General features: G+C 42.6%; 2 protein-coding genes and 1 long non-coding RNA gene across 6 annotated transcripts in view; 2 read left to right on the top strand and 1 right to left on the bottom strand.

The window, feature by feature from the left end:
• HYCC1 (hyccin PI4KA lipid kinase complex subunit 1) overlaps window positions 1-7,005 on the top strand; it is a 369,003-nt gene extending 361,998 nt beyond the window's left edge. The window contains exons 12-13 of the mRNA XM_056519772.1: window positions 5,977-6,263; window positions 6,867-7,005. Coding sequence (XP_056375747.1) covers window positions 5,977-6,239 — 263 coding nt within the window. The 3' untranslated portion in view covers window positions 6,240-6,263; window positions 6,867-7,005. The remainder of the gene's footprint in view (window positions 1-5,976; window positions 6,264-6,866) is intronic.
• Window positions 7,006-22,552: 15,547 nt separating this feature from the next.
• LOC130272551 (solute carrier family 40 member 1-like) lies at window positions 22,553-81,878 on the top strand. 3 transcript variants are annotated; one of them, XM_056518400.1, is made up of 10 exons: window positions 22,553-23,013; window positions 23,508-23,616; window positions 29,463-29,530; window positions 49,857-50,016; window positions 54,536-54,724; window positions 64,281-64,396; window positions 66,271-66,397; window positions 72,240-72,494; window positions 76,546-77,259; window positions 81,385-81,878. In XM_056518400.1, exons 2-10 carry the CDS (start codon window positions 23,517-23,519, stop codon window positions 81,654-81,656), a joined length of 2,001 nt encoding a protein of 666 aa, XP_056374375.1. In that variant the 5' UTR covers window positions 22,553-23,013; window positions 23,508-23,516; the 3' UTR covers window positions 81,657-81,878. The 3 variants fall into 3 exon arrangements, with proteins under 3 accessions (XP_056374375.1, XP_056374377.1, XP_056374376.1); XM_056518402.1 differs by lacking the exon at window positions 54,536-54,724; XM_056518401.1 differs by lacking the exons at window positions 22,553-23,013; window positions 23,508-23,616 and adding an exon at window positions 26,901-26,998.
• Window positions 81,879-100,276: 18,398 nt separating this feature from the next.
• On the bottom strand, window positions 100,277-115,662 carry LOC130273268 (uncharacterized). Of its 2 annotated transcripts, none has more exons than XR_008843940.1 (5): window positions 115,548-115,662; window positions 105,196-105,287; window positions 101,860-101,895; window positions 101,493-101,577; window positions 100,277-100,773 (listed from the first exon to the last, which is right to left on the bottom strand). It is a non-coding gene; the product is annotated as an uncharacterized LOC130273268 (long non-coding RNA). The 2 variants fall into 2 exon arrangements; XR_008843939.1 differs by lacking the exon at window positions 115,548-115,662 and adding an exon at window positions 109,513-109,706.
• Window positions 115,663-125,000: the final 9,338 nt, after the last annotated feature.

Here is a 125,000-nt window from a genome sequence, read left to right as displayed (position 1 = left end):
CGCCGCAGAGCCATCGGCGTATCACCGGCCGTAGCGATGTCCCGCCCCAGTCGGTGATAGGCTTAGCCCACTGTCATGTAAGGAGCTCTGGCCGGCTTCTTACATGACAGTGGGCTCAGCTTATCACCGGCCGGGGCGGGACATCGCTACCGCCAGTGATACGTCGACGCCTCTGCGGCATCCCTGTCCCCAGGAAGTTGAATGACGTCAGCACTGCCGGACCGTGAGGCCTGTGCCCGACCAACGGGGGCTCATAGAAAGGTATGTATGAGTTTATTTTGTTTATTCTTGAGGCACGGGCACATAGAAAAGTGTTCCACTACAGTTGTCCTTTAAACAAGATCATATTCTCAATCAGATCTTAAAGGGGTATTCCAGGCAAAAACTTTTTTTAATATATATCAACTGGCTCCGGAAAGTTAAACAGATTTGTAAATTACTTCTATTAAAAAATCTTAATCCTTCCAATAGTTATTAGCTTCTGAAGTTTTCTGTCTAACTGATCAATGATGATGTCACGTCACGGAGCTGTGCATGATGGGAGAATATCCCTTGCATGATGGGAGAATATCCCCTGCATGATGGGAGAATATCTCCATAGGAGCTGGACAGCTCCCGGGACGTGAGTCATCAGAAAGCAGTTAGACAGAAAACAGCAACTCAACTTCAGAAGCTAATAACTATTGGAAGGATTAAGATTTATTAATAGAAGTCATTTACAAATCTGTTTAACTTTCCGGAGCCAGTTGATATATAAAAAAAAGTTTTTGCCTGGAATACCCCTTTAACCACAGGCTGTAAATATGTTGCTAAGAAAAATGCAACTCTCGGCAACCTTGTATCTCCGAGCTTTTTCATGAGATCTCCTATCATTTCAAAATCAAACACCTGGCTTTCCTATGCAGGGAGAACACAATGCAGAAAAAGTAAGTGCCCTTTATGTAAGTACATGATCAAGATTCAACATTTTTTCTTATACTACTTGCTGCACATACCCCATCAATACTTACATTTCTTGTGAATCTGATCACGTTGTGAATTGCATCAATTGTACAACTTGCCGCGTGCAATATGTCTGTTCCACCTCCCCCAAATTGAAAACTCAGATCTCAGAACACTTAGCAGGGTCTCGTGCACAGAGACTAGTTCACACACGTGCGCTTTCGGGTCCCAACATTTCCAAGAACGACATGAAGGGAATCTTTCCACCTTACGGGTGGTTCCCATTGAGAAAGTGATCCGTCCACCCAGAGGTGGAGCCTGGAGATGCAAACTATTAGCACGCGAGGCATATTGGATCATAAAACTTGGTACACGCGCACCCAAGGGCTTGAATAACCGCTCCTACATCATGTTACACGACTAATATGGGCAACATTCATTTTTCATTATATACCTTTCCGTGGTATACACCAGTATGATACAGTTGTATTTACTTAACTTATGTTCATACATATTCCAATGTATTTATCTGCTGCTTATTAGTATTCACTAATCATATATTCAGAGCGGCTATAGCATGAGATAGATTTGTTAATATATACATATATATTATTATCGCTCTGCTTTGTATATATACTGTTGTATTATTTTTTTCCATTCACCCCTATTTTCTTTTTAGCAATTTACTATGCTTTGCAATTTTCTATAATGTTTTTTGCATTTTTATTCTTCCGTGTATTTTCTCTATAGAACCCTTTAGCTTTATTTCATTTCTGTTTTGCTTAACATGCAATATAAGGTTAAAATCCAGAACACAGGAAGTCAGGTGACCATTGGAAATGTGGGAGTGTGCTTTTTCCAATAGTGTCTATTTATTCGGGCTTCATATCTCTCTATACCTTGAAGAAGGGTTTTACCCGAAACGCGTCTGTGTTTTTGCACATTTTTAACCTTTCTTCCTTTTTGTGTAAGAATTTTTATCATGAATTAAATAAAGCTTGAAGTTTTATACCATTCACAAAGTATGGACTAGAGTGCTGGTTTCCTCCCTTGGCTAAAGAGATTCCTTTTCATTGCTCTCATTGTGCTTCCAGCAGCTACGCCCTTGCACCTGGCCAACTTGGATAATTGGAGCAACAATGTGGTTACTATCCTAAAAATAAAAAAAAATAAAAATTACAAATAAAAAACACCTTTTGACATCTTTCCCAGACATGTCAAAAGTTTTAATCACACCATAAACTTACCCGGCCTATAACTAGTGATCGCAGCATGTCTCAGGGATGACACCTGTTGCGATCAACATTTCAGAGGATGACCCAAACCATGATGGATGTCTCAGTGACCAGCATCACAAATCAGCAATAAGATATGCCACTGCCTTACCTTCTTATGTCCCCAATCAAGATAATCTGTCTAATGTGGCCATTTCTAAGCGAGTCTTTTATGTATAAAAACACTGTAGCTGAATAATTCCCTTGATGAATTCACAGTGCAGAGTACATGCTTAGTGCTGAGATGAGCTTAGGGAAAGATAAGCGTTTTAAAGCAGATACTTTGTTTGTGTTGAGAAGATTATCGAGTGATTGCAAGAGAGATAAACATTACAATTCAGAGCTGTAATGTGCTAAATATTGAACCCGAGTGACTCTTGTCATAAGACCATCAGGATTGAAGTTGGTACAGGATTTGAAAAAACATGGCTGTTTTCTTAAAAAAAAAAAAAAGTCGGACCCTCTGAAATCACTTATGCCCTATCCTGTGGTTCCAGAGTTCCCCTTTAAGCCCTATTTATTTCAGTAGATGTGAGCTGCCGGTTTCTTTAGTAAAGCAGCCATGTTTTGTTCTAAATCCGGTGCTGACCACATTTTAGACTGTTTTTAAAATAAACAATTTGGAATATTCTATCTAAAATTAAAATCCAATTTTACAGAACCCAATTTTTTCTTCTTCCTGGGATGTGTGTACGGCAGGGCTTGACCAATTTAAGCCAGGAAAAAAAGTTATGAGTCAGGACGCCACGTAACGTGACGTCACACAATGGGATGTTATATGACATAATATGACCAGTCATTAGTGTCCCCTCATCTCCCCCTGTGTGTCACAGTAATTACTTTCCCCTACCTCTGCCTCCATTCCAGTGCTGATCCCCCGTTCGGTGTTCGGCTTGGGATTTCTTCAGTCAGCGCTTTGATGTCATGTGATGGCTGCAGCCAATCAACGGCCTTGCTGTGAAGCTTTATACGCCTGAGTACAGAGCATCATCGCCGTGGCCGCTGATTGGCTGCAGTAGTCACCTGACATCTGCTGCTCATGTAACACAGGAGCGCCAACCACAGGCAGAACAGGAGATCAGCGCAGAAATGTAGACAAAGGTAAGAAAACTGTTTATTTATTTTTTTTCCCGTTTTTTTTAAAGGGTGGATAACCCCTCAAGTGCTTAGTTGCCATGGTGACCTGGCAGCGGGGATTTGTCAAATCCTAATGTACAGTATTTCATTGTCAAATTAAACATTGCAATGTTTGTAACTCTATTGTGTTGAATGAGAACTACACAATATTCCCTGTTATGCTGTAGAACAGCAGTCTTAGTTACTATACCATACTGTGTTTGTTAAATAGATTTACAGCCCTGTTCTCTGTCCCTGCCTATGTGCTGGATTGCAATACTGTGAAGTGATGACTGGATTAGGGACGGGTTTTGTTGACTCTTGGTCTCCTTTGAGGATCGCTGTCACTATTATCATTGGTTACTCTAATGACTCAGTAATGTCTTAGCATCGTGTACTGTAGATGGTCTAATCATGGTTATAAGGTAGGAAGATAACTTCATTTAGATAGAATCAAACAAACATCTCTTTTTTAACAGATTATTAGAGGGGTTATCCAGCCTGATAAAATAGATGGATTTTCCTCAGGATGGACCACCAATATTAGATTGATGGGGGGGGCTGACTCCAAGCACCCCTGCTGCGGCACTCATGCACTTGTCTCTGCATCAATGTACTTTTAGTAGCTGTGGCACAAGGAACTATATCTTTGTCAGCTTCATTTGACTGGACAATGCTGTCGTTCATTCTTGCATGTGCCAGAATGAACTCTGGTAACCATTGAAGAGGCGGTGACCCATCACACGGGTGTTGCAGCCCCTTCAGACAGCTGATTGGCAGGGGTGCCAAGAATCAGACAGCCGCCCTTTTTAATGTTGAAGACCTGTTCTGGTTATATACAGAATTTGTCTTTAAAAGGTAATGAAAACAGAATTTAAAGCAATAAATTGCGTACCTTTTAAACAGTCATGGTTTTTGTGGAGTTGCTGGAACTTATAAGGAGGTATGAAATCACTTTTCCAATAGATAACATAATGTACAATTTGGTGCATAGCTATCAAGCCAAATGTTACCAGTCTAAATAATATTTACTATAATCAAATTGAATGTTTGGTTGACCTAGATTTAAAAATTTATGTTTGGGTCTGTTCACACTGACGCTTCTACCGAATTCATGATATAGGTGTTGGATTTGTTCAGATTTTTCATTATATCCCCTTTTAATGATTAAGGAATTTATTGGCTTTAGGTTTTATTACTAGAAAAGTTACTACTAGAAGTAGAATAGTTTAGTATTGTACACTACTTAGGCGGTCTGTGAGCTTAAAGGGGCTATTCAGCTTCAAAAACTGTATCCAAAGGATACGGGCTTAGGTGTACGATCGCGTGGGGGGGGGGGGGGGGGGTCCGACTGCTAGCAACTGTTCTTCCAAATTAACCAAATGCAGTAAAATAGATTAGTATTTGGTATCTACCATGCTTTTTATCACCTTTGTTAGATAACATACATCACCTAGGAGGAAAATGTGGATCAACTTTAGTAGTATGTGTTTGGTGACCTTTTTAGCAATGTCAGGCTTCAGTGATCCAAAGTGATCTCTGCTTTGTATAAAGACAGACAACTGTGATTAAACATTGGGTTTTGGGGGGCATGAATAAAAAGGCTTATTGACTTGTGTAATAACTTTGCAATAACAGATTTTTAACCAATTAATTAACAGAACTTACTTTTGACCATTTTATGCAGCTGCTATTTGTTCACTCTCTCACCTTTTTATTTGTGTAGTTTTAGGTTTTAAGTAACAATTCTTACAGGGGTCAAACATTACAAGGGTTCAGTTGTTTGTCATATTTAAATTAAATGACTTATTTATTTTAAAAAAACTAGGTGTTCATGTATCGTAAAATCTATAACCACAACTAATGCTAATGTATGTTTAGGCTGCGTTCACACTGGAGCTTGTGTCCTGCTCCAAATGCTTTTCTCGTGCATTCGTTTTTATAGATCCATTTTAAAGCTATGCACATTCTCATTGTCATCTGTTTTTATCCATTGTCATCCATTTTATGATCGCTTCAAATTACATTGAATCTGGAAGCAGAAGAGCAGAAAAAAAATGTGCAGGCAGATCGCTGCACAAAATATGCCAACGCAGCCCTACAGGCCCTGTTAACTCTAATGGGGTGACCGTCCTTTTACTAGATGGCTGCAGACCGTAAGAGTGCTTGCTAGGTTTTTGTTTTTTTTTCCTTACACAGATGTGAACATTGCCTTAAAATGTCATGTGTTGTATTAGTTTTTCATTTGTTGTCCTTTTGACTTTATTCTAAATAGATTTGTTGTCTGCAAGGTACAGGATAGTGAATGCTGTGCTTTAGTGCTCGTTCACACTATGGAATTTCCGCTTAATGCAGGCTCCCATTGATTTTAATGTAATTTTGCTGCTCAGTCCACATATCGGAAGATACTTTGAAACCTCCTATGAGGAATTTGATACCAGCAGACGATTATACATGTTCAGTCTTCTGGTGGAACCTATGGATCAATAAAACTGACTTGTGAACGCAGCCTAGACCAATATTTAAAAAAAAAATTCATGTAACCTTTGTGTTAAACATTACATTTCCATATATTTGTTTCCCCAGCTAAGCCATCATCATCATCATCGTCATTTCAGCCACCATTTTTTTTTCTCTCATTTAGAACAAAATGAAACAAGTAATGACTCCTCAGATCTGGGAAACCTTGTCGTTCCTGAGATCAGTGTGACAAATGTGTCCGGAGACAGAATCGGGAATGGGGAGAGAGTGAAATCACTAACAGAGACTGATACTCAGCATATTCAGGCAATGCAGGATATCTGTTCAGAAGCTAGAGCTGGGGGCAAGCCAGAGATCAGAAGGCAAAAATCTGTAAGGAAATTGATGGAGCACGGAATGGCATCACCTGGCAGAGTGCAGTGTTAAATCACTTGGTAGATGGGCGTCAAGGTATTGGCAAGTGAAAGGGTCACAATGCATGGGTGTACACACTAAAGTGTTTAGATATGAGCGGAGTTAAGCATGCTTGTCTTGTATATTACTTTACACTGTACACAACTTGCTTTGATTCCATCCAGCCACCACCTTCAGGTGGGTACATGGAAGACTATCAGAGTGCATGAGAGCATATATCTCTTCAGCATACCATTTATGTAAAGGAATATATGCGAATAGAGGGTTTCTGCTGTACTTTTGGAGTAGTATTACATGAATTCTATTGGTGAGTTACATCATGCATTCTACGACCTTTCCATTTGTTACCTGGAAGATTTAGAGTTTGCTGTGACTTCAATGTTCTCGCGATCTTCTTCTCTTACTTGCATGATTAACACCAAAACTTTTCTTCCCAATCTGCTCACGCATGTTTCTTTGAATCCTAATGCTTATATCTGCACAAATTTAAATTTACTCCCTTTTATTTGATTGGTCACTGGGTAAGTATTCAATGACATGGCTCCCGATGATTTGGCTTTGGATGGCACATTAGCTGTAGAGTGTCCTTGTATCTTCTACAAAAAACTGTGATGTTGACTTTGCCTTTCCTTCCTCTAGACTCTGCAGATTTAGCGCTACCAGATGAGCTGACAGAAATAGCGGAGGTGGATGAAGGTTTTTGTTCAAGGGCCGCCTCGAACTCCAGCCAGTCTGCCCTGTCTCACAGCAGTAGTGGCAGCTTCAGCAGACCACCATTAGGAAAGGCCCAGAGAAGATCTCTTGGAGCCCGGGCTGGGATTAAAGAACGGGATTCTGGGGGAGATTCTTGCCGTGAGCATCTCAGCAGGAAGCAGAACCAGCGGGCTATGAGTGAAAACTTGGAGCTGGTGTCTTTGAAGAGACTGACTTTGACAACTAGCCAGTCCCTCCCTAAGCCTGGTAGTCACAGTCTTGCACGAACTGCAACATCTGTATTCAGTAAATCCTTTGAGCAGATGAGCGGGGTGGCAGCTTTACATAATGCTGTAGGCGCCAACAACGTTGGTACAGGCTCTTGTGTGGAAACAAATCGGTTTAGCGCCTGTAGCCTGCAAGAGGAAAACCTGGTGTACATTTCTGAGAGGACTGAGCTTGCAGTGCCTGGTAAACCTCAACCAAATCTCCATCACAGGTCCCCAAGTATCTGCATCACCCTGTCTACCGACTAAACCTTGCAGCGATGTATTTTGTGGAATTGAATGGGGATCTCTGATTCTGTTGACCCCTGTTTTCGAAAGTGAATGACAAAACGTGTATACAGTAACTTGCCAAAGCTTTTACATGCTACCTTACAGAGCATTAAACAGTTTTGATACATTGGTTGGGTATCTAGCCATAGGTTTTTGAGCCATAGATATCGTATCGACTTTAAAGTGCATCTTTTTAACATCTTGCTGCTTAGGTAGCCATTTTTGTAAACAGATATTCTAGAAAATTAGGCTTATTCACGTGATAGTGGCTGTAGGCACAGCACTTGAGGAATGGGTGACTATAGAAGTGAAGACATGGCGTCCGCTACAGTTTGATATAGCACTTTAATGTAGATTTTATTGTTCCTAAGAGGCCTACACTAAAGAACATACCACAGACTCTACGTGAGTGTGCCAGCAGATGGCAGTGTAATGTACCATATGCTAGTGTTTTCAGGTCTCTTGCTGGTTTGATAGACATTAGCAAAGTCATAAAGTTTTGTAATGTTTCACATTTTTGTGACTATATTTTGTTTTCCAAAAAGTCATTTTTTATGGTTCCTTGTGGACTTTTTTTTTTTTAACAATATTTTAATATTTAGCAAATTCCTGAATATTTTCTTATGAAACGTTTTTTCTTTTTTTTCTTTTTTTATGCCAGTTACAAAAAAATACTCATATAAGCCATACTTGTTGATATAACTTACGCATGCAGCTCGGTGCTCATGAAATTAGGAAATAAGGGAAGATTACTTTGTAGTAGACTTCATAGTCTATATTCCTCAGCAATTCAAGGAACATGAGGATTTTTTTTTAAATGAACATTCTTTTCGACAGATCACAAAGCACATCCTCAAGATTAAATGGCAGAAAGCATTCAGCCACCTGCTGCCAAATTGTAACAAAGGGGTTTTAATGGAATCTTGTATAGGAAGGTAGGAGAACACAGAATGATGAAGATAGTTTTCAAATAAGTGTACAGTTGATGTGAATCCTGCAGTATTATAGGTGGGTATAAAGCAAGTGACCAGTGCATACAGTGGATGTGTAAGAACATCACTTACTGCATTGGCTTCTCAATCATTGCAAGTGTTCCAAATGTTGGTGTGGGTTTGTTTTTTTCCAGACAAGTGCTGTAACATAATAGGATTAGGAATACCTATGCAAGTGGACATCTATTGGGTATATTCTGTCATTGTGAAATCTTGGCAAAACACAGATTTTCTTGAATATATCCTTTGTACCTTCTGCTGAAAATAGATTTGGGGAAACTGTATTTTCTCATATACACCTCCACCACTGTAGTCAATAGATGAAGTAAATGAGATGTTAATATCATACCCACATGCAAATGCAAGCAAAAACCATAAAAAAGTTGACCTAAAACTTTTATGTAGTCATTGGATATTGGATAAAACAAAGAAAGAAAGATACAGCGCTCCATGGTGTATTAAAAGATAAACCTGTGGGGTATATAGAATACAAATTCACCGCTCACCTATGGAGGTTGTGTTTCCACATACACAACAATGATGAGCGCATGTAGTGATGGTGTCCGCAGCCAAACAGTCAAACGTACAAATAGAATAAATAGCTTCAAAGAGGAACACCGGTCTATGCGTGGCGCTGGACACAAGTGATGCAAACGAATGGATAAAAGCAAGGTAGTTTATTCTCCCGTCATGCAACGCATTTCACTGCCACAGCAGCTTCATCAGGCATAGTTAGAGACACATGAACAGTGAATTTATCTGGGAAATGGGAGGGTGCATCAGGGGAATGATCCCCGGCGAACCAATCCAAAACACCAAGCAATTTATATAACATTTGGATGAATAATTTGGATGTGTTATATAAATTGCCTGGTGTTTTGGATTGGTTCGCCGGGGATCATTCCCCTGACGCACCCTCCCATTTCCCAGATAAATTCACTGTTCATGTGTCTCTAACTATGCCTGATGAAGCTGCTGTTGCAGTGAAACGCGTTGCATGATGGGAGAATAAACTACCTTGCTTTTATCCATTCGTTTGCATCATTTGTGTCCAGCGCCACGCATAGACCAGTGTTCCTCTTTGAAGCTATTTATTCGATTGGATATTGGAGTCTCGCTTAGCTGTTTGACTACTGTTCATTCTATATACGAGATGTAGAGACACAATTGTGCCAGGAATGGTACTGGGCATCCCCATTCCTGGGTGCACAGGAGGTAAAGTCACAAACGGTTTGAACCTTGGACCTCCAACTTTTATGTAGGTAATGATGTATGTTTTTAGTGAGGACATTAAAAATTGCAAAATAATAGTCCACTCTAGAACATCAACTGTGTGTGAACTAAATCTGTCCATATGTGATGATATCACTCGTGTCCCTGTATAGTCCTTTTAACTAGTAGTTTTCATAAGGTTATTAAATATCTGCATAATATTTAGTCACAAAGGCACAGACTTCTTCAGATTTTTATTTAGTTAAAAAGAGAGCTTAAAATATTGGTTCATTTCAGTAGTTTCATTTAAAGGGGCTGTCCCACTAATAACCTTGTCTCATCCCCAGGTCTAGAGTTTCAACAATCATGCAAGTGTGTCCTATCTTGTGAATAGAGGATACGTTTTTAGGACAACCCCTTTAAAGGAAACCTGTCATCCCTTTCATGCTGCCTGAACCTCAAGTCATAATGATGGTCCTCAGCAACTTCTTCTCCCTCCCCCCCAAATTTAATTGATAAATCACTCTCTATACCTAAACAAAGAGAAATCTATCAATCAAGGTTCGTGGTCAAGGTGGAAAGAAGCTGCTGGGGACCACCCCAATGATTTGTGGTTCAGCTAGCATGAAAGTAAAACATAATTCTTATTCAGTGTCCATTCCAACACATATATGAAGGAATATAAACAGATTAGCTTTGAATGGATTGTTAAACATGTTTTCTTTCTTCCAGTACTAGTGCCATACTGGTCCATGGATTGTGTCTGGTATTGCATCTTGGCTACTTTGAACTTAAATACAGCTGAGCTGCAATGCCAAAATCATCCCTTGGTGTGGCACTATTTTTGGCAAAAACAAAAAAATGATGTTTCTGGAAAACCCATTTAAAGGAGTTATCCAGTTTTAGTAAAATTCATCCCCTATGCAAAGTATAGGGCATAAGTGTCAGATCGCAGGGGGTCCAACCTCTGAGACCCCCGTGATCTCTTGTACAGGACTCCGTATCACATCGTGCATGAAGCGGGCGCCCTCCATGCATCTCTATGGAAGAGCCGAAGCAATGTACTCGTGTATCTCCGGCTCTTCCATAGAGATGCATGTAGGGGGGGTGTTAATCACTGCCTCATGCTGTAGTCGACAGCTCCGTGCATGGGGAGAGCAGGGGTGTCGGGCAATTTTCTTATTGCTGTGAAATAAATTTGCTGTTCTTACTTAAAAATATAATTTTACAAGTTCCACCCTATCTTTCAAAGGATAATTTTAACAATTGCACTCATAGGAAAGCAGATAAAACCAGACCTAATGATTTTTTTTATTCAGTGTATATGTAATGTTTTTGTTTTAATGTTTTATTATTTGTGTAGTTTTGTAATGAAATATGATGTGCCATAGAGTGTATTTGCTGATGCAGTTTGTAATGCTCATCTCTTTTTGGTTTAAACTTATTTCCCTGTCTTTAATGTAAAAACGAAGCTTTGTCTTCTGTATGTCAAGACTGTTTTGAATTTATTGTAATATGATAGGATTCTCATTGTTTACTCTTCCTTTTTACACTTCGGTAATGTATTTAGTATTGCACATTTGCTCTCTTGTTTAAATAAATTCTTGTAAAATTTGTGTCTTGTGTTGTATTTCCACTTTTGCTTAAAGGGGTTCTCCGGTGCTTAGACATCTTATCCCCTATCCAAAGAATAGGGGATAAGAGGCCTGATCGCAGGAGTCCCGCCGCTGTGTCTGTATACCTATGCCACTGCTGCAACCCATCAATGCTGTAATGATATAAGGAAACCAACAGGAAAGGACCGGAGTGATGGCACTTGAGAAGACAAAGATTAACCAGGTGACAAACTGGTCACAGCAGTGATGGCCTGCTCCACCAATCACTAGCTGAGGCAGGACACTGCTGTGGCTGGCGAGTACCTGGGCAGGCCATCAGTGTTGAGACCAGTTTGTAAGATGTAAACCCGGAAACAAGCAGCATTGCGCCCCACTTCCCGGCTGGTAGATCAGACCTTTTTCTCTGCATAGAAGCCTTTGCAGAGAAAAGGTTGGATCTGCCAGCCGGGGAGTGAAGTGCGCCTGCTTCTCTTGCTTATATCTTACAATCACAGTTGGTCTCAGAATTAAGACCAGATGCGATCAACAATTTTTGACATGTGAGCAACGTGTAAAAAGCAGTTTTAAATTACAGGAATGCTGAAAGACTACAGTACTTCCAAATGCCTAAGTTGTTAACATTATCAAGTAAAAGACAGTCTATAAATTTAAAGGGGTTCTCTGGTGCTTAGACATCTTATCCCCTATCCAAAGGATAGGGGATAAGATGCCTGATCGTGGGAGTCCCGCCGCTGGGGACCCCCGTGATCGTGCACGCGGCACCCTGTTTGTAATCAGTCCCTGGAGCGTGTTCGCTCCGGATCTGATTACCGGCGACCACGGGCCGGTGGCATGTGACGTCACGCCTCCGCCCCGTGTGACGTCACGCTCCGCCCCTCAATGCAAGACTGTGGGAGGGGGCGTGACAGCTATAACGCCCCCTCCCATAGACTTGCATTGACGGGACTCAGCTAGTGATTGGTGGAGCAGGCCATCACTGCTGTGACCAGTTTGTCTCACCTGGTTAATCTTTGTCTTCTCAAGTGCCATCACTCCAGTCATTTCCTGTTGGTTTCCTTATATCATTACAGCATTGATGGGTTGCAGCAGTGGCATAGGTATACAGACACATCACTGGCCTCCCTTGTTCCTGAACTATAGAGATTAAAATTTACTTCTGCTATCTACACTTTCCCTAAATAGTACGATAGTTTGGGACTTTATTTCATGTGAAATAGTGGGCAGGAGTTACCGCAACAGCCCCTTTCACCCGAGCCACAGAAAAGGGAAAAAACCATAGCACTCTAACAAATCACATGTGCCAAGGAAGTCAGCGCTCCATAGAATAATATTGTTGGACCCAGAGAGCTGAATTAATATACCGTATATACTTGAGTATAAGCCGACCCGAGTATAAGCCGAGACCCCTAATTTCAACCCAAAATCCCAGGAAAAGTTATTGACTCGAGTATAAGCCTAGGGTGGGAAATACATCATTCCCCCCCCCTGTCATCATCCAGACCCGTCATTAACATCCTCATCATCATCACCCCCTGTCATCATCCAGACCCTCATCATCATCATCACCTGTCATCATCCCCTTGTCATCATCCCACACATCCCCCCCTTCATCATCCCCTTGTCATCATCCCCACCCCCATTCATCATCCCCTTGTCATCATCCCCACCCCCCTTCATCATCCCCTTGTAATCATCCCACACCCCCCCTTCATCATCCCCTTGTCATCATCCCACACCCCCCCTTCATCATCCCACACCCCCCCTTCATCATCCTCTTGTTATCATCCCACACCCCCCCTTCATCATCCTCTTGTCATCATCCGCCCTCAGTGGTCTTCAACCTGCGGACCTCCGGAGGTTTCAAAACTACAACTCCCAGCAAGCCTGGGCAGCCATCGGCTGTCCTGGCTTGCTGGGAGTTGTAGTTTTGAAACCTCCGGAGGTCCGCAGGTTGAAGACCACTGCGGCCTTCGACATCATCCAGCCCCCTCTCAACCCCCTTTAGTTCTGTGCAGTACTCACCTCCGCTCGGCGCTGGTCCGGTGCTGCAGGACTGTCCGGAGAGGAGGTGGTCCGGTGGGATAGTGGTTCCGGGCTGCTATCTTCACCGGGGGCGCCTCTTCTCCGCACTTCGGGCCCTGAATAGAGGCGTTGCCTTGACAATGACGCAGAAGTACGTTGGCAATGAGCGTACCTCTGCGTCGTTGTCAAGGCAACGTGACTATTCTGGGACCGGGCCCGAAGCGCTTAGAAGAGGCCTCCCCGGTGAAGATAGCAGCCCGGAACCACTATCCCACCGGACCACCTCCTCTCCGGACAGTCCTGCAGCACCGGACCAGCGCCGAGCGGAGGCGAGTACTGTACAGAACTAAAGGGGGGTGAGAGGGGGCTGGATGATGTCGAAGGCCGCAGTGGTCCTCAACCTGCGGACCTCCGGAGGTTTCAAAACTACAACTCCCAGCAAGCCCGGACAGCCGATGGCTGCCCGGGCTTGCTGGGAGTTGTAGTTTTGAAACCTCTAGAGGTCCGCAGGTTGAAGACCACTGCGGGTGGAGAGTTCACTCGAGTATAAGCCGAGGGGGGTGTTTTCAGCACGAAAAATCGTGCTGAAAAACTCGGCTTATACTCGAGTATATACGGTATAAATGAACTGCTCACCCTGGGTGGTTGTGTAGACACATACATACACAACAATAGAATGGGTATGTATGAATGATCGCCTGCTGCCCTCCGAAACCTGTAAGGTAGTAGATACTTGTCTTCAAAGGGACCCGGCGCATGCGCAGCAAAACGGGTTGCATTCTGGTCAATAAATCTTCTTTTAAGTTCTTCTACTTGTCTGGTCGATCAGCGCCGTGAGCCGGGTCCCTTTGAAGCCAAGTATCTACTAAATGACATGTGCGACATTTGCACTCCATGCTTGTTTGGATTTTTGTTTGCCTATATCTTGCCAAATCGCTCTTACTAGTCCTACAGTGCCATTTTGTTAGAGCTGCATCCATGTGTTTTTATTACTTTAATTTGGTCATGTGATCACCAGTCAGGCTCTCCATTTCCGGTGCCTACTGGTTACAACAGAATATCACACTCTGATATCTTGTGGACTACAGGATGACATAATTACCTACCAGATCCCAGACCTCTCCCCTCCCAAATCAAAATATATAGTAGTTGTACTCCTCCACTGAGTCTGTGTTCACATGTTGCGTTTCTTGCTGCTTTTTTCTGTTTTTGCTGTTATCCCCAAATGATGGAAAAAATGTAGGTTGTACCACAATTGTGTAAGATACGGTAAAAACATGCCATTTGTTGCCTCGGTTTTGGAAAAAAGCTGCAAAAACTGCTAAAATGATGTACAAATGTGTGAATAAATGCAGTAAAAATTCAATGTGTGAACATAGCCCAAAGACATCAAATCTTCATAAAACACCTCAATTGTGATTGTTGTTCCAATCAATATTTTTCTCATAAACTCACTTTGAGTAAGAAAATGCACAGTTTGAATTGACCTCAACCCACTAGGAGTCTGAGTTCACATGGGTGATCTCCAGCACTAGCAGCCTGATAAGATGACCATCTGCAATAATCGAATGTCTCAGCCAAAGCCAGAGGATCTATGGGAAATGTAGGCTGCATTACAGAACCCACATCATTGTGCATTTGCAAACTAAAATGGAGCCTATCCCATGCATGCCACATCAACAAAAAGAGGTAAGCAAAAGTAATATACAAAAACCTCCACATTATTCTCTAATAGCCTATGCTGCATTATATTAGCAAGGAAAATTTTTAATTCCTGAGTGCTATACCCCCCCACATAACCTAGTATTCACACCCCTTTTCGATATAAAGTCCCCACCTGTTCAACTTGGGAAAAAGTGCAGATAGTCAGCCAAATGGTAAAATCCCTACAACAGATGGGAGGAAGGGGGCACAGCCGCAAAATAAGAACCGCATTGAAATAAGGCCACCAGAGGCTACAAAAGGTTATCAAAAAGAAAACTTTATGCACCACAGATCCTCTTTAATGGGCAAACCACCTATTAAACTCGCATTTTGTGTACTTTATATGTACCTGTCCTTGAAAAAGGTTTTAACTTGTCACAGGTTGAAAGTTGTGATCGATTGGGTTCTGAGACTCCCCACCCATCAGGAGAATGGGCAGGGAGAAGCTAGACTAATATTAGTGCAAGCCGGGGAAATTACATGTCAAATGTTTTTGCACCTGCTCTGAGTTGTGGGGTTTTCAAGAGTTCAAAATCGCCACATTTTCTGTGGAAACCTTAGTAAATATGTTGTGATTTTTTTTTAAATGTAGGGGACCTACCCTCTTTTTTCCGGAGGCCACGCCCTTTTTCATTTTTTGGTTTGTTTGTTTAAGTAAAATGGAGAGTTGGTTGGGTTTCTTGAATTTATGTTACAAACTGTGGCGCAGACACAATTTGTGGTGCAATGCAACTCATTTTGGAGCACAACCTGACAAAACAGGTCAGGTTTACAATAGTAAATCAGGACCATTGTGTCTGTCTATAATTCGGACTATGATATCATACACAGTTTATTTGTAATTGATGCAGAAATCCAGGTAATAGCATTCACAGGCTGCGGCTAATAAGCAGTACCACAGCCTATTACACCATGCGTTTTTGGCATGCATAATTTGCATAGTTTTAAAACACACCACTTTTACCTTGATTGAGGTAATTTGCAGCAAAAAACATATTTGGTAATTAGCTGTGATACCACTATTTAGCTGCAGCATATGGACACATCATAAGTCCAAATGGTTCCCATTTGAGCCGGGCATATTTTATCACAAGTTTCTTTGATGCAATGACATTACAGTCATGGCATTCAATGTTGGCCCCCCTGAAATTTTTCTAGAAAATGAAGTATTTCTCACAGAAAAGGATTGCAGTAACACATGTTTTGCTATACACATATGTATATTCCCTTTGTGTGTATTGGAACTAAACCAAAAAAAGGGAGGAAAAAAATAAAATTGGACATAATGTCACACCAAACTCCAAAAAATGGGCTGGTCAAAATTGTCACCCTTTCAAAATTGTGGAAAAATAAGATTGTTTCAAGCATGTGATGCTCCTTTAAACTCACCTGGGGCAAGTAACAGGTGTGGGCAATATAAAAATCACACCTGAAAGCAGATAAAAAGGAGAGAAGTTCAAAGACTAAATGAACTTCTCTCCTTTTATCTGCTTTCAGGTGTGATGCTTATATTGCCCACACCTGTTACTTGCCTCAGGTGAGTTTAATGGAGCATCACATGCTTGAAACAATCTTATTTTTCCACAATTTTGAAAGGGTGACAATAATTTTGTCCAGCCCATTTTTAGAGTTTGGTGTGACATTATGTCCAATTTTCTTTTTTTCCTCCTTTTTTTGGTTTAGTTCCAATACACACAAAGGGAATAAACATGTGTATAGCAAAACATGTGTTACTGCAATCCTTTTCTGTGAGAAATACTTCATTTTCTAGAAAAATTACTGGGTTGCCAACATTTACGGCCATGACTGTAATGTCTTTGCACTGTGTGTCTGTGTGTGCCACAATAAGCATGGACAACAGAAAGAGGAGAAGAGAACTGTCTGAGGACTTGTAACCTTGAGATTGTTGATATTTTTCCACAATTTTGGTTCAAGTCCATCTCCAGAGATCTATATTTGCCTTTCTCCACAGTGCACAACATTATCAAGAAGTTTGCAACCCATGGCACTGTAGCTAGTCTCCCTGGGCATAGACGGAAGAGAAAAATTGATGAAAGGTGTCAACGCAGGATAGTCCAGATGGTGGATAAGCAGCCCCAAACAAGTTCCAAAGATATTCAAGCTGTCCTGCAGGCTTAGGGAGCATCAGTGTCAGCACGAGCTATGCGTCGACATTTAAATGAAACGCTATGGCAGGAGACCCAGCAGGACCCCACTGCTGACACAGAGACATAAAAAAGTAAGACTACATTTTGCCAAAATGAACTTGAGTAAGCCAAAATCCTTCTGTAGTTTTTAATCGTACTGTTTACCGAAAACAGAATGAGGCCTACAAAGAAAAGAACACAGTACCTACAGTGAAATATGGTGGAGGTTCAATGATGTTTTGGGGTTGTTTTGCTGCCTCTGGCACTGGGTGCCTTGAATGTGTGCAAGGCATCATGAAATCTGAGAATTACCAATGGATTTTGGATCGCACTGTACAGCCCAGTGTCCGAAAGCTGGGTTTGCGTCCGAGATCTTGGGACTTCCAGCATGACAATGACCCCAAACATAAGTCAAAAAACACCCAAAAATGGATGGCAACAAAGTGCTGGAGAGTTCAAAGTGGCCAGCAATGAGTCAAGATCTAAATCCTATTGAACATCTGTGGAGAGATCTTAAAATTGCTGTTGGGAAAAGGAGCCCTTCCAATAAGAGGGACCTAGAGCAGTTTGCAAAGGAAGAGTGGTCCAACCGGCTGAGAGGTGTAAGTAGCTTATTGATGGTTAGGTCTGGACCATTGCTGGCCATTTCAGAACTCTCCAGCACTTTGTTGCCATCCATTTCTGGGTGTTTTTTTGACGTATGTTTGGGGTCATTGTCCTGCTGGAAGACCCAAGATCTGGGACGCAAACCCAGCTTTCTGACACTGGGCTGTACTGTGCGACCCAAAATCCGTTGGTAATCCTCAGATTTCATGATGCCTTGTTTTCTGTAATTTTTTCCAAAGGGTGTGCTACCAAATATTAAGTTAAGGGTGTCAATAATTTTGTCCAGCCCATTTTTGGAGTTTGGTTTGACATTATGTCCAATTTCCTTTTTTTTCCCTCCCTTTTTTTTGTTTAGTTCCAATACACACAAAGGCAATAAACGTGTCTAGTAAAATATATGAGTTACTGCAATCCTTTTCTGTGAGAAATACTTCATTTTCTAGAAAAATTTCAGGGGTGCCAACATTTACAGCCATGACTGTACTTGTGTCTTGTGCCAATAGGTGGGGGAGATTGCTTGACTTAAAGGGGTACTCTGCCCTAGTACATCTTATAGGGTATAGGGGATAAGATGTCTGATGGCGGGGGGGAGAATCTAGCCACTGGGATAAGGTGATAAGATGTCTAGAGAGGGAGTACCCGTTTCAAATGTTGCATTTTTTTTTATTTGACTATGTTACAGGGGCTGTAAAGTTAGTGTAGTTCATAATATAGTGTCTGTACCTGGATGTGACGGTTTTCTCACAATTCAAATGTGATTTTCACCCCAATATTTATTTTTAACAGCATACAAAATTACTGTTGACTCAGATTTTTCCCAGGTTGCAATGTGGCCGAGACCTGACCTTACTAGTCAGCTGATGACAGGGAACCTGTCTGCTTCAATGGGTGGAGCGATCGCTTGGTGGGAGAGAGAGAGCAATTTACAACTAATGCAACAGCTGTAGGCACCCTGATTTAAAACCACAGGTCTTTTGAATGGATGCAGCTCATTTATGTTTCAATGGGTGGGGTGGCTGATGTGTGGGAGGGAGGAAAATTGCATTTTGGGATTTGTAGGCAAAGAAGAAAACTCAAAAAGGAAATACCAGTTCACAAAAAGCTAACCACAGTTTTATGGTAATCTCACAACATAGCCATTTAGCCCCAAGACTAGTGCAGATCCTTCCTAAGCATGTCCATTACTGTCTACTAGGTACATACTAAAATCACCTTATGGGGGATAACCTCTTTAAGTAAATATCATAGATCTTTTTTCATAGTTCTGTTTTATGCAGTTCCTCTCTTATTTTACCTAAATATTTATGAATAAATTAGTAGGCATTACCATTCCTTTGTAAAATGGGGTACAACCCTACACTGTCGAAACTGACTGCACAACAGACCCCCCCCCCCCCCCCAACTAGTAAAACACTTATCAACTTATTTCTAACAAAATTACCAGGAGAACATAGACTGATAGAAGATACTAATATGGGAATACAGTAATACTATGACTAAAACACCTAGCCAAAGTTATGGAATTGCCAAAAATTAGGGGATGGTCACCAAATTTTGACACAGCAAATGTGTTTGTAGAGGAAAGAGATATGGAAACACTTATCATAACTGTTTCTGTCTAAACAATGACCCACCAGCACACAGGCTTGCTGAATTGCTGTAGAGGACCAAATCCACCAAGCCTGTGAGTACTTGCTGAAATCTTGCACTGAGCTAGCGGAGATCTTAATAGCAGTTTATGCTTATTTGCAGGTATAAACTGCGATACCATTCAGGACATAATCCTAGCCGGCTGCTGCAATATCTTTGTCCCAGTTGAAGCACAGGATGGGACTAACACACCTCTGTGCTCACTCCTGTCATGTCTATCAGACTCCTGTTTAAAAACAGAGAGAAGGGGGGTTCAGAGCAGCCTGCAGTAATTGGATGAACAGACCCAGCACAGCAGACTCAGGGAGGAAGTGAATGAATGCATGGTGAGTGAGGGCAGGCTCAGTGTTTGCCTTGGACACACACCTTCTGAGTAGTGGATGTCAGAATGAGTGAGCAATTGAACAGAGGGATTTTTGAGTCAAATAAAGAAGCCTGACACATTAAAGCTGCATGACATATTGAGGAACATATACAGTATAATGCCTCAGAATTTTAGTTTTTTAGAAAATAAAAACTTCAGGGGAGGCCACAGGTCCAAAAGAAAGCACATAAAGACCTTTCTGAGCTGTTGGGGTAATAAGAATAAAACATGGCCCCAGTTCTCAGTAGAAACAATGAAAAGATTACAGGACTCCTTCCTGATGGAAATCCAACACAGAATATAGCAAAAGATATTGGTTGTTTCCAGTCGGATGTGTGTAACATTTGGTATCTGCAACATTAGAGGGTTATGAAGGATAGAAAAATGTATGGACAGACAAAGGAAGAAAACCTAAAGGAATGTGCCTTGAAAATTAAAAAAAGTGCAATAAAGCAAATGAAAAACAAGTTGACCGATTCAGAAAACAGTGGTTTCAATCGGTAACAGAACTGTAAGAAATTGGCTGAATTCCTCAGCCGGACTCCCGGGTGATATGGGTATTGGAAGGGCAGGATAACACGAATGATCACTGGATTTTTCGTGCAGCATTGTGTCATTTTTTTTTTTAGGTATGTTTCATGATGCCAGAATTTATAAGCTACTAAAAAATGACGTTGGTGCAGATTTACTATTACAAATGTGCCAGAATTCATATGCAATGTATGCCAAAAAAAACTGTCTTCCCTGACTTGCTCCACATTTTTTCTGTGTTTTGCACACTTTAGTGCGTTCCCCGAAAGGCTTTGCTGGAAAGCTCGGCCTAAATGCGCCAACATAAATAAGTGAAAACATTTACACACAATTCTGGTGTAATGTAAAACAAATAAGTGGTTGGCTTACATGACTGGCTGCTGGTTTCCCTTATTACCAGGGCCCCAGAGTAATTGTAACTTCTGCACCCACTAAATAGGTAAATGTGGTACTCCTCAGGGGTTGTAGGGTAGTTGGGGTGTTGCTGCTGAATAATAAAGAGTGCCGTTAACCCTTGTCACTCGTGATGCCAGGGTGAGGGTTAAATACTGTAATGGTGCTGGGCTTATCGCCACCCTTCCCAAGAGCGATAGGTGAGTGCCTAATAAATGGAATGTCCACAACCACTGTTTAACTGAAAACTTGCAAGAACTTTTACTGAAGATTTTCTGTAGCAGGCAATATCAATAACAGTCCAGATAACAGAGTCTATGTACAGTTGAGCAGCGATTGACAGTTGGTTGGGATCAGATAAGCTCAATTTAGCTTTTAGAAGATTCCATAGCATAGATCCGCTGGATTTAGGGGTGCATTTAGGTCCAGTGATCTTGCGGAGAGTAGCGGGTATTGTAGATGTACAAAAGCTTTGGTATAGGCCGAGGCCGCAAGGCTTTGGCCTAGTAAACGTACTTGAAAGTTGTGGACGTCCTACCTCGTTCAGTGACAGCAACCCAAGAGAGCGAATCATGGCCGCAGCTCCCTTATATGGGCAGGGGCTGAACCGTTTTGGATTGGTCCATAACTGTCACTACACGGCATTGTGGGTGAACACATGACACAAGAACCACCTAAGGTCCTTCAACATACCATAGAGTTCTGAGTAACGGATCACATGACCTAAGGTCCTGCGATGCCAAACAAGTGAGTAATGCAATATACATATTTACAATGATAATTTTTATAAATATTAACTTACTAAGGGGTGACTAGGGGCTAACTAGGGAAGCAGGCCCCCACAGTCCTAGGGACTCTGACTTTGGGAACCCCCCCCCCCCCCCCCACCAAGGCACAGTATGAAATACGGTGCCGGGACACCACATAAATATTTTTTTCTTTTGATCACTAAAAAATGTTTACATCATCTCTTGTAAATGAAGACTTACATTCTACAGAGTATATGTCTAATTTGTATTAATATAAATCTTATGAGAAGGATGAGCCAGCGTGGAAATAGCAGAAGGTCCCTTTATTGTATAACATCCGAAACAAAGGCACAGGAATACATAATGACGCATTTCAGGCGTGAACCGCCCTTAGGGCGGTTCACGCCTGAAACGCGTCATTATGTATTCCTGTGCCTGTGTTTCGGATGTTATACAATAAAGGGACCTTCTGCTATTTCCACGCTGGCTCCTCCTTCTCCTTTGTCTACTGTTTGGTGTTGCCGCACACCTGCCGTGCTGTGGATTGGACGTGCAATTCCCAGTGCTGTAAATGTGATGAGGATGAAAACAAATAATAACCTGAAGTGATCGATGTACCAAAATGAACAATCCTGTGCGCTAGGATTCTAATGGGCAGAATTTTTATATATATATATATATATATATATATATATATATATATATATAGTAGAATAAAGCGTCCCGCAGCACTCCAATAGTGATCAAAATAAGGTTTATTTCCTCATGGTAAGATATCTTAAGTATCTTACCATGAGGAAATAAACCTTATTTTGATCACTATTGGAGTGCTGCGGGACGCTTTATTCTACTATACATCACTGCTGCTGCCAGTGACCCGGGCTGCGATTGGGCCCGCTTGCACCCGCTACACCTTTGCATTCCTGGTGTGCTGCTCCTCCTTGCTATCTGGACATATATATATATATATATATATATATATATTAATTATTTTTATTTTTTTTCTTGTAACTTGCCCTACAGTATTTGGGATGCTAGAAGCGGAGAGTGTTTCTAAACCCAACAGCTATAAAGACAAATGGTTATATACAGCTCAGGGAGAGCAGGCTTGTGTCCATATAACTCTCTGATTGCGTGCATCGGGACAGCTTTTTTTCCCCCCCATTGTGTTGTAAAAATGAAATCCCAGGCTGCCTAATGCATAGGCTGTCTCCAGCCGCTGCATTCCCATAGCTCAGAATGACCCCAGATACAGCACATTGTACTAGGCTGTCACGTGTGACAGAAAGTGCTGGCTGTCCTTTTCACAACAAACATGAAACATTTGCACCTCCAGCATTTTTACACAATGGGGTACATGTTAGCAAGTGTACATGTAAGTTTCATAAAGTGATCTCATCCCTTTTCTTTTCCTTCACCTTTTTTTTTCCTTTTGAAAATTTCATCTTTCCATGCCTGGGAGGACCCCTCTCCGTTTATCACTCTGTTTCCAGCAACCGGTTGAAAAAACACATTAGGACACATGAGAGTTTTGATGCTGCGTGTGTATGGTAAGTACCACTGAGGTTATTTTACATTTTCCAATATTCCCTTTAGTATAAAGGAGAGGTAAGTACGGGATGTTTAGAGTTTCTAAATTCTAAAGATCTTACAAAATGAACTTGAAATGCTGGAAAGTGATTACAAGGTATAAAACTATCTATAATAGACAATTATTAACACAATACGGGCAAATGTGAGCGTATCTGTGCATTGGGAATATTGTACAAACCGCCTGTTTATACCGATGATATTTTATAATTCTTAGTATTACCATTTATAATTATTTTGTGTTTGGCAAGACTTACAATGTAAGTTTTGTTTCCATATAAATATGGTATTTAGTATATCGCCGTAATGATCATGACATCCCGCACACCGTTCGCTTATTTTAGTCATCTAGAGGTGAAATGTTGTGTTTGTAGTTTTTATGTTTCACGATTTTAAGTTTGCATGGTTGCCAGTGCATGTAAATTGAAATGGCTGCTTCTTTTTTTGTGTATAGTAATCTGCAATGCTGGAAGAATTAGAAGAATTTGAGGGTCCTGGAAATGAAAGGGCAGAAGCACAGCCCCCTAGTACACAAGATAAGGGCACGAAGAAGAAATTACTTGGTAAATATGGCACTCGCATCTGATTTTTATCATTCAATAAATATTATTTACATTTTTACATATACAAAGCACTTTCAAAGTATCCACAGAGTAGTATATTTAGTAAAGTTTGCAACATTTTTAAGGTATGTTATAGTATTAGGTATGAAATGTAATTCAGGTAATTTATGGCAACCACTATTTATCTGTACATTTGTGAACACAACACACATAGGAGTGTATATAACATTCTGTGGTCCAAAACAAATGAAAAAGGTTATATGAGGACTATGTATAGAATGTATAGAAAGATGGACGTTTCTTGGTTAAATGTGTGTGTGTGTGTATATATATATATATATATATATATATATATATATATATATATTTCTCTTTTCAATAAAATAATGGCCCAAATTCTTCATAGAACTAATCCAAAAAGGAACCAAGGTATCAACAATTATGAATTAAATAAAAAGGTTACATTAAAAACTTCAAACACATAGTCCATATATAGGAATGCCAAAAAGTTCACAGGTTTATATAAAATACAACACTGCCAGTGTAGACCAATAAAAATATCTTGTTTTGTGAAGCGTTTTTATGTCCCTCATAATAATATACCGTATTAATCGTCAGACAGCGCAGTCCTTCACAGAAACACCGATATACTAATGTAACAAATAAAGTTAAGATTTAATAAGGTTTTACATGGGACTGGGGATGAACCCTCTATATTATCTTAATCCAGAGACTTCTCATTATGATTCAGCATCAGCGTTAATGGTGAATGCCCATCATGTTTTGCCATATGGTTAAGATGAGATCCCTTCATTTTTTTTGTCCTACACAGTGCTCATGTGTGAAGGGGACCTTAATATGTAAAATGGGAATACTCTTTAATTTTTATATAGTTAGAATGTGTCATCATTCCATAACTGTTGAGGTCTGACCTTTAATCCCCTTACGGATAACTTGAACAAAGGGGCAGAATAACTCTACCACCAATTTTGCAGGAGAAATCCATAAAGAAGCCATAGTTAAAATAAAAAAGGACCTATACTCGTACATCTCTGATCCCTGCAACTGCCGTGAAGATGCGCCCAGTCTTTTCGGCTGCTTCCGGATGACACATTGTCCCGCAGAAACTGCCCTGCTCAGCCATTCACTGACTGAATCAAGACACCACTACAGCCAGTGATTGGCTAAGTGCGCAAGTTCCTGAAGGGACAATAGAAGGAAGCAGCTGAGAAGATCAGGGATCATCAGTGCGGCAGTTGCATGGGGATTGGAGTAGGTGAGTATAGTTTTTTTTTGTTTTTTTATAACCCCCAGCCACATTATACATTTTGGCAACCACTTTTAGGCCTTGTTCATATCTATCATTGGCTGTATTTCACTTATATACATGGAAATGTTGAGAAAAGGTACTCATGTATATAGTAGTAGGCCTTTAAAGCTGAATAGACCATACATTGTCCATTTGTGACTCTGCCAGAGTATATTTTATTTGTGGGATAGAATAGCATAGTCTACCACACTAGTCTATGCGCTATGCCACAAAAAACATGTATACTGCCAAGGGGTAAACAGTAAAATATAGACTTGTTCTGGCTTTTTGTTGTTACAAGCTACGTGCTGAGAGTAGATGTGAACAGGGCATTACTGTGGATCATTAGGCCATGTCCACACGGGCAGAAATGTGACATTCCACTCATTTGCTTGGTTCAGCGGCACTAGGACCACTTGGAAATGCACTATGTCTCCATAGATGGCAATGCATTTCCGAGTGGGATCCACAGAAATGCCAAACATTTCAATGTTTCTGCAGACACTGGGATTGGATTTCCTCGGCAGAAACATCTGCTGCGGAAATTCTGCTGTGTGCACAGTGCAGCAGAATCCCATTGAAAACAATGGGACTCTGCTGCAGCGGGATTTCCGCCATGTAAACTTAGCCTTAAAGGGGTACTCCGCCCCTAGACATCTTATCTCCTATCCAAAGGATAGGGGATAAGATGTCATATCGCCGGGGTCCCGCTGCTGGGGACCCCCGGGATCTCCGCTGCGGCACTCAGCTATCATTGCTGCACAGAGCGAGATCGCTCTGTGCGTAATGACGGGCGATACAGGGGACGGAGCAGTGTGACATCATGGCTCCGCGCCTCGTGACATCTCGGCCCGCCCCCTTAATGCAAGTCTATGGCAGGGGATGTGACAACCGCCACGCCCCCTCCCATAGACTTGTATTGAGGGGGCGGGCTGTGACGTCACAAGGGGTGGAGCCATGACATAGCGATGCTCCGGCCACTGTATTGCCCGTCATTACACACAGAGCGAACTCGGTGCCGCAGCAGAGATCCCGGGGGTCCCCAGCAGCGGGACCCCGGCGATCTGACATCTTGTCCCCTTTCCTTTGGAAAGGGGATAAGATGTCTAGGGGCGGAGTACCCCTTTAAGGATTTTGGAAATCACACATTAATCAGAAAGTGATGGCACAACCTAGCAATATGTCATTTTTTTCTTGTGGTTTAAAACCGCTTTAAATTACGTGTTCAGCTCTGGTTCATCTGCACAAGGGGGGAAAAAAAGTAAACTAAACATCAAAATGTAAATTCTACATTAAATACTGAGTATTTATCCATTTTGTTTTATTGTAGGTGGTTTCGTTATAATAGCCATTCTCATAAATAAAAGAGGATATGATGCAGCCATTAGTAGCATTTCTCCTATAAATCTTTAATACAATAAAGCCAGTCGAGTCCTGTATGTTTCACAGGTCATCATCTTTCTTTTATTACCACCGCAAAACTGGGTCACTTTATTGTTTACCTTGTTGTATGGATCTCCTGAACACTTTTCACAGTTACTTTTACACATCTCAGGCTTTAGGGTTCACATTACGGGCAATATAGATATCAGTGCATGAAATGGACTGCTGCCAGGCCCAGCCCAGAGATATATATATATATATATATATATATATATATATATATATATATATATATATATAGTTTTATGTCATAGAACTAACGTTGTTCTTTACATAGTGTTCAGTATAATGTGTTTTATGTTGTGTACTATAGGGCAGTATTATATAGGCATTGTATGATTGTATTAATCACTTGTAGAGGGGGGAAGTATTACAGTCATGCAATATGACCCATAGCAACCAATCACAATGCAGCTTTAATATCATACTGTGCTCCTCTTATGGGAAACGGAGACAAATTTTCTCATAGACAGCTTTATAAGTCTGCCCCGTAGTAATTATGAAGGTAGCATATTCTCCCCTAAAATAAGCTGTGATAGTACCATAGGGGGAGATTTGAGTGGTGCAGTTGTCCATAGCAACCAGATTGCTTCTTTCATTTTTAACATGTAGCAGACATTAGGCGTACAGGTATGCCCAGGGACGTAGCTATAGAGGTAGCAATCGCATCGGGGCCCTGGTGGCTGAGGGGGCCCCAAAGCACATCTTCTCCATAAAAGACCAGTATTATAATTGGCATATAGGGGCCCTGATGCAGATTTTGCATCTGGGCTCAGAAGCTACAAGCTACGCCCCTGGGTACGCCCTTGATACAGGAACTTTAACACACATGGTCTGATGAGCTAAAATGGTGGCTGATGGTCTACTTACCTGAATCGTGGGGAGCCCTTTGGATAGGGGATAAGATGTTTCCAGTACCCCTTTAAAGTAATACTATAATAGAAAAACTATATAATTTGGATATCCTTTTATTCACAGAATAAAGAAAACATGTCATGTTTACCATAAAGTTCACCACTCTTCCTCTACACAGATCTTGATGGATGCAAAAGAACAATGCATTCTGTGCAGTGCAGTTACCCAATTAAAAATAATATTTAAATATTTATTCCTGTTCAATGGATAATTAACCCCTTAAAGGGGTACTCCGCCCCTAGACATCTTATCCCCTATCCAAGATGTCAAATTGCCGGGGTCCCGCTGCTGGGGACCCCCTGGATCGCCGCTGCGGCACCCCGCTATCATTACTGCACAGAGCGAGTTTGCTCTGCACGTAATGACGGACAATACAGGGGCCGGAGCATCGTTACGTCACGGTCACGCCCCCTCGTGTCGTCACGGCCCGCCCCTTCAATACAAGTGGTGATCATCACGCCCCCTGCCATAGACTTTCATTAAGGGGGCGGGCCGTTGTGTCACGAGGGGCGGAGCCATGACGTCACGCTGCTCCGTCCCCTGTATCGCCCGTCATTACGCAGAGGGCGAACTCGCGTGGTGCCGCATCAGCGATCCCGGGGGTCCCCAGCAGCGGGACCCCGGCGATCTGACATTTTATCCCCTATCCTTTGGATAGGGGATAAGATGTCTAGGGGCGGAGTATCCTTTTAAGGATCAAGCCCATTTTAACCTTATGGATATGGCCAATTTTATTTTTGCATTTTTTTGTTTTTTCCTCCTCGCCTTCTAAAATGCATAACTCTTTTAGATTTCCATGTACAGACCCATATAAGGGCTTGTTTTTTGCGTGACCAATTGTACTTTTGTAATGAAACCTCTCATTTTACCATAAAATGTACGGCAAACCCATAAAAATATTTCTTTAGGGAGGAAATTTAAATGAAAACCACAATTTTGCACATTTTGGAGGGTCTCGTTTTCACATTTTACACTTTACGGTAAAAATGACTTGTTCTTTATTCTGTGGGTCAATACGATTAAAATGATACCCATGGCTAGATAATTTGATATTATTGTACCGCTTAAAAAAAATCTAAAACTTTTTGTACTAAATCAGTAATCTAAAATCGCTCTATTTTGACCACCTATAACTTATTCATTTTTCTGTATATAGGGCGGTATGAGGGCTCATTTTTTGTGCCATCATCTGTTCTTTTTATCGACACCACATTTGCATATATAAAACTTTTAGATCATTTAAAAAAAAAATTGGGGGAATAAAATGGGACTAAAAAGCAGCATTTTTGGATAGTTTGGACATTTACGCACGCGGCGATACCAAATATGTTTATTTTAAAAAAATTACACTTTTTGGGGGTAAAGTGGGAAAAACTGACAATTTTCATTTTTATTGGGGGAGGGGATTTTTCACTTTTTTTTTACTTGTTTATTTTTACATTTTTCAACTTTTTTTTTTACACTTTTTATGTCCCCATAGAGAACTATCTATAGCAATCTTGATTTTGATTGCTAATACTGTTCAGTGCTATGCATAGGACATAGCACTGATCAGTATTATCGGCTATCTACTGCTCTGGTCTGCTCGATCTCATACCAGTGCAGGAGACGCCGGGAGATGGACGGAGGCAGGTGAGGGGACCTCTGTCCACCATTACAGATGATCGGATCCCCACGGCAGCGCTGCGGGCGATCCGATCATCTATTTTAACATGCGCATTTCCGCAGATGCCGTGATTTGTACTGATCACGGCATCTGAGGGGTTAATGGAGGACATCCGCGTGATCGCGGATGTAGGCCATTACCGGCGGGTCCCCAGCTGCTGCTAGCAGCCAGAACCTGCCGTGCGTGACACGAACACCGCTCCGATGCTCGTGGTCATACACAGGACGTAAATGTACGTCCTGGTACTCTAAGTACCACCGCACCAGGACGTACATTTACGTCCATTGTCGTTAAGGGGCTAACAACTTTGTTTTTCAATGATTATTCTTTTTTTTTTTTTTTTGTTTCCACGAATAAATTTGATAAGAAAGAGTTTGTATTAAGTGTTTAGAATTGTATTATGGTTTGGAAACCTTTGTATTTCCCCCTCCTATTCCTAGTTCTATTTAGAAACAGAACATACACAGTGTCCATGTGTCATTATATACCAACTAACTCTATTGGTTTTATCAGGCCCAGCTGTCAGCTACCTCATGGGACCAAGATTTCTTGTCTATGTAAGCTGTGCACTTTCAATATGGGTAAGTACACTATGAATGTGAAACACACAGTAATACAGTGGTGTACTATAAAATAGTAAAACTGTAAGTGATTGACATTAGAAGGTGGTTATTTTCATACTTGACAGAAAAAGTCCAGAGATATAAATGTCTAGATCAGTGTTTCCCAGGCAGCATGCAAAAGTCAGAGGTGCCCTAGTTGGGAAACACTGGTCTTGATCATGTTCTCTATGACCCCCGCTGGTTCCCCAAATGGTGCATCAGGTGTCATTAAAGGACAAAAGAAAAAATATTGTGAATTCAGCTCACCACTATTAAGCATTCCATGGCTGCAGAAGAAGTCTGTGTTCGGAGAGCAGGGCAGGCAAACAGCGGGACGTATCCCTGACTTGTACTGAAAAGAGGACAAAAAAGCAGGGGCCTCCAGCTGCTCCAAATCAAAATATAGTAGTTAAAACTTCACTTTTATTCAGTTATGTTAAAAACAATAGGATGTCCAGTACAGTGATAAAACCAGAACACCGAGGCGTTTCGAGCCAAATGTGGCTCTTAGTCATGGCAATACATTACCGGGCATCGGCCCCTTATATAGTGACAACCTCAAATGTGCCTGCCAGGAGTCAGCGAAGGCCAGAACCAGAATCAGCATGACGTGTGCAAGCTCGATTGCGGACATACAAAGCCACAAATTGTGGAGCGGATCAGTAAGGTAAGTTCATGGGGAGACACACGCTCACACTTCCTGCCCTGTAATGTATTCCCACAACTAAGAGCCACATTTGTCACGAAACGCGTCGAAGTTTCTTGTTTTATCACTGTACTGGATATCCCATTGTTTTTAACATAACTGAATAAAAGTGAAGTTTTAACTACTATATTTTGCTTTGGAGCAGCTGGAGGCCCCTGCTTTTTTGCCATCTTTTCAGTCATTAAAGGACATCTGTGACATCCTGCTGTGGTTCGTTCCTGCACATATAAAAAAAAATAAAAAATTGTCCTACATGGTGCTTTATTGAAAGCTGAATCAATCTGAACCAGTAAAAATTTTTTAAATTAACTCTTTAAAATTCCACCATTTGAACAAGGCCTAACTCTGTCCTTAATAATTCACCAACAGACAGATTAGGTAAGAAAGGGGTACTCCACTGGAAAACATTTTTTTAAATCAACTGGTGCCAGAAAGTTAAACATGCTTTATATATTACTTCTATTTAAAAATCTTAATCTTTTCAAGACTTATCAGCTGCTGTATGCTCCAGAGGAAGTACTTTTCTTTTTTTAATTTCCTTTTAGTCTGACAACAATGCTCTCTGCCAACACATCTGTCCATGTCAGGAACTGTCCAGAGTAGGGACAAATCCCCATAGCAAACCTATCCTGCTCTGGACAGTTCCTATAATGGACAGAGGTGTCAGCAGAGAGCACTGTGGTCAGACAGAAAGTCAATTCAAAAAGAGTACTGGAAGATTAAGATTTTTAAATAGAAGTTATTTACAAATCTGCTTAAGTTTCTGGCACCAGTTGATTTAAAAAAAAAATTTTTTTCCAGGGGGTACCCTCTTAAAACATAACTGTGAATGCACTACTGGTAAAACCAAGTATACATAACCAAATAAATGAAGAAATGAAATCAGACACACCCAAAAACACTGGTTTGCAGGTCCTGAAGTGCAAGGAAGAACCTATATACTCAATCATCCTCTATGATAGTGAAACGCAAGCACAGGAAGCGTTAACTTTTAATGTAAATTTGTTTTCCCTTAGTCCTATCAGCAGCACAAGTGGAGTGTTTTGCTCCTGTGAAGCTGGCAGGACGGTGGAATTTTTAATTAACTTTTAATTGCCCCCCCCCACATAAGAGGCCTCCTCCAAAAGGCCACATTGCTTAATAACAAGAAAATAATAAAAACTAAGGGCGGGATATTTGTCTGCTAGGACTATGGGGAAAAGAAATTTACATAAAAAATTAACTCTTTCCTTTCGTCCTAACCAGCAGCACAAATGGGCACTTAGCAAGTAACAACACAAATAGGGAGGGACTACGGAAGAGTGGTACTTAGGATGGATTGACCGAAGGCCAACTCTTCATAACATTTGGCATTAACCCTATAATGACTAATAAACGTATTATGCGTGCCCCAGGAGGCAGCAGCACAGATTTGTTCCAGGGGAACAGCTTTTCTTTCAGCAAAAGAAGTAGAAACTGCCCGGGTGGAATGGGCAGTGACAAAGGCAGGAGGCGTTAACTCCTGGGCTACAAAAGCCTCCCGAATTTCCTCTTTAATCCATCTACTCAGAGAGGGTTTAGAGGCTCTAAGACCTTTGTTCTTCCCTGAAAAAGAAACAAGAAGGTGTTCAGATCGTCTAAATTCTCCAGTTCTTGAGATGTAAATTCTGAGGATTCTTGAAATGTCCAGGGTATGATTTGCAACTTCCTCAGGAGAGGATGGATTAGGAACTGGTAGGGATATAGCCTGATTGATGTTGGAGAAAGTAGCGACTTTAGGAACAAAAGGTAGGCAAATATCTCAACAGGACTCAGTCCGGGAGAAAAATTGTATAAGGCTCAAAAGCTGAAAGGGCCTCGAGCTTGCCAATCCTTTTGGCTGAGGTTATGGCCAATAAGAAGGTGACTTTAAGGCATAAATACCTAAAGTCGACTTCTTCCAGAGGTTCAAAGGGGGGAGAGCATAACCCCTTAAGAACAGTAGACAAATCCAATTTGGGAATAGGTCTGAGACTCTGCTCTAGAGTGTGCAATGGTTGTCAAGACCTCCAAATAAAGCCCACTACCTAGTAGGGTCCTGCCAATCTACCGGCTGTCAGATTGAGTCTCCTCAGATCTAGGCAGGAGCCTGTATTGTGAGACACAATGTTCTGCTCGGGGGGAAGCCTCCAATAGCACATTTGACTCATCCTCATGAGCTGGGGGAACCAGGACCTCTTGGGCCAGAATGCTATGATGGCAATCACTGAGGTCTGGTCTTGCCTGACTTTCATCAATACCTTCGGTATCATGGAAAATGGAGGGAATATGTAGGCTAGCCTGAACCTCCATGGAATGGACAGAGCGTCTATTGACACAGGATTGTACTTTTGTAAAGAGAGCAAAACCTGCTCATCATGGCGTTAAGACGAGTTGCCATGAGATCTATCTCTGGCACACCTCACCGTAGAGTTATCTTCTTGAAGATATCTTCGTTCAGTGACCATTCGCCTTGGACTGGAAGGCCGCGACTTAGGTGATCTGTGACTATGTTGAGATCTCCTTTTGATATGGACTGCTGAAAGGTGGGTTAGGTTGGTCTCTGCCCAAGAGAGAATTAGTCTGGTCTTCTTGAGGAGACCTTGAGACTTCGTGCCACCCTGTCTGTTGATGTATGACACTACAGTCGTGTTGTCTGATCGAACTCTTTTTGCTTTCCATAGAATAAGGGGTGCGAAGTGGTGCAGAGCTAGACGAACTGCTCTCAGCTCTCTCATGTTGGAGGAGAGAAGTCTCTCCTGAGGGGTCCAAGTACCTTGTACAGGATTCTCGTCCAGATGGGCTCCCCAGCCTAGAAGGGAGGCATCCGTGGTCAAAGTGATCTAATGAGGTTGAATCAAGGACTTCCCAACTGTCAGATTAGTCCACCATCTGAGAGATGCACAAACTTCGGATGACAGGGTGCACTTTTTGTCCAACCCCCTGGGATTGCGATTGCAGACCACAAAGACTTGATGTTGAAGCGGTCGGAGATGCCATAGGGCCCAGGGGACTGCCGCTGCAGATGCTGACATATGACCCAACATCTTCATCAGAGTTCTGATGGAGACTTTGCGAGGAACCATCAAAAACTCGGCGGCTCTTATGATCCAATCTCTTCTCTCCAGAGTGATAGACAAAGTCATCTGAGGGAGTTGAGTACAAAGCCCAGGAACTTCCTGTAGGTGGAAGAGATGATTTAGGACTTTTCCCAATTTATAATCCAGCCCAAGCGCTGGAGAAAATCTAGAGCCAAATGAAGTTGAGACTGTAGAACGTTTAGAGTAGCGGCTTTTAGAAGCCAGTCATCTATGTAAGGAATGATCTCTAGACCTTTTAGTCTGAGAGCAGAGACCACCGGAACCACCACCTTTGTAAAGGTGTGGGGAGCGGAAGTAATGCCACAGGGCACAACAGCAAACTGGAGGTGTTTTATCATACCTTTTATGGTGACAGCAACCCTCAAGAACTTCCTGTGAGCAGGAAATATAGGGACATGAAGGTAAGCATCCTTCAAGTCGATGGTAACCATAAGATCTTGAGGGTCCAGGATGCTGATGACTGAGCGAATGGTTTCCATTCTGAACCACCTTTTCTTTATGAAACGGTTTAGAAAGCAAAGATCTGTGATCATGCGCCAGTTGCCCGATGGCACTAGAAAGATTGGGGAATACACCCCTGATCCTCTTTTATCGAGGGGAACTTCCTCCAGCGTGTGCTTTTCTATTTACTGGAGGACAAAGTCCTCTGGAATAGCCTGCATTGGCTGAGGAAGTAGTTTTGTTAAAAAAATTTCCTTGGAGGAGGGGAAATTAAATCTATTTTGTACCCCGACTGAATAATGTCTAGAACCCAAGGATCCTGGATTTCTTCCATCCAGGTTGACAGAAATAAACTTAAACGACCTCCAACCGGAGGGGAATTGGTAGATAACTTCTCTACCTGACTTTCTAGAGGGAAAAGGAGAGGGGAAACATTGGTGGATCTTAGAGGAGAGTCATAGCTCGGCCTTATGGTCTTTGCCATGGTCATGTCCTCCACCATGCTTCTGATTAGACTGGCGTCTTTGGGATCTGGAAGGGCCCTGGTACTTCCCTCTAGCTCTACCTTTGCCACAGAAGGTTTGTACAGGTAGACATTTACCCTTCTTGTCGGCAAAACCCTTCATAATGCGATCTAACTCAGATCCAAAGAGCCAATTAGGCTCAAAGGGCATTCTACACAAGTTAAACTTTGACGTGTTATCCGTCCCACTAGGGACGCCTGCTTGCATAAGAGAGACCCATGGACTTGGCAGCAAGTTTAAGGTGCTGTTGGGCTGACTCACACATGAAGTCCACTCCGAGAAGAAGAGTCTTGAAGCTGTCTAGGTTATCCTCCCTAGTGACATTGTTGTTTTCAATTTCGGATTGGATCCAGAGAACACGCTCCTTAACCAAGCTTACAACCTCACTTGAAGCAACAGCTACCGAGGCATATGCTGAGGCCGCAGAATAATTGCGCCTTAACAGGGAGTCCACTTTCCTATTGAGGGGGTCCTGGAGGTTGCTGCATTCGTCAGCAGGGACTAAGACTCTATTAGACAACTTGCTGACAGCCATATCCATTTTTGGCGGTGGAACCCAGGAATCAGACTCAGCTTCAGACATCGGGTACATCAACTTGAACCTCCGGGTGAGACCAGCAGGCTTGTCCAGATGCTTTCACCCGGCCTTCATTCGTTTTTTAAGTGTGTCATCCACTTTGAAAACCCAGAGTCCCCTAGAGGTGGATGTTGAGGCTTCCCCCTAATCAACATCCTGATCCCTGATCGCATAGATGTAAGTAATCTCTGCATCTTTTCAACAGGAAAAAGAGGCTGAGAGACTACTTCTTCCACTGATTGCTCCGACTGATCTCCCACGGACATGGCGGAATCTTCCACAATAGCAGGAGGACTAGACAAGGTTCAGGGCCTCTTGGTGGAAAGGGAATTCTTGATCCCGTTAATAGAGTTCCCCATAAACTCCTACATCTAGACGAACATGTCATGGACCGTAGGCTCAGCCGGATTAGCAGGTGGACGACATCCAGGACACCTATAGAATTCATAGGCGTCAGGTAGCAGAGTACCATAATCAGCGCAAGTCAGATGGCGTCTTTTAGAGGTGGACTTGCGTCCTCCAGAATATGGATCACTCGATAGAGGAGTACAGATTGTTCTCGAATTAAAAACAATAGGTTAGAAAGAACCCTAAACCCGCTTTGTTGCAACCCATCAGAAGAAAGGCTACCTATGAAATAGATAAAGCTCTTTGCAAAAAAAATTTAAAAAAACACAATACAGCAGGTATCACACAGTGTAGACTGGCTAGATAGGCAGCAAGAGGCCTAATAGAGGCCGAAGCTGCCTATAAAAAGGGCACCAATTTTTAAATAGGCCCCACCCCCCGGAAATGACCTAGCTGCTGCAGTTTAGAAAATGTTAAAAACTTAACAAAATATATATTACTTTGTACATGCCCCTTCCTATGTGCTGGAAGGGGCAGATCCTGCTAAATATAACCAAATATTAGCACAATCAGCGCTAGAAAAGAGAAAAAATGCCACACCGGAGGTCGTCAGATGGCGTACTTAAAGTCCGCGGCTCCGCAACACAGAGTTGAGGCCGGAAACGCCACAGACAGATGCACGGCCCCTCTGACAGGTAAGGGAGGAATCGTCCGACAGCAGAATAAACAAACCGGCACCGGAATGAATAAAGCAGCCAGCCAGACTCAGAGCCCCCGATCCCGCGGCAGTGTCACACAAACCGCCGGAAGACACGGAGAACCCGAGGTGCCGCAGAGCAGCAAGCACTGCAGAAAAAGTAAGAAAAAACTATTATAAGTAAAAACCACTTACAAAAGGGAAAAATTTATCCATGCAGGCTCTGAAAAAAAAAGCAGAGCCTGCACCGTCCTGCTGTCCGCACAAGACAGAAAAAAAGCAATGTGGCCAGTGGTAGGAGGCCCTTTATAGAGGGGGGCAATTAAAAGTTAATTACTTTGGCGAAATAAAAAATTCCACCGTCCTGCCAGCTTCACAGGCAGGGCCGGATTAAGAGCATCATGGGCCTTTTTATCAAAGTATATAAAATGAAAACGCAACACAAAGCAATTTTGTCACGTTTTATGCATATTAAATTACCAGGATAGGTAGCATGTTCCCCACATTAAGTAGGTAGCATGTTCCCCACATTAGGCAGGTAGCATGTTCCCCACATTAGGTAGGTTGCATGTTCCCCACATTAGGTAGGTAGCATGTTCCCCACATTAGGTAGAAGCAGGTTTTCCACATTAGGCAGTAGCAGGCTCCCCACATTAGGCAGTAGCAGGCTCCCCACATTAGGTAGTAGCAGGTTCCCTACATTAGGCAGCAGCAGGCTCCCACATTAGGTAGCAGTAGGTTCCCCACATTAGGTAGTGGCAGGCTCCCCACATTAGGCAGTAGCAGGTTCCCCACATTAGGCAGTAGCAGGCTCCCCACATTAGGCAGTAGCAGGCTCCCCACATTAGGCAGTAGCAGGCTCCCCACATTAGGCAGTAGCAGGCTCCCTACATTAGGTAGCAGTAGGTTCCCCACATTAGGCAGTAGCAGGCTCCCCACATTAGGCAGCAGCAGGCTCCCCACATTAGGCAGCAGCAGGCTCCCCACATTAGGCAGTAGCAGGCTCCCCACATTAGGCAGTAGTAGGCTCCCCACATCAGGCAGTAGCAGGCTCCCCACATTAGGCAGTAGCAGGCTCCCCACATTAGGCAGTAGCAGGCTCCCCACATTAGGTAGTAGCAGGCTCCCCACATTAGGTAGCAGTAGGTTTCCCACATTAGGCAGCAGCAGGCTCCCCACATTAGGCAGCAGCAGGCTCCCCACATTAGGCAGTAGAAGGCTCCCCACATTAGGCAGTAGCAGGCTCCCCACATTAGGCAGTAGCAGGCTCCCCACATTAGGCAGTAGCAGGCTCCCCACATTAGGTAGTAGCAGGTTCCCCACATTAGGTAGTAGCAGGCTCCCCACATTAGGTAAGTAGCAGGCTCCCCACATTAGGTAGCATTGTCGTCGTCCCCACATATATATACACACACACACACACACAGATAGCCACACACAGGCCCCCACGAACACAAGATATGCACACGATAATAAAATGAATTATATACAAAACACAATTGGTATAGTATCCTTAGCACTGTGATGTCACTGTGCACATTACCCCTGTACTATGATATCACTGTGCACATTACCCCTGTACTATGATATCACTGTGCACATTACCCCTGTACTATGATATCACTGTGCACATTACCCCTGTACTATATTACTGTGCACATTACCCTTGTACTATGACATTACTGTGTATTTTTCCTGTACTGTGACATCCCTGTGTGTATTATCCCCGTACTGTGACATCCCTGTGTGTATTATCCATGTACTGTGACATCATTGTGTGTATTATCCCTGTACTGTGACATCACTGTGTATTATCCATGTACTGTGACATCATTGTGTGTATTATCCCTGTACTGTGACATCACTGTGTATTATCCCTGTACTGCGACATCATTGTGTGTATTATCCCTGTACTGTGACATCACTGTGTATTATCCATGTGCTGTGACATCATTGTGTGTATTATCCCTGTACTGTGACATCACTGTGTATCATCCCTGTACTGTGACATCATTGTGTGTATTATCCCTGTACTGTGACATCACAGTGTATTATCCCTGTACTGTGACATCACTGTGTATATTATCCCTGTACTGTGACATCACTGTGTATATTATCCCTGTACTGTGACATCACTGTGTGTATTATCTCTGTACTGTGACATCACTGTGTGTATTATCTCTGTACTGTGACATCACTGTGTATTATACCTGTACTGTGACATCACTGCGTGTATTATCCCTGTACTGTGACATCACTGTGTGTATTATCTCTGTACTGTGACATCACTGTGTGTATTATCTCTGTACTGTGACATCACTGTGTGTATTATCTCTGTACTGTGACATCACTGTGTGTATTATCTTTGTACTGTGACATCACTGTGTATTATCCCTGTACTGTGATATCACTGTGTGTATTATCCATGTACTGTGACATCACTGTGTATATTATCCCTGTACTGTGACATCACTGTGTATATTATCCCTGTACTGTGACATCTCTGTGTGTATTATCCCTGTACTGTGACGTCACTGTGTATATTATCCCTGTACTGTGACATCACTGTGTATATTATCCCTGTACTGTGACATCACAGTGTATTATCCCTGTACTGTGACATCACTGTGTATATTATTGCTGTACTGTGACATCACTGTGTATTATACCCGTACTGTGACATCACTGTGTGTATTATCCCTGTACTGTGACATCACTGTGTGTATTATCCCTGTACTGTGACATGACTGTATATTATCGCTGTACTGTGACATGACTGTATATTATCGCTGTAGTGTGACATCACTGTGTATTATGCCTGTTCTGTGACATCACTGTGTATTATCCCTGTACTGTGACATCATTGTGCATATCAACCCTGTACTCACTCACAGAACAGGGTTATTATTCAAAGTGACATCACAGTACAGGGTTAATAGGCATATGAACAGTGATGTCACACTAGAGGGTTAATGTGCACACAGTGCCGTCAGGGTAAAGTGATAATACACACAGTGATGTCACAGTACAGGGATAATACACAGTGATGTCACAGTACAGGGATAATACACACAGTGATGTCACAGAACAGGGATAATATACACAGTGATGTCACAGAACAGGGATAATATACACAGTGATGTCACAGAACAGGGATAATATACACAGTGATGTCACAGTACAGGGATAATACATAGTGACGTCACAGTACAGGGCTAATACACAGTCATGTCACATCACAGATAACGACCACAGTTATGTCACAGTACAGGGATAATACACAGTGATGTCACAGTACAGGGATAATACACAGTGATGTCACAGTACAGGGATAATACACACAGTGATGTCACAGTACAGGGATAATACACACAGTGATGTCACAGTATGGGGATAATACACACAGTGATGTCACAGTACAGGGATAATACACACAGTGATGTCACAGTACAGGGATAATACACACACAGTGATGTCACAGTACAGGGATAATACACACACAGTGATGTCACAGTACAGGGATAATACACACAGTGATGTCACAGTACAGGGATAATACACACAGTGATGTCACAGTACAGGGATAATACACACAGTGATGTCACAGTACAGGGATAATACACAGTGATGTCACAGTACAGGGATAATACACACAGTAATGTCACAGTACAGGGATAATACACACAGTGATGTCACAGTACAGGGATAATACACACAGTGATGTCACAGTACAGGGATAATACACACACAGTGATGTCACAGTACAGGGATAATATACACACTGATGTCACAGTACAGGGATAATACACACAGTGATGTCACAGTACAGGGATAATACACACAATGATGTCACAGTACAGGGATAATACACACAGTGATGTCACAGTACAGGGATAATACACACAGTGATGTCACAGTACAGGGATAATACACACAGTGATGTCACAGTACAGGGATAATACACAGTGATGTCACAGTACAGGGATAATACACACAAAGTGATGTCACAGTACAGGGATAATACACACACACTGATGTCACAGTACAGGGATAATACACACACACTGATGTCACGGTACAGGGATAATACACACACAGTGATGTCACAGTACAGGGATAATACACACACAATGATGTCACAGTACAGGGATAATACACACACACACACTGATGTCACAGTACAGGGATAATACACACAGTGATGTCACAGTACAGGGATAATACACACAGTGATGTCACAGTACAGGGATAATACACACAGTGATGTCACAGTACAGGGATAATACACACAGTGATGTCACAGTACAGGGATAATACACAGTGATGTCACAGTACAGGGATAATACACACAAAGTGATGTCACAGTACAGGGATAATACACACACTGATGTCACAGTACAGGGATAATACACACACACTGATGTCACGGTACAGGGATAATACACACACAGTGATGTCACGGTACAGGGATAATACACACACAGTGATGTCACAGTACAGGGATAATACACACACAGTGATGTCACAGTACAGGGATAATACACACACACACTGATGTCACAGTACAGGGATAATACACACAGTGATGTCACAGTACAGGGATAATACACACAGTGATGTCACAGTACAGGGATAATACACACAGTGATGTCACAGTACAGGGATAATACACACAGCTATGTCACAGTACAGGGATAATACACACAGTGATGTCACAGTACAGGGATAATACACACAGTGATGTCACAGTACAGGGATAATACACACAGTGATGTCACAGTACAGGGATAATACACACAGTGATGTCACAGTACAGGGTGTACTAGTACTGTGATGCCGCTGTGCATATGGGGGATAATAGGGCATAGCATTCACAAGCTTTTGTATTTTAGTTAAATCCAAATCCGAGGTGGCTTAAACATGAGGCCCTTGCTGATGAACTGTTATGACGTTGCATGGGTGGTCAGCACCCAGTCCACCCCCACCCTCAAGGAATATAAGACAACAGTGATACGCACAGTGGGGGAGATTTATCAAAACCTGTGTAGCGGAAAAGTTGCCCAGTTGCCCATAGCAACATATCAGATTGCTTCTTTCAATTTGCAGAGGCCTTGTTAAAAATGAAAGTAGTGAGCTGATTGGTTGCTATGGGCAACTGGGCAAATTTTCCTCTGGACTGGTTTTGATAAATCTCCCTCAGTGTATGTATCGCCACTCACAAGGGAGGACGCAGAGGGATTTTCTCAAGGATTGGGGTTTACTAGCAAATTAACACCTCCATATTAGGATGACATATTACTACATCAATAAAAAATAACAATAACCACTGTACACAGATTAGGATCACCAATATCACCACTATTACAAATATTTGAGCCACACTATGACCACTCCAATTACCACTATATAGTGACAGGATAATACTACAGACCAATATCCCACATGTAGATCCCATATTAGTGTTTCCCAAGCAGAGTGCCTACAGCTGTTGCAAAACTATAACTCCCAGCATGCCCGGACAGCAATTTGTAGTTTTGCACCAGCTTGAGGCACCCTGGTTGGAAAACACTGGTCCATATAATGGTGCCCCCCAGGTCTACACAGGCTCTGCAGGTTTCTGGCAAGGTGCCTGGAATATTACTAAACAAAATAGCCCTGTATGCAGTGATGGAGGCCTCAATGCAAGAGTAAACCCAGCCTGGTAATTACAGTACCATGGATGCCTAAAAAGACAAATACATACACACATCCATCCATATGTATATAGATACACACACCTATACACAAGTGCACATACCCTAACTATAAATGCACATACCCTAACTATAAGTGCACATACCCTAACTATAAGTGCACATACCCTAACTATAAATGTACATACCCTAACTATAAATGCACATACCCTAACTATAAATGTACATACACTAACTATAAATGCACATACCCTAACTATAAATGCACATACCATAACTATAAATGTACATACCCTAACTATAAATGTACATACACTAACTATAAATGTACATACCCTAACTATAAATGTACATACACTAACTATAAATGTACATACCCTAACTATAAATGCACATACCCTAACTATAAATGCACATACCCTAACTATAAGTGCACATACCCTAACTATAAATGCACGCACCCTAACTATAAATGTACATACCCTAACTATAAATGCATATACCCTAACTAGAAGTGTACATACGCTAACTATAAATGCACGCACCCTAACTATAAATGTACATACACTAACTATAAATGTACATACACTAACTATAAATGTACATACCCTAACTATAAATGTACATACACTAACTATAAATGCACATACCATAACTATAAATGTACATACCCTAACTATAAGTGTACATACCCTAACTATAAATGCACGCACCCTAACTATAAATGCACATACACTAACTATAAATGCACGCACCCTAAATATAAATGCATATACCCTAACTATAAGTGCACATACCCTAACTATAAATGCACATACCCTAACTATAAATGCACGCACCCTAACTATAAATGCACATACCCTAACTATAAATGCACATACCCTAACTATAAATGCACATACCCTAACTATAAATGCACATACCCTAACTATAAATGCACATACCCTAACTATAAGTGCACATACCATAACTATAAATGCACATACCATAACTATAAATGCACATACCCTAACTATAAATGTACATACCCTAACTATAAGTGCACATACCCTAACTATAAATGCACATACCCTAACTATAAATGCATATACCCTAACTATCAATGCACATACCCTAACTATAAGTGCACATACCATAACTATAAATGCACATACCCTAACTATAAATGCACATACACTAACTATAAATGCACATACCCTAACTATAAATGTACATACCCTAACTATAAATGCACATACCCTAACTATAAATGCACATACCCTAACTATAAGTGCACATACCCTAACTATAAATGCACATACCCTAACTATAAATGCACATACCCTAACTATAAGTGCACATACCCTAACTATAAATGTACATACCCTAACTATAAGTGCACATACCCTAACTATAAATGTACATACCCTAACTATAAATGCACATACCCTAACTATAAATGTACATACCCTAACTATAAATGCACATACCCTAACTATAAATGCACATACCCTAACTATAAGTGCACATACCCTAACTATAAATGCACATACCCTAACTATAAGTGCACATACCCTAACTATAAATGCACATACCCTAACTATAAGTGCACATACCATAACTATAAATGCACATACCCTAACTATAAATGCACATACCCTAACTATAAATGTACATACCCTAACTATAAGTGCACATACCATAACTATAAATGCACATACCGTATCTATAAGTGCACATACCCTAACTATAAATGTACATACCCTAACTATAAATGCACGCACCCTAACTATAAATGCATATACCCTAACTATAAATGCACATACCCTAACTATAAGTGCACATACCCTAACTATAAATGTACATACCCTAACTATAAATGCACATACCATAACTATAAATGCACATACCATAACTATAAATGCACATACCCTAACTATAAGTGCACATACCCTAACTATAAATGCACGCACCCTAACTATAAATGCACATACCCTAACTATAAATGTACATACCCTAACTATAAATGCACATACCATAACTATAAATGCACATACCATAACTATAAATGCACATACCCTAACTATAAGTGCACATACCCTAACTATAAGTGCACATACCCTAACTATAAATGCACATACCCTAACTATAAGTGCACATACCCTAACTATAAATGCACATACCCTAACTATAAGTGCACATACCATAACTATAAATGCACATACCATAACTATAAGTGCACATACCCTAACTATAAATGCACATACCCTAACTATAAGTGCACATACCATAACTCTAAATGCACATACCATAACTATAAATGCACATACCCTAACTATAAATGTACATACCCTAACTATAAGTGCACATACCATAACTATAAATGCACATACCCTAACTATAAGTGCACATACCATAACTATAAATGCACATACCCTAACTATAAGTGCACATACCATAACTATAAATGCACATACCCTAACTATAAGTGCACATACCATAACTATAAATGCACATACCCTAACTATAAGTGCACATACCATAACTATAAGTGCACATCCCCTAACTATAAGTGCACATACCATAACTATAAATGCACATACCCTAACTATAAGTGCACATACCATAACTATAAGTGCACATACCATAACTATAAGTGCACATACCATAACTATAAGTGCACATACCCTAACTATAAATGCACATACCCTAACTATAAGTGCACATACCCTAGCTTTCTGAGATGCTGACAGGATCCTCATATATGGCTTCCAGTGCTGGGGGTCAGGAGTCAAGACCCCTGACCTCAGGATTACGTCATGTGGAGGAGGGGCACAGACAGTTCTCCTCCTACTTTGCTCATATGTTTCATGCTAGCAGGCTGCTGTGCTCTGAGGTTCCTTCCCCTCCTTTAGGACCCGACAGCAGGACGGCACTTGTAGAGCATGTGCAGCATAACAAGATAAGTACTGCTGTGATTCCTACAATCTATGTGCCAGGCTGGGCAGCCAAAAAGCACTGACAATGTAGGCAGTGCCACTACATGCCCCCCATTCACTCTCCTAGTTACCTCACACAGAGGCCATCTACTCCCCCAGTTCTTCTTCCTCCTTACTGCTGGACGATCACCATCAGTGAAAGGGTGGGGGCCTGAGCGAGGCCCCCACCAGTGCGAGGCCTTAGGCGGTGGCGGTGGCCGCCTCTGACAGACGCACACACAGACACATTACCTGTCCTGTGCTGCGCTTCTCCTCTACGGCGGCGGCCTGACGAGTGACGACGTCCTGCGCGGGTCTGCGGAGGGATGTCACATGCGCAACGTCCCTCATCAGACTCAGGCCGGCCAATCGGAGACGCGGAGGAGGGCGGGGTAAGTGAAGTCTTCCAGCATTTAGCGCTACTCGCCTGAAGCGCTAAATGCCTGCATGTCTGGGTGTCGGGCAATACAAGTTATACGCCGGTCCGTCTGTGCGGGCCGTTTGTGCGGGCCACCGGGCCTATTTTAACGCAGCCGCCATTCCATCCGCCCCTACGTTAATCCGGCCCTGTTCACAGGGGCAGAACACCCCACTTGTGCTGCTGGTTAGGACGAAAGGGAAAGGAGAGGAGGGGGGTTCAATGCGAAGTAAGAGCAAGGATACAGTGCCCTCTGTCTCTATAGCCTCCCACCCTTCTTACTATGCCTTTTGAGAAACCCACCTCCCTAACAGGGTGATCGCAACCATGGTGGCGGTCCCTAACTTAAAAATAAGTGAGGGATAAAACAATAAATCAAGATAATAGAAGGAAAATGAGAACATAGAGGGTGATTTATCCAAAACTGTGCAGAGGAAGAGTGGTGCAGTTGCCCATAGCAACCAATCAACTTTCTTTCATTTTTAAAAGAGGCCTGTGAAAAATGAAAGAAGCACCACTTTTACTCTACACTGGTTTTTAATAAATCTCCTCCCATAGATCTTGCTTGTGTTTTAGTCCTTCAACTCCAGGAACCCGATAAAAAACACCATTCACCAACAAACCAAAATATAAATGCTAAAACCCACTCAAGCTCGATGGCTGGCTTGAAGCGTCAAAGATGCATATGTGGTGAGCCACAGGTGTTATAGCGGGACCACGGGGTGTAGCGGTGTAGGTATGATATTAACCCCTGGGGCAAGATGTTGTTAGCCCCTAGTGTTCGTGACACCAGGGTGTGGTTGTATGGTGTAGGGTACCGCCGACAACCAAGCCAAAATGGCATATAGTAAATGAAAGTCCAAAGCAGGTTTTGATGCAACTGGAACTTTACTGAAGAAGGCAGAAAACAGTCTTTACAAATAGCCAACTTCCCCAGAGGTGACCGGGACACAGGGAACCTCTCATGCTTGCTTGGACTTGTAGTTGCTATAATAATGATGCAGGACACTGTACAACTGTTATCACTTTGGTAGGGACAGTAGAGATTTGACTTGTACTCACAGATTTGACATGGCTGCAGATTTATAGGCTTTGGCCTAGATATCCTGGACTTGTACAGGACTTGTGCTTGCTTTTGGGTCCAGGAGATAAGAGAGAGAGAAAATAGAGACTTCAGCCCTTTATATATCAGGGGGCTGGACTAAAGCCCATTGGTAACTGGTTGCCTGGGGTTACCTGTGCCTCTGGAACTCTGGGTATATCATGGGATCACCTATCACATGACGGATCACGTGACCTTAGGAAGGTCCTATACAGGGTAAATGTCCTAACAACCTTCATATATTACTTACATTCACTGTATAATACATATAATAGATGTACATACTTAATATACAATACAATACCATATCATGACTTGGGGGGGGGACCCTGCAGGAGAGCCCTGTGGACTTGAGGGACTCTACCTGAGGGGACTTTAGGACTGTACAGAACCAGGATCTGTACCGGGACACCACACATATGTACTAAGATGGTTGCAGGTTCCAACCAGGTAGTGATTTTGTAGTTTGGAACCCAATTTGGCTTCCTAGAAATTTTTTTAGTCTAGCTTTGCACAAAACTAAAAGAAAAGGGCAAGGCCTTAAAGGGGTACTCCGGTGCTTAGACATCTTATCCCCTATCCAAAGATGTCTAAGCACCGGAGTACCCCTTTAATATATTCTGCCTTCTTAATACCTTTATTTTAGGTGTCCCTTCAGATTCTCTCATTCTCGCTCATGCCATGGCCCATATTTATCAAACACTGAGAGAAAAAAACTGGAGTGATTTTCCCACAGCAACCAATCACAGCTCAGCTAACGAGATGTGGTAAAGTGAAAGCTGAGCTGTGATTGGTTGCTGTGGGAAAATCACTTCCCTTTTTCTCTCACACAGTTTGATAAATCTGGGCCTTGGCAAGGTGTTTGAACTTTTCTAACCAAGTTTAAATTGGTCTTTTTTTTACAAGTGTAGGCACATAGAATTGCATGTGGTAAAGCAGCCAAATACACTAAGGAACATTGGGGGAAATGTATCAAAACCTGTGCAGAGGAAAAGTTGTCCAGTTGCTCATAGAAACCAATCAGATCTCTTCTTTCATTTTTCTGAGGCTTTTTCAAAAATAAAAGAAGGATGCTAATTGGTTGCTATGGGCAACTGCGCAATGTTTCTATGTTTCTTCTGAACAGGTTTTGAGAAATCACCCCCATTGGGCCAGATTTACTATGATTGTCTGGTTTTCAAAGTCATGTCACATTTGGGTTTTAGTTGCTTATCCTGATGTATCATGTGACTGATTGCCACTTAGTGTATTTGGATGGTTGTTTGTGTGACTTGTGTCAGTGTGCTAGTCATGCCACTAATGTTGGTCAGAAAAGTGCAAACATCATGCGTGATAATCTGAAATCAAACCTATAATAAATGTATTTGAAAGGCAGAAAATACCAAAGCCACACTCTTTTTGGGTTTCTAAGCAGAACTAGGCAGGTGCAAAATCAAGCAAAAAATAGATGGAAAACCATGATAAGTGTATGTTCACACACAGGTAAAAATACTGCTGTATTTTTACCATTTACAGGAAAAAAACATGCAAAAAAAAAAAAGTACCAGTGAAAAAAATACTGTGTTGATTGGAACACAGATTTCACTTCAAAATCCATAAACAATATGAATGGAAAGCATTTCCCAATCTTTTTTCTGTGTATCCACTTGGTACCGTATATACTTGAGTATAAGCCGACCCGAATATAAGCTGAGGCCCCTAATTTCACCCCAAAAACCCAGGAAAAGTTATTGACTCGACTATAAGCCTATGGTGGGAAATACATCATCCCCCCCTGTCATCATCCAGACCCACGTCATCATCACCCTCATCATCATCACCGCCTGTCATCACCCCCCCCCCCCTTCATCATTACCCTGTCATCATCCTCCCCTTCATCATCACCGCCTGTCATCATCCCCCTGTCATCATCCCCCCTTCATCATCACCGCCTGTCATCATCCCCCCCTTCATCATCACCGCCTGTCATCATCCCCCTGTCATCATCCCCCTGTCATCATCCCACACTCCCCTTCATCATCACCGCCTATCATCATACCCCTGTCATCATCCCACACCCCCCTTCATCATCACCGCCTATCATCATCCCCCTGTCATCATCCCACACCCCCCTTCATCATCACCGCCTGTCAGCATCCCACACCCCCCTTCATCATCACCGCCTGTCATCATCCCCCCCTCTTCATCATCCCCCCTTCATCATCACTGCCTGTCATCATCCCACACCCCCCCCCCCCTTCATCATCACCGCCTGTCAATGTCTGAACAGTGGTCTTCAACCTGCGGACCTCCAGATGTTTCAAAAACTACAACTCCCAGCATGCCCGGACAGCCGATGGCTGTCCGGGCATGCTGGGAGTTGTAGTTTTGAAACATCTGGAGGTCCGCAGTTTGAAGACCACTGCGGCCTTTGTCATCACCCAGACCCCCCCCCCCCACCCCCTTTAGTTTTATACTCACCTCCCCTCGGTGGGAAGGAAGGGTGAGCTGGTCCAGGCCATCTGTGCTGCGGGGACCGTCTGGTGGGGAGGGATAGTAGTTCTGGGCTGTCCATCTTCACCGGGGGGGCCTCTTCTCTGCGCTTCGGGCCCGGAATAGTGACGTTGCCTTGACGATGACGCACAGGGACGTTGCGCATGAACGTCCCTGTGCGTCGTCGTCAAGGCAACATCACTCACCCTTCCTTCCCACCGAGGGGAGGTGAGTACAAAACTAAAGGGGTTGGGGGGCGGTCTGGATGATGACGAAGGCCGCAGTGGTCTTCAACCTGCGGACCTCCAGATGTTTCAAAACTACAACTCCCAGCATGACGGGAGTTGTAGTTTTGAAACATCTGGAGGTCCGCAGGTTGAAGACCACTGTTCAGACATTGACAGGCGGTGATGATGAAGGGGGAGGGGATGATGACAGGCGGTGATGATGAAGGGGGGTGTGGGATGATGACAGGGGGATGATGACAGGCGGTGATGATGAAGGGGGGTGTGGGATGATGACAGGGGGATGATGACAGGCGGTGATGATGAAGGGGGGTGTGGGATGATGACAGGCGGTGATGATGAAGGGGGATGATGACAGGCGGTGATGATGAAGGGGAGGATGATGACAGGCGGTGATGATGAAGGGGAGGATGATGACAGGCGGTGATGATGAAGGGGAGGATGATGACAGGGTAATGATGAAGGGGGGGGGTGATGACAGGCGGTGATGATGAAGGGGTGATGATGATGGAAGTGCTGGGAGTTGTAGTTTTGAAACATCTGAATGTCCGCAGGTTGAAGACCACTGAGGGCGCGGAGAGTTCACTCGAGTATAAGCCGAGGGGGGTGTTTTCAGTACGAAAAATCGTCCCGAAAAACTCGGCTTATACTCGAGTATATTTATTCGGTGCAGGTTTTTCCAATGCAGATTTTCTTAATCTGTGTGAAAGGAAGAAGTGTCTTGTAACTTGACGCAAACACCACATCTGATAAATTACCTCATGAATGAGGCTAAATCCATGTCTGAAATCTGAAGTATACAAGTTTTCTCATCCAAGGATGTCTCTCAGATTTCTGCCACACTCTTGAACGCAGCCTAATTCTTTTGATGCTGACATACATGTTATAGTTGGAATTTAGTAGAGTAGAAGTGGAGTTATACTTCAGTGATAGAGAATAATCTGTGAAATATTCATTTGGTAAGAATGAAAAAGAACAAAGAACAGTTTATGTACTATTCTTGAATGTGTTCTTATGCTTGTTTCAGGGGGACCGCATGTGGCATTTTGCCATTTCTGTATTCCTCATTGAACTCTATGGACATAACCTGCTGCTAACAGCTGTTTTTGGCTTAGTGGTAGCCGGCTCTGTACTAGTGTTTGGGGCATTAATCGGTGACTGGATAGACAGAAAACCCAGAAACAAAGGTAAGTTTTATGGTAATAGTTGGTTCATCTTCTCCTTGTCCTTGTAGATGAATTATATATACCAGAATGCACATACAGCTCATATGTAGTTCCTTTTTCTGGTAGTGACATACTACCCATGTGTGTGTAGAATGTAGATTAAAAAACAATATTTATATGGAAATCATCCAATTACGAGTCACCTGTGTGGGTCCACATTAAAGGGGTACTCCCCTAGAAAACTTTTTTTTTTTTTTTTATCAACTGGTGCCAGAAAGTTATACAGATTGGTAAATTACTTCTATTTAGAAATCTTAATTCTTATCAGTACTTATCAGCTGCTGTATGCTCCACAGGAAGTTTTCAAATGTCCTTTCTGTCTGACCACAGTGCTCTCTGCTGACACTTCTGTCCATTTTAGGAACTGTCCAGAATAGAAGCAAATCCCCATAGCAAACCTCTCCTGCTCTGGACAGTTCCGAAAATGGACAGAGGTGTCAACAGAGAGCATTGTGGTCAGACAGAAAGGAAATTCAAAAAGAAAATAACTTCCTGTGGAGCATATAGTAGCTGATAAGGACTGGAAGGATTAAGATTTTTAAATGGAATTTAAATAGAAATAATTTACAAATCGGTTTAACTTTCTGGCACCAATTGATAAAAAAATAATATATATATATATATTGTTTTCCAGGGGAGTACCCCTTTAACCTCTTAAGGACCCAGGACGTATGGGTACGTCCTGGGTCCCGGTCCTGCGATATAACGCGGGGTCACACGGTAACCTCGCATCATATCGCGGCGAGCCCGGCGTCATAGTGAAGCCGGGACCCGCCTCTGTGTTGTCTGTGTTGTCCCTGTGCGCGCGGCCCCGCTCCTTAGGGCGCGCGCGCGCCGGGTCTCTGCAATTTAAAGGGCCAGTGCACCAATGATGGTGCCTGGCCCAATCTCCCTGATTAGTTTCCACCTGTGCACTCCCTATTTATACCTCACTTCCCCTGCACTCCCTGGCCGGATATTGTTGCCCTTGTGCCAGAGAAAGCCTTTCCTTGAGTGTTCCTAGCCTGTGTTCCAGACCTCCTGCCGTTGCCCCTGACTACGATCCTTGCTGCCTGCCCTGACCTTCTGCTACGTCCGACCTTGCTCTTGCCTTATCCCTTGTACCATGCCTATCTCAGCAGTCAGAGAGGTTGAGCCGTTGCCGGTGGATATGACCTGGTTGCTACCGCCGCTGCAAGACCATCCCGCTTTGCGGCGGGCTCTGGTGAAAACCAGTAGCTACTTAGAACCGGTCCACCGACACGGTCCACGCCAATCCCTCTCTGACACAGAGGATCCACCTCCAGCCTGCCGAATCGTGACAGTAGATCCGGCCATGGATTCCGCTGAGGTGTCGCTGTCAAGTCTTGCCGACATTTCCACGGTGATCGCCCAGCAATCCCTAATGATCACCCAACGAAATCACCAGCTGTCATACTTGACCACCGTGACACAGCAACTTCAGTCACAGATACAGCAGCTGCTGCCGCAGATACAGCAACTTCAGTCACAGACACAGCAGCTGCAACAGCAACAACCATCTCCTCCGCCGGCTCCTGCAACTCCTCCGCAGCCACCGGCTGCTCCTAACCCCCGCTTGTCCCTGCCGGACAAATTTGATGGGGACTCTAGACTCTGCCGTGGTCTCCTGCCTGGGAAGGCCCTGCCATGGGCCACACCGCTCGGAGCACCTCTCTCACAGTATCCTTTGCAATCTACCCCTGTGCCTCCCGCCGAGGAGGCTATGCAAGTGGATCGGTCTCGCCTGACCCCTGAAGAGAGGACTCGCCGCAGAAAGAAAGATTTACTTCTATAATGCACTGTGCGTTACCGCACAGAACCCCTGCTCTTGAGCATGGAACTGCATCTCGAAAAAATTGAACTTTTTGTTTTGCCCAAATGCTCCTCTGAAGTCCTCCTCGGTCTGCCATGGCTCCAACGCCACTCCTCTACCCTTGTCTGGACCACTGGGGAGATCAAGAGCTGGGGTGCATCTTGCCACAGAAAATGCCTCACGTCTGCTCCCAGTCCTGTCAGTCAAACCTCTGTGTCTCCTCCTTTACCTGGTCTCCCCAAGGCCTATCTGGACTATGCTGTGTCTCCTCCTCACAGCCCCCGTCCTGTTCACACTCTGCCCCATGCCAAGCTTTACCCTCTTCCCTCCCTCCCCACTCCCACGCCTTCTTGTGTGCCCGCTGTTGATGAGGTTTCCCGGGGCTTCGCCACCGTCTGGAAAAAGACTCTAAAATCCCTCATACTAGCCTCATCCCGGGTGAAGAAGCTTGCCGAAAAAAAAAGAAGAACTCCTCCTGTTTTTGTGTGGCTCTCCACCAAGTATATCCGCTTCCGTGTCCCCAGTTTTAATCTGGGACCACGTTATCTTGGACCCTTTGTAGTTAAGTGCCCAGAGGAGAGATCTTGGGAACCTGAGGACAACATCCTGGACAAAAGTCTTATCCTCAGGTTCTCAGGCTCCAAGAAGAGGGGGAGACCCAAGGGGGGGGGGGTACTGTTACGCTGAGCGCTCCGGGTCCCCGCTCCTCCCCGAAGCGCTCGCAACGTTCTCTTATTCGCAGCGCTCCGGTCAGACCTGCTGACCAGGTGCGCTGCGATATTGCTCCCAGCCGGGATGCGATTCGCGATGCGGGACGCGCCCGCTCGCGATGCGCATCTCGGCTCCCGTACCTGACCCGTTCCCAGTCTGTGTTGTCCCTGTGCGCGCGGCCCCGCTCCTTAGGGCGCGCGCGCGCCGGGTCTCTGCAATTTAAATCTCCCTGATTAGTTTCCACCTGTGCACTCCCTATTTATACCTCACTTCCCCTGCACTCCCTGGCCGGATATTGTTGCCCTTGTGCCAAAGAAAGCCTTTCCTTGAGTGTTCCTAGCCTGTGTTCCAGACCTCCTGCCGTTGCCCCTGACTACGATCCTTGCTGCCTGCCCTGACCTTCTGCTACGTCCGACCTTGCTCTTGCCTTATCCCTTGTACCATGCCTATCTCAGCAGTCAGAGAGGTTGAGCCGTTGCCGGTGGATACGACCTGGTTGCTACCGCCGCTGCAAGACCATCCCGCTTTGCGGCGGGCTCTGGTGAAAACCAGTAGCTACTTAGAACCGGTCCACCGACACGGTCCACGCCAATCCATCTCTGACACAGAGGATCCACCTCCAGCCTGCCGAATCGTGACAAAAAGTTTGAATCACCCGGCATTTCCAAGAATAAAAAAACCACAGTGTAAATAAAAATAAACATATGTGGTATCGCCGCGTGCGGAAATGTCCAAATTATAAAAAATATACCGCTTTTTAAACCCCACGTTCAATGACGTACGCGCAAAAAAATTCCAGTCCAAAATAGCGCAATTTTGATCACTTTTTATATCACAAAAAAGTGAATAAAAAGTGATCAAAAAGTCTGATCAGAACAACAATGATACCACTATAAACTGCAGATCACAGCGCAAAAAATTAGCCCTCATAGCACCCTGAACACAGAAAAATAAAAAACCTATAGGGGTCAGAAGATGACCATTTTAAACGTATACATTTTCCTGCATGTGTTCATGATTTTTTTCTGAAGTGATACAAAATCAAACCTATACAAGTAGGGTATCATTTTAACCATATGGACCTACAGAATAAAGATAAGGTATCATTTTTGCCGAAAAATGTGCTGCGTAAAAACGGAAGCCCCCAAAACTTACAAAATAGTGTTTTTTCATCAATTTTGTCGCACATTGATTTTTTTCCCGTTTCACCGTAGATTTTTGGGTAAAATGACTAATGTCATTACAAAGTAGAATTAGTGACGCAAAAATAAGCCATCATATAGAATTTTAGGTGAAAGTTTTAAAGAGTTATGATTTTTTAAATTTTAGAAGGAAAAATTGAAAATGAAAAAACGGAAAAAGCCGGGTCCTTAAGGTTAAAGTATGAGGTGTGACTGACCAGTCATTAGCATTAGAGAATACACAGGAAAGCTGGGTAATCCAGAATGCTCTGAGCAAAGTGCTGTTTATTAGAAGTGATCATCCTTATAGGTATACGTCATAGATTATGTTGCTTCTGCATGCATAACACTTAACTAGAGACACTTGTTAATTAAAGGGGTACTCCAGGGAAGTTAAGAAAAATAAAAATGCCCCAAAGCCACCACAATACCTGTTCTGTGTCCCCTGTAGTTATCCTTGTGATTTTGCCAGTTCCTGTGGCCCCTGTTGTCTCCTGAATATTCTTTTTTCTTACTTGACGCTCAGACTACAACTCTCAGCAGTCAGTGCGGCTCTGTGTAATGGCTGCCAGCCAATTGCTGTTACTATCTGTGTGCATGCTGTGTTATTGTAAACACAGTCAGCAGCACACACTGTACAAGTCTTTTCTTTCAAACTATCCTTCCTCCCCAGCAAGAAATCATACTATGCTCTGAATGGCAGCAGTCAGTGATTAGATCTACAGAAGACAAAGAGCAGTGTTATGTGCTGAGTTGTGACTGAGAATCTTCACAGGAGACACTGGGCTGTTTCTCTCCCGGCAAGATCCTCACACAGGAACGGGTGGGGAGATGTGGCTGTCAAGACCCCTAGACAAAACAGAAATCACGTGGTGTTTGTCTTCCAGGAGAGTGGGGGCTAGTGAGGGTTTTGCACAAAGACAAGGTGGATCTGATAATGACTTCTTCCTCTCACTCCCTGCATGTATATGACAGCTGAAAGAGGGAAACTGCTGTATATAGCTAATGATTTCTACTGCAAATTGCATATGTATATTATTAAATAGACAAACCTTCCTCCGCCACCATCACCAAAGCCTATTGCTTTGATTTAAATGCAGATAACATGTTATGTTTTTCCAGCAGTACACGACTCTCTGCAAACACATCACTTATGTGTCAAGAGAAAAGAAATGAGAGAATTGTATAACAATGTAACTATCATGCAGAAATTGTATCACATTTAGTGTGCTATCATAACCATTAAAACAGATTGCAAATATGTTCAGATAAAAAAAAAAAGATACAGTACATCGGGGATACATTATTAATGTTTATACAGTGGGGCAAAAAAGTATTTAGTCAGCCACCAATTGTGCTTAAAAAAATGAGAGAGGCCTATAATTTTCATCATGGGTATACCTCAACTATGAGAGACATAATGAGAGGGGGACCTAGTGAATGACCTGCAGAGAGCTGGGACCAAAGTAACAAAGGCTACCATCAGTAACACACTATGCCACCAGGGACTCAAATCATGCCGTGCCAGACGTGTCCCTCTGCTTAAGCCAGTACATGTCCAGGTCCGTCTGAAGTTTGCTAGAGAGCATTTGGATGATCCAGTTTTTGTAAAAACTCAACTCGACGTGTTTGGAGGTGAAAGAATGCTGAGTTGCATCCAAAGAACACCATACCACTGTGAAGCATGGGGGTGGAAACATCATGCTTTGGGGCTGTTTTTTGCTACGGGACCAGAATGACTGATCCGTGTAAAGGAAAGAATGAATGGGGCCATGTATCATGAGATTTTGAGTGAAAACCTCCTTCCATCAGCAAAGGCATTGAAGATAAAATATGGCTTAGTCTTTCAGCATGACAATGATCCCAAACACATCGCCTGGGCAATGAAGGAGTGGCTTCGTAAGAAGAATTTCAAGGTCCTGGGGTGGCCTAGCCAGTCTCCAGATCTCAACCCCATAGAAAACCTTTGGAGGGAGTTGAAAGTCCATGTTGCCCAGCGACAGCCCCAAAACATCACTGCTCTAGAGGAGATCTGCATGGAGGAATGGGCCAAAATACCAGCAACACTGTGTGAAAACCTTGTGAAGACTTACAGAAACTGTTTGACCTTTGTCATTGCCAACAAAGGGTATATAACAAAGTATTTAGATGAACTTTTGTTATTGACCAAATACTTATTTTCCACCATAATTTGCAAATAAATTCTTAAAAAGTCAGACAATATGATTTTTGGGATTTTTCTCCCCTCATTATGTCTCTCATAGTTGAGGTATACCTATAATGAAAATTACAGGCCTCTCTCATCTTAATAAGTTGGAGAACTTGCACAATTGGTTGCTGACTAAATACTTTTTTGCCCCACTTTACAACTAATATGTGACTACTTTAAGTTATATATATACTCAACAGGGATTTTTAGCATTCAAACAGGACAGAAGGCTATATGCATCATTATACTCTCTTGCCCGGACTGCATAAAAACAAAACTGTCAGGTTTGCTGATTACAACCAATCACAGCTCAGCTATCATGTTACTAGAACTCCTTACGATATGAAAGTTGAGCTATGATTGGTTGTTATTGGCAAAGTCACAGAAGAATGTAGAATTGGCTCAATTAATACTAAAAGAGTACCTGTCATCATCTAAACTTTCCCTGATCCCCCTTCCCATCTGTCCCCTTCTCTAACTATGCCTATCCCTGTGTTTATTGAGGTTTAAAACGCTGTGGAAATACATTTTTTCATCCCTCTTCATTAGCTCAGGAGCACTGTCTTTCTGAGGGGTGGAAGGAGGCGGGTCCTGGCAGGCATGATGTCACATGAAGCCTGGCTGGGGCTCTGCTTCTGCCAGTCTTCCTGTATGCTGCTCTCCCTCTGCAGCAGTGTTTCCCAACCAGGGCACCTCCAGCTGTTGCAAAACTACAACTCCCAGACAGCCAACAGCTGTCGTGACATGCTGGGAGTTGTAGTTTTGCAACAGCTGGAGGCACCCTGGTTGGGAAACACTGCTCTGCAGTGTGCATACAGACTAAGTACAGTGGATGGATTGCAGCCTGTATCTCTCTCTCTCCTGTGTCTCTCTGCACTAAAAAGTCAATGCTGAGAACCAGGGGCTGAGGGAGCAATTACAGAGGCAGTAATTAAGATGAATGTCAGGGGGGGGGGGCACAGAGCAGGGAGTGCAGTGAGATAATACAATGTATAAGATAACGTGTGGTGAGGGGCAGGGAGAACACAGAGCAGGGGGAGGTGACTGACTGTTATATGAGAGGCATGTGCAGGCTTGTAGCTCACAGTACTGAACTTCCTGTGGAAGGACCAGAGCCCTTCAGCATTAGTCCTAAAAGCTGTATACTTACTATGAAAAGTATAGGATGCTGCTTGCAGACCAGTCATAGAAGAGTGACCCCTAGTGGCCAAAAATATAAAATGAAAAAACTGGTATAAATATTAATATTTTTTAATGAAGATATATTACAATATCTCTTCATTAATGATTATGAACAACATATTAAAAGTTTTTGTTGATGACAGGTACTCTTTAACCTTTTAATAGATTACATATAAAATAGTGTCCTCAAATTAACACAATAGTGAATGCAAAAATGACAAGAGGTCATATATGCAACAACATGCCAAGTTCCAATTCTCACCTCCTCACCGATCGCTGCTACCGATTGGTGAGAAGGTGAAACTGCTATCCGGACCCCTCTCCTAATATCATGCTATGACTATTGGTTTATGAGTGTATGGTCCCCATTGGACCAACCAACTTCTTTTGTCATTGGCAGTTATTTTGTATGTCCAGCCATTTATTGTGCATTGTTTCTCCTGCTTATTTTCCCCTGAGGAACCCCTGATTGTTTGGGTGTGTATCAGTATAAAAAAAAAAGTGGGGAAACGTCATGTGACTGTTGTCTCAATACATAAGGATTATGATTGCAGTTTGCAGGAATTTACGTACTTGCCAGGTTGGGTGTGCTAGGGTGACGCATAGGCCTGGTACGCACGGCCCTGGTACCCTATGTTGAACTTGGCATTTCGTTTCATATACGACCTCTTGTAATTTTTGTATTCACTGTTGTGTTCATTTGAGGACACTATTTTATATGTAATTTTATTAAATGTTAAAGGGATGCTCCCCTAGAAAACATTTTTAAGTGAACTGTTGCCAGAAAGTGAAACAGATTTGTAAATTACTGCTATTTAAAAATCTTAATCCTTCCTGTACTTGTCAGCTGATGTATACTACAGAGAAAGTTATTTTCTTTGTAAATTTCCTTTCTGTCTGACCACATGGCTCTCTGCTGATACCTTTGGCCATTTCAGGAACTTTCCAGCATAGGAGCAAATCCCCATAGCAAACCTATCCTGCTCCAGACAATTCCTAAAATTGACCGAGGTGTCAGCAGAGAGCACTGTGGTCAGACAGAAAGGAAATTCAAAAAGAAAACAACTTCCTGTGGCGCATATAGCAGCTGATAAGTACTGGAAGGATTAAGATTTTTAAATAGAAGTCATTTACAAAGCTGGTTAACTTTCTGGTACCAGTTGATGTAAAAGAAAATGTTTTCCAGGGGAGTACCCCTTTAAGTTTTAATTGAGCCAATACCACATTCTTCTGTGACTTTTCTCCAGTATTGCCCTACGTTGTATCATTGTATCCTGGTTTTCTGTGACATTGTTATGGGCAAACCCAGACAGTTTTGGTTTTAGGCAAAATGATGAATCTAGGCCTCTGAGTGTAGGTAAGTCATTGGGTTTTGCAGTTTTTGTACACCTCACAGTGCCAAACCACAAAGATGAGTTATGCAAAATGACAGTCTCTGATACACTGACAAATAGATCTGCTGCTGTAGTTTTCAAGACTTTAAAGTTTTGAATTAATTGATGCATCTTTTGTGCACTTATAGTTTATGATTATTAAATGTTGGATAAACAAGATATGTTATTGAGGATCCATCACCTCTCCTATCATCTATTTTAGTAATTACTTGTGTTTATGGAAAAAATTATTTCTAGAAACTTAATAAATAAATTGACATTTGGGTATTCCAAGTTAGACTTTGTATGGACCCCCCCCAACACTGCTGAATCAGTGCTGATAGAGCCAGACACACCGCTTTGGCAAGGAGAAATGGTAACACCCAGTTGTCAATTTATTTATAAATATTATGGAGGAATTACAAAAGAACAGCACACCACAGAGTTATTAGAAAATATATTGTACTCCAGAATTGTTTCTTCATGGTAAATGCTTGTATTTCCTACAAGAGACAGGTCTTCAGTGGTGCTCTTTAAAGGGACTGCATATTTTAAAGACTACGGTATATACACCTTCTAGCAATGGTTTTTTAAACTAACAAATTACAATTAATCTTGATAAACTGGATACTACCATTGTGCATATGCAGCTCTGCTTCATAAACCATATCTTGCAAAATACAAATCAATGTTAGAGGTGACACTGAAGCATATAGCCTAGTTTATTGAGAGAGGGGAGGAAGGGCTAAACAGAGCATACTTCAAGGGAAACACCCACTAAGGTGTGCAGCACTATAAGCAGGTCATACTAGACAAAGGAGGTAAATTATAAGTGCTACGGAAACGGCAATAGCACAGTGCAACCTCTTAATGTACATGGATACATACAGCATCTAAACCTATTTAAAGGGGTACTTCGGTGAAAAACTTTTTTTTTTTCTTTCTTTAAATCAACTTGTGCCAGAAAGTTAAACAGATTTGTAAATTACTTCTATTAAAAAATCTTAATCCTTCCTGTACTTATTAGCTGTTGAATACTACAGTGGAAATTATTTTCCGTTTGAAACACAGAGCTCTCTGCTGAATCTCGAGCACAGTGCTCTCTGCTGACATCTCTGTCCATTTTAGGAAGTGTCCAGAGTAAAAGGAAATCCCCATAGCAAACATATGCTGTTCTGGACAGTTCCTAAAATGGACAGAGATGTCAGCAGAGAGCTCTGTGCTCGTGATGTCAGCAGACAGCTCTGTGTTTCAAAAAGAAAAGAATTTCCGCTGTAGTATTCAGCAGGTAATAAGTACAGGAAGGATAAAGATTTTTTTTAATAGAAGTAATTTACAAATCTGTTTAACTTTCTGGCACCAGTTGATTTAAAAGAAAAATATAAGTTTTTCACCGGAGTACCCCTTTAAGGTTTAATATACAGAGTATGTATGGTGTTCTTCTATTTGGCCCAAAATGGTCAAAGGGGTGAGCATGTTGCATTTCAACTGCCTGGACCTTTGTTTTTTTGTTTGTTAACCCCTTAAGGACGCAGGACGTAAATGTACGTCCTGGTGAGGTGGTCCTTAACGCACCAGGACGTACATTTACGTCCTAAGCATAACCGCGGGCATCGGAACGATGCCCGTGTCATGCGCGGCTGATCCCGGCTGCTGATCGCAGCCAGGGACCCGCCGGCAATGGCCGACGCCCGCGATCTCGCGGGCGTCCGCAATTAACCCCTCAGGTGCCGGGATCAATACAGATCCCGGCATCTGCGGGAGTTCGCGATTTAAATGAACGATCGGATCGCCCGCAGCGCTGCTGCGGGGATCCGATCATTCATAACGCCGCACGGAGGTCCCCTCTCCTTCCTCCGTCCGGCTCCCGGCGTCTCCTGCTCTGGTCTGTGATCGAGCAGACCAGAGCAGAAGATGACCGATAATACTGATCTGTTCTATGTCCCATACATAGAACAGATCAGTATTAGCAATCATGGTATTGCTATGAATAGTCCCCTATGGGGACTATTCAAGTGTAAAAAAAAAGTAAAAAAATGTAAAAGTAAAAGTAAAAAAAAAGTGAAAAATCCCCTCCCCCAATAAAAAAGTAAAACGTCCGTTTTTTCTTATTTTACCCCCAAAAAGCGTAAAAAACATTTTTTATAGACATATTTGGTATCGCCGCGTGCGTAAATGTCCGAACTATTAAAATAAAATGTTAATGATCCCGTACGGTGAACGGCGTGAACGAAAAAAAATAAAAAAAGTCCAAAATTCCTACTTTTTTAATACATTTTATTAAAAAAAAAATTATAAAAAATATATTAAAAGTTTTTTATATGCAAATGTGGTATAAAAAAAAAGTACAGATCATGGCGCAAAGAATGAGCCCCCATACCGCCGCTTATACGGAAAAATAAAAAAGTTAGAGGTCATCAAAATAAAAGGATTATAAACGTACTAATTTGGTTAAAAAGTTCGTGATTTTTTTTAAGCGCAACAAGAATATAAAAGTATGTAATAATGGGTATCATTTTAATCGTATTGACCCTCAGAATAAAGAACACGTCATTTTTACCATAAATTGTACGGCGTGAAAACGAAACCTTCCAAAATTATCAAAATTGCGTTTTTCGTTTTAATTTCCCCACAAAAATAGTGTTTTTTGGTTGCGCCATACATTTTATGATATAATGAGTGATGTCATTACAAAGGACAACTGGTCGCGCAAAAATCAAGCCCTCATACTAGTCTGTGGATGAAAATATAAAAGAGTTATGATTTTTAGAAGGCGAGGAGGAAAAAATGAAAACGTAAAAATTAAATTGTCTGAGTCCTTAAGGCCAAAATGGGCTGAGTCCTTAAGGGGTTAAAGGGGTATTCCAGGCAAAAACTTTTTTTTATATATCCACTGGCTCCGGAAAGTTAAACAGATTTGTAAATTAAATGAAAAGAAAATATATAACCAATCCTTCTAGGATTTTACCTCGAAGGGTACACAATGAATTCAAAAATAATATAGAGAAATTTCAATTGATATAAATTTTATTAAACATATATAAAGCAGTTGATGAAATTGTATAAAATTATTCTAATCCTGGCACAGATATATTATAGGTGAATATTCCACTGGGCCCTAGTGGTATTGATCACCTAAAGTGGGAAGACTTTGTTCTAACAATGATAGATAATAGAAAAATTAATAAAAAAAAATTAAGTAATAAAAAATTATTAAAAAATTATTAAAATATACCGGTCTGAAAAAGGTATTATGTCCTTCTCTGGTGCAGCTGATATAATATCTTAGCGATGAATAGATGGACAAGTAGTGTATCCACTAAGCAGTTGATTTTTTCAGTCTATTGGCTAATACAGGCTTGGTCTGGTCTGTATTGGATACTGCTGTTACAATGTATCTCACCCGCTCCTGGCGCTCGATGTTGTCTCCGTCCACCATACGCCGGCTGCGCTGGCACAGGGCTGTCACTTGTGCAGAGTTTTACTTGTGCAGGGGTACGTTTGGCACAACGTCCCCAGTGGCCTCCGTGTTGCTCCTGTGATGGTATTGCAGGGCGGGCGCAGCGCTGGCGTCCCTCGTGGTGGATGATGATGGAGAGTGGTGATTTCTCAGGGCGGGTGGAAGATGGATCTTTCCCAGCAGATTCAGGTTAGTGGAAAATCGCGGTGTGAGTCCAGATCGGACTGCAGCTGTGGTGATTGTTGCTTCCAATAAATAGCAAGTCTCTATGCCAGGTTCACACCATCGATATATAGCAAGGTGCGGCAATTGACCTAGACGCGTTTCAGGGTTCTTTTGCTAAATTGCATGACCCTTTCTTCAGTAGGAGAAATAAAGAATGACTCATTCTTTATTTCTCCTACTGAAGAAAGGGTCATGCAATTTAGCAAAAGAACCCTGAAACGCGTCTAGGTCAATTGCCGCACCTTGCTATATATCGATGGTGTGAACCTGGCATAGAGACTTGCTATTTATTGGAAGCAACAATCACCACAGCTGCAGTCCGATCTGGACTCACACCGCGATTTTCCACTAACCTGAATCTGCTGGGAAAGATCCATCTTCCACCCGCCCTGAGAAATCACCACTCTCCATCATCATCCACCACGAGGGACGCCAGCGCTGCGCCCGCCCTGCAATACCATCACAGGAGCAACACGGAGGCCACTGGGGACGTTGTGCCAAACGTACCCCTGCACAAGTAAAACTCTGCACAAGTGACAGCCCTGTGCCAGCGCAGCCAGCGTATGGTGGACGGAGACAACATTGAGCGCCAGGAGGGGGTGAGATACATTGTAACAGCAGTATCCAATACAGACCAGACCAAGCCTGTATTAGCCAATAGACTGAAGAAATCAACTGCTTAGTAGATACACTACTTGTCCATCTATTCATCACTAAGATATTATATCAGCTGCACCAGAGAAGGACATAATACCTTTTTCAGACCGGTATATTTTTTTAAATTTTTTAATAATTTTTTATTAATTAATTTTTTTTATTAATTTTTCTATTATCTATGATTGTTAGAACAAAGTCTTCCCACTTTAGGTGATCAATACCACTAGGGCCCAGTGGAACATTCACCTATATATATCTGTGCCAGGATTAGAATAATTTTATACAATTTCATCAACTGTTTTATATATGTTTAATAAAATTTATATCAATTGAAATTTCTCTATATTATTTTTGAATTCATTGTGTACCCTTCGGGGTAAAATCCTAGAAGGATTGGTTATATATTTTCTTTTCATATATAATTTACAAATCTGTTTAACTTTCCGGAGCCAGTGGATATATAAAAAAAAGTTTTTGCCTGGAATACCCCTTTAAAGCTTTTGCCAAAGCTTTCTGTTTTTTAATTTCTCTGCAACTTCTGATCCCGTCGCCCTCTGAAGAAAGACTTGACGGAATCCCCATAGACTTGTATGGAACTAGTATGGAGCAAGTCACAGGATCAGAAGTTGCTTGGAAATGTTAACAGAAAGCCTTGCACTGGGGCAGTCATTAGAGGTACCCTTTAAGCTGCCACTTGAACTATCTGAAAGGGGCTTACCTCTCATTTGAGAACACATGAAAACTATTTAGAAAAACTATAATCCCTAAAAGTAAGTATTGGTTTCCATGCTAGATTTAAAGGGGTACTTCGGTGAAAACCTATTTTCTCTTAAATCAACTGGTGGCAGAAAGTTAAACATATTTGTAATTTACTTGTATTAAAAAATCTTAATCCTTCCTGTACTTATTAGCTGCTGAATACTACAGAGGAAATTCTTTTCTTTTTGGAATGCTCTCTGATGACGTCACAAACACAGTTCTCTCTGCTGACGTTATTATAATAATAATAACACTTTATTTATTGTTGTCCTTAGTGGGACTTGAACCCAAGTCCCCAGCACTGCATGGCAGCAGTGCTAACCACTGAGCCACCATGCTACCCTTAGCATACATCTGCTAAAATGGACAGAGATGTCAGCAGAGAGCACTGTGCTCGTGATGTCATCAGTGTTCAGCAGCTAATAAGTACTGGAAGGATTAAGATTTTTTACTAGAAGTAATTTACAAATATGTTTAACTTTCTGCCACCAGTTGATTTAAAAGAATAAGGTTTTCACCAGAGTACCCCTTTAACCTATGAAGGAACAGGGCACCATTGCAGATTAAACATTCTGTACGTCTTCTAAGTAATGAAGGTGCATTATTACAATCCTCTCTGCAGATTTTATGTTAATATACATTTTTGCTTTCTCAGTTGCACATGCATCATTGTTCATTCAGAATTCATCTGTCACCGCTTGCTGTATAGTCCTGATGCTGGTATTCTCCTATAAAAATGAAATAGAACAGATTTGGCATGGCTGGCTTACAGTAAGTCTGGATGGTGTGTGATTTCCCAGCTTTATTGTACAGCTTAAAGGGGTTGTCGAGGATTAGAAATACATTCCTGCTTTCTTCCAAAAACAGTGTCCTATCTTTCTATAGTATTCCACAGTGTAATGCTTGATATCATGGATGAATAGGCATTAGCTGTAATACAAGCTGTGAATACAGTGTTATGTTTGGAAAGGATCAGCCATGTTTTTATCTTCCTAGACAACCCTTAATGTGAATTTCTGCCTTTTAACACTAATTTCTGCTATGATTTTTATAATACTTGGGGCTCAGTTTTTGTGATACAAAGCCACAAAGACCTTGCGTCTTATACACACTTCGAGGCTATGTGCATGGTATTTGTGACTGGTTTTGGGGCCATTTTATGTACTAAAAATGGCAGCCCCAAAATCCACCATTTTTTCGCTACCATTGAACACAGTATTGCAGACATAAAATTAAATGTTAAGCCCTTTGGCCATTTACATGCCAAAATACAGCATACTTTTAGCGTCAAGTTGAAAGTTGTATTATGAGCCTTTTGAAAATAGATGTTTTGGGCTTTAGCTTTTGCTTTAAATCAAAAAACAGTTTAAAATACATTCCATGAACAGCACAGAAAATTTTCCAAAAGCAGAAATTTTTTTTAGACAGTTTTGCAAAAATACACTTTTTTTTTTTGGCATAAACTACATCCCAAAAATCTTAATGTGCACAGAATTAAAGTAGTCATAGAATTAAATGATTATTCTGGTTGCCTGTGACCAATTTAGGAAGAGCTAGTAACAGCCCTTTTTACATTTCAGTTCATTACATGCAGTAAGCTTTTCAGCTTCCACTAGTGATCACTGCAGGCAGCCAGAATTCTGATTTCACATTGTAGTTAGGATTTTATGGCAAAACTCAGCATTTAATTCCTGCTAAATAAAGGGACTCCAGACGGAAACCTGATATCGCCATTAATGGGACCCCTGGGGATCTGTTTGTGTCTGATTGGCAACAGTTTTTCGGCCTTAAACAAAATCTGCAATGGAGGCACCCGAACACAGCCTTAGAATGAGATGTGAACGAGGCCGTAAAGGGAAATTGACCATAGGTTCATCCGCTCTCTAACCCTGTGTATCTGGAGCCAAATTACAATGAGATATCACTTACCCGGATCGTGGTCCAGTATTGGAGATAAATGTCATAGCTGGCATTGCTAATCTGAAAATGTTCGGCTTTGCCTAATGGAGGCGGGGCCCGGCATTCCTATCTATATGCCCTCCTTATGAATATTTATGGTGCCCCTTTGCCCATGTGAGTGTGAGGTAAGCGGGCATATTGGTGCAGGGGTGATGGAGGCAGGGAAGCTGGGTATTCCAGGTCCTGCCTCCTTTGTGCAGAGCCAGCCATTTCTAGATTAGCAATGCTGGCTAATACAATGGGTATCTCCGGAATCGGACTGCGGATTCAGGTAAGTGATACCTCGTTGTAATCCGGTTCATCTGCACTATAACTTTGTGTATTGGGTTCAGTGCGGGTGAACCAGGTGTCAGTTTCCCTTTAAGTAGCATGTTGGTTTTTGGTTGTTACTCAGCTGAAATTTACAGATCTTATCATCTAAACCATAGATATTAAAGTTCAGTAAACTATCTAAGTACTTCAATGCTTATCCATTGTTTGGGAGCTTCCTTAAAGCATTAATGACTAGAACAGTGCTATCTTGGCTCATATATAGCTAGCGCGTGGCTTGATGTACATATCCATATTTAGCCTTTTCTACCCACATACACTTCAGTGTGAGTGTTGCTGTGGTTTACAAGAGTAGTATGAGTGATGCAATAATTATATATATATTTCTAGTTCAAGTGTTATATTATTGCTCACAGGTATTCTGCTATGGAGTGGTTATTATTTTAGCAGATCTGGCGAATCTTGCAAGCACGGCATTAACTATAACCATACAGAAAGATTGGATCGTAGTTATCACGGGAGATAACAGAAGTCAACTGGCGGGTGAGAGTTGTAAAAATAGAGTATTTAAGAATTAAATTTGTTCTTCGAGACATTAAAACTGCTTAAAAATATTTCTGCATTCTCTACTATCTGCGCAGTTGTCTGACAGCCAGACAGCCAACCTAAGTTATGGGAAATCGGTTATATGTGCTCACAATATGTAAAAAGAACAAAAAAAAAAAAAAAAACAGACATATTTTTTTTACATCTGCGTAAGTAAGAGACAGGTCACCTTTTTACACGGCTGGGAAAAATGTGTCTTTTTTTTAACATATTGTGTGCACAGACAGCCGATTTCTCCAAGACTACACGGAGCATTAATGTCAAAAATACGGACACAAAATTTGCACGATTTAACAGACGTATTTTTTTTTTTACAATGATATACGCCTAAAAATACACTGTGTTAGCCTAGCTTAAGCAGAAAAAAACAAACAAACAAAAAAAAATGTAAAAATGTTTTACTTTGCATAGCCATATTCTTTATATTTTTTGTCTGTGGAGCTGTGTGAAGGCATGTTTTCTGCCCGGTGAGCTGCACATTTTATTGGTACCTTTTTTGGGGTAGATGGGACTTTTTTTGTTTGCTTTTTACTTCATGTTTCATGAAATCGGAGGTGACCCAAAAACGATTTTTCGGACACGGTTTTCCATGTTTGTACAGCATTGGGCCTGCAGGATAAATAACATTATATTATGATAATTTTCCTATGTGGCAATGCCAATTATGTAATTTTTTATTTTTGTAGTTTATATTTTTTATTGCAAAATGGGAATGGGATGGGAGGGCGCTTCTTTATACAGTCATGGCCATAAATGTTGGCAACCCTGAAATTTTCAGTAATTCTCACTGAAAAGGGTTTTGCTATACACATGTTTATTCCCTTTGTGTGTATTCAAACTAAACCAAAAAAAGGGAGTGGACATAATGTCACACCAAACTCCAAAAATAGGCTGGACAAAATTATTGGCACCCTTTAAAAAAAAATAAGATTGTTTCAAGCATGTGATGCTTCTTTATACTCACCTGGGGCAAGTAACCGATGTGGGCAATATAAAACTCACACCTGAAAGCAGATAAAAAGGAGAGAAGTTCACTTGGTCTTTGCATTGTGTGTCTGCGTGTGCCACACTAAGCATGGACAACAGAAAGAGGAGAAGAGAACTATCTGAGGACTTGAGAACCAAAATTGTGAATAAATATCAACAATCTCAAGGTTACAAGTCCATCTCCAGAGATCTAGATTTGCCTTTGTCCACAGGGCGCAACATTATCAAGAAGTTTGCAACCCATGGCACTGTAGCTAATCTCCCTGGGCGTGGACGGAAGAGAAAAATTGAAAAAAGCTGTCAACGCAGGATAGTCCGGACGGTGGATAAGCAGCCCCAAACAAGTTCCAAAGATATATAAGCTGTCCTGCAGGCTCAGGAAGCATCAGTGTCAACATGAACTATATGCGTTGACATTTAAATTAAATAAAATGCTATTTAAATTAAATGAAACGCTACTGACACAAAGACATAAAAAACAAGACTACATTAATGTGATCTAAACATTTGTAGGAAAATGTTATGTCTGTTATTCAAAAACTGAAACTGAATTATTCATTTATTCTTGCTTTTGGGACATATTCTTTGATGCTTTGGTTATGCTTAAGGCTGTATGAATATGGATGAATTTGTTGTTTGAGCTTTTATAATCAGTATACCCTTAGATGTAACATTTCCTCAGTTTTTAATTATTGCCATTTAATTGTGTTATGAACAAAAACTAAACATACAAAATTAATAAGATATTATAACCATTTGTGGATTTTTTTCAAAAATAACTAACTCTAAAATAGAACACCCATAATCAGTGACGTATTTACCAATAAGCCAAGAAAAAACCAATCAGAGCTCAGCTTTCATTTTACCTTTGGATCTGTGATCTTCTGTATGGAGCAAAAATTATCCAAAACCAGCACTTATGTCTGTGACAACTTACCATGGACATAAGTGCTGTCCCATTGATAAATAGGACTTTCCTGATGGATTCTGGCTGGAGATTATGTTTAGTCCTCCGATGTTTGAACTGTGCCCAGCAAAACCCAGTGGAATGGAACAATGAAATTTGTGTAAGGATTCTCCATAGTGTGAATGGGGCTTAAGGCAGCATGATAAATCTCCCCCCGTGAACCTATGTGTAGTACTATTTCTCTCTCTTTACATATACTATAGAGTTCATACAACATTCATATTGTACTATTCATAGAGTGCATACAGGATACTTGTAGAGTACTAATACTTTTGGAGCGCATACAGGAAGAATAAAAAGGAACAAATAATAATATTAAAAAGAAAGAAGAATTGGTGGGGACAGTGGAGAAGAAAATTCAGGAAAATGAGATCCCACATCACTATGTAGTTAGGGAGATCTTTGCAGCTAAGGGATTAGTTTCTATACAGGTCTGTGGAGGAAGATAGGAGAACTCAGCTTTAAAAAACTAGGGATGCTGAGTTACCAAATGCCAGATAACAAAGCATCCTGGGAAATACAGCTGATTGACTGGCACATGGTTCACTTTGGTGTCAACACACAGAAAGTAAAGAGACTAGTGCTGCAGACAAATTATACTTGAGAGAGGTGTGTATAACTCCAGGGCTTTATCATTTTCCATTTGTGAGTTAATCCCTTTAAGCAATATATGAGGATCTGCGCTGAGTTGAATAAAACATTCAATATTTGAGAATGCAGCTGTAGATAAATAGTTAAAACTGGAACGTTACACCAGAAAAAGTCCCCATGCAGCCAGGGGCATATCTACAGTTCATGTTGTCCTGAGCACTCAGGCTGAATACACCCTATTAGGGTAATTCCACAAGCATTGGCATTTTTTGTGTAAATCTGTCACAAAATATGCAGCAAAACCACATGTTTGCCATTTTTTTGCAGATTTACCATGGATCTCACATCTACACAAAGTGCTTAAATCAATCATTAATCCACATTTTTTTTTTTTTTTTTTTTTTTTTTTTATACTCACTAGTGCTATCCCCCTCAACACTGCCACCCTAGGCACAGACCCAAAGGTGCCTAATGGCAAATAAAGCCATTGCATGTAACCTCAACCTTATGTATAGCTGGCAAAGCTTGTTATAAATCCCAGGATTACTGCAACACAACTTCAATGTCTCCCTATTGATCAGTGGTCATAAGTGACTTGGTGAAAATCACAAATGTTTCAAAATGGTTGCCTGTGACTTTTTTCCATGACATACAGTGGGGGTAAAAAAAAGGTTTTAGTCTGCCACCAATTGTGCAAGTTCTTCCACTTAAAAAGATGAGAGAGGCCTGTAATTTTCATCATAGGTATACCTCAACTATGAGAGACATAATGAGAAAAAAAATCCATAAAATCACATTGTCTGATTTTTAAAGAATTTATTTGCAATTTATGGTGGAAAATAAGTATTTGGTCAATAACAAAAGTTCATCTCAGTACTTTCTTATATACCCTTTGTTAGCAATGACAGAGGTTAAACTTTTCTGTAAGTCTTCACCAGGTTTGCACACATTGTTGTTGGTATTTTGGCCCATTCCTCCATGCAGATCTCCTCTAGAGCAGTGATGTTTTGGGGCTGTCGCTGGGCAACACGGACTTTCAACTCCCTACAAAGGTTTTTTATGGGGTTGAGATCTGGGGACTGACTAGGCCACTCCAGGACCTAAAAATGCTTCTTATGAAGCCACTCCTTCATTGCCTGGGCGGTGTGTTTGGGATTATTGTCATGCTGAAATACCCAGCCACATTTCATTTTCAATGCCCTTGCTGATGGAAGGAGGTTTTCACTAAAAATCTCACGATACATGGCCCTATTCATTCTTTCCTTTACACGGATCAGTCGTTCTGGTCCCTTAGCAGAAAAACAGCCCCAAAGCATGATGTTTCCACCCCCATGCTTCACAGTAGTTAAGGTGTTCTTTGGATGCAACTCGGCATTCTTTCTCCTCCAAACAAGACGAGTTGAGTTTTTACCAAAAAGTTCTACTTTGGTTTCATCTGACCATATGACATTCTCCCAATCCTCTTCTGGATCATCCAAATGCTCTCTAGCAAACTTCAAACGGGCCCAGACATGTACTTGCTTAAGCAGGGTAACACATCTGGCACTGCATGATTTGAGTCCCTGGCGGCGTAATGTGTTACTCATGGTTTGTTACTTTGTTCCCAGCTCTCTGCAGGTTATTCACTGGGTCCCCCTCATGTGGTTCTGGGATTTTTGCTCACGGTTCTTGTGACGAGTTGAGTTTTTAACAGAAAGTTCTACTTTGGTTTCATCTGACCATATGACCTTCTCCCAATACTCTTCTGGATCATCCAAATGCTCTCTAGCAAACTTCAGATGGGCCCGGACATGTACTGGCTTACGCAGGGGGACACGTCTGGCACTGCATGATTTGAGTCCCTGGCGGCTTAGTGTTGGTAGCCTTTGTTACTTTGGTCCCAGCTCTCTGCAGGTCATTCACTAGGTGCCCCCTTGTGGTTCTGGGATTTTTGCTCACCGTTCTTGTGATCATTTTGACACCATAGGGTGAGATCTTGCATGGAGCCCCACATCGAGGGAGATTATCAGTGGTCTTGTATGTCTTCCATTTTCTAATAATTGCTCCCACAGTTGATTTCTTCACACCAGGTAGAAGTAGTGGGAGTCGGCACTCGTCACCTTGGCGTGGTGCTCGTGGACAGGTAGGCAATAGGTAAGTGGAAGAAATCCCGGCGCACACACAATCTTGATGCAAATCACCTGAAGTGTTTATTCACAAGCGTACATAGTGATACAACAGCTCACAGGACGCGTTTTGGCCACCTCGTGGCGTTCATCAAAAGATCAGTTGATGAAGGCCACGAGGTGGCCGAAATGCGTCCTGTGAGCTGCTGTATAACTATGTACCCTTGTGAATAAACACTTCAGGTGATTTGCATCAAGATTGTGTGTGCCGGGATTTCTTCTACTTACCGATTTCTTCACACCAAGCTGCTTGCCTATTGCAGATTCAGTCTTCCCAGCCTGTTGCAGGTCTACAATTTTGTTTCTGGTGTCCTTCGACAGCTCTTTGATCTTGGCCATAATGGAGTCTGGAGTGTGACTGTTTGAGGTTGTGGACAAGCGTCTTTTATGCTGACGAACAAGTTGAAACAGGAGCCATTAATACAGGTTACGAGTGGAGGACAGAGGAGACTCTTAAAGAAGTTGTTACAGGTCTGTGAGAGCCAGAAATCTTGCTTGTTTTTAGGTGACCAAATACTTATTTCCCACCATAATTTGCAAATAATTTTTTTTTTAAATCAGACAATGTGATTTTATGGATTTTTTTAACTCATTGCGGGAGATTTATCAAAAGCCGTGCAAAGGAAAAGTTGCCCAGTTGCCCATAGCAACCAATCAGATTGCTTCTTTCATTTTGCAGAGGCCTTGTTTAAAATGAAAGAAGCGATCTGATTCGTTGCTATGGGCAACTGGGCAACTTTTCCTCTGGACAGGTTTTGATAAATCTCCCCCATTATGTATACTCATTATCATTTATACTCATTATCATCATGTCTCTCATAGTTGAGGTATACCTATGATGAAAATTACAGGCCTCTATCATCTTTTTAAGTGGGAGCACAATTGGTGGCTTACTAAATACTTTTTTGCCCCACTGTAACATTAAAATTAAAATGCAGTGAGTGTGGGCTATACCATGTTGCCTTGGAGCTCTTACCTTACAGTAGTTTACAACTATCTGCACATCCTCCTAACTACATGTATTTGTTTGCATAAATCTTTATTTGTGATCTCTGTCTCCAACTTATAGGTATGAATGCAACAGTGAGAAGAATGGATCAAGTAATAAATATCTTTGCCCCATTATCAGTGGGTCAAGTCATGACTTGGGCTTCTAATGTGGTTGGCTGTGGATTCATTCTTGGGTGGAATCTGGTTTCACTACTTGTGGAATTTATCTTCCTCTCCAGAGTTTATAAAATGGTACCTCAGCTGGCTGTAAAAGCACAGCAATCCATTGGAGAACATTACTTAGAACGACAACTGGAACTCCTAAATGTTCAAGGTACAGTATATTTCAGTGAATGGCATATAGAAGAATAGAGACTCGGAACTGCCCACTAATTCTGTGTGCTGGAGGCTATGATTCAAACACTCGGTCTGCACGTGGAAAATGACAGTCCGCAGTGCTACTTTGTCACAACAGTGTGTAAAATGATAGTCCGTTAGAGAAAAGAATGCACACACCCTACTGCTGACTCTTGCATGTGCTTTATTCCAAAGATGCCAAAAACATCACAATATTCCCAATGTGCATATTGGGAATATTGTGATGTTTTTGGCATTTTTGGAATAAAGCACCTGCAAGATTCAGCAGCAGGGTGAGTGCACTCATTCTTTTCTCTAATGGACTGACAGTATATTTTTTTTTTTTTAACTCGGTTTATTGAAAAGGAAATAAAAATTTACATAAGCAGCACAGTCGCAGAATTAGTCCACATACGACAATATAGTACAATGGCATCCAAATGGAACATCGGAGTGTGTAGCAGACAACGGAAAACGTCAGTGGATACAGCATACCAAACAATACAAACTTACATATAATAACCGGAACATACTCCTTCTCGAGCACTGTATCATAGCAATATACTTGACTGCACATGGGATAGTAATCAAATGAGTAAGCAAAAACATCAGGCAAGCATTCTGTAATAACCAACCGGCCAGCGTGACCCGGTAAGTAGTATGGCATAAAGTTATTATGAGATACTTAGAGCGAAGGTACAGTATTTAAAAGGGGGAACCAAAGGAACCAGAGGTCATCATAGATGTATATGCCGAGGGAGAATAACGGGTAAGAGGGGATCCACACCAAAGTCCCCACACCTTATTAAACTTATCAGGGCAGTTTCTATGCTTATAGACCAACTGTTCATAGTGGATAATGTTATTAACCAGGTTCTTCCATTGTGAAAGAGATGGGGTCTAGGAGCCATCCACCGTAAGGCAGTGGCTTTCCTAGCAAGGAAAAGCACCTCACGAAGGAATATTCTCACGTGATGCTGCCAGGACTCCTCTGGTAACACTCCAAAGAGGCAAACCAGGGGCTCCAAGGGTACCGGAATAGAGATAAGGGAGGATAAAAAACTGATAACCTCTTGCCAAAACAATTGAAGGAAGGGACACTGCCGCAACATATGCCAAAAGTCCGCATCCGGGGCATGGCACCTATGCCATGGAGTACCGGAGTAAGGTAACAATGATGAAGTATATACAGCTGAATAAGTTTATTATTGGAGATACAGAGATGTGAGGACAGCACCTCCGTCCAGTCCTCCGCAGTCAAAGAGGGAATATGCTCCCTCCAATACTCCTCAGCAGTGTCACTAAGTTTGGCAATTTTAGTTCTAGTGAGGTGGGTGTAAAGAATAGAGATCAAACCCCTCGGGCCTTGCGATCGTAGAACACCTATAAGTGGATAGTCAGAAATAGGAGGTCTAGGGGATGGAAACTGTGCATTCAGTGCGTGGCGGATTTGAAGATACTTATAGAATGCAGTGCAAGGTACCTAAAAGTCTTGCTGTACCTGAGAAAAGGTCTTAAGAGTATCCTTACTATACATGTCACCCAGTCTAGTAACCCCGTGTGCAGTCCAGAAAGGGGGGTCTACGGCATCAGTCAAGTGCGTAAAGTGGGGATTATGCCATAAAGGGAGATCGGCCTTAATGTCGGAATAGAAAACAGTTCACTGCGATTGTCGCCATACCTACAAAGCTAGTTTATGCAAGGGAAGCAATCTACGAGTACGGGGAGGGGCACCCTCCACAAACACCCTCAAGGAGGTAAAACCCAGATAATGAGCCAGATGGTGTTCTGAATTAGGAAGGGGATCAGATACAAGCCAATGCCTAATATATCGGAGCTGTCCCTCCAGATAATAACACTTAAAGTCAGGAAGTGCAGCTCCTCCCATATCCTTAGGACGCTGTAAAGTAGTAATGTTCAATTAAGACCTACCCGAACCCCAAATAAAGGGGATCAGTAATGAAGTAAGGGACTTAAAAAAGGAGACCGGGACCGGGTTGGAGGAGTGTTCTAACAAATAAAGGAGTTTAGGCAGTCATCTTAACTAAATTGATCCTACCAGAGACCGTCAAAGGGAGTGCTCCCCAAACCCTAAACTTATCCCTAACATAAGAGAGACTAGACTGACAGTATATTTTTAGTATAACTAGTATTATATACAGAGCAGCTGTGGAAAGTACAATGGAGGGAATTTATAATTTGTGTTACACAATTTTTTGGTGGTAAATAGTTGCACATTTTTGCGCAATGACAAATGTATACATGCTGTATTTAGACTCATTCAAGAAAACAACATGAATGTGGCATGGTTAGATTTTTGCAGCGGTTGAGGATGTATCAACTGCAATTTTTTTTAAATGGTCACAAATTTTTGAGCAACCTCACACCACAGAATAGGTGACAAATGTAAAATTGCTGGGGCCCCCAATGAGAACTAGAATGGCGTTTCCAAAAGTTACTCCCACCACCACAAAGCTAAAAATTCATTTTCAACTGCAGTGAAGAAATAGAAAAAAGTGCTAGTACCCCCATTCTATTGATTGGTGAGTGCCATATATATTAGAGATTGACCGATATCAATTTTTTAAGGCCGATACCGATAATCTGCGACCTTTCAGGCCGATAACTTATACCGATATTCCGGTATAAGTTATCGCTATTACACCCCCGCCCCCGGCCCCGCAGATCATTGATTTAAAGTGGGCGCTTTAAATCAATGAACTGCAACGGCTTTTGCGGGGCCAGAGACCGCCGCCCGCTTCTCTCCCCCTGCCTGTCCTGAGGTCCTCCCTAGTCCAAAACCACCACCGCTGCCCTATTGCCTCCCCCATCCCCGGTTTTACAATTACCTGTTCTCGGGGCCCGTGGTCCGCGCTACTTCTGGCTCCGGCGTCGTCCTGAGCTGTCACTGTGCGCACTGACGGTGACGTCGCGTTGAGGACGTCACTCGTCATTGCGCAATGCACAGGACACCGCAGGACGTCGCAGGTACAGGTAATTATAAAACCGGGGATGGGGGAGGCAATGGGGCGGCGGCGGTGGTCTCTTGCCGGGGAGGTAGGGCGGGGGGTCGGGGCATTATCGGCAAGGTAATTGCTGATATCGATAATGCCCAAAATTGTGATTATCAGACGATAATATTGGCCAAACCGATAATCGGTCCATCCCTAATATATATATATATATATATATATATATATATAACCTTGCCAATTTGGCCCCTCTAACCCATTGTGGGCTGGCTATCTTTGGTTAGCTAAGCCCTGAGAACTATAAATGTTCACCAAAAGCATCTTACAGTTATGGCTGCATAACCAGGCCCCCCATTAAACTTATTTCTAGATCTATTTGAAATGGGGATTTTTGTTGGACTCTAAGGTCCTTTTGGTGTGCCCAGGACCCACACACACTACATTCCCCTGCTGTAATATTTCTCTAAGTAGAGACCACATTATGTATGGTTGGCTGATCCATCATAGGAACTGTGTCTACTTTAAATGTTGGGAAACTTGTGACAAATCAAGATATATCCGTAAAATGGACGAAATGTTTAACAAGCCAATGTACTTAACATATAGGAGTAGAATAATTGTTCATCTGTCAATTAGTGTTTGAGAATGTCATACTACCTTTTTTCCCCCATTTATTTCCCTCTTTCCATCCAACCTTCTGAGAGTCTGAGAAGAGTTCAGAGTCCACTAGACTGTTCTTATTAGAATAGTATTAATTGGATTTATTTGTAACATCAAGGTTATGTGCTGTACTTTAAGGATCAGAAAACTTCTGGCCATTTTTCAGCCATGAAATTAACCCATTTTCATGAAGGTATTTTACAGTCATTTTTTGGACTAAAGCAAAAACTATAGGCCAAAAACAGCTCAAATAGGTGCCAAACTACAGCCATATTTTGGCACGTAAATTAATTACACATTTATTTTTTTAAATGGCCTTGGTATGTTAATTGACCATTGAAGTTCCATGTTCTATCTTAAGAAATTTGCCTCTAATAATATACTTTTATTTTGTAGGTGATCTGCCAATCTGCTCGGTCATAGGAGACTTTATTGGTACACCAGTCATTCCCAGTGTATCCCGTGAAGAGAAGCCCCGGACTCCAGAGCCCCCACCAGAACATACTTCAGCACTTCCAGTTTGCTTGCAAAAAGTACGCCGAATGTTGCGTACCTGTACAGATGGCTGGAAATCCTACTACAGACAATCTGTCTTTTTAGCAGGTTTAGGATTGGCCTTCTTGTACACCACAGTCCTGGGCTTTGATTGTATTACTACAGGTTACGCCTACACTCAGGGGATAAGTGGCTCTCTGCTCAGCATACTCATGGCCGTGTCTGCCATCTCAGGATTAATGGGCACATTTCTGTTTACCATACTAAGAAGACATTACGGCTTAGTGGTCACAGGAATTATATCCAGCTGCCTCCATGTTAGTTGTTTAATGCTTTGCGTATTTTCAGTCTTTGCTCCAGGAAGCCCGTTTGACTTGGGCATTTTCTCTGTCATTATGGGTGTGAATTCTTCTTCAAACACTGAGAAACTGCATCAGAACCAACTCCATATTTATCCATCTCAAGGGAATATTAACCAGCCTATCCTCCCAGACCGCTCCTCAATCCACTGGACTAACAATACTGTGCTGTTTGAGAGTGTACGTGCTGGCGACCATCCAGACTCCTATATCTCAATCATACTGCTGTTTTCAGGAGTAATATTGGCGAGAGTGGGTATGTTCACACTGGCTGCAATTTATTTTATACAATTTATAATGTAATCACAACACTCTAGGCTGTGTTCACACAGGTTTTTTTTGACAATTTTTTGGCTCTAAAATGACCATAAAATAGTTGTTTTACTGCTAAAAAATAAAAATCAATAGTAAAACGCTTGTTTGTTCATACATACAATTTATGCCTGTAATATTTAAAATTAAGCATCATGTGCTTTTTATGGCTGTTTAGAGCCATAAAATTGCCATTTTGTGAGTTTTTTTTGTCCATAACTTATACACATTAAAGAAGCAGTCTTGATTTTGCACACAAAAATGCATACAAATACAACCACAAAAAAAAAAAAAAAATCCCTAAAGAAACTTTTTTGAGAAATGCATGCCAAAATGTTGGAGATATATCAGGACTAGTAACTTGCAAAATTTGAGTTGTACCCATAACAACCAAATTTTACCATTTATGCCCAAGGCCCTTCTGAAAATTAAAGGAGTGGCTTTGGGCAACTCCTCCCTTTTTCCTTTGCATGGGTTTTGATAAATCGACAATTGTCAACTATGATCACTTAAATAATTTGTGCACATTTCAAAAGCAAAATGTTATCTATATGGAATTGGCATATCTTTATATAGCTCAGGTCATTGATTCTGTTAAAGTTCTTAAAGGGGTACTCCGCCCCTAGACATCTTATCCCCTATCCAAAGGATAGGGGATAAGATGTCAAATCGCCAGGGTCCCATTGCTGGGGACCCCCGGGATCTCCGTTGTGGCACCCCGCTATCATTACTGCACAGAGCACACTCGCTCTGTGCGTAATGACCGGCGATACAGGGGCCGGAGCTTCGTGATGTTACGGCTCCGCCTCCTCGTGACATCATGGCCCGCCCGGGGTGCCGCAACGGAGATCCCGGGGGTCCCCAGCAGCGGGACTCCGGGGATCTGACATCTTATCCCCTATCCTTTGAATAGGGGATAAGATGTCTAGGGGCAGAGTACCCCTTTAACACCTAATACTAGTGTACACTTGGCCCAGCATGCATTTTTTTTTTTTTTGAGAGATGCTTTGCTGCCCAACAGCTATCTGCTATGTGGACACCTTTACTTTCTGTTTAACTTGAAAAGTGATAGCTTGGATACTGAAATACATTTTTTATTGGTTTCCTAAAAGACTGTATATGTGTTTCTGGACCCGTCAGTTACTTCAGGCCCTTTAAATACACTGCACAAAAAAATAAAGGGAACACTAAGATAACACATTCTAGATCTGAATGAAGGAATTAATTAATCGTATGAAATACTTTTGTCTTTACATAGTTGAATGTGCTGACAACAAAATCACACAAAAATTATCAATGGAAATCAAATTTATCAACCCATGGAGGTCTGGATATGGAGTCACACTCAAAATCAAAGTGGAAAACCAAACTACAGGCTGATCCAACTTTGATGTAATGTCCTTATAACAAGTCAAAATGAGGCTCAGTAGTGTGCAAGGCCTCTACGTGCCCGTATGACCTCCCTACAACACTTGGGCATGCTCCTGATGAGGTGGCGGATGGTCTCCTGAGGGATGTCCTCCCAGACTTGGACTAAAGCATCTGCCAACTCCTGGACATTCTGTGTTTCAACATGGCGTTGGTGATGGAGCGAGAAATGATGTCTCAGATGTGCTCAATCGGATTCAGATCTGGGGAACAGATGGGCCAGTCCATAGCATCAATGCCTTCCTCTTGCAGGAACTGCTGACACACTCCAGCCACATGAGGTCTAGCATTGTCTTGCATTAGGAGGAACCCAGGGCCAACCGCTCCAGCATATGGTCTCACAAGGGGTCTGAGGATCTCATCCCGGTACCTAATGGCAGTCAGGCTACCTCTGGCAAGCACATGGAGGGCTGTGCGGCCCCCAAAGACATGCCACCCCACACCATTACTGACCCACCGCCAAACTGGTCATGCTGGAGGATGTTGCAGGCAGCAGAATGTTCTCCACAGCATCTACAGACTCTGTCACATCTGCTCAGTGTGAACCTGCTTTAATCTGTGAAGAGCACAGGGCACCAGTGGCGAATTTGCCAATTTTTGTGTTCTCTGGCAAATGCCAAACGTCCTGCACGGTGTTGAGCTGTAAGCACAACCCCAACCTGTGGATGTCGGGCCCTCATAACACCCTCATGGAGTCTGTTTCTGACCGTCTGAGTGGACACATGCACATTTGTGGCCTGCTGGAGGTCATTTTGCAGGGCTCTGGCAGTGCTCCTCCTTGCACAAATGTGGAGGAAGCGGTCCTGCTGCTGGGTTGTTGCCCTCCTGGTAGCGCCTCCATGCTCAGGACACTATGCTAACAGACACAGCAAACCTTCTTTCCACAGCTCGCATTGATGTGCCATCCTGGATAAGCTGCACTACCTTAGCCACTTGTGTGGGTTGTAGACGCCGTCTCATGCTATCACTAGAGTGAAAGCACGGTCAGCATTCAAAAGTGAACAAAACATCAGCCAGGAAGCATAGGAACTGAGAAGTGGTCTGTGGTCACCACCTGCAGAAACACTCCTTTATTGGGAGTGTCTTGCTAATTGCCTATAATTTCGACCTGTTGTCTCTTCCATTTGCACAACAGCATGTGAAATTGATTGTCAATCAGTGTTGCTTTCTGAGTAGACAGTGTGATTTCACAGAAGTGTGATTGACTTGGAGTTACGTTGTGTTGTTTAAGTGTTCCCTTTATTTTTTTTTGAGCAGTGTAGTTAGATGCAGCAGCAGTGACCAGGGCATCTAAGGCTACATTCACATTACTGTTGAGCTCAGTTAGGAAAGAATGGGAGCAGAGAAAAAAAAAGACATTTTTTGTCCGCTAAACTCTCCTTAAATAATGTACTCCATTCAAGTCATTGGGATCAGTCGGGACCCGACACTGTCCGTTTTGAACGTAGCCTAAGCCGTTAGACAGAGGGGGCAATAATGCATTTGTGGGGTGCAAAGTGACTAATTATAGCCAGAGGTCTAGCAAAGGTCCCCATGCCTATCCTCTTAGTACTTCTATTACACCTTGCAGTATGTAATAGGATTGTGCATACAGCACAATATACATATTTTTATCTGATTCCATCCCACAAGAATCTCAATTCATTATATGGTATTTTTAATGGTGCCATTAAGAAATAAATACAAATATGGCAATGACAACTAGGAGATTAGACGTAATCTGTCACCTGCAATTCACCTTCCAATCTGCTGACGCTGTTGGGAAAAGGAGACATGATATCATATATCTGTCTGTGAATTGCTGAGGCTGGGACATTTCTTCCCCCCCCGGCCTTGTCCCTGCTTGATTGACACTCAGCTGGAACTCAAGCCCTGTTTCCATATCTCCTTCAAGTGAATATAAATTATGCACAGGTGCGGGCGAGGAAACGGGGCTTGGCTTCCACTTGACTTGTCAATCAAGCAGGGAAAGGGCTGGGAGGAGGAGCAATGAATTGTTCCAGCCTTCTGCAAAGTCAGGGGTCTTTAAAACGCCTCTTTGCACCAGAAAATGAAAGGCTTTTTACATTATGGAAGCACAGACAGATATACCAAATGTAACATATGTCTCTGTCTAAACAGCTTTCTAACAGTGTCAGCAGTGTGGAATGTGCATTGCAGCTAACAGATTCCTTTTAAAGATGGGAATGCAAAATAAATGAAAACACCATCTCCAAATAGCACTGTGGTTGGAAGGATTTAAGTGGATGTATAGATTAAGTATGTAATTATATTAGTTATAACTAGAGATGAGCAAAGTTACAGTAATTCGATTCATCACGAACTTCTCGGCTCGGCGTTTGCTGACTTTAGCCTGCATAAATTAATTCAGCTTTCAGGTGCTCCGGTGGGCTGGAAAAGGTGGATACAGTCCTAGTAGAGAGTCTCCAGCCCACCGGAGCACCTGAAAGCTGAACTCATTTATGCAGGCTAAAGTCAGCAACTGCCGAGCCGAGAAGTTTGTGACGAATCGAATCACTGTAACTTCGCTCGTCTCTAGTTATAAAGATAATATATAAAATATAAAATTAACAGTAGTCTTATTTTACTCTTTTAGCTAATGCTGGTTGTAGTAATGTTTCATATTTTTTATCTCTTGTAGGTCTGTGGTCCTTCGACTTGACGGTGACTCAACTTCTCCAGGAGAACATTCCAGAATCAGAACGTGGGGTTGTTAATGGAGTGCAAAGCTCAATGAATTACCTGATGGATCTAGTACATTTCATTATGGTCATTCTCGCTCCTCAGCCTCAGCAGTTTGGGCTCCTGGTTATCATCTCGATCCTGTTTGTGATCGCTGGACACACCATGTATTTTTTTTATACCAAAAAATATAAATCAAAAGAGAGGGAATCACAAAATACTCCTGCCTGATAGTCTTGTGACTAACCATTTTTAAGTAGCTAGTACTCCTTGTAGTATAATCTTTGTAGTATGAGTTTTAGCATGAAGTGTTGGATAACTTTAGCAAACCTGTCCAATGTTCACCTAATCTGTTCCATTTCTTTTTATATTTTTATTTTATACATGAACCACCATATTCCATATACAGATTCTATCAACTTCACTGGAAATAAACAACATACATTACTTAAACACCAAAAGAAATACTTATGTCTGTATTATAAATGTTTTTAACCATACTGAAACATCTGGTGGACAACTACTATATGGGCTACTTTTGTCCAAAGAAAGGGGCTTTGGCCAGATTTGTTACAGAAATAACCCTTATAAATCTATAGTTATATTACATTTGTAACTTGGTCAGTATTTCGCATGAGTTTTTTCAAATTACAAATGCACTATAGAACCCAACTTCTCCAGAACATTCCGGAATCAGAGCATTGGGTCGTCAATGGAGTACAAAGGTCAATAATTTACCTGGTGGGACTAGTACATTTCATTATGGTCATTTTGTAGAAATTCTGTGTTGGATCTTCTTATCGAGGAAATTTATCTGCCAAAAGAATAAGCTCTCACATTCTGGGATGGCAATTTCTGTGTGGTCCTTGCGCTGTTTGTATCTGTGCTGACCGTGAGCAGAACTGCCATCCACAGATTCCTTAATGTGAACCTAGCCTTATGGTATGTTTACTTGTGTGTATATTGTTCACATGGCCGAAAGTGTGCAGAATGTCTGCCCAGAAACCACACATTTGAAAGTTTCAGTTTGAGCGCTAGGACCGATGAGAAATGCGCCATATCATAGATGGCAAAGCATTTCCAAACAGATTCGACAGAAGAATAGACATGTCTATTCTTTCTGTGGACGCCATAATTGGGATTTTCACAGCAGAAATATCTGCTGCAAAAATTCTGCCTTGTTCACAGTGCAGCAGGATCCTGTAGAAATCAATGGGACTCTGCTGAAGTGAAATTCCACCATGTGAAGATAGCCTAAAGGTAACCTAAGTGCCTCCCAATCGTCTGCTGCTGCACTGTGCACACTACTCATTCTGCTATGGAAGATTAAAGGGGTTATCCACCATAAGGTGATTTTAGTACATACCTGGCAGGCAGTAATGAGAGTAATAGAAAGGATCTGCACTTGTCTTGGCTAAATGGCTATGTCATGAGATTACCACAATACTGTGGCTAGCTTTTTGTAAACTGGCATTTCCTGTTTGACTTTTCTTTTTTGACAAAAAATCCCAATATTCCATTTTTGTTCCTCCCACACATCAGCCACCACACCCATTGAAACATAAATGAGCTGCATCCATCAAAAGACCTCTGGTTTTCAATCAGGGTGCCTACAGCTGTTGCATTAGTTGCAGATTGATCTTTCTCCCACCAAGCGATCCCTCCACCCATTGAAGCAGACAGGCTCCCTGTCATCAGCTGACTAGTGAGTCAAGTCTCGGCCGCATTGCAACCTGGGAAAAATCCTGAGACAATAGTCATTTTGTATGCTGTTAAAAACTGTCACACACAGGGACAGACACTATATTATGAACTACCCTAACTTTACAGCCCCTGTAGCATAGACGAATAAAAAAAATTCCTGGAATACCCCTTTAAACATGTTCATTTTTGTGGTGGAATATCATGTGAAACGGCACTGACATCTATGTGGCCTGCACATGGCAGCGCGATTCCTAGCACCATTTCATTACAGTGCCGCCCGCTGCTCACGAAATTTCGCCCTGGTATTTCTCTGAGCAGATACTTTGTAGTGTACATGGAGTTTGTGCTGCATATTTTTTACTGCAAATTTTGTCATTGACTTAGCAGACAATCTGCAGCAAAATCTGCAAGTGTGAATATACCCTTAAAGAGGTCTCAGATTTTCTTTTTATTTTATTTAAAAAAAATTTTTAGAAAGAAAGATACCACTGCAGTTTTTGATGCAATTTGAAGTGATTCCTATTTATTTTCCATATTTATATATATATATATATATATATATATATATATATATATTTTTTTTTTTTTGCTTTGGCTCCTAAAAAAAAAAAAAAAAAAAAAGTGCAGAAGCCAAAATGCATTACGCCTTTGTCTCACTTTAATAGCAGAGGATCCAAGTTTGACTAAGTTCAGGTCACTTGAACCATGGTGGGTCTGGAAGCCATATTACACACAAAAATTTAGCCTGAATCAGTCAGCGCTAGGACCACACATACATTGCTGTCCCCATAGATGATAATGTATTCCAGACAGATAGGCAATGGAATTTCAGCAGCGAATCGTCTGCCATTGAAATTCCATAGTGTGCAGTGCGAAGCGGAATCCCCTTTGCCAGCAATAGGATTCTGCTGCATCAGAATTACTGAGTAGAATTTCGAATCCCGATTCTACTTGGAAATGATGTAGTTTTTCAATGTCAAATAAAAATAAATCTTACAAAGTTATTAGCCCAAGTTCCCTGGCTTAACTTTTTCTCCCTCTCCCAAACCAGTATCTTGTCTATTGTTGAAGTTCAGCATCTTTCAACTTAATGTTGAGCTGTAATACAAGACACAGCTAATCCATAAACATTGTGTCATTTTGAGAAAAACATCATGGCCTTTTTTTCTAATGCAGTACATAGTGTACAGACATTCCTGAGTTTTTCCATCTAAATCAGTATCAGGAGCGAATAGTGCAGACCCCAGAAATGGTTGTAGACATAAGGGAGTGAGCAGGAGGCTCATTCTGTCTTGATTTCTGCTTTAATGACCCTTTGATACGTTATGAATCATTTGCACATCACATTTGCCAAGGATGATCTTGGATCACATATGATTTCTAAAATTAAAGTTCTCCATAGAACATTTAAACCCATTTAGCATGCTCAGAAATGTGTTACTGAAAGCCTAACAGCATTAACCCCTCTAGGGACAAATGAGCTGGCTTGCAATAAAGTTTCAGAGGTGAAGGAATCTTTTATTACATTTGGTTATGATGTACAGGATTTTGCATCCACTGTTTCAAGTTCTGCCTGCGCAATAACGTTCAGAATGATAGGCAGAGGCGCATTAAGGAGTTCAACTTATGACTTAGTAAATGGTGTCAAGAGCAAGGATTTGGCTGTGTCTCATGATAGCTCTACTTGGAATAGAAAGGAACTGTACAAAAAAGATGGTTTGCATCTTTCTCTCAAAAGAACAAATGTACTCAGTGAACAATTCCAAGTATTTGCTAAGGAGTATTTAAACTAAGAAGGGGGGGGGGGGGCAAAAGAGTGAAAACCCATGAGTCCAATTGCCCCCCGAAACAATGCTAGAACATGTCAGTAGCACAGAGGTTAAGAAATGACAAGCTCAGAGTCCTGTCTAAATAGTTAGGTAATAAAATCAATGTACTTGGGTCAATAATGGAATCTGAGAATGTAGATTTAGTGGCTGTTGCTGAGACATGGTTAAATGAAAGTAATGACTGGGACATAACCATACCAGGGTACTCTTTATACAGAAGAGACAGAGAACACAAGAAAGGAGGAGGAGTGGCCCTGTATGTGAAAGATAGCATAAAATCTAACCCAATACAAGTTAGTGAGGCAGACATAGAATCAGTTTGGGTTACGTTGCAGTTTGGTAATCATGCAGTAACTCGTGTAGGTGTGATATACAGACGACCTGGCCAAGTTAAAGAATTAGATGATCTACTAGTTGAAGAAATAGCTAAAATGACAATGAAAGGAGAAGTTGTCATTATGGGAGACTTCAATCTTCCGGATATAAACTGGAAAACCAAAATAGCTAGTTCTGCCAGGAGTACAGATATTCTAAATTCCCTTCTGGGATTATCTCTACAACAAGTGATTGAGGAGCCAACCCGGAGGGAGGCCATTTTGGATTTGGTATTCACAAATGGGGATTTGGTATATGATGTTATTGTAGGCAAAACCTTGGGATCTAGTGATCACCAGTCAGTGTGGTTTGATATAAGAACAGTGAAGAAGTCACACCACACAAAAGTTTTAGATTTTAGAAAAACAGACTTTTCAAAAATGAAATGAGTCATTAATGAGTCCTTATCAGACTGGAACAGATTACATGAAGTCCAGGATAAATGGGACTACTTAAGAGATGCATTATTGATGGCAACAGAAAATTGCATTAGACTTGTCAGTAAAAGCAGAAAAAGGAAGAGACCACTGTGGCCAAAAGTGGCCAAAATCATAAAAAACTAAAGGCTAGCATTTAGTAATTATAAAACAACCCAGAGCAATAAAGATAGGAAAATCTACAAGATTCGGCAGAAAGAGGCCAAGCAAGTTATAAGAACTTCTAAAGTGCAGGCAGAAGAAAAAATTGCTCAGTCTGTGAAAAAAGGGGATAAGACATTCTTCAGATATATGAAAAAAGGAAATGAAAACAAGGAATAACTAAATTAAAAACAAAGGAAGGAAGGTATATAGAAGAGAATAAAGGGCTAGCCGACTGCCTTAATGAATACTTCTTTTCAGTTTTTACAGAAGAAAAAGGAAAAGGACCTCCATTAGGGAGGAAGACTAATGAATTGTTTGATGCATGTGTCTTTACAGAGGAAGAGGTTCTACGTTTGCTGTCTAAAGTGAAGACAAATAAGTCACAGGGGCTTGATGGGATACACCCAAAATTATTAAAAGAGCTTAGTGGGGAGTTAGCAAAACCATTAACAGATCTATTTAACCAATCACTGGTAACAGGAGTCGTCCCGGAAGATTGGAAATGATCAAATGTCGTGCCCATTCACAAGAAAGGTAGTAGGGAGGAATCAAGCAACTATAGGCCAGTAAGTCTGACATCAATAGTGGGGAAATTAATGGAAAACCTACTAAAGGATAGGATTGTGGAACATCTAAAATCCCATGGATTGCAAGATCAAAAACAACATGGGTCTACTTCAGGAAGATCATGTCAATCAAATCTTATAGATTTTTTTGACTGGGTGACTAAAATAATAGAAGGCGGTGAGGCAGTAGACATTGCATATCTAGATTTTAGTAAGGCTTTTGACACTGTCCCACATAGAAGACTTATCAATAAACTACAGTAATTGAGCTTGGACTCCCATATTGTTGAGTGGATTAGACAGTGGCGGAGTGACAGACAGAGGGTTATAGTCAATGGAGTATATTCAGAGCATGGTCTTGTTACCAGTGGGGACCTCCGGGACCAATTTTTTTAATATCTTCATTAGTGATATTGCAAAAGGTCTCAATGGTAAGGTGTGTCTTTTTGCTGATGACACAAAGATATGTAACAGGGTTGATTTTCCTGGAGGGATCTGCCAAATGGAAAAGGATTTAGGAAAACTAGAAGAATGGTCAGAACTCAGGCAACTGAAATTTAATGTGCAAGATAATGCACCTGGGGAGCAAAAACCCTCGGGCAGAATATAGAATATTTGACACAGTCCTGACCTCAGTATATGTGGAAAGGGATTTAGGAGTAATTATTTCAGAAGACTTAAAGGTAGGAAGACAATGTAATAGAGCAGCAGGAAATGCTAGCAGAATGCTTGGATGTATAGGGAGAGGTATAAGCAGTAGAAAGAGAGAAGTGCTCATGCCACTGTACAGAACACGGGTGAGACCTCACTTGGAGTATTGTGCGCAGTACTGGAGGCCGTATCTCCAGAAGGATTTAGATACTCTAGAGAGAGTTCCAAGAAGAGCTACTAAACTAGTATGGTTTGCAGGATAAAACTTACCAGGAAAGGTTAAAGGACCTTAACATGTATAGCTTTGAAGAAAGAAGAGACAGAGAGGATATGATAGAAACTTTTAAATGCATAAAGGGAATCAACATGGTAAAGGGGGAGAGCATATTTAAAGGGTAGCTCCCACCATCTTTTTTTTTTCCTGTCCCTGCCTATTGCCCATCTCTCCCTAACCCCCTCCCTGGTTTAAAAAACATTTTTTACTATATAAAAAAATGCCTTTTTGTTTGCCTGGTAGTGTGCTCCCCATCACTCATGCCTGCTGGGGGGCCGACTTCTTCCCTTAGTTCATCTACACAGGGTGCCTCCAGCTTTTTCACCACTACAATTCCCAGCTTGCCCTGACATCTATTGGCTGTCAGGGCATGCTGGGAGTTGTAGTGGTGAAACAGCTGGAGGCACCCTGTGCAGCCCCCCCCCCCCAGAACAATACATTTTCTATGGCCACGGCGCTAACAACCACCCCCCCCCCTATACCCCTCCCAGCTCCCCGATCCCGACATACCCAAGTGCTGCGTCCAGCAGCAGCGCCCCATATATGCAGAGAGGCGGGTCAGGCCAGGGAGCCAATTCACTCTCAGCGCTCACTTCCGCCTGTCTGATTGACAGGCAGGGAGAGAGCGCAGGCTGAATGAATAAGGACCGATGCCCAGCCGGCATCAGTCCGAATTCATGCGTGACGTCACGCCAGCCTGCAGCCGGCCACTAGGAGGGAGACCCCTAGTTGCCGGTTTTCAAATGTAAAATAAACTGATTTAATGGAAAAAAAAAAAAAATCGATCTATATTAGAGATATGTTGTAGTACATTAGTTCTACAACATATCAAAAAAAATTTTGGTGACAGTGCCCATTTAAAAGAAGAAAAACTACCACAAGAGGACATAGTTTTAAATTAGAGGGGCAAAGGTTTAAAAGTAATATCAGGAAGTATTACTTTACTGAGAGTAGTGGATCCATGGAATAGCCTTCCTGCAGAAGTGGTCGCTGCAAATACAGTGAAGGAGTTTAAACATGTATGGGATAAGCATAAGGCTATCCTTCATATAAGATAGGGCCAGGGACTATTGATAGGATTCAGATTATTGGGCAGACTAGATGGGCCAAATGGTTCTTATCTTCCAATACATTCTGGGGGGCATTTACTAAGGGGTTTAGTCATTTTTTTCTGACTATTTTTGGCGCAAAATTGTCGCAATTGCGCCTACCCTATAAATTGTGCGACTTTCCCTAGCAAGAGCTAGAAAGTCAAAAAAAAATTTCCCGCTTAATTTACGCAAGTTTTCAGTTTTGACTTGCAGTGGTCAGGAATTTATTAACTGAGACAGTCGCAGTTGCGCAATAAACTGTCGCAACGGCCATAAAAATTGACTAAATTTACTCCAGCTCCAACATGGAGCAGGAAAAGCTGCTGCCGCCCGGGCTCCGACATACTTTCTCCCCGCTACCCTCACTGCGCTCCGGGACACTACAGTGATTTACATCCCACCCCTCTCACCTGCCAGCGCCACACAACTCCCATCTGTCTGCTGTTGCAAGACTACAAGTCCCAGCATGGCCTTACAGTGAGGACACGCTGGGAGTTGTAGTCTTGTAGCAGCGGGAGCTGAGCGGCGCGGGCGGGAGACCAGGGGGGGGGGGGTAGCGGGGAGACCGTACGAGGAGCCCGGGCGGGAGACAAGGTGGGTAGCGGGGAGACCGTATGAGGAGCCCGGGCGGCTGCACTGTAATGTCAGCCCGGGCTCCTGCCCTGAGAGCCATAGGCTTTGGCTGTCAGGGCATGCTGGGTGTTGTAGTTTTGCAACAGCTGGAGGGCCACAGTTTGCAGACCACTGGTGTGTGGTCTGTAAACTGTAGTCCTCCAGCTGTTGCAAAACTAAACAGCTGAAGGGGACCGGCGAAGAAGTTCACTTACCCTTCCGAGGCTCCAGCGACGATCGCTGACGGAGATCGTCGCGCGGCAGTGTCGTGCAGCGCTGGATCCTACGGAAGCCGGTAAGTTGCGCAAGCTTCCCAACCAGGGTGCCTCCAAATGTTGCAAGACTACAACTCCCAGCATGCCTGGACACCCTTTGGCTGTCCGGGCATGCTGGGAGTTGTAGTTTTGCAACAGCTGGAGGCACCCTTGTTGGGAAACACTGGCCTAAAACAGTGTTTCCCAACCAGGGTGCCTCCAGATGTTGCAAGACTACAGCTCCCAGCATGCCTGGACAGCCATTGGCTGTCCAGGCATGCTGGGAGTTGTAGTTTTGCAACAGCTGGAGGGCCACAGTTTGCAGACCACTGGTTTGTGGTCTGTAAACTGTAGTCCTCCAGCTGTTGCAAAACTAAACAGCTGAAGGGGACCGGCGAAGAAGTTCACTTACCCTTCCGAGGCTCCAGCGACGATCGCTGTCGGAGATCGTCGCGCGGCAGTGTCGCGCAGCGCTGGATCCTACGGAAGCCGGTAAGTTGCGCAGGCTTCCCAACCAGGGTGCCTCCAGTTGTTGCAAGACTACAACTCCCAGCATGCCTGGACAGCCTTTGGCTGTCCGGGCATGCTGGGAGTTGTAGTTTAGCAACAGCTGGAGGCACCCTGGTTGGGAAACACTGGCCTAAAACAGTTGGGAACCACTGGCCTAAAACAGTCACCCTGGTTGGGAAACACTGTTTTAGGCCAGTGTTTCCCAACCAGGGTGCCTCCAGATGTTGCAAGACTACAACTCCCAGCATGCCTGGACAGCCTTTGACTGTCCAGGCATGCTGGGGCTTGTAGTTTTGCAACATCTGGAGGCACCCTGGTTGGGAAACACTGTTTTAGGCCAGTGTTTCCCAGCCAGGTTGCCTCCAGATGTTGCAAAACTACAACTCCCAGCATGCCTAGACAGCCTTTGGCTGTCCAGGCATGCTGGGACTTGTAGTTTTGCAACATCTGGAGGCACCTTGGTTGGGAAACACTGTTTTAGGCCAGTGTTTCCCAGCCAGGTTGCCTCCAGATGTTGCAAAACTACAACTCCCAGCATGCCTAGACAGCCTTTGACTGTCCAGGCATGCTGGGACTTGTAGTTTTGCAACATCTGGAGGCACCTTGGTTGGGAAACACTGTTTTAGGCCAGTGTTTCCCAGCCAGGTTGCCTCCAGATGTTGCAAAACTACAACTCCCAGCATGCCTAGACAGCCTTTGACTGTCCAGGCATGCTGGGGCTTGTAGTTTTGCAACATCTGGAGGCACCCTGGTTGGGAAACACTGGCCTAAAACAGTGTTTCCCAACCAAGGTGCCTCCAGATGTTGCAAAACTACAAGTCCCAGGTTGGGAAACACTGTGCCTGGCCTCCGCCCCACCTTACTGTAAGGGCATGCTGGGAGTTGTAGTCCTGCAGCTGGGGGCAGGGGACAAGCTTGTCACTTGCCCACACATCTCCTGCACCACACAACTACAACTCCCAGCATGTCCTTACTGTAAGGGCATGCTGGCAGTTGTAGTCGTGCGGGGCGGGAGATGTGTGAGCAGGTGATAATAAATGTACTAACCCATTTTTTTTGTTTTCTTCTCATTTCAGATCCGTGTATCCTGTGGACTCCTTCGGATTCGGTGGACTACTTCGATGACCAGCGTTTTTCTTTGTTTGATTTTAATAAAATGGTTAACGAGGGCTTGTGGGGGAGTGTTTTTTGTAATAAAAATTTTTTAAAACCTGTTGTGTTTTTTTCTTACTTTACTAGACAGGCTTAGTAGTGGAAGCTGTCTTATAGACAGAGTCCATTACTAACCTGGGCTTAGCGCTAGCCACAAAAACAGCTAGCGCTAACCCCCTATTATTACCCCGGTACCCAACGCCACAGGGGTGCCGGGAAGAGCCGGTACCAACAGGCCTGGAGCGTCAAAAATGGCGCTCCTGGGCCTAAGCGGTAACAGGCTGGCGTTATTTAGGCTGGGGAGGGCCTGTAACAATGGTCCTAGCCCACCCTGGGAACGTCAGGCTGTTACTGTTTGGTTGGTATTTGGCTGAGAATGAAAATAGGGGGGACCCTATGCGTTTTTTTTTTTTTTTAAATAAATAATTAAATATATTAAAAAAACGCATAGGGTCCCCCTATTTTTATTCTCAACCAAATACCAACCAAACAGTAACAGCCTGACGTTCCCAGGGTGGGCGAGGACCATTGTTACTGGCCCTCCCCAACCTAAATAACGCCAGCCTGTTACCGCCTAGGCCCAGGAGCGCCATTTTTGACGCTCCGGGCCTGTTGGTACCGGCTCTTCCCGGCACCCCTGTGGTGTTGGGTACCGGGGTAATAATTGGGGGTTAGCGCTAGCTGTTTTTGTGGCTAACGCTAAGCCCGGCTTAGTAATGGACTCAGTCTATAAGACAGCTTCCACTACTAAGCCTGTCTAGTAAAGTCAAATAAAAATAAAACACAACAGGTTTAACAAAAAATTTATTACAAAAAACACTCCCCCACAAGCCCTCGTTAACCATTTTATTAACATCAAGCAAAGAAAAACGCTGGTCATCGAAGTAGTCCACCGAATCCGAAGGAGTCCACAGGATACACAGATCTGTAGAAGAAGTAACCAAAAAAAAAAAAAAGTGTAAGTACATTTAGGGAGAAAAAAACTGTGTTAAAAAAATGTAATAAACACACACACTAAACGCCGTTTACCACTTCTGAGCCATAACTACAATTTACAGTGATCCCTCAACTTACAATGGCCTCAACATACAATAGTTTCAACATACAATGGTCTTTTCTGGACCATCGTAAGTTGAAACCAGACTCAACATACAATGCTACAGACAGTCCAGATCTGTAAAACGTGTCAATGGCTGGAAGAACCAACCAATCAATATGGGCATTCACTGGTAAAACCCCTGTATTACTGAAGTGTATGCACTGACTGGTGTCTGGTATTACATGTTCTGTACACTTTACCTGTATCAGGGTTAGCTGCTCTTTTGGACACCAGGTGAGGGCGACTCCATTACTTGTTTGGGACAATGCCTGTACTGTACAGGACCCCTGAAGAAGCTCCTGTCCTCTACATAGACAGTGTTTCCCAAGCAGGGTGGTCCCATCTTTTGCAAAACTACAACTCCCAGCATGCTCGGACAGCCTTTGGCTGTCCAGGCATGCTGGAAGTTATAGTTTTGCAACAGCTGGAGGCTCCCTGCTTGGGAAACACTGACATAGACAGTAATTTACAGCTCCCAGCAGATCTTTATTACTTTTATATGTAAGGATTTGCTTTATCTATATCAGTTATCTACTTATTTTTCTTTGTCACTTTTTCCTATTTTGGATGACATTTTGGTGCCTTTAGAACCAATTACCACGTTTCCATAGAGTTATGGTCTCAACATACAATGGTTTCAACTTACAATGGTTTTCCTGGAACCAATTAATATTGTAACTTGAGGGACCACTGTAGTTATTGAATTATTTAGATGTGGTGAAAAAGCTAAAAAAAAACTCAAAAACAAAAGATCCAGAAGGAAACCAGCAGCCAAACCTATTCAGACAGCTGGAAAAAGGAACAGACTATTTTTTCTACTACAGAAAGTAAATTTCCCACTTTTGCCTATGTGTGCCAAATTTATTAACGCCGTGCAACAATTTAGTAAATTTGTCGCACATAGTCAAAAATGAAGTAGAAAAAAACAGGGTAAAAACCAGACTACATAGTAAAAGATTAGTAAATGCCCCCCTCTATGTTTCTATGTTTGCTGCAGACAGTTTTAGACTGACATTCTAGTGTTTTTTTATTTTTATTTATCATGACGTGACACTTTGTGGGAAAAACTTTTAAAAGGGAACCGATCAGCAGATTTTAGCATACATAACGCTTGACAATGCGTTCTATATGCTAAAATCTTTATCCTCACCAACCCCGTGGGACGTTTGCGCCCCCAGGGATGATGAAGATATTACGTTATAAAGTTTCCAAACCCCCCAGCCGCCTGGCAAGTAGTCCCCGGGCGGGGACTTACACTTACCAGCACCCATCACTGCGGCCATGGTCCCGCCCCCTCGCCTCAATTGATGGCACGCATCACCGCTCTGCTCCATCTGCTAAGGGAGCAGAGCGATGACGTGAGACCTCATTCAAGCCGTCGGGGCAGGGCCACGAGAGCTAGTAAGTGTAAGTCCCCGCCCAGGGGCTACTTGCCAGGCGGGACGTTATAATTTCATATCTTAACAAACGTCCCCCAATAATGGTGAGTATAACGATTTTAGCATATATAATGTGTTGTAGAGCGATATATATGCTGAAATCTGCAGATTGGTTCCCTTTAATACTTAAAGTGATTCTCAGATTGGTTTTCATGATACTTCATGTTAGTACTCTGGTCATTGTCATTTCATTGCCCCATAACTTTTCATCATGCTTTGTTAGCTGGTTTCTAAATTCAGCTATGTGTCCCCAATTTTATGCCTGGAAAAGTGGAGCAGTTGCGGCAACCAGATTGCTTCTTTTCTTTTAATTTCCAGGCCTTTTTAAAATTAATCTGGTTACTATGGGCAACTGCTCCACTTTTGCTCTGCACAGGTTTTAATAAAATTTATATACACTTTGGTGGAGATTTATTTCTACATGGGAAGAATCTATGTAATACCAAAAAAGATGGAATTATGACTTACCGATAATTTGCTTTTCTCGAATCACCACAACAGCACCACATGAGATTTCAAACTATTCCTCCAATAAATCATGCTATGATCTAATTGGCAGCAGTCAGTGATCTACAGCAGGCAAAGAGCAGTGTTATGTGCCAATTAGGGAGGGGAGGTGTGGCTGTGAAGCCAGACAAGACAGAAATCACGTGGTGTTTTTCTTCCAGGAGGGTGGAGGCTAGGTCTCAGTGAGGGCTTTGCACATAGACAAGGTGGATCTGATAATTACATCTTTCTCTCACTCCCTGCATGTAAGTGACAGCTGAAAGAGGGAAATTGCTCTATATAGCTAAAGAATGAGACAAAAAAAAAAAAGGTTGGTGAGAGGGAAAGGATGTGCTGTGGGTATAGTTCCCCGAAGTAGCCCTTCAAAGGAGTACCCCGGCATGCACTTTTTTCCTTTTATCCCGTCCGGGCTGCAAAATAAAAAAACACACTTTCTCGTACCTGCCAACGAGCCCCCGGAGCTCTCGTACAGGTGTTTGGTCCCCGGGCTGTAATCTTACTTCCTGTTAGCCTGGCACGTCACACGGAGCTTCAGCCTATCACTGGCCGAGGCGGGACATCGCTGCAGCCGGTGATAGGCTGAAGCTCCGTGTGACGTGCCGGGCTAAAAGGAAGTAAGAAGAATACAGCCCGGGGACCGAACACCTGTACCGGAGCTCCGGGGGCTCGTTGGCAGGTAAGTGAAAGTGTGTTTTCTTTTATTTTGCAGCCTGGACGGGATAAAAGTGCACGCCGGAGTACTCCTTTAAATGGGCACTGTCAGATCTAAAAACTTTTTAGATGTTGTTACTGATTAAAATTAAAGACCATTTGTAATATCGTTCTTTACCATTATTTTTTAACCCCTTCCCGCAAATGGACGTCTATACACGTCCATTTTTCCTGTGACTTAACGCAAATGGACGTGTATACATGTCCAATACATTTTCTATCACCATGTCCGTTGGCATGGTGATAGAAACGTCATTTCAGCTGTTCTGGACAGCTGACCGATGACACTATGCAACTTGGGACCAATCCGACTGGTCCCCTGCTGCTGATCGTTGTCAGTCAGTCAGTCAGTGACTGACTAATGACAAGGACTTGCGGGGTTCCGGGCTGATCGGGTCTCTGGTGACCCGATCGCCCGGAAAATAGGGATGATCAGAGCGGTCAGAGACAGCCCCGAACATCCTAAGGGATAGGACCGAGGTGGCAGCTGCCACCTCGCACCTAAACCCCTGCCATTGGTCGTTAGGGCTAGCGACCAATGGCAGGAGGGGGGCGGGAGGTTAAAGGTGAAATCCCCGCTCTGCCCGCCCCTGAATGGGTTTGGAAATCTCACCTCACACCCGGACTGATGATCGCAGCGGGACTGGCGGCAGGATCGGGATAGGCAGCGGCGGACGCAGCAGTAAAGATCAGCCCTAAGTGATCTTCACTGCTGCATTCCAGGAGTTCCCAAACTACAACTCCTAGCAAGCCCAGACAGCCAACGGCTGTCTGGGCATGCTGGGAGTTGTAGTTTTGCAACATCTTGAGGCCCACAGTTTGGAGACCACTGTTCAGTGGTATCCAAACTGTAGCCCTTCCAGATGTTGCAAAACTACAACTCCCAGCATGCCCAGACAGTCCGGGCATGCTGGGAGTTGTAGTTCTGTAACATCTGGCCCTTCAGATGTTGCAGAACTACAACTCCCAGCATGCCTTGACAGTCTGAGCATGCTTGGAGTTGAAGTTTTGCAACATCTGGAGGACTACAGCTTGGAGACCACTGCACAGTGGTCAAACTGGGACCCTACAGATGTTGCAAAACTAACTCCCAACATGTCTTTTGGCTGTCCGTGCATGCTGGGAGTTGCATTTTTGAAACAGCTGGAGGCACCCTTTTTGGGAAACACTGAGTTAAGTAAACTCAGTGTTTTGCAACCAGTGTGCCTCCAGCTGTTGCATTACTACAACCCCCAGCATGTACGGACAGCCAAAAGGCATGCTGGGACTGTTAGTGGTATGCCTCCAGCTGTTGCATAACTACAAGTCCCAGCATGCCCTCAGTTGTCACTGCATGCTGAGAGTTGAAGTTTTTGCAACGGCTGAAGGCACACTGGTTGCAAAACAGTTTGTTACTTAACTCAGTGTTTCGCAACCAGTGTGCCTCCAGCTGTTGCAAACTACAACTTCCAGCATGCACTGATAGACCGTACATGCAGGGAGTTGTAGTTTTGCAACAGCTGGAGGCACACTGGTTGTGAAACACTGAGTTAAGTAACAAACTGTTTTGCAACCAGTGTGCCTCAAGCTGTTGCATAACTTCAAACCCCAGCATGCACGGACAGCCAAAGGGCATGCTGGTAGTGGTAGTTTTGCAACAGCTGGAGGTTTGAGCACCCCCCCCACATGTGGATGTACAGGGTACATTCACACGGCCAGGGTCTACAGCGAGCTTCTTGCTACAAGTTTGAGATGCAGCAAGTTTTCCGCCGCAGCTCAAACTCCCAGCGGGAAGCTCGCTGTAGACCCCGGCCGTGTGAGTGTACCCTAACAACACTACACTACATTACACAAAATAAAAAGTAAAACGCTACATACACACATACCCCTACACAGTCACCCCCCCCAAAAAAAAAAAATTCTCGTATGACACTGTTTCCAAAATGGAGCCTCCAGCTGTTGCAAGACAACTCCCAGTATTGCCGGACAGCGATTGACTTTCCAGGCATGCTGGAAGTTTTGCAACAGCTGGAGGCACCCTGTTTGGGAAACACTGCCATAGGGTATTTTTGGTATCGGAGGCAAGTGTAATTCTTGCATCCGGTTCCGTCCTTATGCAAATCCCTTATTTAGTCTTCAAATGCGCATGGCGCTCTCTCACTTCGGAGCCCTGTCGTATTTCAAGGCAACACTTTAGGGCCACATATGGGGTATTTTCGTACTCAGGATAAATTGCCTAACAAATTTTTTTTTTTTTGGGGGGGGGGGGCTTGGTCTCCCATTACCCCTTGTAAAAATGTAAAATTTGGGGGAAAACTAACATTTTAGTGAAAAAAATAAATGTATTTACACATCCGACTTTAACGAAAAGTCGTGAAACACCTGTGGGGTGTTAAGGCTCACTGGAGCCCTTGTTACGTGCCTTGAGGGGTGTAGTTTCCATAATAGTATGCCACGTGGATTTTTTTGGCTGTTCTGGCACCATAGGGGCTTCCTAAATTTGACATGCCCCCAAAAACCATTTCAGAAAAATTCACTCTCCAAAATCCCATTGTTTCTCCTTCCCTTCTGAGCCCTCTACTGCGCCCGCCGAACACTTTACATACACATGAGGTATTTCCTTACTCGAGAGAAATTGGGTTACAAATTTTGGGGGGGATTTCTCTCCTTTTACCACCTAATAATTCAAAAACTGGGTCTACAAGAATATGAGAGAGTAAAAAATGCAGATTTTGAATTTTCTCCTTCACTTTCCTGCTATTCCCGTGAAACACCTAAAGGGTTAACACACTTTCTGAATATCATTTTGAATACGTTGAGGGGTGCAGTTTTTATAATGGCATCATTTAGGGGGTATTTCTAATATGAAGGTCCTTCAAATCCACTTCGAAACTGAACTGGTACCTGAAAAATTCAGATTTAGAAAATTGAGAAAAATTTGAAAATTGCTGCTATACTTTGAAGCCCTCTGATGTCTTCCAAAAGTAAAAACGTGTCAACTTTATGATGCAAACATAAAGTAGAAATATTGTATATGTGAATTAATATATAATTTATTTGGTATATCTATGTTCCTTACAAGCAGAGTTTCAAAGTTCAAAAATTGCAAAATTTTCACATTTTTCATGAAATTTTGGAATTTTTCACCAAGAAATGATGCAAGTATCGTCGAAATTTTACTGCTATGTTAAAGTAGAATGTGTCACGAAAAAACTATCTTGGAATCAAATTCATAAGTAAAAGCATCCCTGAGTTATTAAAGGACATGTCCGGTGCTCACTTTTCTTATTGTATCCGTTCCGGGCTGCAAAAAGAAAATAAACTCTCTCTTGCCTGCCTATGCTCCCCCGGTACAGGCGTTCGGTCCCTGGGCTGTATTCTTCTTACTTCCTGTTAGCCCGGCACATCACACGGAGCTTCAGCATATCACTGGCCGAGGCGGGACATCGCTGTGGCCGGTGATAGGTTGAAGCTCCGTGTGACGTGACGGGCTAACAGGAAGTAAGAAGAATACAGCCCGAACACCTGTACTGAAGCACCGGGGGAGCCTAGGCAGGTAAGAGAAAATTTGTTTTATTTTTCAGCCGGGAACGGGTAAAATAAGAAAGTGAGCACCGGACATCTCCTTTAATGCTTAACCCCTTAAGGACGCAGGACGTAAATGTACGTCCTGGTGAGGTGGTACTTAACGCACCAGGACGTACATTTACGTCCTAAGCATAACCGCGGGCATCGGAGCGATGCCCGTGTCATGCGCGGCTGATCCCGGCTGCTGATCGCAGCCAGGGACCCGCCGGCAATGGCCGACGCCCGCGATCTCGCGGGCGTCCGCCATTAACCCCTCAGGTGCCGGGATCAATACAGATCCCGGCATCTGCGGCAGTTCGCGATTAAAATGAACGATCGGATCGCCCGCAGCGCTGCTGCGGGGATCCGATCATTCATAACGCCGCACGGAGGTCCCCTCACTTTCCTCCGTGCGGCTCCCGGCGTCTCCTGCTCTGGTCTGTGATCGAGCAGACCAGAGCAGGAGATGACCGATAATACTGATGTGTTCTATGTCCTATACATAGAACAGATCAGTATTAGCAATCATGGTATTGCTATGAATAGTCCCCTATGGGGACTATTCAAGTGTAAAAAAAAATGTAAAAAAATGTCAAAGTAAAAGTAAAAAAAAAGTGAAAAATCCCCTCCCCCAATAAAAAAGTAAAACGTCCGTTTTTTCCTATTTTACCCCCAAAAAGCGTAAAAAACATTTTTTATAGACATATTTGGTATCGCCGCGTGCGTAAATGTCCGAACTATTAAAATAAAATGTTAATGATCCCGTACGGTGAACGGCGTGAACGAAAAAAAATTTAAAAATCCAAAATTCCTACTTTTTTAATACATTTTATTAAAAAAAAAATTATAAAAATGTATTAAAAGTTTTTTATATGCAAATGTGGTTTTAAAAAAAAGTACAGATCATGGCGCAAAAAATGAGCCCCCATACCGCCGCTTATACGGAAAAATAAAAAAGTTATAGGTCATCAAAATAAAGGGATTATAAACGTACTAATTTGGTTAAAAAGTTTGTGATTTTTTTTAAGCGCAACAATAATATAAAAGTATATAATAATGGGTATCATTTTAATCGTATTGACCCTCAGAATAAAGAACACATGTCATTTTTACCAGAAATTGTACGACGTGAAAACAAAACCTTCCAAAATTAGCAAAATTGCGTTTTTCGTTTTAATTTCCCCACAAAAATAGTGTTTTTTGGTTGCGCCATACATTTTATGATATAATGAGTGATGTCATTACAAAGGACAACTGGTCGCGCAAAAAACAAGCCCTCATACTAGTCTGTGGATGAAAATATAAAAGAATTATGATTTTTAGAAGGCGAGGAGGAAAAAATGAAAACGTAAAAATTAAATTGTCTGAGTCCTTAAGGCCAAAATGGGCTGAGTCCTTAAGGGGTTAAAGTGACAGTGGTCAGATGTGAAAAAAACGCTCTGGTCCTTAAGGTGAAAATGGGATTGGTCCTTAAGGGGTTAAATATAAAAAAAAACTGCCAACACCTACTGGGACACTAACCATTCTTGAAGCAGTATGAAGTTTGCCCATGAGGCATGGACAAGTGAGGAGTCATGGACAAGTGAGGAGTCATGGACAAGTGAGGAGTCATGGACAAGGCTGCATAAGCAGACTCACCAATCACCTCCCACCACCACAAGGTAGTGACATGCCCCTTCCCCTAAGAGGATTTCTAACCCTGTAAGCTAATGAAGAGGTATTTTTTATAATAAATATGGATAAAGGCAAAAAGTTAGATGTACATGTCAGGATTAGATAGAGGTTTTTTATTCTGAAGGATCTGATAGGTACGCTTTAAGGTTAAAATTTATCAGAACATCTTGTATTGTCAGTTTATTACTGTCAGTGAAGGGAAAAAAATATGTTTTAAAGCAAAATACAAGCTACTTTTAGTACAAAGAAATAAAGTATACAAACTTTTTTTTTCATTTCACAACATGTTTATTAGACTAGTAACAAAAGATCAATTTAACATAATGAAAATATTTTTCTATCCCTAATTTACAAACTTATCCAAGTATGCATGTGATCGACAAACTCAAACTTATAGGGAACCAGTCATTTACAGGCTGCCTAAACCACACGTCAATAGGATGGATGCCAGCGGCTTCTGCCACCCTGATTGATAAATCTATCCCTATACCCAAACAGGGAGAGGTCCATCAATCAAGGCTGGTGGGAGAAGGAGAAGCCATCAGGGGCTGATCCAATGACTTGTGATTCAGACAGCATGAAAGATGACGACAGGTAACTGCATTTTTATACAATAAGGATGAGAATCACTAGATGAGAAAGATCACTGCAAGGGTGTGAGACTGCAACGTCAAGATTACAGCTTGTCCATTTTTTGGCTTCATCAACTTTGTTGGCGATCTGGTCAGTTATTCTACTACGGTCATCCAGTTTCTTGCCCTCTTCTGATCAGCCTACAAACAAAGTGAACAAACCAGAGTAAATTGCCAATGTTTTCAATGCCTCCATTTATTCTGCAAGGATCAGAATGTCCACAGGAACATTCTACTGCAGCAAAAGTCCCATGGAATTCTAGTTTCCGGCATCTATGTCTATTTTTTTGTGGATGTCGCTGAGAAATGCATTTCTGGCAATGAGCCGCCGCATTTCCAAGTGGTCCTAGCACCTGCCAGATTATTCAAATGCATAGAATGTCCGCACGTGTTTTCCGTGCAGACATCCCACACATTTTATGCGGTGTGAAAATGGCCTAGGTGGTGGTGTGTGTCCTTCAGAAGACCACAAAATAGCGCATATATAATCTCAATGCCATTAGAAAGCATTAGGATTTACTTTGCAGCCCCTTGTAATCATTTAAAAAAAAAAGTTGCCATAAATCTTAAAATTGACAGATTAGTGGTCTTTAAACTTTGGAGCTCCAGTTGTTGCAAAACTACAATTCCCAGCATGTCCAGACAGAAGTTTGCTGTCCGGGCATGCTTGGAATTGTAGTTTTGCAACAGCTGAGGGACCACAGTTTGGAGACCACTGGCAGTATAGATGTAGCCTCAGATAAATCCTTTAAAGCATCAATAGGAGATCAGGAGTACAATATTCCTCAATGGCTACTAATCTATTGTTCCCCCATTAAAGTAACAGCATACATCACATAGCTGACGTACTGGCATCTTACCGTTTTTACACTTGCACATTTTCTTAGAGGTAGGCATTGTCAACAGATACCAGGTACACGTCACCATTCAGCACTTAACATGATGCTAAAATAAACAAAATTATATAGAATATTTTAAACTGGCCAAATATGTGACCACTTGTAACAAAAAAATGGATTAGGAACAATATGCTCCAGTTAAGAAACAGTAATAATTCTCTTAAATATGTTCTTAAAGCAGACTGGAAACCCTATGTAGCCTCAGGTAAATCCTTTAAAGGCATCAGGTAGAGAATTTTCTCTGTTCAGGAGTACACTGCTCATCATTGGCTACACGTGTTTCCATCTGTGTAATAACTATGGTTCTACTTGTTTAAGGGGAACTCACCTTTCTATATGTGGTAGCAGTCTTCTATAACGCGGGCTGGAGAGAAGAAAAACTATTACCATTTAATTTATCATGTGCAGCAAAAGGTTTAATATAATCCACCATTAGGATAGGTTCAGGGCTATTGCATTGTTAAAAATGAGTCTGTAAAATCGCTCTATGCAAGTGTATGGGAAAGTGGTTGTCTATGAACACAATGGGGGAGATTTATCAAAACCTGTCCAGAGGAAAAATTGCCGAGTTGCCCATAGCAACCAATCAGATCGCCACACACACACACACACACACACACACACACACACACACACACACACACTTTCCAGCCATGTAAATAAGGCAAGCTCAGGGAGGACAGAAAGCTCCCTTGTAAATATGTGCTTTTTACATAGTGTGCACAGACAAAACCAGTTTCCTATAGACCTACATAGAGCATATGAATGTTAGAAATATGGACGCAATTATCATTTATTTTATATTTTAACAATAAAACATGCCTAAAACTACAATGTGTAAGCCTTGCCTTAGGCTTTCCAAGTATAAACACCCATATTTATGTTGGCAGGATTTGGGTGAAGTGCATAGTCTCAGGTAAATCCTTTTGAACATCAATGATATGATCAGGGAGTACAGGTATCATCATCGACTATGCACATCTACAATATTTGCAACATAAAGAATCTCAAAAACGGGCAACCTAAATCATTTTTGCCACCAGAAGTGGCTAAATTATTGTTATGCTTGTTCTTTTCCCCTGTGAGTATTGCTATGGCTTATTTGAGTACTCAGGGGACTAAACCCATAGCCCATCCTTTCCCTCTCACCAACTTATGTATTTGTCTAAATATCATTCATTAGCTATATAGAGCAGTTTCCCTCTTTCTGCTTTCACCTACATGCAGGGAGTGAGAGAAAAGTAATACTCAAATCCACCTCGTCTTGGTGTAAACCCCTCACTGAGACCTAGCCCCCACCCTTCAGGACAACACCACGTGATATCTGTCTGGTCTACAGCTCTGGCTGTACAGCCACCCCTCCCTGTGTGAGGAGCTTGTGAGCTGAGAGAGAAAAGCAGTGAAGATTCTCAGTTACAACTGAGAACATAGCTGCTGTTTTCTGCTGAAGATCTAATCACTGACTGCTGCCATTCAAAGCACAGCATGATTTATTGCTGGGGAAAGGATGTGTGTATGAGCTGAAGTGTAAGCCTGCAGACATATAGTGAAAGCAGTTGGCTGGCAGCCATTACACAGAGCTGCACTGACTTCTGGGAGTTGTAGCCTGTGCTGCAAACAAGGAAAAGGTATTTAGGAGATCAGGGGGCTAAAGGAGCTGGCAAAACCACATGGATAACTACAGGGGATACATCAGGTATTGTGGTGGCTTTGGGGCAATATTATTTTTCTTAACTTCCTTGAAGTACCGTATATACTCGAGTATAAGCCGACCCGAGTATAAGCCGAGACCCCTAATTTCAACCCAAAATCCCAGGAAAAGTTATTGACTCGAGTATAAGCCTAGGGTGGGAAATACCTCATCCCCCCCTGTCATCATCCAGACCCGTCATTAACATCCTCATCATCCCCTTGTCATCATCCCACACATCCCCCCTTCATCATCCCCTTGTCATCATCCCACACATCCCCTTATCATCCCACACATCCCCCCTTCATCATCCCCTTGTCATCATCCCACACATCCCCCCTTCATCATCCCCTTGTCATCATCCCACACATCCCCTTATCCCACACATCCCCCCTTCATCATCCCCTTGTCATCATCCCACACATCCCCTTATCCCACACATCCCCCCTTCATCATCCCCTTGTCATCATCCCACACATCCCCCCTTCATCATCCCCTTGTCATCATCCCACACATCCCCTTATCATCCCACACATCCCCCCTTCATCATCCCCTTGTAATCATCCCACACCCCCCCCCCCTTCATCATCCCCACCCCCCTTCATCATCCCCACACCCCCCCCCCCCCTTCATCATCCTCTTCTCATCATTCGCCCTCAGTGGTCTTCAACCTGCGGACCTCCAGAGGTTTCAAAACTACAACTCCCAGCAAGCCCGGGCAGCCATCGGCTGTCCGGGCTTGCTGGGAGTTGTAGTTTTGAAACCTCCGGAGGTCCGCAGGTTGAAGACCACTGCGGCCTTCAACCTGCGGACCTCCAGAGGTTTCAAAACTACAACTCCCAGCAAGCCCGGGCAGCCATCGGCTGTCCGGGCTTGCTGGGAGTTGTAGTTTTGAAACCTCCGGAGGTCCGCAGGTTGAAGACCACTGCGGCCTTCAACATGCGGACCTCCAGAGGTTTCAAAACTACAACTCCCAGCAAGCCCGGGCAGCCATCGGCTGTCCGGGCTTGCTGGGAGTTGTAGTTTTGAAACCTCCGGAGGTCCGCAGGTTGAAGACCACTGCGGCCTTCAACATCATCCAGCCCCCTCTCACCCCCTTTAGTTCTGAGTACTCACCTCCGCTCGGCGCTGGTCCGGTCCTGCAGGGCTGTCCGGTGAGGAGGTGGTCCGGTGAGGAGGTGGTCCGGGCTGCTATCTTCACCGGGGGCGCCTCTTCTCCGCGCTTCCGGCCCGGAATAGAGCCGTTGCCTAGACAACGACGCATCTGCGTCGTTGTTAAGGCAACGTGACTATTCTGAGGCCGGGCCCGAAGCGCTTAGAAGAGGCCTCCCCGGTGAAGATAGCAGCCCGGACCACCTCCTCACCGGACCACCTCCTCACCGGACAGCCCTGCAGGACCGGACCAGCGCCGAGCGGAGGTGAGTACTCAGAACTAAAGGGGGTGAGAGGGGGCTGGATGATGTTCAAGGCCGCAGTGGTCTTCAACCTGCGGACCTCCGGAGGTTTCAAAACTACAACTCCCAGCAAGCCCGGACAGCCGATGGCTGCCCGGGCTTGCTGGGAGTTGTAGTTTTGAAACCTCTGGAGGTCCGCAGGTTGAAGACCACTGCGGGTGGGGGAGTTCACTCGAGTATAAGCCGAGGGGGGTGTTTTCAGCACGAAAAATCGTGCTGAAAAACTCGGCCTATACTCGAGTATATACGGTACCCCTTTAAGCTAATGGTGCATTGTACACACATTATTTTGGTTAGTATTTTTAACCTCAAAACCATATATAATTTCACAAACAAAAAAACTCAATAACATTTTGTCAACATTTCCACGTAATAGTTTATGGAGAAAAACCACAACTAAAGATGGCAAAAATTACTACGTTTTTAATTATTGGGGTTATTTTCCTCATATACGTAGAGAACAAAATGCTATAATGTAAGCTGCATTTAGGATTGAGATACATAGATTATATAATTTTACCTTTGCATCAGGTTCCTTCACTAGGCAACCAAAGTATCAGGGTACTAGCATGTTGCACTGATAATGTGTGAGAAACAGGCATCTTTGGTAGGCTGCAAGAATAAATAAGAATTAAAGATACAGAAAGGTTGATTGTGTGGATGGGGCTACATAAATAGTTAATACAAGTAACATCTGCAACAACAGATTTTGCAAAATGCAAGGCACCTTTCCTGCTTTGCAGCAAACACTGAGTGTACTCTAAGGGTAGGGTCACATGTGTCACATTTTGCTGCTACGTATTTTCCTACCCATTGAAGTCAGTGGGTAGTAAAATAAGCAGATGATGTTACCAATTAACTTCAATGGGGAGGAATATATGCAGCAGCAGATATGGCAGGTCTGACACTATCTTTAGGAGAAAATTTCCAGTACAGTTAACAAACAAGCTAGTTTTTAATGATCAATGGGGACCTCAGCACAAAGACCCCAAAGATCAGAGGTTTTATGATATAGGATTAGGATATCCAGTAGGCAAACTATTATAAATCATGCATTCCAAAGTGCTGTTGAATTACCATAGCAGCCAGGGGTCTAGTAAAGGGTCAACAGCAAGGCCAATCAGACTACCTTTTAGTGTAAGGGCCCTATTTCACTGGGCCATTATTGATTTAATAATTTGCCTGTCTAAGCATATGTTCACACAGCGAAATTCCGCAGGAATATTCCACACGGACATTCCGCTGCAGCAGAGTCCCATTGAAGGAGAACTGTGGTGAAGCATTTTTCATTTTCACTGAGACTGGGCTGCAAAAAAAAAAAAAACTCACCTTCCCCCGATGCTGGTCTTCTTCCTGCTTCCTGGGGATGCCAAGTCATACTGACCTCAGCAGCGATGTCCCTCCTCGGCCGGTGATAGGTTGAGCGCACTGTCATGTATGGAGCCTGGGCTCGTTCCATGACACTGCGCACAGCCTATCACCGGCCGAGGTGGGAAATCGCTGCAGCCGGCGATACGCTGAGGGCAGTACGACTCACCGCTCCAAGGAAGCAGATCAGCACCGGAGGAATGGGTCGCCGATATCAGCACAACAGGGTACTCCGGTGGAAAACTTTTTTTTAATTAACTGGTGCCAGAAAGTTTAACAGATTTGTAAACTACTTCTATTTAAAAATCTTAATCCTTTCAGTACATTTTAGCAGCTGTTTGCTACAGAGGAAAATCTTTTGAAATTTTTTTTTTTTTTGTTGTCCACAGTGCTCTCTGCTGACACCTGATGCCCGTATCAGGAACTGTCCAGAGCAGGAGAAAATCCCCATAGCAAACATATGCTGCTCTGGACAGTTCCTGACACGGGCATCAGGTGTCAGCAGAGAGCACTGTGGACAACGCAATAAAGAAAATTCAAAAAGTCAAGAATTTCCTCTGTAGCATACAGCTGCTAAAAAGTAAAAGGATTAAGCTTTTTTTAATAGAAGTAATTTACAAATCTGTTTAACTTTCTGACACCAGTTCATTTAAAAAAGTACCCCTTTAAAGTTTTTTTTTTTTTTTTTTTGCAGCCCAGGCACAGGGGAAATTAAAAATGTCCCCACACTTCCCCTTTAAATTCAATTGGATTCTGCTGAACTGTTTACATGGTGGAATTTGTATGTGTATATTGTACATTTTCTTTGGATAAAAAAAATATAAAAAGCCTTACTGATAAAAAAAAATGCAAGGGGGATGATGGCTCAGGACTAGATATAGTTAAAATTATACATCACCCATCCTCAATGCCTTTATGTTCCCCATCATCAATCCTTGTAGATTGAAAGCTTGTGCAAGCATGGCCCTCCCTCATTTTATTTGATAAAAAGTATGTAAGTTTGCAATGTCTGATCTTTGTTTATGTATCCTTAGAATAGTAAAGGGCTACAGAATGTTGGCGCTACATATAAAATTATCATCAATCATCATAATCTGGGTTCCCTGGTTGCCCTTTGTTTACCAACAGCACTTTGCATGGACATTATTGTCCATATTGACATACCCCACCCCGTGTCACATGTAAATTAGGCTGGGTTCACACTACGTTTTTGCCATACGGGAGCGCATACGGCAGGGGGGAGCTAAAACCTCGCGCTCCCGTATGCCTTCGTATGCGCTCCCGTGTGTCATTCATTTCAATGAGCCGACCGGAGTGAAACGTTCGGTCGGCTCATTTTTGCGCCGTATGCGCTTTTACAACCGGACCTCAAACCGTGGTCAACCACAGTTTTAGGTCCGGTTGTAAAAGCGCATACGGCGCAAAAATGAGCCGACCCAACGTTTCACTCCGGCCGGCTCATTGAAATGAATGACATACGGGAGCGCATACGAAGGCACACGGGAGCGCGAGGTTTTAGCTCCCCCCTGCCGTATGCGCTCCCGTATGGGAGAAAACGTAGTGTGAACCCACCCTTACCCGGGGATCACCCAGGGCAGTGTTTGCCAACAAGGGTGCCTCCAGCTGTTGCTAAACTACAACTCCCAACATACCTGTAGCTGTCCTGCCATGCTGGGAGTTGTAGTTCTGCAACAACTGGAGACACCCTGGTTGTGTAAAGGTGCATGCACACCACGTTTAGGTTTTTTATGAAAAACAGATTCCTCAAAACAGGACTAACCTAACGCGTGTACAAATTTTAACCCATATACGGTTTGAAAAATTATCCAGTTGCATTTTTTTTTAAGAAAAAAAATTTAACGTTTTAAACTTTTCACTCCATTTTGAATAAAGTTTCACTTGTTTGATTGAAATTCCAAGAATAAAAAAAAACTCTGCAAAGCCAAAAACCGTATGGTGAAAACCGGATGAAACCGTACACACACACACACACACACACATTTCTGTACAGTTCCCATTGACTCCAATGTTAAAAAAAAAACAAAAACATATACGGTTTAATACAGTTTTTAACCGGACCAAAAAAACATGGTAGACTATGGTTTTGGGTAGGGGTAAAAAAAAAAAACTGACAAAACCATATGTGAGTTCACACCAAGATTTTACTATACGATTTCATAAAAAATAAAAAAATACATGCAACCATACAGAAAACCGTGCCCATAGACTTCCCATTCAAAACCATATGCACCATAATGTATACGGTTGTCTCCATTTTTCAAACCATACGGTTTTTACTTTTTTTTCCGGACAGAAAATCGTGGCCTACCACTGTTTTTAGTCCAGGTGAAAAACCATATACATTTTTTTTTTTTTTTTTTTAACATGGGAGTCAATGGGAACTGTACAGAACTGTATGTGCGGACGGTTCCATCCGGTTTTCAACATACGGTTTTTGGCTTTACTCATTTTTTTTCTTGGAATTTCAATCAAACAAGTAAAACTTTATTCAAAATGGAGTGAAAAGTTAAAAATGTATACTTTTTTTTCTCAAAAAACTGATGCAACCGGACATCATTTTTCAAACCGTATACAATTTTCAACCTTATACAGATAAAAATGTGTACACATTTTGATACAGTTTAGTCAGGTTTTGAGGAATCAGTTTTTTTTTTAAATAAAAAAACCTTATACAAAACTGTACTGCAAAAACGTGGTGTGAACCCAGCCTAAGACGCAAACCGGATGATGCGTTTGACATACGGTTTACAATGTTAAGTCAGTGCATACGGTTTTCTATACGGTTCCATACGGTTTTTAACTTGAAACCGTATACGGGAACTGTATAGCAAAAACGTGGTGTGCAGGCACCCTTACACTAAACCAGGGGCATGGGAAGACACCAGAAGGGGTTAGTGAAGATACTCAGCATTAGAGATGAGCGAGCTTACAGTAAATTCAATTCGTCACGAACTTCTCGGCTCGGCAGTTGATGCCTTACCCTGCGTAAATTAGTTCAGCTTTCAGGTGCTCCGGTGGGCTGGAAAAGGTGGATACATTCCTAGGAAAGAGTCTCCTAGGACTGTATCCACCTTTTCCAGCCCACCGGAGCATCGGAAAGCTGAACTCATTTATGCAGGAAAAGTCAAACTGCCGAGCCGAGAAGTTTGCGACGAATCGAATTTACTGTAAGTTCGCTCATCTCTATTCAGCATTGTTTATTATTGAGAAATTATGGTCCCCCTTAAAAATTCCTTACAAAACAGATTTCCTAATCAGGTCCACCACCTGGATTGTCCATGAGAGGGGACAAAATGGAGCCCAACACGTGGGCACAGAGGGTAAAGCCAAATCTTCTATGTAGTGCAAAATAAGAACTAGGTAAATATTTACACATTAGTTATTTTGTATCACGACACAAACATGTATAAATATAGGACTAACAGCACAAACCATACACATTACCGACCTTTCCATAGTCCAGCGCCAAATGAGGACGGGCGTGTCCCAACTGACTCCCCTTCATGCCTCGTGTGACCCATAGACCCACCCATCCGCAGGGGCTGCCGGGCACAATAACATCCGGAACCCTAGAACTACATATAAACACCTCTACCTGCCTCTTGTTACTCACAGAATCTAAAATACAACATCTTGTCACGTAAATAATGTGAGAATTAATAGGAAACTTTGAAAAGTTTTTGTCACGTGACTAGGTGATTGCTCTTCTGTGTCCAGCAGATGTCGCTATTGAACAGATAAAAGTCAATCAATGCACGAGAGCTGCCGCTTGTTATAGGATCTATTTGTTGTTTGTATTCTTAAATATATTCGGTTTGTGCTCCCCTGACTTGTGGGTTCATGACCTATCAGCATTGAATATTGTATAGGGCAGTGTTTCCCAATCAGGGTGCCTCCAGATATTGCAAAACTACAACTCCCAGCATGCCTGGACAGCCTTCGGCTGTCCAGGCATGCTGGGAGTTGTAGTTTTGCAACACCTGGAGGCACCCTGGTTGGGAAACACTGGTATAGGGTACTGATCACTAAGGCTGCATTCACACCAGGTTTTTGCAATACTGTTCCCGTATCAGGTTTTTGATGAAAAACTGATTCCTCAAAACCGGACTAAGGCTAGGTTCACACCACGTTTTGTACTTACGGTTCCCGTATACGGCTGGGAGGAGGGGGGCGGGGCTTAATCGCGGCGCCCGCACTCGGGAACCGTATTTAATGCATGTCTATGAGCCGACCGGAGTGAACCGCAGCCTCCGGTCGGCTTCGTTTTCGGCCGTATGCGGTTTCCCGACCGCAGGCGAAAACGTTGTCGACCGCGTTTTTGCCTACGGTCGGGAAACCGCATATGGGCGAAAACGAAGCCGACCGGAGGCTGCGGTTCACTCCGGTCGGCTCATAGACATGCATTAAATACGGTTCCCGAATACGGCTGAGTGCATTAGACCCCGCCCACCTCCTCCAAACCGTATACGGGAACCGTATTTAACAAAACGTGGTGTGAACCCAGCCTAAACTGTATCAAAACGTGTGTACAAATTTTAACTTGTATACAGTTAAAAACCGTATACAGTTTAAAAAATTATGTCCAGTTGCATCCGATTTTAAGAGAAAACCGGATACGTTTTTAACTTCACTCAATTATGAAAATCATAAAATGTTGCAGTATCTTGTAATACCTTTTTTTTATTGGACTAACAGCATTTTGTAGAGACAAGCTTTCGGGATTCCTCCCTTTATCAAGTCCAAAGCAAATGGAAGATACCTCAATTATGAATAAAGTTTCACTTGTTTGATTGAAATTCCAAGAAAAAACTGTGCAAAGTCCAAAACCGGATGGTGAAAACCGGATGGAACCGTCCGCACATATGGTTGCGTATGGTTCCCATTGACTCCCATGTTAAAAATACAGTTTAAAGGTGGGTTCACACCACAATTTTTCAATACAGTTTTTAGATAAGTTTTTTTTGTTTTTTAAACGTATGCAACCGTACAGCAAACCGTGGCCATAGACTTTCCATTCAAAACCGTATGCACCATATTGTATACGGTTGTCTCTGTTTTTCAAATCACGCGGTTTTTAACTTTTTTTTTTCGGGACAGAAAACCGTGGCCTACCCCGGTTTTTGGTCCGGGTAAAAAACCGTATTAAACCGTATACGTTTTTTTAAACATGGGAGTCAATGGGAACCGTACAGACCTGTATGTGTGTAAGGTTTCATCCGGGTTTCACCATACGGTTTTTGACTTTGCACAGTTTTTTTTCTTGGAATTTCAATCAAACAAGTGAAACTTTATTCATAATGGAGTGAAAAGTTCCAAACGTATAAGTTTTTTTCTTAAAAAATGGATGCAACCGGACATCATTTTTCAAACCGTATACAGATAAAACTTTGTACACACGTTTTGAAACAGTTTAGTCAGGTTTTGAGGAATCCATTTTTTTTAAATCAAAAACCTGATCAAAAAACTGTATTGCAAAAACTTGGTGTAAACCCACCCTAATACAGTTTTTCACCCGGACCAAAAACCGTGGTAGGCTGCATTCACATCTCGTTTTTGCAAACCGTATGTATAGACATGTCATAGAAAACCATATGCCAAAAGTAGCATCCGGTTGTGTACGTTCTGCATCATATACGGTTTTATCCATTTTTTTCCCATCTCCAAAACCGTAGTCGGATACAACCCGTATACGTTTTTTTTTGTTTTGTTTTTTAAACGGTGGTCAGTGGGAACCGTACAGAACCGTATGTGTGTACGGTTCCATCCGGTTTGCACCATACGGTTTGGCAGTTTGCACATGCACAGTGCATGCGGAAAGTTCTTCCCACAAATAGAACAAGAAGAACTTTATTTAATTAAGGACAAACATAAAACCGTATCCGTTTTTTTTCCCCTCAAAAAACGCATTAAACCGTATGCAACCGGACATCCGTTTTCAAACCGTATACAGTTTAAAACTGTACAGGGGTATATACGGTTGTATATGGTTCGGTCCGGTTTTGAGACATTCGCTTTTTTCTACAAAAAACCTGATACGGGAATCGTATTGCAAAAACGAGATGTGAATGCAGCCTAAACTGTATCAAAAAGTGTGTACAAATTTTAACCTGTATACAGTTTAAAAAATTATGTCCGGTTGCATCCGTTTTTTAAGAAAGAATTTTTTTAACTTTTCACTCTATTATGAATAAAGTTTCACTTGTTTGATTGAAATTCCAAGTAAAAACTGTGCAAAGTCAAAAACCGTATGGTGAAAACCAGATGGAACCGTACGCACATACGGTTGTGTACGGTTCCCATTGACTCCCATGTTAAAAAAACAGTTTAATATAGTTTTTCAGCCGGACCAAAAACCGTGGTAGGCTGCATTCCCATCTCGTTTTTGCAATACGGTTCCCGTATTCGGTTTCAGAGAAGAAAACGTATGGATCCGGTTGTGAACGTTTTACATAATTTACGTTTTATCCGGGTTTTTTTCCTGTCTCCAAAACTGTAGTCTACTACGGTTTTATGTCCGGGTGAAAAACCGGATACAACCCGTATACGTTTTCTTTTTTTTTTTTAAACAGTGGTCAATGGGAAAGGTACAGAACCATATGTGCGTATGGTTCCATCCAGTTTGCACCATACGGTTTTGCAGTTGCACATGCGCAGTGCATGCGGAAAGTTCTTCCCACAAATAGAGAAGAAGAACTTTATTTAATTAAGGACAAACACAAAACCGTAACAGTTTTTTTTTCCAAAAATATATTAAACCGTATGCAACCGGACATCCATTTTCAAACCATATACGGTTTAAAACTGTACAGGGGTATATACTGTTGTATACAGTTTGGTCCGGTTTTGAGACATACGTTTTTTTTATACAAAAAACCTGATATGGGAAATGTATCAAAATGTGTGTACAAATTTTAACCCGTATACGGTTTAAAAAATGATGTCTGGTTGCATCCGTTTTTTAAGAAAAAAAACACATACGTTTTAACTTTTCACTCCATTATGAATAAAGTTTCACTTGTTTGATTGCAATTCAAAGAAAAAAACTGTGCAAAGCCAAAATCCATATGGTGAAAACCGGATGGAGCCGTCTTCACATACGGTTCTGTACGGTTTCCATTGACTCCCATGTTAAAAAAAAAAAAACGTTTATGGTTTATCAAAACGTGTGTACGGTTTTTCACCCGGACCAAAAACCGTGGTAGACTGCATTCACATCTCGTTTTGCAACATGGTTCCCATATCAGTTTTTTTGTAAAAAAAAAACAAAAAAACGTATGTCTCAAAACCGGACCGAACCGTATACAACTGTATATATACCTCTGTACGGTTTTAAACCGTATACGGTTTGAAAACGGATGTCTGGTTGCATACGGTTTAATACGTTTAAAAAAAACGGATACGGTTTTATGTTTGTCCTTAATTAAAGTTCTTCTTGTTCTATTTGTGGGAAGAACTTTCGGCGTGCACTGCGCATGTGCAAACTGCAAAACCGTATTGTGCAAACCGGATGGAACCGTACACACATATGGTTCAGTACGGTTCCCATAGACCACCATTTAAAAAAAAAATGTATACGGGTTGTATCCGGTTATTCACCCGGACATAAAACCGTAGTAGACTACAGGTTTGTGTACGGGAAAAAAAACGATAAAACCGTAAGTGATGCAATATGTACACAACCGGATGCTACGTTTGGCAGACGGTTTTCAATGACATGTCTATATATACGGTTTGCAATACGGCTCCATGCAGTTTTTACACTGAAACTGGGTACGGGAACCGTATTGCAAAAACGAGATGTGAATACAGCCTTTGGGTACAGGAGAAAAACTGACAAAACCTTACAGGATGTAAAACGGGCACAACCTAATGCATCTTTTGGCATACAGTTTTCAATATGGTTCCATACGGTTTTCAATGGAGAGTCAATGCATACGGTTTTCAATACGGTTCCATACGGTTTCACATTGAAAACGTATACGGAAACTGTATTGCTAAAACGTGGTGTGAATGCAACCTAAGGGTGCGTTCACACGGCCGTCTGCCCCGTTTTTATTATCCCCGTTTCGGTTCTGTTCTTGCAGGCTCTAAACGGATTAAAACGGTTTTTAAAAAAATCCCATTCATGTCAATGGGATTTTTTTTACAATCCGTTTACATCCGTTTGTACCCGTCTGCCCTCTTTTCATTTTTTTTGATGGCAGAAAAAACGGCACATGCAGTATTTATTCTTCCCTCAAAAAAACGGATACAGTAAATTTAACATTGAAGTCTATGGAAAACGGATGAGCCTTTAATGTCATCCGTTTACATCTGTTTTTTCAATCCGTTTTTTTTACTTCTGGAGACGCTCAGAACAAACAAAAAATATATTTTTTGGTTTATTAACTGAACAATAACGGATCCAAACAGATAACATCAGTTTGTATCCCTTATTGTTTTGATTATTTTTTAATTCCGCTTTTATTTTGGACGGGAGAAGGACGGGACGCGTCCAGACGGCCGTGTGAACGCAGCATAACCTGTGGTTCTGCAGCTGTTGCAAAACTACAACTCCCAGCATGTCCTGACAGCATGGCTAATTGTAAAGGGCAGTCTTCTCCGACCTGTGGTTATCCAGCAACACTACAACTCCCATCATAACTGACAGCCGTGCAACAGCTGGAAAACCACAGGTTGTGGAGCATTGTGTTAGGGGTTTGCTTTTCCATATTATTGCCATATAATCATTACTTTATTTTATACATGATTGTCTTATTTTATATATGTTTGTTTGGCGCCCTGAAGCTGTGTTCACACTGTGTATTTTGAGGGCTCGTTCACAGAGGCGGATTACCTGCGGAATTTCCGCAGCATAACTGCTGCAGAAAATCCGGGGTGGATTTTGCTACCATTGACTTCAATGGGTCAGCAGAAAATCCGCAATAGAGACAGAATTTGCAGATTTTAATTCGGACTCATTGAAGTCAATGGTAGCAAACTCTTGCTACGGGATTTTTCTGCAGGTAATCCGGCCATGTGAACGAGCCCTGAGGGTCAAATTTCCGCTTGTTTAACAGCCTCTTATTTTCACGCTTTTTTGTTTTGGAGCGATTTTATGCATGTTCTTGTTTTAAGTAACATTTTTTTTAGCTACTTTTGAGGTAGTTTACTGGCATTGATGGCATATTGGGGGAGATTTATCAATCCCCGAGCAGAGGAAAAGTTGCCCAGTTGCCCATAGCAACCAATCAGATTGTTTCTTTCATTTTGCAGAGGCCTTGTTAAAAATGAAAGAAGCGATCTGATTGGTTGCTATGGACAACTTTTTCTCTGCACATATCTTAATAAATCTCCCCCATTATGTCTTCTCTTGCAATTTCTAGGTGTTTTGAACCATTTATGCGCAAAAAAAAAAACCCAGCCCAAAACAATCTTTCTTGCTCACCCAACAGGTCATAGGTATACAGTTCAAGATCCAGCGTTATTAAGCAAACAACTCACCCGGACAAGAGGCTGTTATCCTGGTAGGGTGAAAACATTTGTAGGAATGAAAGCGTCTTACTGTTGCAGCAGGAATTCACTGTCTCCAGGATGCCCTCCTGGTTTTGGGGTCCGGGTGAGTCACAGAGCCGCTATATCTTGGGTATTGACACCAAGTTTGTCAGGCATCTTTTCTGTTCCCAACCTCTATGACCTGCTGATAACATGGAATCTAACCAATGTAAAATCTCTCACACTACTTCCTAGATAGACTTGTCTCAACAATGATGGTAGGTCAGCGATTTAGTGACCACAGAGGTGTCCGACCGTAACTACTTATTGGCTGAGTGGGCTAAGGCCTCTTTCACATTGCTGTTGTGACCCGGCAGTGCAGCGGCCATTACAAAATACTAGTAAATGGGATCCATTGGGACCCGTTGTTGCCCGTTATGGAGCGTCCCGATAACGGCCGTTAAAGGCAAAAAAAGTAAAAAAGGGAGCCCAACAGCCGTGTGAAAGAAGCCTAGTGCATGGGCCGACCCCAAACACAGATATTGCTGCACATCTGGGCAGAGCTCTATGACACCAGTGGCAGTGGGGGAGTAGGGAAGATAATTCACTTAACTTCCCCCGAATACCCTTTCAGCATAAGAGGACGTGTTTGGTTTGGGCCTGGGAAATAGGCGGCATGCATGTTCACCGGTGTCATGGGCTATCAATGTGTATTTTAGGTTCCTGTTTATGATCCTGCACACTCATTATGTCTTTAAGAGAGCCCTTTCTTTCTCCTTAAAGTATTTGTACTATCTGTACACTTTAAGGTTTGTTTCCACTTGGTTTTTTTTCTGGCAGTTTTTGGAATACTTCCACTGCAGTTTTTGAGCCAAAGTCAGAAGTGGATCCATAAGGGAGGAGAAGTGTAAGTCCTTCCTTTATATGTCCTATTCCTTTTGAATACATTTCTGGCTTTGGCTCAAAAACTGCAGGGGTAGTTCTCCAAAAACTGCCAGATAAAAAACCAAGTGGAAACTTAGCCTAAATGGCCAGCTTATTTTTCTTTCATACTGATGCTTCCGTGGTCTCGGTTTACATCTTGGTAGTATATACATCGCATGAGAGCTATTGTTAATGCTTGACTGATAACCTTTTTAAGTAGGCAAAGTTTAGGAATTCCGTCATACATAGCATACCAAGAGGTTTGCTTTTATTTATTTTACAGGATCCAGTTAAATAGAAAAGTGTAAAGATCTGGGCTATTCCATCCAGAAGATTTTGATGCAAATATTTAGAAAAATATTTTGAAGGCTCGTTCACAGAGGTGGATTACCTGCGGAATTTCCGAAAGCGTAACTGCTGCAGAAAATACGGGGCGGATTTTGCTACTATTGACTTTGGGTCAGCAGAAAATCCGCAATAGAGACAGAATTTGCAGATTTTAATTCGGACTCATTGAAGTCAATGGTAGCAAACTCTTGCTACGGATTTTTTCTGCAGGTAATCCGGCCATGTGAACGAGCCCTGAGGCTCAAATTTCCGCTTGTTTAACAGCCTCATATTTTCACGCTTTTTTGTTTTGGAGTGATTTTATGCATGTTTTTTTGGCCTTTGTCGGGTGAATGGGAGTCTATAAGGCACATGTACTGTGACCTACCAAGTGCAAAACTTAAAACGGACCCAGCTGGACATTGCTTGACACAGTGTGAACTCAATATTGCATACCTCCCAAGTATCCCTCTTTTTTAACCCAAGTCTTCTCTGTCCCTATTTGCCCCTTAAATGTCCCTCTTTGGTTATCCATACAGCGACTATATAAATGGGCCGCAACTCTTGTGCAAGCGCTGCAGTCTCTTTAATGGTACTGCAACATTGTTCCCATTCAGTCTGCACAGCAGGCGTTATCTGAGGCTAGTGATTGACTTCAGTGCCCATGACTAGTGTAGGTGACATCAGTGGGGCACTCCTCTAGACTAGAAGCACTTATATATAAAATAATAAAAACTAACTGTTCAGAACCCCTTTGTTAAATGATATGTAACCTGACTTTATTGAAGAATGAACTCTAAAACCCCACTCAAAATTCTTCAGCAAGGCCGGTCCTGGTATAGAGACTCGGACAGTGTTTGGCTGGTGGGCCTGTTCTCGGAAATCTCCACAGACCAGTGGTCTTCAAACTGTGGCCCTCTAGGGCTAGGTTTCCACTTGGTTTTTTTCTGGCTCTTTTTGGATATCTGCCACTGCAGTTTTTAAGCCAAAGCCAGAAATGTATTCAAAAGGAATCGGACATATAAAGGAAGGACTTACACTTCTCCTCCCTTATGGATCCACTTCTGACTTAGGCTCAAAAACTGCAGTGGCAGATCTCCAAAAACTGCCAGAAAAAAACCCAAGTGGAAACTTAGCCTAGGTGTTTCAAAACTGGCTGTCAAGGCATGCTGAGAGTTGTAGTATTGCACCAGCTGGAGGTCCACAGTTTAGAGTCCACTGGCATAGACAAACCCTGCCCAGGCTCATAGTCACCTCACTGTTGTCTGTATTACTGTAGTTTTGCAACAGCTGGAGGCACACTGTTTGAAAAAAAATAAAAATAAAAATAAATAAAACACTGCTGTTAATATACAGCAGTTCATTCTAGAATGCAAAACAAATTCCAGCAAGTAGCAAGCACTCAAGGTTATTATTGTACTCCATAATAGTATTAAATGTTCTCCACCTCCGGGCTCTCCAGCTGTTGCAAAACAACAATTTCTATCGTGCACAATGGGAGTTGTAGTTTTACAACAGTTCGGGAGCCCTATAATAGATAGCAGGTTAAAGTTTTGTAGTCAGAACGCTAGGTGTCGCTGTAGCACGTGAGCCCCGGAGGCCGTACTCTCTACTCTCGCTGTGCAGCACTTCCGCCCCAGCTGCTTCCTTCCGGTTGTCTCTCGTGCCCTTCTTCCGCAGCCATGCCTGAGCTCAGCAAAGAAGCCAAACAGCGCCTGCAAAAGGTGTTCAAATGCGGACAGTTCACCATCCGCTGGGGCTTCATCCCCCTCGTCCTGTACTTAGGTCAGTAGTACTTCACACCGCCGTCTGTAGTTCTGGTCCTCCAGCTGCAGGGGCTTTGAGTCCCACCATGTCTGTCTCCTGCAGCAATGTCACAGTTGGTGAATGTGTGTAGTGTCCCTTCAGTTATGCAACAGTGCAGTAAAGCAGGACCTGTATAGTACTAGATCTACTATATGTTGCTTTTATATGATTCCAATAATGTGACTGGCCCTACTGTATCACTCACTTTAAAGGGAACCAATCACCAGTTTTACCCTATATAATGAGTGGCAACACATCATAGAGGTTAAAGGGGTAATTCAGTGCTGAAAAACTTATCCCCTATCCTAAGGATAGGGGATAAGTTTCAGCTCGCGGTGGTCCGACTGCTGGGGCTCCCTCACAATCTCTGTACGGGGCCCCGACACGCTGGCCAGATAGCAGGTGTTAACCACTTCACGAAGCGGCGGCCGACATGCCCCTTTAATACAATGCTATGGCAAAGCCGGAGATTGCTGAAGGCAGCACTTCTGCTCTGCCATTGAGTTGTATTGAGGGGGCGTGTCAGCCGCCTCTTCATGCGGTGGTCAACACGCCCCCTTCCCGCAGGCTGCTGGGCCCTGTAAAGGAGATCGCGGGGGCCCCAGCGGTCGGACCCCCACGATCTGAAACTTATCCCCTATCCTTAGGATAGGGGATAAGTTTTTCAGTACAGGATATCTCCTTTTTAAAGCGCACCTGTCATGAACTTGGGGCTATATAATCTACACACAGCCTTTGTACTGTGTGCAGATGATCTACAGTTGTTTTTTTTTTTTACCTTAGCTCTCTCTGTTTTTATCACCCCAAAAAAAGTTTTTGATAGCAGCTGCACACAGTCGGATAGGCAAGGTTCGCTTTTCCTCGCTGCCAATACGCCTATCCCCTGTCTCTAGCACTGAGGAGGCAGGTGGCGGGAGCGAGCACTTGCCAGGATGGCACACACGGGGAATAAGCTAAGATGCGCATGCGCTCACACCTGTGTCGGTCACACAGCGGTCCCAGCGCTGACATACAGGGGATAGGTGTGGTGGGACATAGCGAACCTTGCGCCATGCCTATCCGACTGTGTGCAGCTGCTATCAAAAACATTTTTTGGGGGTGATAAAAGCAGAGAGAACTAAGGTAAAAACACTACTGTGGACACAATCTGCACACAGTACAAAGGCTGAGTGTAGGTTATATAGCCCCAAGTTCATGACAGTTGCGCTTTAAAATCACGTGTCCTGCCATGTCTGGATGTCCTGTAGTACATCTCTGGGCTGGATGCATGCTGAAATCATTCAGCAGGCATCGCATGACAATGCCTGGGGGGGGGGGGGGGGCCTGAGACCCTTCCCCCCCATGTTGGCGATCGTGCAAATCACCGATCAATTCAGATCGGCAATTTGCGGTGATTCCGGGCTGATCGGGTCTCAGAGACAGCCCCGATCATCCTAAAGGATAGGAGCAAGGTGCCACCTCCTCCTATCCCCTGCGATTGGCCGTTCAGGACTGACTGGGGAATCGTAGAAATAAATAGAAAGAAAAAAGACCGGGGAACGGCGCCTCGTGTATTACCCTTAAACACAAACAGCAAGTGTAAATGTGGGAGAAACCCACGGCACTTATAGGTGGCTGCTCACCAGATGTAAATAGAAGTAACGCATATCACCCCAAATAGGGGTACTCACTGATGTCCAAAGGAGGGCTGCAAGCCGGAGGTCACAGGCACATACGTCCTGACGTAGTCATCAAACGGAAAATGGAAAAGGACCTCATTCATCCAGGCGCTGCCGGTTAGGTCATCAGGTGCACAAAATGATGCAATGTATACCTTTCGGACAATTCAAACGTATCCGACGCAATTGCACCAAGCCTGGAGATTTAAACTTCATATGGAACAGCAACAGTTCTTGTCCTCTCACTAGTGACGCAGTTGGAACCAACTGCGTCACTAGTGAGAGGACAAGAACTGTTGCTGTACCATATGAAGTTTAAATCTCCAGGCTTGGTGCAATTGCGTCGGATACGTTTGAATTGTCCGAAAGGTATACATTGCATCATTTTGTGCACCTGATGACCTAACCGGCAGCGCCTGGATGAATGAGGTCCTTATCCATTTTCCGTTTGATGGGGAATCGTAGGGCAGGGGCGGGCGGGGTGACAGTTGAGATCCCCCGCTCTGCTTGCCCCTGGAAGCCGGGACAGAGCGGGTGAAGATGGCGGCAGGTACCTGGGACCGGCGAGTGGAGCATTGAGGACCGGCAGGCAAGTGGAGGTAGCCGCACCATCAGAGGCAGCAGTGAAGTAATCTCCACTGCTGTTTTAGGAGTTTGGTTGTCTGGACATGCTGGGAGTTGTAGTTTTACAACATCTGGAGGGCCACAGTTTGGAGACCACTGCAGTGGTCTCCAAACTGTGTCCTTCCAGATGTTGCAAAACTACTACTCTCAGCATGCCTAGACAGTCCAGGCATGCTGGGAGTTGTAGTTCTGTAACATCTGGCCCTTCAGATGTTGCAGAACTACAACTCCCAGCATGCCTGGACAGTCTCAGCATGCTGAGAGTTGTAGTTTTGCAACATCTGGAAAGGCACTGTTTGAAGACCACTACACAGTGGTGTCCAAACTGTAGCGCTCCAGATGTCAATTCAAAGCATGCTTGGAGTTGAAGTTTTGCAACATCTCGAGGGCTAGAGTTTGGAGACCACTACACAGTGGATTTTGGTCGCATGTTATAGATGGCTTTATCAGCATTGACCTTAATGCAGCTTGTGTGTAACTTTGACCTGCTTGCAAATTCTCTTGGATTTTTGTAGTCCTGGTGGTTGGACCCCATTGGTCGTTGCTTCATAGATCTTATTTACTGTTTTGCATCCCTAGAATTCTAAGTATGTTCTAGTGTATCGTATGGGTATGCCATACCATTGTGATTGCTGTGGGGTCTGACTGCTGGGACCCCTACAATCACAGAGGCCAAATAAAGTGCCCTGCACATGCTTGTCAGCCTCTCCATTCACTCTCTAAATATTGTCAAATGCTGTGTTTAGCCATGTTCAGGAGTCTGAGACAGTGTAGAATGGAGTGGCACCACAAATGGCCCAGTGGTCAGACCCCCCCCCCCCCCCCCCCCAGCGATCATCCAGTTCTGTAGATAGGGGATAACATCTAATCTTGGTCTCTTTTGCATATCTCCTGCACATTAATAGTCAGTGGGTGGTTGGAAGTTAAGTAGACTATGGGGATTACTGGGGGCCCTCCAACTGATGAGGAAGTGATGGTATATCCTAACAATGTGCTGTCACTGCATTTATTAGGAAAACCACAGTGAGGGGCTGTGCAGAATGACTTCTCCCAATCTACATGAAACCTGTATGATCCAGAGTGGACAGATGATGATTGTTATTATTATTAATAATAATAATAATAATAATAGTTCCTGGGTGCTGCACATATGATGAGGGTACAAATACATATTACACAAATGCAAGTACAATGAACTTGAAAGAGTTAATGACAGACTGATATAGAGGAAGAGATGGTCCTACCCATGTGGGCTTTCAGTCTACAAGGAGAGGGGAGAGAAACAGCAGGTCAGGGGGACTGCTGATCATCTGTAGGTAGGCAAGAAGGCAGCCGGTCATAAAGCATTACAGTGGCAGCAGGGTTTTCTGAATATATGGGTTTTCAGGTTGCTTTTATGGGCTTTTTGGTGGGTCAGAGCTGGATGTGTTGGGGTGGTGAGTTCCATTGTACGGGGGAAGCACCAGTTAAATCTAGGAGATGGTTGTGAAGTGGAGGTCTTGAGAGGATTGGAGATTATGTGAGGGGCAGTATTGGGAGATCAGGTCAGAGGTGTATGGAGGGGGCAGGTTGTGGATGTCATGGTTAGCATTTTTAGCTGAATTCATTGGGCAGGGGGTGGCCAGTGATAAGATTGGCCAAGGAGGGGAGAGGTGGATTAGTCAGGCAGCAGAGTTGTGGATGGATTGGAGGGGAGCAAGAGTTTTTGATGAAAGGCCACAGAAGAGGATGTTGCAGTAGTCCAAGCGGGAGATGATGGGGGGAATGTACCAATTGCTTAGTTGAGATTCGAGAAATGTTTTTAAAGGTGGTAACTTGGTAAGGGTCTGGATGTGCAGATTGAAGACACTGGGGAGAGAGTAGAATAATCGTAGCTTCTACTCTGCTGGACCGTACTTGTCCATATGGTTGGTTATTAAAGGCTGCACAAAACAGCTATAGAACTAAAGTACCTAAAATTACAGAGTACGCCAAATTATATAAACTGCTACACTGTTCACCTATCTCCCAACAAAGGAGTTTTCTGAGCAAATAGAAATCTTTGCTTACTGCCTCTTCCTGATTTAAAACAATAAAAGACTGCATACTTACCTCCCTCCCCCTTCCTGTTTTGTCAGCTTCCAATGATGTTCCGCTCCTTATTGATTTAGAGGGGTACGCCACTGGCCAGCGTTCGGAAGTATATGTTCCGAGCGCTGTTTTCATGCTGCGGGGGTCGGCCACGCCCCCTCATGATGTCAGGACCACGCCCCCTCAATGCAAGTCAATGGGAGGGGGCTTGACGGCCGTCACACCCCTCCCATTGACTTGCATTGAGGGGGCGTGGTCATGATATCACGAGGGGGAGTGGCCGACCCTCGCAGCACGAAAACAGCGTTCGGAACATATACTTTCAAACGCTGGCCAGATGAGTCCCCCTTTAAGGATGGGGAGGAAGTAGGCGAACTTTTTTTATGTGCCTAGAAAGCTCCTTTTAAAATCAATCGGTGTTATGCAAAATGCATAAAACAGCCCACTCAGCTGTTTGTATATTCCCGACCTCCTTCGTCAGCTCAAGCAGGGGTCCAAGGGGTTTTCTGCCTTGATAGGTGTGGGAACAGCATCTGTTAGACATTTATGGCATATTCTTTGGATACGTCATGAATCTTATAATGATAATAACCTTCCGATTAGGTCTTTCCAGTAAAACAGGGTCTCCTGTGAGCGTAAGTTTACTAGTGCTACGTACAAGTCCCAGATGTTTCCATATGAGGGTAATTAATAGTTCAGGTTTTTAACATCTCAAAACTGTAAACCATGTTGGATTTCAGATTGTAGTTAAATTGGCAGTAATGCCATGATCGTGTCAGAAGTGCAGTATATTGGCCTCCTTCTTATCCTTGGCACCTGATTTTCACTTCAGCTTCTCTCTCCTGTTGCCCTAATCGACAATGGTAATAGATTTATAGTAGGAAATACAGTAGTAAGGACATACAGCAGAATTACGAGGCTGAAAATTACATTCAGAAGCCGGCTGGATTCTGCATGTGCAATCTGTGCATGGATACAGATGTATTTACAGTGAGAGAAACCTGCATGGGGAAACACGTAGATAAGTGACGTGGTACTGTATGTTTAACGCTAACGAAACCTGCATGGGGAAACACGTAGATAAGTGACGTGGTACTGTATGTTTAACGCTAACGAAACCTGCATGGGGAAACACGTAGATAAGTGACGTGGTACTGTATGTTTAACGCTAACGAAACCTGCATGGGGAAACACGTAGATAAGTGACGTGGTACTGTATGTTTAACGCTAACGAAACCTGCATGGGGAAACACGTAGATAAGTGACGTGGTACTGTACGTTTAACGCTAAAGAAACCTGCATGGGGAAACACGTAGATAAGTGACGTGGTACTGTACGTTTAACGCTAACGAAACCTGCATGGGGAAACACGTAGATAAGTGACGTTGTACTGTACGTTTAACGCTAACGAAACCTGCATGGGGAAACACGTAGATAAGTGACGTAGTACTGTACGTTTAACGCTAATGAAACCTGCATGGGGAAACACGTAGATAAGTGACGTGGTACTGTATGTTTAACGCTAACGAAACCTGCATGGGGAAACACGTAGATAAGTGACGTGGTACTGTACGTTTAACGCTAACGAAACCTGCATGGGGAAACACGTAGATAAGTGACGTGGTACTGTACGTTTAACTTTAACGCTAACGAAACCTGCATGGGGAAACACGTAGATAAGTGACGTGGTACTGTACGTTTAACGCTAACGAAACCTGCATGGGGAAACACGTAGATAAGTGACGTGGTACTGTACGTTTAACGCTAACGAAACCTGCATGGGGAAACACGTAGATAAGTGACGTAGTAACTGTACGTTTAACGCTAATGAAACCTGCATGGGGAAACACGTAGATAAGTGACGTGGTACTGTACGTTTAACGCTAATGAAACCTGCATGGGGAAATCACGTAGATAAGTGATGTGGTACTGTACGTTTAACGCTAATGAAACCTGCATGGGGAAACACGTAGATAAGTGACGTGGTACTGTACGTTTAACGCTAACGAAACCTGCATGGGGAAACGCGTAGATAAGTGACGTGGTACTGTAC

Source organism: Hyla sarda, chromosome 5 (genome assembly GCF_029499605.1).
Source record: "Hyla sarda isolate aHylSar1 chromosome 5, aHylSar1.hap1, whole genome shotgun sequence".
In the NCBI taxonomy this organism is placed as follows: Eukaryota; Metazoa; Chordata; class Amphibia; order Anura; family Hylidae; genus Hyla; species Hyla sarda.
This window is presented reverse-complemented; position numbering and strand designations above follow the sequence as displayed.

What these genes read in the sequence shown, in the direction of transcription:
- LOC130272551 (XM_056518400.1), top strand. Translation starts at nt 23,517, where the DNA reads ATGCTGGAAGAATTAGAAGAATTTGAGGGTCCTGGAAATGAAAGGGCA. An exon ending in CAGAAAACCCAGAAACAAAG is followed by an intron (nt 50,017 to 54,535) that starts GTAAGTTTTATG and finishes GAATCTTCACAG; the next exon opens with GAGACACTGGGCTGTTTCTC. An exon ending in GGAACTCCTAAATGTTCAAG is followed by an intron (nt 72,495 to 76,545) that starts GTACAGTATATT and finishes TTTATTTTGTAG; the next exon opens with GTGATCTGCCAATCTGCTCG.